At 34.4% G+C, this 116,892-nt stretch overlaps 13 protein-coding genes and 2 long non-coding RNA genes across 27 annotated transcripts in view; 5 read left to right on the forward strand and 10 right to left on the reverse strand.

The window, feature by feature from the left end:
• Positions 1 to 167, reverse strand: part of LOC108206327 (sucrose-phosphatase 1) — a 4,501-nt gene extending 4,334 nt beyond the window's left edge. The window contains exon 1 of one of the 2 annotated variants that reach the window (XM_017376587.2): positions 27 to 167. The gene's annotated coding sequence lies outside the window, so the exon portion shown is untranslated. The remainder of the gene's footprint in view (positions 1 to 26) is intronic. The other variant, XM_017376588.2, reaches the window with a different exon arrangement.
• A 1,186-nt stretch (positions 168 to 1,353) lies between these two features.
• On the reverse strand, positions 1,354 to 5,653 carry LOC108192547 (myosin-binding protein 1). The gene is made up of 4 exons (XM_017372742.2): positions 5,427 to 5,653; positions 3,578 to 4,762; positions 2,430 to 3,377; positions 1,354 to 1,669 (listed from the first exon to the last, which is right to left on the reverse strand). The coding sequence occupies exons 2-3, from the start codon at positions 4,668 to 4,670 to the stop codon at positions 2,503 to 2,505; spliced, it is 1,968 nt and encodes a 655-aa protein (XP_017228231.1). The 5' UTR covers positions 4,671 to 4,762; positions 5,427 to 5,653; the 3' UTR covers positions 1,354 to 1,669; positions 2,430 to 2,502.
• Positions 5,654 to 7,218: 1,565 nt separating this feature from the next.
• LOC108209172 (uncharacterized) lies at positions 7,219 to 18,162 on the reverse strand. Of its 3 annotated transcripts, none has more exons than XM_017379951.2 (18): positions 17,991 to 18,162; positions 16,873 to 17,004; positions 16,031 to 16,270; positions 15,550 to 15,696; positions 14,834 to 14,912; positions 14,228 to 14,411; positions 13,360 to 13,425; positions 12,454 to 12,693; positions 12,049 to 12,255; positions 11,635 to 11,938; positions 10,716 to 10,875; positions 10,519 to 10,627; positions 9,768 to 9,903; positions 9,600 to 9,655; positions 9,216 to 9,515; positions 8,978 to 9,100; positions 8,074 to 8,763; positions 7,219 to 7,669 (listed from the first exon to the last, which is right to left on the reverse strand). In XM_017379951.2, exons 2-18 carry the CDS (start codon positions 17,000 to 17,002, stop codon positions 7,505 to 7,507), a joined length of 3,336 nt encoding a protein of 1,111 aa, XP_017235440.1. In that variant the 5' UTR covers positions 17,003 to 17,004; positions 17,991 to 18,162; the 3' UTR covers positions 7,219 to 7,504. The 3 variants fall into 3 exon arrangements, with proteins under 3 accessions (XP_017235440.1, XP_017235442.1, XP_017235441.1); XM_017379953.2 differs by lacking the exon at positions 17,991 to 18,162 and adding an exon at positions 17,845 to 17,949; XM_017379952.2 differs by lacking the exon at positions 17,991 to 18,162 and adding an exon at positions 17,727 to 17,847.
• A 3,480-nt stretch (positions 18,163 to 21,642) lies between these two features.
• Positions 21,643 to 23,143, reverse strand: LOC108208435 (aspartic proteinase CDR1). Its single transcript, XM_017378966.2, has one exon. It carries the CDS (start codon positions 23,065 to 23,067, stop codon positions 21,760 to 21,762), a length of 1,308 nt encoding a protein of 435 aa, XP_017234455.1. The 5' UTR covers positions 23,068 to 23,143; the 3' UTR covers positions 21,643 to 21,759.
• Positions 23,144 to 24,566: 1,423 nt separating this feature from the next.
• On the reverse strand, positions 24,567 to 25,709 carry LOC108208402 (aspartic proteinase CDR1). The gene has a single exon (XM_017378935.2). It carries the CDS (start codon positions 25,707 to 25,709, stop codon positions 24,567 to 24,569), a length of 1,143 nt encoding a protein of 380 aa, XP_017234424.2.
• Positions 25,710 to 29,139: 3,430 nt separating this feature from the next.
• LOC108209789 (uncharacterized) lies at positions 29,140 to 30,505 on the forward strand. Its single transcript, XR_001804708.2, has 2 exons — positions 29,140 to 29,402; positions 30,149 to 30,505. It is a non-coding gene; the product is annotated as an uncharacterized LOC108209789 (long non-coding RNA).
• A 1,868-nt stretch (positions 30,506 to 32,373) lies between these two features.
• Positions 32,374 to 37,056, reverse strand: LOC108209788 (protein WVD2-like 1). 2 transcript variants are annotated; one of them, XM_017380891.2, is made up of 7 exons: positions 36,771 to 37,056; positions 35,215 to 35,684; positions 34,757 to 34,845; positions 34,562 to 34,652; positions 34,373 to 34,444; positions 34,155 to 34,265; positions 32,374 to 32,853 (listed from the first exon to the last, which is right to left on the reverse strand). In XM_017380891.2, the coding sequence occupies exons 2-7, from the start codon at positions 35,674 to 35,676 to the stop codon at positions 32,539 to 32,541; spliced, it is 1,140 nt and encodes a 379-aa protein (XP_017236380.1). In that variant the 5' UTR covers positions 35,677 to 35,684; positions 36,771 to 37,056; the 3' UTR covers positions 32,374 to 32,538. The 2 variants fall into 2 exon arrangements, with proteins under 2 accessions (XP_017236380.1, XP_017236381.1); XM_017380892.2 differs by having other exon boundaries at positions 35,215 to 35,680; positions 36,771 to 36,981.
• A 2,466-nt stretch (positions 37,057 to 39,522) lies between these two features.
• On the forward strand, positions 39,523 to 41,199 carry LOC108209996 (uncharacterized protein At2g34160). The gene is made up of 5 exons (XM_017381223.2): positions 39,523 to 39,741; positions 40,047 to 40,095; positions 40,259 to 40,321; positions 40,447 to 40,511; positions 40,714 to 41,199. Exons 1-5 carry the CDS (start codon positions 39,523 to 39,525, stop codon positions 40,846 to 40,848), a joined length of 531 nt encoding a protein of 176 aa, XP_017236712.1. The 3' UTR covers positions 40,849 to 41,199.
• A 1,162-nt stretch (positions 41,200 to 42,361) lies between these two features.
• Positions 42,362 to 45,960, reverse strand: LOC108209994 (pentatricopeptide repeat-containing protein At3g06920). The gene is made up of 2 exons (XM_017381222.2): positions 45,681 to 45,960; positions 42,362 to 45,526 (listed from the first exon to the last, which is right to left on the reverse strand). Exons 1-2 carry the CDS (start codon positions 45,718 to 45,720, stop codon positions 42,900 to 42,902), a joined length of 2,667 nt encoding a protein of 888 aa, XP_017236711.1. The 5' UTR covers positions 45,721 to 45,960; the 3' UTR covers positions 42,362 to 42,899.
• A 2,270-nt stretch (positions 45,961 to 48,230) lies between these two features.
• On the reverse strand, positions 48,231 to 61,984 carry LOC108206250 (uncharacterized). 3 transcript variants are annotated; one of them, XM_017376487.2, is made up of 31 exons: positions 61,516 to 61,984; positions 60,760 to 61,219; positions 60,367 to 60,621; positions 60,063 to 60,275; positions 59,847 to 59,978; positions 59,615 to 59,744; positions 59,481 to 59,527; positions 59,299 to 59,400; positions 59,037 to 59,144; positions 56,956 to 57,095; positions 56,799 to 56,893; positions 56,618 to 56,696; positions 56,068 to 56,119; positions 55,908 to 55,988; positions 54,741 to 54,836; positions 54,535 to 54,638; positions 53,300 to 53,768; positions 52,431 to 52,466; positions 52,082 to 52,289; positions 51,861 to 52,003; positions 51,502 to 51,682; positions 51,182 to 51,411; positions 50,967 to 51,062; positions 50,575 to 50,664; positions 50,126 to 50,158; positions 49,897 to 50,031; positions 49,755 to 49,815; positions 49,619 to 49,674; positions 49,429 to 49,485; positions 49,204 to 49,324; positions 48,231 to 48,873 (listed from the first exon to the last, which is right to left on the reverse strand). In XM_017376487.2, exons 1-31 carry the CDS (start codon positions 61,845 to 61,847, stop codon positions 48,722 to 48,724), a joined length of 4,494 nt encoding a protein of 1,497 aa, XP_017231976.2. In that variant the 5' UTR covers positions 61,848 to 61,984; the 3' UTR covers positions 48,231 to 48,721. The 3 variants fall into 3 exon arrangements, with proteins under 3 accessions (XP_017231976.2, XP_063943739.1, XP_017231975.2); XM_064087669.1 differs by having other exon boundaries at positions 51,861 to 51,994; positions 56,956 to 57,098; XM_017376486.2 differs by having other exon boundaries at positions 56,956 to 57,098; positions 61,516 to 61,983.
• Positions 61,985 to 65,195: 3,211 nt separating this feature from the next.
• On the reverse strand, positions 65,196 to 81,632 carry LOC108208888 (protein PHOTOPERIOD-INDEPENDENT EARLY FLOWERING 1). Of its 3 annotated transcripts, none has more exons than XM_017379474.2 (21): positions 81,503 to 81,632; positions 80,548 to 80,649; positions 79,553 to 79,633; positions 79,170 to 79,277; positions 78,992 to 79,072; positions 78,805 to 78,893; positions 78,590 to 78,681; positions 78,454 to 78,515; positions 76,800 to 76,935; positions 76,571 to 76,630; positions 76,413 to 76,486; positions 76,197 to 76,331; positions 75,297 to 75,335; positions 75,012 to 75,080; positions 74,784 to 74,846; positions 71,630 to 74,711; positions 71,376 to 71,440; positions 71,197 to 71,267; positions 68,896 to 69,649; positions 66,739 to 67,262; positions 65,196 to 66,159 (listed from the first exon to the last, which is right to left on the reverse strand). In XM_017379474.2, the coding sequence occupies exons 2-21, from the start codon at positions 80,605 to 80,607 to the stop codon at positions 65,715 to 65,717; spliced, it is 6,090 nt and encodes a 2,029-aa protein (XP_017234963.1). In that variant the 5' UTR covers positions 80,608 to 80,649; positions 81,503 to 81,632; the 3' UTR covers positions 65,196 to 65,714. The 3 variants fall into 3 exon arrangements, with proteins under 3 accessions (XP_017234963.1, XP_017234960.1, XP_017234961.1); XM_017379471.2 differs by having other exon boundaries at positions 76,559 to 76,630; XM_017379472.2 differs by having other exon boundaries at positions 76,559 to 76,630; positions 81,435 to 81,576.
• Positions 81,633 to 84,046: 2,414 nt separating this feature from the next.
• Positions 84,047 to 90,087, forward strand: LOC108206024 (uncharacterized). 5 transcript variants are annotated; one of them, XM_017376184.2, is made up of 9 exons: positions 84,047 to 84,459; positions 84,990 to 85,259; positions 85,799 to 85,925; positions 86,440 to 86,501; positions 86,657 to 86,887; positions 88,025 to 88,146; positions 88,264 to 88,402; positions 89,256 to 89,458; positions 89,534 to 90,087. In XM_017376184.2, the coding sequence occupies exons 1-8, from the start codon at positions 84,175 to 84,177 to the stop codon at positions 89,403 to 89,405; spliced, it is 1,386 nt and encodes a 461-aa protein (XP_017231673.1). In that variant the 5' UTR covers positions 84,047 to 84,174; the 3' UTR covers positions 89,406 to 89,458; positions 89,534 to 90,087. The 5 variants fall into 5 exon arrangements, with proteins under 5 accessions (XP_017231673.1, XP_063943743.1, XP_063943742.1 ...); XM_064087673.1 differs by lacking the exon at positions 89,534 to 90,087 and adding an exon at positions 88,544 to 88,683 and having other exon boundaries at positions 84,068 to 84,459; positions 88,264 to 88,406; positions 89,256 to 89,395; XM_064087672.1 differs by lacking the exon at positions 89,534 to 90,087 and adding an exon at positions 88,544 to 88,683 and having other exon boundaries at positions 84,068 to 84,459; positions 89,256 to 89,395.
• Positions 90,088 to 92,047: 1,960 nt separating this feature from the next.
• Positions 92,048 to 95,621, reverse strand: LOC135150725 (uncharacterized). The gene is made up of 3 exons (XR_010288942.1): positions 95,235 to 95,621; positions 93,248 to 93,442; positions 92,048 to 92,392 (listed from the first exon to the last, which is right to left on the reverse strand). It is a non-coding gene; the product is annotated as an uncharacterized LOC135150725 (long non-coding RNA).
• A 6,986-nt stretch (positions 95,622 to 102,607) lies between these two features.
• Positions 102,608 to 103,858, forward strand: LOC108210225 (histone H1). The gene is made up of 2 exons (XM_017381523.2): positions 102,608 to 102,897; positions 103,008 to 103,858. Exons 1-2 carry the CDS (start codon positions 102,691 to 102,693, stop codon positions 103,701 to 103,703), a joined length of 903 nt encoding a protein of 300 aa, XP_017237012.1. The 5' UTR covers positions 102,608 to 102,690; the 3' UTR covers positions 103,704 to 103,858.
• Positions 103,859 to 108,861: 5,003 nt separating this feature from the next.
• Positions 108,862 to 115,603, forward strand: LOC108205685 (S-(hydroxymethyl)glutathione dehydrogenase). The gene is made up of 8 exons (XM_017375702.2): positions 108,862 to 109,301; positions 109,764 to 109,899; positions 109,992 to 110,061; positions 110,181 to 110,274; positions 111,449 to 111,662; positions 112,806 to 112,947; positions 113,852 to 114,022; positions 115,260 to 115,603. The coding sequence occupies exons 1-8, from the start codon at positions 109,052 to 109,054 to the stop codon at positions 115,449 to 115,451; spliced, it is 1,269 nt and encodes a 422-aa protein (XP_017231191.1). The 5' UTR covers positions 108,862 to 109,051; the 3' UTR covers positions 115,452 to 115,603.
• Positions 115,604 to 116,892: the final 1,289 nt, after the last annotated feature.

Consider the following 116,892-nt stretch of genomic DNA (forward strand, 5'->3'; position numbering starts at 1 on the left):
AAGCATCTGGTTAGTGAAATTAGTACCTAAATGAGAGCAAAGCGGCCGGAGTAGAAGAGACGGGGAACTATGGAATATACATACAAGTTCGTGTATGTATATTTATAGTTGAACTATTTTGTCTGTTATGAAGTAGTCTCGGAGACGAAGAAATTTTAATATCGGAGTCTTCTTCCTCGTGGTTAAAATAATATTATTTTGAAATTTTAATATGAATATATCGGATGAATAGGTCAATAATAATAACATAGATATTTTATTAGCACAGCACAAGAAATTTCGTTGCGACTAAACCCCTGATATTTTAATAATTTTATTGGACGATAGTGTCGAAATTCCACAGTTACCTAATAAAGGGGATTGAAATCGTAGAAATAATTATTATAATTTCGAAAACTACAACAAATACTCGTAATTTACCCGATAAAATGCAGGAAAGACATCGAACCTTCCTTGTATATGTAATGAAATTTTCCAGTGCAGGATATATTTATTTTTTTGTGAGGAAAAAAAAAAATACTCACGTGTTTAGGTACAAACCAAGGAAATGTAAATAATTATTGCTTAGTTTCTGTCAAGGTTGAAAACCCATAAATTTCTGTACAAACTATTCAGCTACTAAATTCTGATACCTTTACAATTTTTATATTAATACAATTCAAATTTATCATCAAATATACAATTGTCCGGATGTAATTATTATAGAAAAAGAAGTAACATATAATTTTTCATGTATTTAGTAATTTATATTAATTTTTTATAATAAATTATAATTAATCTACGTTATTATAATACACGACGCTATTGTCGTTAAAAAAATTAATATTTCACAATCTAAACATACATTAAAATATTATATCACGATATTTTTAACCGGATCTATAGTAATCAAATAATAAAAATTGTTAAATATGGCATTTAGATTCTAATTCCCCAATTACCAATTACATACATCTTGACAACAGAACAAAAAAACAAAACTCAATTAGGATCGCGCTCAAGAGACGACGAATGCTTAAAATAAAACCATAAAGCCACTAGGGTTCTGCTGCAGAACCTGTATTTTTCATAAATTTTCAGATCTAAATCTATATTTTTCATAGATTTTCAGAATCTAAATATGAATACATGTTGTGTTGTGTGTGTTCAAAAATAATTTCAAAAGACATTTTTTTCCATGTGCAGTTCTGCTGCGGAACCTAACTAATACTCTCCCTAATGGTTCTCCCACCCCCTTAATGTGTAATTATAAAACTTAATTTACTATTATAATTTGGTAACTGAATAAAAACAGTTTATAACCAACACTTCACTATGTCACTGCTGCATAAATCAACTACATCAAGAAGATAATAGATCAAACCCAAGTTCTGTATTAACATCACAAAATTAGCAAACTGACTAGTTTAAACTTTACACACTTGATTCGAGCCAAACCTCATTACTTGCAAGTAAAAGATAAAGAGCAAGAGGCTCTTCCAAAACTCAGTATATTATCAAACTTTGGAAACAAAAAAAAAGAGAGAGAAGGAAACCACACTCAGAGTACTCGCAATCTCTTATAACTCTATATCGGAAGGAAAATGTTGCAAATCTGTACAAATTTACCCTGTTGTCTTCATAGGCTATGCACACTTCTCATCAAGTATATGCTGTACTAAAGAATCATCTGAAAAGTAAAAAAAAAACAAATAGAGATTAGTATATATGCCAAACAAGTTATAATTTGTTAACGCGGGAATGCTACCAAGTAAGTGGTATTTTCCCTGATAAGTAAACAGCAGACAGGCTGCTGCACAATCATCATTTACTACATGTCGAAACTTTTCTAGGTCACTGCACAATCCTGGTCGGTAACTTATGACAGGCATATATAGCCTACTAATACTACAAACTTCAGAAAACATTGGTACATCTCTAGACATACTTTGGTTTATTTATTCCAAAACAGTCTATTCTCAAAATCCTACATTAAGAACGAATCCACTGCAATCCAAATTTTTTCTTTTAGCTAAAGTTAGCAAGAAAATGTATTAAAATGAAACCGGTATATCCCGCTCGTAGGGCTGGGCTTGAAAAATAAGTGTATCATCAAAATACATATATCAACATGTATAATGAAGCTTACTACGAAGGAAATAAACAATGAATGTAAAATGTCTATTAATAAATCTGTTTGCGCAGTATGATTTGAAGACATGCTACAACTATATTTGAATGTAATATGCATATATGTATACAGAAATATAATTTTATGTATATAATCATAATGATATTGTAATTAAACTGATATCTTTTAGTATGTCTTTGAAATTATGGATCTGTCCCAAAACAAAAGACCGCATAAGAAGTGAACGGCGGACTCTATATTATTGACCACTCTAGAGATATATCAGACAAAAAGAAGAAAATGGGCAAGAAAGTATAACCTCTCATTATCAAACCCCGGCAATGAACTCTGTGGATCAGTCAAACTGTTTATAGACATTATGTCCTTTTTGTTCAAGCTAATTGTGTATTCTCCACTCCAAGGTCTTCTGTCTTAATATCAGAATACGGCTCTGTAACAAAATGGACTAATGATTCATTCCCTAATTTTTCCCTATAAAGTTCAACTGCGGCTTCTAAATCTTTTATCTCTTTCTCTTTATCTGCAATCAGATCATTTGCTTTCTGCAATGCTTCAACATCATACTCAGCCTGCTCTTCCATCATTCTTAGGCATTGCAAGGCTTCCATATGAAGTGCCGACTTCTCTTCTTGCAATCTGGTAATCATAGCCATTGCCTGATTTGTAGCTACTGCAGAAGCATTTCTCTCTTCCTCTAATTCCTTATACAAAGCACCTAACAATTTCCTATCATGCTCTACCTGCCGCTTCAATCTGTCAACCACACTTTCGCCTTCGATATCACCAACAATACTTCCGTCTATAGACAAGCCAGATTCGTTCCTTTCAAGAGAAATTCTTTTTTGAAGTAAATGCATTCCCGTGCCAAGAGAAGAATCAGTACTTCTTATGTCATCAAAATTTCCTGATACTCTAGGGCTAATATCATACAAAGGTAACTCCAGACTTCGGGCAGCAGACATTTGTGACAATAACATCTTCAAATCTTCACTAAGCTTTGTAGAATCCTTCATAGATATTTGTTCTAAAAGCTTTCCAGACAACTGCCTTCTTGTATTGCCAACAGCTAGCTTATAAGCATCACCAAGATCCAAATTACTCGGCATAATTGAACCAGTGTTAGTCAGAGTGGAAATTTCACCCAAGCGTGCTTCAGTCTCTGCAAGTGGCTCACTTTCGACCTTAGCATTGACTTCACTCTCTGGAGCATTTTCCTGATCATGTTCATCTGCTTCTGGAATCATTACTGCAATAAGAGAACGCCGCAACAAATTTTAATTAGCAACACTGAGCTCTATTTTAGCCAGCATTATTTATAAAAGATATTACATTACTACATATTTTGATGCAACTCAAATAGTATGGAGATCCTGTGATTTAATATTTAAACAGAAGACTGTAAAGTGGAGAATAAGCACACCCTATGCCACAAAAGATCATACTTACATGGTTCTCCTGACACTTTAACAGGAGCACTTGTGTAATTGGATGAAGAAACCTCATGAACAGATATAAGCTCATCAGAAGCAGTTTTATGGAGCTTTGCAACATTAGATGGAGGAACCTCATCAAAAGTTATTAGGTCTGACGGGATAGGTAGATCAAACTTATGGTTGACATCTTGCGGCTTAAATTCTTTCAATCCATGGTTTACCAACAGTGCATCTGAATCTAAATCTGAAGGCTTAGAGGGAGATACAAGATGTCTAGCGGAAAGATCATTATCCACACAGCAAACAGTTTCGCTGACAATAAGACTATCTGTTTCATGAATTAAAGCTCTATCATCATAATGAGGGATCTCTGATGCACCATCAGAAGTAATCTCTGCTTTACTATATTCTACATGTGACAAAGGATCACAAGAGATATTCTTCAAACAAGAAGTTCTGCATGACATAGCTGATTCATCTATTGTTTTCTTCATTTCATCCATGTGGTGTTCGGTATTTACCAGCAAAGGTTCATTATGTTCAGAAGCATTAGCGCCAGGACTAAATGGTGCAGTGTGAAGTTTGTTTTGAGTAATTCCTCCTGAAATCCATTGCTTCTGGCAACAAGAGCAGATTTTTGTCTTTGAGAAATTATATCTACAATTCGAATCCACTAATATTTCCTTAATACCAGTGGGAGGATTGGTTCCTAATTTACCTACCAATACTCGATATGTTTCTGCATTAGACTTATTTACTGTGGCACACGAGAAGAGGCAATTCTCGCACAGCTCTTGGACATCAACAAGTTTATCGTGAACATGGCAATAAACTCGAGAAGATATCTCCAACTTATGATTGTGACATATCAAATCCCAATAGAATCCTTTCTTCTCCTTTCCTATAACGTGATCAAGTCTCGAGCAAAGCAGACAAGGAATTGGCAGCCCACATAAGCGGGCAAACTTTGTAATCAAGTATGAGAAACTTGCATCAAAGAACAGCATAAACATTAAAAGCCACTCAAGAACAACCAAGGCCAGAGACATTGAAATTCTCTGGTACATATATTTTAATCTACCAGAAGGTGATACTCTTTCATCCATCCAAGACAAAGTTAAGCGAAACTTAAAACCAGTTAAGCTGATATCTGTTAACTTTTTGAACCGAGATTAATTCCCAAACTGCAACCCGGAAACTGAAAAATGCAGAAAGAGGGAAAGATACATAAGTCTTCCAACATATATGGAATGGAAGCAGCCCAAGCAGGACAGGTGATACAACCAGAGAAAAGCATAGACATAATCACAGTTCCCCTAGAGCATCACGACATTAAATTAATATATTTAGGCAAACATCTATTCTCCCCACAACATTATAGCATTCCTCACTTTCCTGCACATTACTTTTCCCCGAGGCAGGTTGGCCACGACAATGTCAAACCGACACTAGATACTAATAATCATTAATAATTTAATATCTATAACAGCAAAAAACACCCCAATTCACACAAATTTCTGTTACACTAAAAAACCTAAATTAAACTTGAATCATTCAGTAGAAAAAATGATCACCGTGTCGCCACATCACTTGCACCATCCACACTCACAAGACCTTACATCTAACATTTTAACTCAAGCTAACAAAACCACACACACACACACAGAGAGAGAGAGAGAGAGAGAGGCCAGAAGCATACATATTAAAACAGTGAAGGTAAAAACAGAGAACTGAATGAATCTAATTATCTAACACAGTAAAGGATCACAATATAAAAGTACAATCATGATCAGTACTCGGAAGCAATTCATAAACCAAGAACTCTACAATCACAACAAGAAAGTATGAACCAGAAAGCAAACCTGAAGAAACAAGAAACCCAGAAATAAAGAGATGGAAAGAAGCGATCTTGAAGCTGAAAGATAAATTATAAAGAGTGGATCAAGAGAAGAGAAAGAAGAAGAAGTGGTAAGTTGAAACGGAAAGTGCAGTGGAAACAGATGCGCACGATGTTGTCTTTAGTTGTAATAAAAAGACTGGGGAGCCGACAAAACACAAAAGATAGAGATAGTCGGCTCCAACTAGGACTCCCTTTGTATTTGACTGCCGAAAGCCCTCTAAACCCACAGCCGCCAGTCCACCTCGCCCCAACTCACTTACTCGTAGGTCCATGGTACATGTTTCGAGTTTTCGTTTTTTATATCAAACTAGTTGAGAATCCGCGTGTTGCGGCGGCCTATAAAAATTATGTTAATAATTTAATATTAATATTTGTAGAATGCAATAATTTTGTGACTTTCTATAAGAAATATATTAATGATTAAAAATCAATATTTGTGGGATAAAATAAATTTTATATTATAAAAATTTTGATGTAATACCAATACTAATATATAAAATTGCAAAATTGGACTATAATTTACGGTGAAAAAATGAAAATAAGTTTCTACACGTAATTAACAATTTAAAGCACGACGAATCTTAATTTTATTTGTGTTTTTTTTAAAAATAATCATGTTCTTATATTGTCACTTTCCTTCAATTTTTTGGATTGACTGTGCACAAAAACATCTAACTTAAATCCGTGAGATAGTGGTCTATAACTACCCTGGCTTGTAACAAACTTTATTTTTTAATACTGCATAAACAGCCTTCACTTAAAAGAACGGAGCAAACAGATAATGCATGAATAATTTTTTCATGTATACAAAGTAAATCATATAAAAATTAACAACAACAAACATGTCCGATGAACAAAACAAATATTACAAAAAAAAAACCAACAAACATACATCACTAATAGTTAATTTATCGATATCATCCATCAAAATCATGTCAAGACTATATTCTTCTCCCGTGTTTGGATTTGTTGACTCCCACATACCTTTGCTTGCAACAACCTTTATTTTTTCTAATACCGTGTAAACAGCCTTCACTTATCGTTGGAGCAGAAAAACGGCACCACCGAGTTAGAAACCGAGCAATAAAACTATCAGAAAGATGTGTTTAGATGATCTAAAACCCTACAACCTATACGGGTATTTATAGGTGCAGAGAGACCTGTGTGCTACTTTTTCCCATAATTATATAATCCGAAACAAAATCAGATTAAAACTTTCAAGCTGATATATTCCATAAATAATCTAAAACAAAATCAGATTCTGAAACTTACTTTTAATATATCCGAAACTAAAAAAGTAATTCTAATTTTTGATATTTTTCATCCAAAAATTTCAGAAAAATAGAACGGAGCGATGTGAAAAATGCCACCTACACGCCTCTCGCTTCTCCTTTATATAAGTATATTAATTTTAAAATTATATATATTATTTTTACCAAAAATAAAATAAATATTTAATTTAGTTATTGATTAATTTTTATTCCATAATTTACCGAACTAATTAAAAATCTAATTATTCATTAGTCATCTTATTAATTTCTAATCAATTCATATTAATTTCTAATCAATTCAATTAATTTTCGATTATTCTTTATTTTGTGTCAAAAGTCGAATCTCGCTTTTCACGACACACCTCGAGAGTATATTTATACATTCGAACTCAATTGTTTACCATATATCTATTTAAACACTCGACTTTGTAAAGGAAAAAAAATCTCGAAATGCCAGAACTTTCTACTCATCACCACAGTGAATAGAGACAATAAATGTATCATGCACATCTGAGAAGAATAATTTCACAAAATCTGTTATTGTGAACTCAAAATTATTCCAATTTGTATATCAGTAAATTTAAATTATATGTTAGTAAACAGATTCATAGATGCATGGTCAAGTCCAGCATTGCCTAATGCCTGCACTTGAACTTGAGAATTGTTGTGACCTCTGCAAGCCAGCTGAATTCGCTCAACGGATAAGCGAATCCCTATCATATGAAGATACTACAGAGGCACGGTTCTTGTTCGCGAACCACAAAATCTTTCAGAGCTGCAGTTTGTACAGGTCATGCCCGGAAGTGGCAGAAGTGATCGGACAGAATCTGATGGAAAAGGCGTATGGCACAGCCGGAACCAAATACTTTTCATGGCAACTTGGCGACCAACTATCATCTCCTCCCACACCCATATGCTTGTGATCAAGATGAACCTGCATTAGAAAAAATAAATCATATATAATATTGCTATATCAATCATCAATGTATAACCATTTCTTGCCCAAAAATACGTAGAACAGCAACTAAGTCGTGTTTGTCTAAAGACCTGGTAACAAAACTAGGAGTCCCCCCCTGTGATGATTCAATGTCCAGTGCAAGTAATTTATGCAGGTGTTTATAACAAGAGTTTTTTATCTTGATTATATTTCAGAATTTAAGATCAATGACAGCAAGATTTATTCCTTACGCACTCTATACTATTTTTTATCTCTTCTAGTTGCTCATATCATATAGAATATGTGTTATGTTCCATTGTCATGAACTTGTTTTTGGATAAGTCTTTTAACGTTATAAAACTAAATTATTGCATTTAATGAAGTCAATAAATGGAATATACCTCAACATAATCTCCTTTAATAAGTTCTTCATTGTGTGTCGCTCGGTCAAGCTCTTCTGTGGTGTAGTAACTTGCATTCATTTGCATAGGTGGAGACTCACCATATATGCTCGTAAAGAGTCCACAACCTTCTTTGTTCAAAAATGTTGCCCACCTCACATCTGCCCTACCTGAACATTCTCCAGGAACAATATATGGGACATGCATATCATCGACATTCATTTCATATACTCCAACATGGGCAGCTGATTTTCGGTCTGGATAGCATTCAAATGGCCCCTTGCCAAACCACTTGACATGGTTCACAGATTTGTCCAAGTGGAATTCAACTCCAACACGCGGCAATGGTGGAAGATTTGGAGTTGGAATCACATTGCATTTCATAACAATATCTCCAGTACCATGGATGAAGTATCCAACATTAATTTTAAAAAGAACGTCTGAATCTTTCGACTCGGAGACAGTTTTCTCCTTATGTTTTACTACACCAAGATAGACAACTGCTACTTCCAGAAGACTGTCTGTCTTATTCCCAATGGTACAACTTTCAGTCAGGAAGGATACAGCATCAAGATTAGCAGCTTTCCACCTTGAATAGTAACTTTTTGACTCTCCTCCTTTGTCATTATCTGTCGGTGCTCGCCAGAAGCAGGGGAATATCCCTTTCTGCAAAACTCGAGTCCCTTCAACCTACCAGTCATGACATTACCATGAGATATTAAGGAAAGAGCATAACTTAGAAACGGTTTTAATGTTTAAATTTTATAGGTTTACACGTATAGGTTGCTTTATAATTTGAAATTTGAATTGAATTATAACTTGTAATCCCAAGTCCTCCTGGCTGCTTCACTTTCAGTTTATGCAAAAAAAGTAACTAATTTAATCAAACCCAAAAATCAATTACCGTCCAACTATCAATGGCGCCAGTGCACTTGTTTATCTTTATCTCCCACAACTTATGGTTGCTTACTCTTATAGCATCTTCCGTGATTTCACTAGAGAAAGTGGCATCTTTCACTTTGATCACCTAAAATCCATAGATTGAAACGAACAGTTGTTGCACATAAATCCTATAAATTAATGAGGATATAGATTACTTCTGGACAGGCAACTGGACTATAGATTATAGAAAGACAGCTTACATGGGCTATAGATTCATGCTGAACAGGTAGCTGGATTTGTGAAGACAAAATGAAATGACCAGATTCAGACCACCGCGTAGAGTGCAGAAGCTTCCCAGTTATTGTCATAAAGTTTTCAGCAGCAGATGATGAAGACCAAAGCTGATACCAAACACCTGACTCCCACTTTATTTCGAAACTCTTTTGTGGTTCAATTGTTGGTGCAGAGAGGATCCCGGATCCAAGTTCACATCCATCACCATAAAGGGTCCAGTCAAACACTAAACCTTCTGTTGTATCAAAAAAGTGGGTGTTGGTGATCTACAAGGTAAAAACAAAAAAAAATAATTAAAATAAGACAATTTAATTTAAGAGCCATCAAATGCATAGAAAATATGATGATACCTTAATTATGCCGTCTTCGAGTGACACCTTGATTGGCTGGTAACAATACTTGACCTCTAGAATAACAATCAACTTGATTATCTTGTATAAAGTATGCCATCTTTGAAAAAATGTGAGAACTTCTTGTCTTGGATAAACTTGGTATAACATGTCGTCTAAATTACTTACCGTGCACTGCAGGATGAATAGATCGATCTGGCCACACTATACCATTAAGACAAAAGTTCAAATCATTCGGGATATCACCAAAATCACCTCCATACGCCCAATGCTTAGTGCCATCAGAACCTTCCTTCAACAATCCCTGCACAGAAAGCAAACACTTAAAACTTTCTAATGACATGAAACATCAGAAATGGTGGGAAGGGAGCTTCTAAAAGTTCAAAAAAAAAAAGGGTAACATAATGGACACCTGAGGAGAGGTGGTGCGATATATTAATAATTTTTTCAAAAGAATGTAAGCAAATTAAAGGTTCAACATGTAAACAATGTAGCTGTTTGCAATCTAATATCGTTTTGGGCTTGATCAGAGTCAAATATACAAATTGCCACAGTTCTGAACTATAGTTGAGATCACAACTTGTGGCTATTAGATGTCAAACTTCACTCATCTGGTTTACAGTTTGTTTCTTGATACACAACTTTGCACAAACATCTGTTTAAGTCTGTTACAAATAGTAGAGCCCTTCCAGCTTATATACTGTATATGATCTCTGACTGTTCACAAGGCTTCATAACTATTGTTGGAGTTGAAGAGATATAATTTGATTATTTTACCGTTATGTCTCTCATGAAACAAGATCATGAATTTTTTTGCTACCAGGTTAACAGTGCATCATACAAAAACTTAGTAACATAACAACTGGAATTTTCACATAATAATGAACATTAGACAGATGAGGGATTTGTTGACTGGAACCTGATCAACCCAATCCCAGATAAAGCCCCCCTGAAGACCAAAAGTAGTATCGATCGCCTTCCAGTATTCATCAAGACTTCCATTGCTGTTTCCCATTGCATGCGAATACCTGTCAACGCATCAAAACAGTTTTAGTTGATTAAAATCCATGTCTAAGAATAAACAGAGGTGCAAAATCAGAGAAAAGGAGAACACACTCGCATAATATCACAGGCCGTGTTTCATTAGGATCTTGGGCTATTTTAACTATGTCCCATACACGCATGTACATCGGACACACTACATCTGTAGCAGTCGTCCTAGATCCACCACCTTCATAGTGTAAAGGCCTTGATGGATCCTTACCACGTATCCAGCCTGAAACAAGTCATTTATGACCATGACTAAATTAAAATGTCATTATATAATGTCTTAAAACAGTGTTTACATAAGTCAAATAAAAGTTTGAAATCTAGATGCTTTAAGAGATAGGTGGTTGCTCTGACTAGTTTTTAAAAACAAGTATCAATGCGGAATGTGTATAGCTGGAAATGTAACATGACTACTGAGTATGAGGAGCAGATTGGTAAATACAACAAACCTGTAGACATTTAATATGGATTAGTAAAAGGGAAAATGCATGCCTGATAATACAGATTTACAGCAGGTATGGTTTGGTCCCATAAGTTGGCTACATAGACATGACGTCATGGGAATACCAAGCTTTGAGGATTTTTATTATTTTATTCCCAAAAATGTAAAAGTCGAGACCAGTGCATTCTGTATTCAATGCAAATACGAACCGGAACCAGTGGCTCACTACCTCTGTCTGAAGATTGGAGAAAAAATAAAATTTAAACTTTGACCTTAATACATATGAATAATCGTCAAGTTCACATTGAATGATTGTGCATTTAGAAAATCACACGACTTCAGATCGAACTGGAACTGTAAGATTTTAAGAAACAGTAAATGGACCTAATGTATTACTAAATATAGAGTGAAGAAAGAGGCTGGCTTTGCTTTTTTAAACAGTCTTATAAAATTATATTTGACGTAAAGAGAATAATAAGTAACACTTCATAATTTCTATTAAATCAAGTCAAGAGATGCTCCATTATATAAAATGTCAGATACCAGCAAGTGCATCATGATTGGGACCATATTTTGCCTCATTCCCCAAGGACCATAAAATAATGCATGCATGATTTTTGTCCCTCTCAACCATGCCGATGACACGATCCAACATAGCTGAAGCCCATACTGGTTCCTTGGTGGGATGCTTGAAATGTCCAGTATAATCAAAACCATGCGTCTCAATGTTGGCTTCATCAATCATGTACATTCCGAACAGATCGCACAATTCATACCACCGTGGATGTTGCGGATAATGGCTGTTTCTTACAGCATTTATATTATTTTGCTTCATTAAAACCAAATCCTGAAAAAGAAAATAAACTTTGATGTTAGAGCCATGATTGCCAACTAGCACTTTTACTGATGTGTGGAAAAACTATGGCTAATGGGAACTAGAACTACATATGGTGTCACCTTAACCATGCAGGACTCCAAGTTTGTTTTTCCAAGACGTGGATGGTGTTCATGCCTGTTTACCCCTCTTATGACAACTGGTTGCCCATTTACAAGAAGCTGTTTTGGAGCTTTTGAGATCATGCGTATGCCTACTTGTGATGATTCACAATCAATAATTTGGCCTGACGCATCTTTGAGGGTGACAACAAGAGTATACAAATTTGGCTGTGAAAACATGAGGGCAATGTTAGATGAGCTCATCATGCATAGATAAATTAAAATATCCGACCATACTGCAAACACGACAACATATTTCTCATTAATGTTCACATGGCAGCAGTATGTGATATCAAGTAAAAACAGTAGTATGCTAGTTGCCAGGACATGATTATGAGAAGTTTATAAAAAGGTGAGAATACTTACGTGCTCCGCTGTCCAAAGCTTGGGCATTTTAAGTTTTCCTGAAAGCATGTATCCATGGAAACCAAGAACTCCTGCAGGTGGTGGACAAAATTTCAAATGACATACATCAGCCGAAAGCAGATCAACCTGCCCATCACTGTCAGAAAAGCTTCCAGTATCATAGACTGCAGCTTCGATAGTGAAGTTTTTGAGGAAATTATCCTTGGATGTTTCTTTTGAGTCATCAATGAGAACTTCAACCTGAATTTTAAACATAAAATATAATCATTTGTTTATAACAAGATGCTGCCAGGACTTCTAGGTGTATTTAACCAGATATACCGGAACGGCAGATTTATTGACTCATATATCTTTTCTGCATGCAATAGTATTATTCATTCGGTAAATAAGATTGAAGCAACATAATAAGGATCAAGCACAGACTACTATAATAGTAATTTACAAAAAATATGGAAAAAAACAAGGTATTGCACAGACTATTAGTCATACTGATAGCAAAAGTTTGGTGATATATGAAGAACAGTAGGGACAAACTACAATTAGAAATTAATGAAAAACTGTAAGGATGAGCTGTGGCTATTATATCCAAGAGTTATACATCTAGTTTAGAGAGAACTAGTCATACTGGATACAAACGACTACATCAGCCTTACTTACAGGTGAAAAGAATCACGATTAAAAGTAGAAAGCTGGTTTTTATAAGCGAGTACAATCTAGTCCAGATAGAATTACCTCAGAAAATCTGAACTAGTTTAATTAACGATAACAACTGAAGTGTGGGATAAGAATTGTTATACTTATACATGTAGCAGAGTAGAACAATTTTCAAGTAAGTGCAAGTGAAGCAATTCAAGTATGAACATTAAGAAGAAAAATTAACAATATCCTTGCAAAATCAAGATGTACCTGTAAATCAGCAGAAGAGAAATCTTTCTCCAAGTTTGATCTAAAGAAATAGTCCATGATGAACACCTGCACACACAAAATTTCTCATCCAATTATGTGAGTAAAATACTTACTATATTCTTCTAGAGTAAATAATCAATAATTACGATGGCGATGTTTGTCACAGTTTCCAATTTTTCAGATTCACCATCCACCGCAAAAACTTATAGTCTGATCTGCTTTTACAGCCAAGAAAACTGTAGTGTCTATCACAACTGCTAATACTTGAACATAAGTGTGAAGTGATCTTCACCATAAGTTGAGTCAATAGCTTATAGTGGCAGATTGTATTTATTCTTCATATTTCAAATACAGAACTATCTAATCATTATAATAAACCAGAAACATACAAAGTTTTGCAAATTCCATCTTACATTAATTTTCTAGACAGGTGATTTAGCAAATACTTAAGTAGAGGATTACAGAATAAAAAAAAAATAATGACATTCATACCAGTATTAGCTTTTTCTAGAGAGTAAACACAGGCTTTTCAAAAAAATTCTGATTCAAAGATTATTAATGACCATCTGTTCTGAAGTAGACGATCCCAAGCTTGTCTAACACCTTACCATAGAAAAATAATTTCTCATGATAAAGAATGATATATATCGCGTAAGCATATACACACTTTTACCATTAGCCTTTGTTTATTAATAATATGCACAACAAAAGGACAAAAAGCAATGTCATTACCTTATTAGTTTTAGCACATCTTTACTACAAACTTCTAGTGCTAAAAAGTGTATACATGCAAATTCACTGGTAAGTAGCACCTGATTTTTTTTTCTAGAAATAAAATAGAAAATAGACATCGATGTTATATACAAACCTGTGGTTTGGATAGAAGTAGCACGTCACGGTGAATACCAGATAACCACCAGTGGTCTTGATCTTCAAGATAGGAACCATCACTCCACCTATAGACTTGGACAGCTAGTACGTTCTGCTTCTGGGAACCACATGAATGGCATAAACTGGTAATTTCAAACTCTGCAGGTAGTCTACTGTCCTGACTGGTGTACATGCATATAAATGTAAGTCACTATCAAAATTAACTTCATAGTTATAGAATATGGTAGTAACTGTACACAGCCCCTGAAGGGTACTTGCTAAATAAACAATGAAGATAAGTTCTTATAGACACTTGATAGTTATACCAAAAACAATAAATCTAGCGACGGTATTTTTTTTTAAAGAGTCCTGCCCCATTTTTTTTTTAACATAAATCATTATCATGATCATAATTGTCTAAAATTTTTGTAAAGTGTTCGTCCTGACAACATATAACTCGCTTAAATGCTTTGCAACTTACAGTCTTCGACAAAATATAGATCCTTTACTCCGCCATTTTTTGGAACATAATAACATCTAAACAAGAGGTACATAGTTATTACTTATTATCACAGAGACCGAACTCTAAGCAATAATTATTGACCTGTATCCAATAGCAACACCATTTATCCATGCATGGAAGGCAGAATCAACAGCCTCGAAGTGCAAAAATATCCTTCGACCTGTCAAAGAAGCACAATACATAACAAAGCTGGTTTGTAACACTTAAAAATTAACATATTTTTCTGTGATATACAGTAATAAAAAATGGAATAATAATATCAATTAATGAAACTTGTAACATCATACATGAATACTATTAATAAACTTGGGAAAACCAAACTAATAAAATACATTCCAAGATCAGCATTCAATAGTACCCTTTCAAGAATTTCTAACGAGCAACCAGATCTTGTGCTCAAATGAGTTAATTGCTAATGGCAAAACATATACACCAAGTCATCCTTTCATGTCAATGAATGCTATTTCTAACTTTGAATCAATTAAAGATCACAGAGTTTGAGGATCATCATCGACTTTATGGTACAATGAGAAAAACACAATCACCAAACTTTTGAATCAATTGCAGATCACAAAGTTCGAGGATCATCATCGACTTTATGATACAATGAAAAGAACAGACATCACTATCCAACATAAGTTTCTTTACTAAAGTATCCACATTGATGTTTAGCGTTTCTGGGGTTGGGTGAACAAAGGATAACAGTTTGTCAGTATTTTCAATTTTTCTATTCCCCTCCTTTTGAACAAGTAAAATTACATAGCATGAGCAATGATAAGTTATGGTTGCTGTCATACCTTCCCATTCTTTTGGTAGGTTGAAGTATGTCCTGTAGCAGCCTGTTGGGTTATCATCAGGAACTCTAGGTGGATTAAGTGGAAATGGATATACTACATTTGTGTATATAGGCCGACCAAATCCATGCATTTCCCAGTTAGAAGGTACTGTACCAAATAACATAAAAAGAATTATCTTAGAACACAACCATCTTATGAACACAACTATTGATAAGATAAGGCATGAAAGTGATCTGCCAATGGTAAATTATATATATTACATTGTTAATACTTCTGATGACAATTCTAGGCTTAATGTCACACCTCCAAATATTAGGATCATTGTTTCCAATTTGACTGGCTATATGAAAAGGTTACAAGCAATGCATCATTCAGTATTAGCGTAGAGAAAGTATTTTTGGGGCAACTGATAAATGCAAATGGCTGTTCCTAGATGAAAAAAAGAAGATAAATGTAGAGCTTAAAGAATAAGAATAGTTACCAGGTATTTTGTCCCATGTTGAATCTTGGAATGAATTATCATAAAAGTTCGAAGGAACACTGGCAGGAGAGGAAGCAAGCAAAAAATTCCAATAACCAGACAAGGACTTCACAAAAGGCAAATCCTTGACCCAAAGAGCGGCACAATCAAGAGCCTGAGAAACAGCATCATCATCCCAAACCGCTGATTGAGATGCCAGTAGGTTCACTTTGTTGCGCTCATGCCAGTATCTAAGAGATCCTATTCAAATATACGAAATGTACATAGACAATGAGTTATGACTTGTGAGTATCATCTGGTATGCAGAAAGCTTTTCAGTGCAATGCCTCAAGACACTTAAACATGCCACATATTAATTTCAAGTGTATAAGTTAAGCCTTTCGTGCATCCTTTTTTCTTTTTTACAGCGTAAATCCCATGTAATGTTTTGGAGCAACTATCCCAATACAAAAATATTATGTAAAGCAAAAAACTGACTGGAAACATCCCTGTTGCTACCTCATATTCGGAGCCTATAGTAATATTTATATGCATAATCTCACATTTAACTATGTTCTAGATAAGGGAAATTATATAGATGACTAGAAGACAAACAATGAACCAACTTCAAAGTGCTACTCTATCATAATCGCACATTTACTTATAGAACATGCCTCTGCACAAAAATCTCCCCTACCTAATAACCAGTATTCGCTGCTATACATGACATAAATTTTTATATAGTTTCATACATTTTCACATATAAACATTTGATATAAGATAATTAGCACCCATCACCAGATTAATACTACCAATGACTATAGCTGCTATGAGTAACAAGAACAAAGAATAAGAATGAATACCTTCAACTGAGTCCTGGCAACGTAATGTAACATGAGCATCTCTCTTGTTCCACTTAATAAAAGAGGGATCTTCATAAGCCTTGTAACCATTTTTTGGAAGCGGAACGGGAGGACCAACGAAAGAAGCCATGACTGAAAGATAAAAGTATAGATGCAGTTAAATTGATATTAACATAGCCAGGTGTAAAGAATATATCTACAATATAAATGTCAGAAAACGAAAAAAAACATTTTAAATCTAAACAAGAAGACTGTATAACAAGGTATCTCAGCTTCCCAGAATAACATACTGATAACTATTGGTAAGCTAAGCAAACTTCAATCAGGTGAAAAACAGAGCAAAGTCCTAGTCAGTGTTTAGTTTGCTTACCAGCATGTAACATAGATTAAAGCTAACTGCTCATAAACTATCATAAGTTTTATGTGTTAATTTATTTTAACAAAAGTGTGCAGTCACGTGGTGCAAACTTATCCGGTAAAGTTCTATTCTACTTCTCCAAGTAATCTCAATTTTACTACCAGAAAAGGGTATAAATGGTGTAAACGCAATTCAAATCTAGTAAGCTACAGCCTGTGAAATAGCATAGAAGCTCCATCAAAACTCCCGAAAACTGCAATCAGGAATCCTAATGTACCTAAACAATCATAATTCATACAAGCAGTTCTAGTTTCTCCGCAACCGAAACAAATAATTGCATCACAAAAACCAGAATACTGGTATTGATACTCATCGATAAACCAACAATCATCTACTCATCCAAAATCGGATCTTTAAAATACCCGTTGTTTAAATAATCAAGTGTATGAACTACCCATCAGCACATTAATAAAAACACACATATATCTATACTTACATGTATGTATGTACTACTCCATATAATACTAAGACTTGATAAGAACACAGATCTTCAACATCTCAATAAAAAACTTTAAAAAATATCGAGAAAATACAAACTGTGTTACTCATATTACCATCTGACAATATTAATAAGCACTTAGTCAAACATATAAACAGAAATCATCCAAACCCATAATCCAAAAACATGAAATATACTCAAGATCAGATTGAAAATCAACAACAAAAGAAAAAACTGATAGAAATAAAATAAAATTGATACCAGTTAAAAGAGTTGAAGCAGATAAAAATTAAAGAGCAGAAGTGCAGGGAGCATAGATTTTTAGCTACTTTGAGTAGTCTCACGTGCAGTTTGTACTTCGGTTACATAAGTAATACATATACAGATATAGATATACCCAGAGGATATATATTTGCCTGCCACGTTTTATATTGAGATCATTACCCTTTTCATCTTTTTTACCTTGTTGGTGTTGGGGACCAAATCATTTTTTCTAATAAGCAAATCAATTGTTTTAATTCTTAAATATTATGATTATTTTTTGTCATTTTTAAGTTATTCTTAACTAAAAATGAAAAAATGATTTAATTTTAAAATACTTGGTTATAATATATTAAAAATTTTGTAAAATTTAAAATTTTAAGAAAGATATGATTGTCGATATTTTAATCAAATTTCAATTCATTAATAATAAAATACTAATAAAATAATATTAAAATTTAAATGATAAATGATAAATTTTGGATTATATATACAACTTTAAGATCAGTACATTTTTACAGCAGCACATTCTTGTAAATTTTTCAATTTAACGGGGGTGTATTCGATTGGGATTTTAATGGATTGTTTTTAGTTTACGGATTTTAATGGATTATATATGATTTTGATTTTGTGCGGATTTTTAATAAAATGTCGCATAGTTGATAGGATTTAAGCACAATACTTCAAAATCTAATTGATTTCGGTGGGATTTAAAAAAACTTAAAATACGCGGAAAAATGCCACAAAATCCATCATTTTATGAAATGCAAAAAAATCTATAAACCATCAGATTTTAATGAACTTTAAACAATCTCAATTGAATACCATCAGATTTATTTTAAAATCCGAATTGAATACCACCAGATTTTGTAGCATAATTTAAAATCCCAATTGAATACCTCTAGATTTTAATAGATTTCAAACAATCTCAATCGAATACCCTCAAATTTCATGAATGCAAAAAAATACTTTAAAATCCCAATCTAATACACCCCTCTAAGTTAATTGAGTAAACCAGACTAAACAAAGAATGAATACATCACTTTGAACTATTCAAATCATAACCTTTTCTTTTAACAATAACAAAAAAGTTACTCCCTCCGTCCCAAATTAGATGACCCTGTTGACTTTGGGCACACTTTAAGATCCATTGACCGCATAGATATGTGACTTATTTTTAAAATTTTATTTTTGCAAATAAAAATTAAAATATGAAATTTTCATTTATAAAAGAAAAAATAAAAAAATAAATTTCGGAAGTAGACGGTCAATGCACCTAAAGTTACGTGCCCAAAGTCAATAAGGACATCTAATTTGGGATGGAGGTAGTACCTCTATTTGAGAATAACTTATTATAATAATTTATTTTCTAATAGCATTTCCAACGCCGTTGGCTATAATCGTTGGCTAAATTGGACCTGTAAGACATTATGTAAAATTTGTTAAACCTGTGAGATGTACTTTAATGGTATTGGCTATAGTTTAAAAATCGTATGTTATTAATATTTAGATTGTTATAAATAGAATATATCAGTTTAATATGGTAATAAATAATATGTAATCAGCGGGAAGGAGGAAAATAAATTGCGGGAGATGACGTGAAATTTACTACAGACTTGTAGTGTTTCGACAAATATAGTCATTCATGAATATAATTATAGACAAAGGCTTGTTATGGGTGGAGTACTGTTTTTAAGTGTTTCTCATGGTTGGAGCTCTAAGATCATAACAAACCAAACCATGATCACACAGAGTGCAGAAACAAGGAATGTCGCCGAATGTTTTTTATTCATTCTTCCGTAATCGATTATACCATTAAAAACTTGATGATGAATGCTGGCTAGATTCACCAAACTTTTCTTTTTCTTTTCATCCAGACCAGCTATATTCAGAACTGTTTGTTTAATCTTATTTTTGGTATTCAGAACTATATTTATAGGTCCTTTTAAATCATATCTTTGGTATGTTTGGTAAAAATTGGAGTTGTCTGGACTTCGGATCCTGACACAAAACCGCATTGCTTCCAGAACTGATTTTGCTGGACACAATTCTTAATTTTGAAAACACCATCTAATGAGCGAATCTGCCCATAATAATTTTACTCAACTGATTAACAATCGAGAGATTACCGTTTCCTAGACCTACAATGCCATCAGTCCATTCGTCGAATCTCCCATGGTTCAAGTGTCTGCAACCAAAACAAATATTCAGGACAATGACTGGCTCCCCCGAGGCCGATCTGAACGCGAATGATTCCAAGGAAAGCTCACCATTGGGAGTAAAAGTTACGACCGAGTACAGTGATGAAACAACTCACTAACCCGTTAAATAACAGGAAGTTAATGGATTCTTATCCATTACATCGGAACGTATAATTATAAATTAAAACACATACAATTATAATTATTCTTATCCATTACATCGGAACATACAATCATGTGTCATGTGACATTGCTATATTTAAAGCACACACATCGGAACACTGTCAAAACACAATTAAAGGCAAATGTAAAAATATATGAATGTAAAAATAATATCAATACTTCCATTTTATTGTACAAGTCACATAGTGATTACTTTAATGTTTTACATTCGCAAATAAGACATAAATCTTAATTACCATAACAATGCAGAACAATGCCTAATTTGCATAACATGCACGAGCATTCTTCATGATCATATCTATTCAGCTGGGCTTTCCTGTTCCTTACGTGCATCTTTCTTAAAAGGATTCATATGACCTACAGCCTCGGTGTTTATCTCCTCCTTTTGGGGTCCTGGCATAAAATTCTTCCCGGGCGCTTTCTTAAAAGGATTTAGAGATCCAAATGTTTCTTTGCTTTCCTCTGCAGCTTCGATGGATACCACAAATGAAAACGCCACCAACATTATTAGAAATACAGTCACAATTTTATGATGAGAAGCCATTTTATCCGTTTTTAAAGGATTGAACAAAACTGTGCACTAACTTGATATGTTTTATATATGAAGAAAATTTCTTTTGCTGAATTAATTTAGGTCTGCAATAATGTCTGTGATGGAAAATGAACTTTATTTGGTGGTAATGAGAAAAGAGAGGAAGCTTGATTAAACATGTTTTTTTACACAGGCTTCATGCATAATGAAAATTGCGGTAATTATTAAAAAATATTAGTGTAATCTATTTTACATTTGTTTAATTTTAAAAGATTAAACTTACTTTATAAAAGTCTTAATCCCATCTCATATTATATGGACAATATTAATTAACATCTTTATTGGTACTCCATGTTTGGTGATATGATAGGTTATCTAATTCCCCTGCAAAGGTTAACTATATGATGTGCTGTTGTTCAAAAAAAAAAAAATGATGTCCTAAACTGAAATGCTGAGGAATATGAAAAAAATTCGCTCCAGATTATCTAATCATTCCGTAAACTTTGGGATCCACTTTTCATTCCTCATAAATAGGTAATCCCTAACACTTAAATATTCAACTCTCATTTTTTGAACACTCTTTCCCACATTTTTCTTATTATCTTTTTGTTAAAAGAATTTGAATTTAATATTATAGTAATAATAGGATCGCAAACGGGGATTGTTGTTGGAGTTGTCAATCAATAGAGGGTCCTATATTTTTAGAATTTAAATTCTATATTATATATTTGGGTAATCTATTGAGACATTGCTAGAGATGCTCACAAAGGAGCAGAGGGAATATTTATTGTTCATATCAAATTCTGGTTGATGAGAACATGATAAATGCTACACATAAGTAATTAAACCAACTTCATGCATGTCTGCAATCAGTTCTCTTGAAGGACAAGGTCTTGGCATCCAGATCGTATCCTACCAGATAATTCATCTGCTGCACATTCCCAAAAATTGCGAAATCACCTGGTAACATAGCAAGACAGAGCACACCATCTTTCATATCTAACATCATGTTCACCCCACCTAACTCCCAATCTGCTCCTGTAAAATGAAATGTCATGGTTGGCACCTTTTCTTTAAAACCCTTCTCATTCTTGTAGCAGAGCCTTAAACCCTGCTCTCCTTTAACTGGCTTCGCAGGTATAATTCTCTTCACTGCATCTTCAATCTTCTGGTAGAATTTATCCGGTAAAAATGTTATTGTGGTGCCTGAATCGATAATTATGTTACCATTTCCGTCACTGGCCTTGTTTGTGTAATTTTTCGTCTCGAATTCAAGATTTTTACCTCCAATGGTCACACGCTCGAGGTTAAGATTGTAGAAAATGGGGGGATTTTTTGTGAAAATCGGAGTCGACTGGACTCCTGGTCCGGATACGACCGCCTTACTTCCGAAGCTGATTTTGCTGGACACATTGAATTTTAGAGGCACCATACAATGCGAAAATCTGCCTTTCGTAGTATCACTCAACTGATTAACAATTGACACATAACTATTCCCAAGACCAACAATGCCATCAAATGATTCGTCGAAGTTCCCAGTGCTATAGTGTCCGCAACCAAAAGTAACATTGGGGAACACGAAACGTTTGCCCGAAGGTGATTCGAATGTGAATGACTCGAAGGAAAAATCACCTCTACTCACTGATCCATCTCCATATTGCGCGGTATATCTGCAGAAGTTTTTGTGATCACAAGAAGTATCTGGCTGCCAGGCTTGACAGGCTTTTGATCGGCAATGCTGCTTTTTGTAAGTGGAAGATTTTTTGGTTTCGAATAAAGGAATGTTTTGATGGTAACATACATGGCATGGCTTGCACTGTATCCATGTGAGGTCACTGCCGGTGTCAGCCACAGCTAGGAAGTCCCGAGGAGGCGTTCCCACGGAGATTTTCATGAGGTATTCTCCCGGGACTGCTGTCAGAGGAGATTGTATGGTCGGTGGATGAGATGAAAAAATGTGTGATGATCTGGTCATGGATCGGTGAATCGAGTTGCGGAGGATTTCATAATAGGACTTCGATGGATTATAGTATGGGGAAAGGGGAGAATCGCGATGAATCAGGTTGGTGGTGAAGCCGGAAGAATGTGATTGTATGGGAGAAGCAAGCAAGCTGATTGAAGTGAGGATCAAGTACAGAAGAAGACTTGGAAATAGCTGCATTATTTGAGGGTGCAATTAGCTTAGCTAGAATAAGTTAGACGAGAAGTAGAGAAATGTGATGATGAATGTTATAAGTTGTTCAGAATGAAGGCCATTTTGTAGGGGAAGCATGCAAAATATTTGAGGGCAAAGAATAAGACGTGAAACAATTCTTATTTGCATTTGGAAAGGTTGTTTGGAATTGGTCTGCTTCATATTTAGCAAAAAACTACTAAAATGATTTACACTTACAAAAACAATTGGCAAGTACTTTTTTATAAAGTATTATCCTTTTATATTGGCAATGATGATTATAGTTAAATGTTTATAAATGGGAATATGCCTATTCACATAATTCTAAATTAATTGTATATTTCAACATAATTCATAGTTTTGATATAACTATAATACCCATGTACTACATGCATATTTTATTTACAAAAGAAAAACATATAATTATATATTGAATTTAAAAATATCGAATAGTTTGGGATGTCTCTGACAAAATGTCATTTTTCTTTATTTTTTATGCATAAATTCTGATGTTAAAGGTGAATTCCACAAATAACCTATGTATAACGTGTGAAAATTACTACCTTAATTTTCTCTTCCAATTTTAAGCAAAATTATGATATTATTGTACAAATGTGGGTCTAGTCTAAATCATACATGGAGTTTATAGAGATTATTATGATGCAAGCAAGAGAGCCGTGAATTTTTATAAATAACATAACCAACCAGCACTCTGACCAATCCAAAAGACTATAAATTTTTATACATTGAATTAAATATATATAATAAATTTATCATAATTTTTATGTTATTAGTACAAGTTTGAAGAGTAAATTTTAAGTTGATTTTCTATCCTGCATAGCAGGATATTATATTATATTAATATTATTAATATTATAATGATAAAGCAAATTTTATAGGTGTTTAGTTTTTTTAACATTTTTACAAGATAGTCTCCACCAATGATGATGAAGGAGACGATAAAATAATAAAGCTGTGAAGCTCTCAAGAATTCTAGCTACCAGCTGCTATGAGTTAACCTGTTTGTCCGCTTTCCAATATATATAACCAAGACCCGTCTCTGTTCCTTGAAACATCTCTGCAACTCGCAATCAAGTCACCCAGCTCCTGTTTTTCTCTTTCGGACAAATATGATTTACTGTATAGTCGAGTATTCGAGGACGACCTAGGATAACCACTTGTTTTTAGCTAATTATAGTTATTTAGTTGATCGATACTCGAAATTTTTGTTATTCAAACTAAATTAATAAATTAATAAATTATTTAAAATTTAATAACTTCAAATTCAGTAATCCTTTTCCTTATTTAAAATTAATTTAAACTTGTTACAACATTTTTCGTCACTTTTTTAAGTTGCACAAAACACTTTTAATTTTTTAAACTAAATTTTTAATTCGTATCAATTTCAGCCAAACAGGCTTCGTCTGGTATCAACTTAACAACGTGTTTTCATAACAATAATATCAACAAACCACCTTTACAAATCTCTACTGTTTGATGCAATCAGTTCTCTTAAACGACAGGCTCTTCTCCTTCAGATCATACCCAACCGCATAATTCATCTGCGCCATATTCCCAAATATCGGCTGGATACCTATCTGCTCTGCATCTCCAATGGTGAAGCAAATCTTACCTTCTTCAATCTCCAACATACTATTCACCGCACTCAACTCCCAATCAGCTCCCGAAAAATGAAACGTTATTTTCGGCACCTTTTTCTCGAACCCCTTCTCGTTCTTATAGCAGAGGCTAAATTCCAGGTCTCCCTGGACTGGCTTCAAAGATGTCTTTCTCTTGAATTCTGTTTCAACCTTGCTGTAAACTTCACTGGGTAAAAACGTCAATGTTGTCCCTGAATCAATAATAATATTCCCATCACTGCTATTCACACGGTTTCCGTGTGCTTTTGTCTCGAATTTGAACCTGGTTTCGCCAACGCTGACGCCTTTGAGGTCGAGATGGTAAAATGTGTCAGCATTTTTGGCGAAGAACGGAGTCTTCTGTGCGCCATAGCCTGACACGACCGCGTCGCTTCCGAATTTGATTTTGCTCGAGGCATTTAGTACTTTTACAGGCACCATACAATACGCAAATTTACCATTAATAGTATAACTGAGCTGATTAATAATCGACAGGTCACTATTGCCGAGGCCTACAATGCCGTCAGTCACGTTGTCGAAATTGCCCCCACTGCTGTGTCCGCAACCAAAGGTTATTTTGGGGAGAACGACCGGCTTTCCCCAGGTGGATTCGAATGTGAATGAATCGGAGGACATATCGCCCGCGCTAAACGATCCATCTCCGTATGTGTAGCTATAAGTACAAAATTGTTTGTCATCGCAAGAAAGCCCCGAAGCGTGACAATTTATTGAATTACAGTGTTGTTTTTTGTAAGTGGAGGATTTTTTGGGGTCGAACAGAGGAGCTTTTTGTTCGTAACATTCGGTGCATGGCTTGCATTGTATCCACGTCACGTCGCTACCGGTATCCGCAATCGCTAGGAAGTTTACAGGGGGCGTACCGACGGAGATTTTCATGAGGTATTCTCCGGGGTCTGCGGTTAATGAGGATTGAATTTTTGATTTAGATGTAGCGAGTTTTGGTGCAAAGACGCGACGAGTTCTGGACATTGAGCGACAGATTGAGTTGCGGAGATTTTGGTAGTAAGTGTTTGAGGAATTGTAGTACGGAGAGAGGGGAGAGTCGCGGTGGATTAAGTTGAGACTGAAGCCGGAAGGATTTGCATGGATAGAACAAGTGAGGAAACTCAGAACGAGGAAGCAGAGGGAGATTCTTGAAATGAGTTCCATTGTTTTGGTTTTGCGAGTAGAATTGAGCGTACGAGAGAGATTTTATATGGGAGAGAAAGAGAATGAGAGGGAATCATGGAAAGGAATTAAATAATATTTGAAAATCAAATCATTGAAACACTTGACATATATAAAGATTAGTTAGTTACTCTCGTTGTGCAAAGATTGATTGCGTTTTTAATGTGATTGTACTTGGAGATCTTTAAGCTAATCTGCGAGAACTTTGAGTGTTGTTTAAATTGTTTTAGCTCAAATCACGTAAATGAGGCGCGCGTTACCGTGATTTTACCGTACAATAACAAAAGGGTAAGAGCATCTCCAACCATCTAAAACCCTTGGCTAAAAGGTGAGTTGACATACTTAACAGCTCCAAAAACTCAACTCCAACCATACTCAGCTGTTGTCTATAAATTTAGCCAACCTCCTGTGGATGGCTAAATTTGTCGAACCTCTACAGGTCTGTAAGAAAATCTGTAGGAAGATTGTACATCATTTATTACCATATTGAACTGATATATTCTATTTTAACAATTTAAAATATTAATAACATACTATTTTTAAATTATAGCCAACCAATATAGCCAATACCATAGAAGCAAAATGTCTTACAAGTTCAACAAATTTTACATAATGTCTTATAGGTCTAATTTAGCCAACGATTATAACCAACGCCGTTGGAGATGCTCTAAATCTGTTGATATAAACTTTACCGCTATATTTTCAATAATTAAGAAAAAATTCAAATAATATTCAAAGTCTCAAAATATTGGGGAGAAGATTGCAAAATTTCAGGAAGAAGATTGCTAAGATCGGGCCATTATTGACTGGATAGCGAAATAATCAAATCCTTTTTCTTTCTTTTTTCTTAATAGAGTCAAATGTTATATACTTATGTGTGCAAGTAAAAAGTGAAATGTCTGTTCCCAAATTAAAATTTAAAATATTGATATATTTTTTTATTTTGGTCTCAAAGTGATACGAGATCGAGATCAGAATTCTAAAAAATGTATCAAGCTGAATAGTTACTTAAAGCGTTTTATCATTTAAAATTATGCTTGAGTTAAGAGGCAATTTCTCCTTGTGAAATAATAGTCGATTTTTTTTGACTTTTCACACGTATTTTAAATTAAAATAAATTTTTCAAATTAACCTTTTATTATTTTTGTATAAAAAATAAACATAAATGTTAATTTTTATTCATAACAAAAAGAATTTCAAAATAGTATATATAAATAGAGTTGGGCTTAATGAAGACCAAAAACTTTAAAATCTTTAAAGATTACAAGATCTGCCGTTAAAATAATCTGGCAACTAATGAACATTATTAAATATTCTTTGTCCCGCATTTCTAGTAATGTAATATTAATAATTTACACTATTCTTTTCCTGCATTTCTAGTAATGTATTATTAATATTCTTCTCCTGCATTTCTTGTTTTAGTTATAATTCAAAACTATCTTTATAATTTACACTATTTTTATCCTGCATTTCTAGTAATGTGATATTAATAATTTGTCCTGCATATTTGTGATATATCCAAGTGTTGTTTTGTCTTGCAACAAATTCAATTTGTTGCAGGACAATGACAGTGAGTTTAATGCCAATCATAGCAATGTTCAACTACATCTTTGTTTTGTATGTAATTATTATTTTTATTTGTTAGGATTTCGGTGATTGAACACTAATATTATGGAATTATTATTTTATGTTATGCGGGATTTAATTATAATAAACTTTTTTATTTTATAATATAATTATAGTTATATTATTTAAATTTTAATATTTCAAAATAAATTTTTTAAAAAATTAGCAAGTCAACATCATTTTAACCGCTTAATTGTCCGCTTAATTTTCAAAAACGCTTAATCTCTCGCTTAGTACAAAATCGAAGTGCTTTAGGGCTGATTCCGCTTAGGCGGCCACTTAATGCGCTTTTTATAACACTGAAAAATATACTTTATTTAAATATTACTCTCTCCGTCCCCCTCAATTCTTTACATTGAGTTGTGAAAAAATAGTGGGTGAAGTAGTGGGACCCATTGTTTTTTAATATATAAAAAAGAGACAGTGGAATAAAAGTAGTGTGAAAAAGAAGAAAAAGTGGGAAAGTGATGGGATCCATTAATTATTTTTGTAAAGTTTTATAATGTAAAAAAAAGAAGGGAAATCTACAAAACTACCTACCTTTTCTTTAATTATTTACAAAAATACTACCTTCCAGAATTCTTTTTAAAAATACCTTTTCATAAAATCTTTTTTTCAAAAATATTGTTTGCAACTTTTGCAACCTCATCTGCAACTCCAGGCGGCGCCAGCCGTGTTGCAACCTCTTTTGCAACTTCATATGCAACCAAATTCCTGATTTCAAGTTCCAGTTTTCGAATGTCGTTTTCGACCTCATTTTCGGAATCGATATATATATATATATATATATATATATCGATTCCGAAAATGAGGTCGAAAACGACATTCGAAAACTGGAACTTGAAATCAGGATTTGTAATTGCATATATGGTTGCATATGGTTGTATTCAGTTGCATATGGTTGCATTCAGTTGATTCTATTGTAATCTAACGGCCCCGCCAGGGGCACACCATACATCTGTTGTTACTTACAGTTTTCAGTTGCATTTAGTTGCAACTGAGGTTGCAAATGAAGTTGCAAAAGTTGCAACTGCAGTTGCAACTTTTGCAACTGCAGTTGCAACTTTTGCAACTGCAGTTGCAACCTCAGTTGCAACTTTTGCAACCTCGTTGCAAAAGTTGCAACTGCAGTTGCAACTTTTGCAACTGCAGTTGCAACTTTTGCAACTTCATTTGCAACCTCAGTTGCAACTTTTGCAACCTCATTTGCAACTTTTGCAACTTACAGTTTTCAGTTGAACTAGTTGCAATTGCAGTTGCAACTGTTGCAACTTTCCATTTTTATTTGCAACTTTTGCAACCTCATTTGCAACTTTTGCAACCTCATTTCCATTTTTATTTGCAACTTTTGCAACCTCATTTGCAACTTTTACGGCTGCGCCGCCCAAGGTTGCAAATGAGGTTGCAAAGGTTGCAAATCGTATTTTTGAAAAAAAAAATTTATGAAAAGGTATTTTTAAAAACAATGAAAAAGATGGTAGTATTTTTAAAAAAATAATTTTACAGATGGGTATTTTTAAAAAGATCCCAAAAAAGAATGGAACCTCCAAAAAAAATTGTAAAAAAACTAGAGGGACATAGAGTATTATTTTGAAGTGGAGCAACAATCCGGTAAATCAATTTGGGCTTTTTAGAGCATCTATCAAAGGATATTTGGGGATTAGGCTTTGTATTTGGGTCGGGTTCGGTTTAGGAATTGTCCACTTTGGTGATTCGTTTGCCTGGAATGGAAATCTCTCCTGTTGTACACGGGGTGATCATTCTTTCTGTTGGCTCCTTGACTTTCTTGGCCTTCTTTTATGCTGCAATTTTATCTAACTTGATTCCACCATCTCAAAATCAATTTGCAGCAGCCATTCAAAATGACAGGTGATATATTCCTCCAGTTCAACATTTTCTGATTCTGTTGCATCTAAGCTTGACCCATTCTTTAATTATGTTGTTGCATCTTGTCTTGAGTTCTGTAATTATGATACCTCTTCTAAGATTTTAGTAAAGCTATGATTCTACCTGATTTTAATATTAGAATGGAGGTTGAATCTAGTAACATTCAAGAGATAATCCACAGAGAGAAGATAAGGGAAAGAAGAGAACAAAGTTGGTTACAAAATGATTGTCTGCTACTCTCCTACCATTCTGCATAATGGTCTTTCTTGGCTACTACTCTAACAGAAATAAACATGCTGTTACTGAATAATGCTAATCATTTATTTTTGCATTAGTAGAATCAGAATGTGATTACGTTTCTGATAAACCATGAAGACAAATAAAATATGCTGATAAAAAAGGAAAGTGAAGCAGGTTAAATGTTGCTTTGTGATCCTCATTCGCTAGTAGTAAGAAAATTCTCAGTAGAAGAGTGTTATAACGCTTTTCAAAAAGTATAGGACTAATGGACTATACTGGCAAGTATTTGATTGGTGTTTATAGCTTGCGATTTTGTTTTGTTACAGTCTTCAGCTTTCTTCGTTTTACTTAATAAGGATGGCAGCTCAGTTCCCTAAATCCTTGCACTTTTCATATATCGTATGTTCTATAATATTCCAAATAATATCATCATCTTCTGCTTCTCTTTCTCTCTTCCGAATTTTAACCTCTGCTTCTTATTATGGCAGATATTATTGCTTCTTGGTGCCGTTGACCCTTCCGATTATTATTGTTGCGGTTTATTTTCATTGGCTTAACATGAAACTCTTCAAGCATGCCTGACTCCTTCGCTAATTTTAGTGGAAATTTTTTGGTTCTTTATGTGTGTGAGAAATCCTGTGATCCCTCTGTAAGTTGTTTGTTGGAAAATTGGCCATTGAATAGCATTGTAACAAAATCATAGATATGTTCTGGCCTTCTGGCCTCTGGGCATATAGAATATGTTAGTTTTTTTGCTGGCAAAGTATAGTACTTCAAATATACTGTAACAAAATCATAGCCATGTTTCGGCATATAGAAGTAATATAGTTTAGCATGTTTTCTTATATCGATATAGTTCTTTTAATTACTAGCTAATAATGCTTTTTGATATGCTAGTTTTTTATAGTTACTTGGGAGCATTTTCCTCTTTGAATGGTGAAGAATATTGTTTTTCGAAACTGATGATCCCACCAGTGCTTTATACTTCTATGTTATTGCGATGATGGAAGGTCATCTTCTTTTTCCAAAGGAAAAATGATAAAAAGGCATCTGTCCAAATGCAGTAACTTTAATAACTATTAAAACATAATAATGTTTGGTGTTCTTTCTTACAAATTACAATCATAATAACCGTTTATTGTGCTGCATATATATAGAATATTTACAGGAACTAAGGTCATAGGCCTTAGTAGGGTTCATTCTTTGTCCGCCTTTTCTTACAGCTATTGATAATAAGCCTTCAGATGAGGTTATAAAACCAGGATTCTGTATCAACCCTAATAAGCTTGCAAAGATTCTTAGTGCCTACAACCTCGAGAGAGTAGAAGAAATCAATGGAGTTAAAGGAATTGCTAATGCTCTAAATGCCTCACGGGATGAGGGTGTTAAAGTGGATAATTTGTCTAGGCGACAAGAGATTATGGCTTCAGCACATACAGTGAGAAACCTTCTAAGAGGTTTTGATTGTTTGTATGGGATGTGGCTACAGTTATTGGCTTTGTTATCAGTTTGGTCTTTTCCGTGGTTACATTTTTTAAGTTGACAGTTATATATGTGGTGGAAAAAAGCATTTGGCCAAGAGTTTACAAGTTGGTCTTCTGTTGATGCACTGAAGCTTTTGGATTACTTTGCGACTTCTGTAAGTATAATTGTAGGTTCTGTTCCAGGACTGCCTCTGGCAGTGAAGCTAAGCCTTGCATTTGCAATGGAAAAATTAATGGGTCCCGGGGCAGTACCATTTCTTTTGCAGGCTATATTTCAGAATACCAGTGCAGAGGTGACTCTTAACCTCTACCGACAGATTAACAGTAACTTGTTTCTGTTAATTATCTTTTCTTAACACGGAGCCAAATTGAGTTGGGTGTTTTACATTATCAAAGGATGTGTAAGAACGAGTATGTGCTTGGAGAAGATATATGTCACTTGAAATTTGATTGTAATAATCGAATCAGCAAAATATAGTCGACCTTACCAACTATTATCTGAAGGTTGCAGTGTGCAATTGTTCTTGGAACCTTACTGTCTGTTCCTCTAGTATTCAGACGAATCTATCAAAAAGTTTATCCCGTCGACTGCTTCGTAGAGTTTAGCAACCAATCACAATTCATTCAAGAAATAAATTAGAGTCTAGCATTCAGTGCATGGTTTGCGTTGCATCCATGTCAGACCACTACCAGTATCAGCAACTGCCAGGAAGTCTACAGGGGGTGTTACAGCAGATTTTCATGAGGTGTTCTCCAGGGTCTGCTGTTGACGGAGATGAAGCAAATTTTGGTGCACGATGCGAGAAGTTCTGGCCGTTGAGGGGTGAAGTGAGTTGCGAAAATTTGCATAGTGTTTGATGAAGTGGAGAATCGCGATGAATTAAGTTGATACCAAGCCAAAAGAACTTGTTTGAAGTGAAGAATCTCCTCATATCTGGAAGCCGGAAGCCTTGCTTGAACATATGGAAACTAATTCAAACAAATAAACAAGTTTTCATTTCATTAAAATGCAGGGTTTAAATTTTTGTCATATACAGAACTTAAATGATTGCCATTGCTCTAATATTTCTTATTCCTTCAAGCTAAAAAAGTATGATATTGTGTCTATATGTAACTAGTGGCCTTCAGATGCAGTAACAAAGTTCTGGTTCACTTTCAGGTCCTTGTAAAATGTATAGGGGGTGTTTGGTTAGCTTTTTTTACCTCTTATAAGGTGATACCACAATAACTGTCTTAAAAAGAGTATGATATCTTATAATTTATATATAGTATGTATTATCACTACAAGTCTGCATAAAATTTACACTTCCGAAGGATATTGCAATAACAGGACAAGAACCATTTTTAGAGTTGACAACTTTTTTCCTCTTCAAATCAAGAGAACAGCGACAAGTTCATGACTCGACAGATATGTCTGCAGTCCTCTCTTCAGTTATTTTCCTCGGAGATGCTTTCTGTTTCTCAGTTCCCGGTTTAAACAGATCCTTGGGTTTGCAATTGCCATTATCATTCCGCCTAGGATTCTTGTTTCTAATGTTGTTGGCAGTATTAGTACCTTCTCTGACAGTGCCAAGGCTGCGTCGATTTCCACGGGGACATGATCCCTTTTCGACTGATGACTTGACAGCATCCCCACAACTTCTTCTCCGGGTTAAGTTTGGTGATTTAGGACGGGTTAAGTTTGGTGATTTAGGACGCGTCACTGGCAACTGGAATCAAACGAACTACTTAGTGAAATTCTGTATGAGATAAATGATAAATGTGTAGGTATGACATGAAAAACGGAATAAGCTGGGATGACTTAATTGCTAAAGTATAGAAAGGGGCTATGCAATGCCCATTCATCTGCGAAAATATTCGGATGTATCACAAGCTTATTCGATGAATAATAAACAATATAGAGCTTTCACATTTAATGAACTGGTCTTTCTTCGGAATTATAGTGTGCATGTTTGGCTGGGTTTTCTAGCAAGTGAGAATTAACTTATTTGTACCGTTTGTATATAACTCATAAGTTACTTTCTGACTTGATAAGTTGAAATCCGAGAAGTTGAAAATTCTAAAAAAAAATTGACTTATTTTGATTTTTGAAGTTTGATTTTATACATATATTATCACTTTAAAAGATAATTTGAAATATTTTATTATTATATTATACAAGTTTTATACCTAATAAGTTGTAAATTAAAATAAATCTATCCAAACAAAAAATTAAAATTTACTTCTCGCACTTATAAGCAATACGTAACTTCTTTTTAAACTAACCCAAACGGCCCTATAATATATAAATGTATCATAATAGAGAATACAAATATATTTCCTCTATAGGGTGCTGAGGCACAGTGTCAGGTGAACGTCCCTGCCACCTGTTACTCTCTATATAAGCAACACAAGCATTTATCACTTGTTATCAATTGCAAGCATGTATAAATTCAAACATATACATATAGGGAGAGAAAACTGCATAATCTTTTAAAGGTTACACAATGTATATTCATCATTTGTAAGAGTTTACTTTCAGCCTTTACTTGTACAACACACTGTTGAATGTAGTTTAAAATCCAATTAGCACCGCCTTCTAGTACCTTAAGCTTTTGGGAGAGTTGATTACTAAACACACACAATTCTCATACCAACTCATCACTACTATCTCATAGTAACTACACATAAGACAAGATGATAGTCCTTAGTGAGGTTAATTCGACTCAACTGCAGAAAACAATCATCTACAGTTTAAATAAGTATCCAGGGAAGACATAAAAAATACCCCTCCTATTCCATCTTTAGGTGCACAAGAAACACCAAGCGAGAGATCTATATTGCAGTTGAATACATTATATGTATGCACCGCGTGTATGTATATCTCTCTGTGTGTGTGTGTGTGTGTGTGTGTGTGTAACAGGGCATATGCTTTGTATATGTTAATTTTTTCTTTTAAGAAGCGACCAGCAGTTTAATTTATTTAAGAAAGCACCAAACTCAAACAAAAAGAATTGCGTAAAAGAAGTACCTTCTTTGGCTCAACCTTTGGGGGAGGACCTTCACGATAAAAGCTAGGAACTGGTTTTGCTTTAACAACCATGTTCTGTCGGAGCTGCTTGATAGCTGCTGCTTGCTCCTCCTATTTTTACCGTATTGAATGAAGAAACAAGTTAAGATTGGGTTGCTAATATATATCATGATTCCATTACTATACCATGTCTAATCTTTCAGATGGTAAAAATGTACCTTCATTCTTGCTTCATATTCCTTCTTTTCTGCTTCCAGAGCTTTGTGTTTTTCCTCCAACTTTTTGTAGAACTAAAAAGAAAAGAGTGAATCAGGAATGAGGAGAAAAATATGCCCTGCAAACTAAACCAAAAGAGCAGGGGACACAAATGAAACAGAATTTACAAAACGAAAAAATATTGAAGTTACCTCTTGACGTTTTGCGGCACGTTCAGCAGATGAGAATGTGGGTGCTACAGGGACGGTCACCGATCTGACTGTCCGAACAGAGGCTGCAGCACTAAGCTTCGCTAAGGATATCAAAACAAAGATATATAAAAAATAATTATGAAATTTAAGAGAGAAATGAATATAATGGAGAAATATGTCAATTGAAAAGGATACGAGGAAGCCAGCGACCAATTATCCTCATCATCGTGAAATTTTCTATGATAGGGTTGTTGTGGCTTCTTTGCACTTGAACGAGAAGGCAACTAATAAAACATTAATAATCCCACGGTCAGCATCCATAAATCCAGACAGTAATATGAACTCAGTGTCAAGATTTCCTTATAAATCTTTTTACTACTCAATGATGTTCATTTACCACATCTATTATGGTAGACATCATTCTACTACGATACAATCCAGTTTCTAGTTGAATTTACTATTGCATATATGACTAGATATTTGTGCTTCACAATTATGCATAAGCATTCACATAGTCTCCGTTTCCTTTCTTTTTCGTTTCCATTTAGAGTTAACAACAGAAAAAACAATAAATTATTAAACGTGGCCAGTGAAATCAAAGAGGAGTTTACTTTCAAAAACTCAGAGAAATATTAGAAGAGTTTAAGGCAAACCTCTAAATGTTCTGGATCCTTGGGGGAGTGAAAATCTTTTATGCTTGGTGAAAAATTGGCATCAGAATCAGCAGTTGAAATTGAGGCTTGTTTCTCAGTCTTATCACTAGAAGAATGAGAAACCTTGGAATCTGATGGGAAATTGTCAGCAGCTAAAGAACCTGAGACAGGTCTGATTGGTGAGGTGGAAGTCTTTTCACTTGACTTCTGGATTTCAGGTTTCTGGGATTTCTCCTCAGGAGTACCAACCTCACTGTTTATGCTTTTGATACCTAATAAATCTTGCTTCTCCTGACCTTCATCAAGCAAATCTTCAGCAGTATGATTCTCTACCACAGTGCTCTCAGTTTCACCACTTTCACTTGTAACTTGGGGAGCTGTATCATGTGAGATACCATTTGACTTGACGGTGTGACCATGAGGTTTTTTATCGATACGGATACCTGTAATGTCCTTCCCCATCACCCTGCCTAAGAAAAATAAAGGTGATACAATTCTTTAGTCAGAAATATGTTATCAAGCTTATCTTTTTCTAAAAAGAGCATGCAAAAAAGACTTAAAAGTCCATAACCATTGATGTCTCCAGGAAATAGGTTGATTATATTAAATTTGTACATAAAGACAAGTACATCACTTGGCGTTTGTGTGAGTATTATATATACAGGTTGATGAAAACCCATAGGCCGTAACTGAATCACTGTCTAAAATTTTATCCATACGAAGGTGCCAGAGTCATGTTTCATACAGAGCATAAGATTGAGTTTGAGGACAGAGCTTAATTCAAAGTTTAAAACTAGTCAAGTTTTTACTTATTGTGCCAGAGGCGGACTCAAGTGTTGATAAAACCGAGTTTTGCAAGCCTTTCGATCTACTGCTAAAAAATTCAAGTTTAATTTTGGACCTGCCCACTAAGATAAGTAATACTATTCAAACACACCACTGAGCTTGCCAAAATAAGCTAAGTTTGTATTGAGCTGGTACAGAACTCAGATCGACCCGAATTGATTATCAAACTAATATCCCAAAAACAGTTTGTTGGAAAAAAGCTCGGAGCCAGATGAGTTGGAATCACAGCCTCCCGTTTGAATGTATAATGAGTAAGAGTAGATCATATATAATGTGAACAGCATCTAATGGCATAAAAAAACAGAATCTCAATTGTAAGTTTGCTGTCATTCTCAAGATGTAAACACACATGTCTAAATTATATGCCACACAATAATAAAATGAGGTTGATGGGTTAAGCAAATTCCCAACTGAATACGCATGCTCAAACCCCAACTCACAGATACACAATCACCCCTTGTTCATAAATCATAATAACAAAAAAAAAAAACTCAATTTTTCCTCAGCACAATCATATAAAAATTAAAACTTCGAAGCAAAAAACAAGAAAATCAACCACAACAAGAAGAAAATTAGTATTAAAAAAAAACCCAGATGAAAACAAGAGCAAGAAAAGGTGTAACATAAAGAAGATTGAATCTTGGAGAGCAGAAATGAAGGAACAGGCAGCAGAGATGAAGCAAGATGAAAAGAAAAGAGGGGTTTCTTACAGTAAGCTCCTACAGCTGCCGCTGTTGTTTCCGATCTGATGTACACGAGGAGAGAATTATATATAGGAATAGAAAAACCCCAAATAACAACAACGTGAACCCACCTCTCCCTCTCTCCCTCTCTCTCTTTTTCTCTCTCGCTGGTGGTTTAAATTGATGTCTGGTTAGTCACCAATCTCGATACCGTTAATCTCGCAGGTAACTAGTACGAGTAATATATACTAGTACTAGCCGGTACACCCAATTTATACGTACACACTCGCACAATACATACACGTTTTATGTAATGCTTTTTTCTGTCGCTAACGGACATTTCCTACGAGCTGACGGCGTAGGAAATTTAATACTCCCTCCGTTTCAATTTACATGTCCACTTTGAAGAAATTTTTTTGTTTCAAATTACTTGTCCACTTCAACTTTCAATGCAAAATCATATTTCCAAAGTCAATTCTACACCACATATCTCTTATTTATATTTCCTAGATCAATCTCACTCCACATATTTTGATCATTTAATGCAATTAATTTGTGTACATCCACTTTTCTTAAACTGTGTGATTTTTTTAAAGTGGACATCTAATTTGAAACGGAGGTAGTAAGTGAAAATGAAGTAAAATTATGTAACTCAGATACTTAAAGAAAATTCTACACTGACAAGTGTATCTTCTTGCTTTAGCTTTTATTTATCATCTAAAATTCAAAACCGACAAAGTAATATTATTATTATTTTTCCTACAAACAAAAAAATTAGTTCCAAACTTTCAGATACATTTCTTACCTGTTATTATGAAACAAAATGATATATAAACTAGAATTAATTATCACAACTAACATAACTCGAACATAATATTGACTAAATATTGGTGTCATTTGACAAATAAGAAATTGTTGAAATTAGAATTTGTTTTTATTAAAAGTTTACATATATATATATATATATATAATATGAATATAATTTAAATTTGTCATTTCATAATAAATAATATTTATTTTCAGAACATAAATAGATATTACTTCATCTCTTTAGAAACAACTTGAAAAATAAGGAAACGTTGGCCGCCAGAATATTGCGCGTACGTGTTGGTGTTTTTGGCAGTCAAACAACATTATCCTTTCAGGGTGGCTCTTCTCGGCCCACTTATAAAGCTTTCACGCGGCCCTGTTGGTAATTTGACTAGTTCAATTCTTTTTTGGCTACTGAATTTGTAATGTCTTTTTTTGCTAAACCAGTTTATAAATTTTACATACTTCAAATTTCATTTTGAATCACAACTGCCATCCAAAATAATCATATTTTAAATATCCACTTCACTAATAAAAAAAAAAAAAAGAATCTGATTTTTTACGTAAGAACCCGCAGCTGTTACCGTTCGAGTGCGCACGATCCTGCAGCCGCTAACGGCAGCGCATGATTTTTACGGTAATGAAAATGGAACATAGACATGCACTACTATATTTCGAGATTTTCATCAAAATAGAGATGAGAAGAAATAGTCAAATAAATTTTCTTGTCGAAGATAGAAGAAAATTTTGATAATAGTCATAAAATGGGAAAAAAAAAAAAAGGTAAAATTTCTCTGCAAATCATCCCGATTTTAAAAATCAACATGCCGACAAGTGAAGATCCAAATTCTAGTTCCAATTCTGAACATTGATAAACACTGCATGCATATCTTATATCTAAACAGATAAATTAAACAAAGGATCTCGTGTCGGAATCTCTACAATCTGTAAAGTTGCCTCCAAACATTTCAAATTTAAAAATGGTTTGGCTAGTGTGTGCCCATGGGCACATGCTAAGTACTAACATTAATAAAAATGGAGGGTTTTGATTGGTGTGGTTGTTGTAACTGCAGGGGGGTCCACCATTATTAAAGAAGGTAAGCCAATAGAAACCCTCCAATTTCATAAATTTTGGTGCTTAATGTGTGCCCATGGGCACACCATAGAAAAACCGATTTAAAAATCATAACTTTGGCTTTATTTAGCGGAAAAGGAAATTCAAAGTATATATACTTTTACTTCTTCCCAACTTTATGACTTGATCAACCAACAATTCAGCACTCCCATGTTTCTTTGTCCGCTTAGATTTCCATCTACTAAAGTTACTTTCCTCATCTTGTAGAACAAAATGTTGGACTATTTTACCATTTAATATAAAATCCTTTTCCGCCATAAATCAATCAAACTGGTCTATGCAACATTTTTTTATGGAAAAAAAAATAATTATATGGACACCACTATTTTATTGGAGATTTGCATATCTCATATGTTTCGCTCGCAAAACATATTTGGTATTTGAAATATCTGATAAAATAGTGATTTTCATAAAACTAAACTCTTCACTTGTATTTAAAATATATATGTAATATGAAAGTATAGTGCTACTATCCCTCCACTAATATTTTCAATAAAAAATTATAAAAATAAAATAAAATAGAGTACTACTTTTGTGTTCTAACACCCATTTCTTGGTGCATAATTGCCACTCGCATACCTGGTCAAATTAACCAACGTGGTGCTTTCTCAAGAAACTGATGTTCCTTTACATGTATCTGTAACTAACCCATTGCAACAATGGCTCAACTTGTTTCTCGATAATACATGTCCCTTTTAATTAGTTTAATTTTAGTAATTATCCTATTTCTTTACCTGCATACACACATATCATATCCTTGACAAGAATTAATAAATTAAGTTTACTGAAAGGTACCTGTGTTTACCAAAGTAATCTGCCCGAATTTATGCAATCATGACAACTGAAACTGTAAATGTTACTGTTACGGCTAATGGCAATGGTAATGCTAAGACTGCAACTACGATGACCGCCACCACCACCACCACCTCCACCGTTAATGGTAATGCTAATGCGCCTTCTGCTGGAGGAAAGAACACGGAAACACAGAAGAAGAATAGGATTCAGGTTTCCAACACCAAGAAGCCTCTTTTCTTTTATGTCAATCTTGCTAAGGTATGTAATTATTATCTCATTATTATTTATTCTATGCTTTTACTATTATATATTTGCTAATTTAATTATGCATGACCATGAATCAAAATTTTACATTTCTTAATTAAGGTTCATATCCTATTAGTCCACATTTTTAATGGGCCCTTAATAGACTATTTTTACTATCATAATTAGTTAATGTGGCCCAGTGCCAGTTTGTTGACATGCAAGAGAATATCTATTAATTTTTCAGGAATCTTTATAATTTATTATAGTAATTTAAATTTTTTAATTATACCTCTAAATAATACTGGATGCACTTGCAGAAGTACATACAGCAGCACAACGAGGTTGAGCTTTCTGCATTGGGCATGGGTACTCCTCTTGACCCTTCTTCACTCTTTCCTGCACATAGAAATTTAGATGGTTTATTTTCTTTCAAGTATAAAATCATTGACAAATTAGTACAAGAATAATAATTGTTTTGACTTCAGAGTAAGGTCTCCATTAAGACGAACCTATTGTATTGTGTTTACAGCTATAACTACTGTTGTTACGATTGCTGAGATCCTCAAGAACAATGGTCTGGCCATTGAGAAGAGTAAGTTATTTTAGCTTTAATTTTCCATCTTTTCTTAACTTACAACTTATTTCAATGAATGCTGGGTCTTGGAGCATAAGAAGTATGTGGAGTTCAGGAGACTAACAAGTTATTGGGATGAATAGAGGTGATCACATCAACAGTTGGCATGAAAGATGAAACCAGGGGAAGGCTCGTTCAGAAAGCTAAGGTGGGTTGAACCTCAGAATTCTGTTATTTTTCAATGTCTAACCTATAATTTAGATTCAATGTGAAATATCTAATTCACAATTTACTAGCAAAACATTTCCAACAATAAAAAAGGAAAAAAGAAAGAATAACAAGACCCATAATGTTAAGATCAAGAGAAACCTAACCAAGAAATTACCCTTTACAATGCATGAATTATACAGATCGAGATTGTGCTGGGAAAGACGGAGAAGTTTGACAGTCTGGTGACAAATACAGCTACAGCAGCCGCAGCTTCTGCGCCAACAATGGATCAGCCAGCTGCCGCAGCGACGGGAATGGGTGAAAACAAGCAGTAGCATCCTTTAAAGATACCTATGTTGTTGTATACTGCTTTTATTACTTTCTATACTTGAGACTTTATAGACATTAGTGTATTCAGCATTTTCCAGTTCGAACTCGAGACTGCTGCTACTGCATATATTAAGACAACAAGGATGCGGACAACCCAACTTATGAGCACCTAATCTTGCTTTGACATGCAAGATGATCTGTTGTTGATGGATTTAAGAGGTTGTTAGCTCTTTGTTTATATCTAGAATGTTGTACAACTTATACTATTTCAGATTACTGCTCATATGTATGATGATGCCTATCTCACCATGAGTGATGCAACTATTCAAATAATATTCAAGAAGTTTCAGTTTGGACACTTTTGTATGGGTTACTTCTTGTATATGCTCTATTACTACTTTCTTTCTTACATCGATGACGATAAATCTCTAAACGACCAAAACAAGTTCATGATAAGCTCCTATACCTTCACTAAAACATATTTATAAAACAAGAATATTTCATGACACTTTTACTTAAATTTTAAAGACATACCTTCAACATGATCTAAAGATTGTTCAGTAGACATGAAAGTCCTCTGAGTTGCAAGCAATTGTGTTGATTAATGCTTATTGCTTGGTAATCTGCAGATGAACAAATATACAAAGAAGATGTAGGTGCATTTCTTTCTGAAGCATGAGAAGTCATATGTATATTTAGGACTCCACTAAGAAGGTCCAGAATTATCACTCATGCAAGTTCTGAACAAAGTTATTATGAGGAATATAAATGCAAAGCTAGTGGAAAGTGGCAGAACATAACCTCGGAGACAAGAATTGGACTTATCAAACATGTTTACCGCTTCACCTGGTTGACAAAGATACAAACTGCTTTAAGAAAACTACAAAAAGCAGTACAAATCCTGCACTACAGATTTATTTAAGTTAAGTGTAAAGACTAATGTTAAACAAGAAACAGTCAAGAGAAAAACCTCAAAATGATGATCGATGGTGCAGATTTTATGGGGAAAAGGTAGAGCACTCAAGAATGCTGATCTTTAAGAAGAAAGTCTTGAACATCTAATTTGTTATTAATCACTGCACATGTACTTAAATTCAACAGGATGCTCTTTGCATTTGTCTAGACAAGATAGTCCTTCAAACTACTACAATTAAATAGCAGGTTGCAACTAGAGAAATCTAGTTCAAAGCCCCAAACAATTTACCCATTATTTTACACAAGGTGAACCCTCTTCAGATTTTTTTATATATCACAAATCCTAGCTATATCTTGTACTTGTACTATAAAAAAGGGGGACCTTACTAAGACTAAAAGATTTTGCAACTGTCTGACATGCTCATATGCATCACATTAGCAAGCTCAAATTAGACCAGTAGCTTTGCTCAGTTGCCTGGATTACTCCCGTTGAAGTAATAAGTATTTCAAATGCAACTTATTCTGTTAAACCAAACCATTTAAATGAAATATAGCACAAACAATGAACATTTTTTGGTGCATGAAAATCAACACACCAGAAACTCAACTCTAAATAGTTTTATACTTCCCTAAGCTCTTTGCAGACAAATAGGTAAATATACACAATAAGAATTGTGGTACAGGTATTGAGTCTTCATGAGCCAGGAAGATACTGTTTCCATAAAGACAGACCAAGATACTACCTCCATGGCTACATGTAAACCAGGCATTATAAAAACCACTAACTGTTCAAAACTGGTATAGGCTAGTAATACCTGTATGGTTGTACACTACAATAAACATCTGATACTATCGTGCTGATGAAACAATTCCACAGCAGAGAAACTCTTCTATATTGGTCTCTCGTCTGATGAAGACATCTTGGTTGGAGGGTAACAGGATCCAGAAAAAAGCACACTTTAGCATTACATTGGAAGTTAAATGGTGCACTATGAGAATAGACCGATAGAGGCTCTGATTGCAGCCATAATAGATCAGGTAGTGTTAATAGACACAAGATCCCAGAAACATTATATCTATATTTAATTATGATATAATGATCATAAGACTACTCTTAAGAAACAGAGTACACGGGGTGGTGTTACAAGGATCTTGATGCATGCTGAGACTTTGCGGTTTCTTTCAACACAGCACCAACAATTGCTGCTTGCTCCAGACACTCGGCCTTATGCAAAGCATCCAAAAGGATAACACAAGTTTTAGAATATATATGACATCCTTTTAACCTAGTTTCCTCAAAAAGTTTGTAAGCTTCCTCTGCCCTATTCGATACACTTAACCCTTCTATCATCATATTATAACAAGTGGAATCAGGTATGCCTCCATTGGCCTTAAACCTTTCGAAGAGCAAGCTAGCCTCAAATACTTGTCCTGCTTTTGCAAGCCCTGAGATCATGGTGGTATAGGTAATCATATTGGGCTTAAATCCAAGCTTCTGCATATCCTGCCAGAACACAAAGGCCTTATTGAACTTCCGAACCCTGCAAAGACCATTTATCAATATGCTGTATGTAATGCCATTGGGAGCACATTTCAAATCTTTCATTGAATTAAAGCAAACAAGGGCTTCATTAATTTCCTCTGCTTTCACTAGTGCATCGAGTAAGCAGTTCCATGTGTAAACATTTGCCGTCAACCCATTTTGCATCAGCTCTTCCATAATAAGATATGCTTCATCAATTCTACCCACCTTTCCAAATCCATCAATAAGGCTACTATACACCACCAAATTCAGCTTAATGCCTTTTGATTTTGCTTCTTCGAAAAGCATGTAAGCTTCATCAAGCCTATCAATTTTCGCAAGCCCGTCAATGACAGCACCATATGTAACTACAGTAGGTTGTTGACCCTTTACCTTCATTTCCTCAAGTAGCTGGTATGCCTTATTTACTTTCCCCGCTTTGCAAAATCCATCAATAACAGTGTTATAGGCTAAGGTATCCAAAACATATCCCTGTTCCTTCATTGAATAGAACAACTCGTATGTTTCACGTGCAAACCCTGCTTTTATGAGACCATGAATTAGTATTGAATAGCTCCTCACATCTGGTATGAAACCATGCGCTTTTATTTCTTCAAACAAAGCTCTGCCTTTGTCTGCTTCACCAGCTTTAAAGACACAATCCATGTAGGTATTAAGGAGGGTTAGGTCCGGATGAACACCTCGGCGAACCATTTCTTTATATATCTTGTGACCATCCTCCTTTCTCCCAGACATGAAAAAGTTCCTGATGAGAGATGTGTAGGCAATAGCATCAGGAATGCGACCAGAATCTAACATCTGTTCATAGAGACTGTAAGCTTCATCCACTCTACCATTTCTACCCAAACCGTTGATCAAAGAACAAAAAGTGACAGAATCTGGAGTACAAACTTTATGATCCATTTCTTTAAATAGTGAATAGGCTTCTTCAAGCAATCCGGACTTAGAAAGCCTATCAATCATTATGTTCATAGTCCGTACATTCGGAAACAAACCAGCTGCTTTCATACTATCACGAACCTCCAAAGCGGCCTCAAGTTTCCTTGCCTTGCAGAGCATGTCTATAAGGATATTATATGTAGAAAGATTAGGTTTAGCGTCTTTTTTCATCTCCTCGAAGATCCTTAGAGACTCGTCAGTCATACCCTTCTTCCCGAGGCAAGTAAGAATACAATTATATGCAATCACACTTGGAATGCACCCCTTAAGTCTTTGACGTTCGAGTAATTTGTATGCTTCGTCAAACTTTCCTGCCAGTCCATAACCCATAATCATGGTGTTATAAGCATATGCACATGGGACTTTCCTGTTCAGCTCCATTTGCTCAAACATATTCACAGCTTCATCCAATCTATTAGCTTTGCAGAGTACTCCTATCATGCTGGTATATGTGACATCATCAGGACTGAGGCCATGTGTTCTCATCTCATGAAAGAATTTCCAAGCAATATCCACTTTACCGACCTTACCAAAGGAATCAATACAGACATTGAAGAGAACTATATCCGCATTACAGGAGTTGCTTCTCATCTCATCCAACAGGGACAGTGCAGCATCAACCCGCCCCTCCCTGGCAAATACTCGAATTAAAGTTGTGAATAAATGCACTGTTACCTCATACCCTAATTCTTGCATCTGATGAAATAGCGAGAGCATAAGATCAGCTTCATGAGCTTCAGATAGAGCACCTATAAGAGTTGTATAAGCAGAAAAAGCTGGGCGAATCTTAAATTTCCTCATCATTTGGATAATACCGTATGCTTCCCTAAGTTTATGAGACTTTACACAACTAACAACTATATCAATACAAACACTATTAGTCGGCCCAAAACCCGCTAAACTCATCTCCTCCAAAATTTGTTCCAGCATATCAAAACTTTTACTCTTCACCATCACCATAAGAAGAGCATTATATGCTTCCGAACAATGAGCTTTGTCATCAACCTTTTCAGTCCATCGAAAATAACTCAGTGCCAAGTCAACATTTTTCAGTCTGCTTAAAACCCCAGCAACCAATTGACCATGAGGCACCTGACCGCAAGACCATAAAGCATCCTCCAAAGAAGCTCCCCAAGGACCACTCTCCAAAATGTGACACACTTGATCAACTCTTTGTCGTGCCCCATCAGAAACAGAGCTCTCCTTGGCATCAAAAGGCCCGGAAAAAGACGAAAATGGTAATGCCTTAACCCAGCAGCATTTCGGGCCCAAGCGAATCATTACACCTGCAAACCCAATGCGAATAACACAGTACATACACAATTAGTTATAGGAAGCTGGGCAATTACGTATATACACACAAACAATAGCAAAACATAGTGATTAACATACAAATATAAAATGAAAGTGTTGCTTAGTGAATGAATTGAGGAGACCTACCATGGTTGCTGAAGAGCTTGTTGATCAACATCATCATCATCTTGACGTAAGTTGAGTTGCAACAGAAATTACTTCATTTCTTAAAGAATTGCTATTGAATTCAATCCAAAAATTAGGGTTTAACTGGGTTTTACCGATACACTGCTGGGTACTAGGCAGAACATCAAACTCACCTCTTTGTTTTATTTTTCCTTTTTAAAATTTAAAAATTGTCTGTCAGAAAAAAATATTTAAAAATTGTCTGTCAGAATTTGGTTTTCATTTAGCTGAATAAACCTCGCTCTTTCAAAAAACCATGTATGTATCTTGATAGATAGCGGAGTTTGCTGGGGATCATCTAAGGGGCCCTTTGGCTGGACTTAAAAAAGTGATTTATTGCTTAAAATAAAGAACTATATTAAAAGTGATAAGTTGGTTTGGACTTATAAGCTACGTTTGGATAACGTGACTTATAAGTTACCAGAAGTTTTTTAAGTGTTCGGATAACTTAACTTATAAGTTGGTATTAGTTTGGTTTTGTAATATTTTACAAGTACAAAAATTTAAACGATGCATTAAAAAAAAATTAATAACGGCAAAAAGTTCATCATGTATTAGATCAGGGTCAGGATAAATGATAAACTTTTTAATTTATTTGGTTAAGTGGCCAGAAAATACAGGGACTATTTAGGGATTATTAACGAAAGAAGCGAAAGTCAGGCTTGAAAAATAAGCTTAGATATTGGAGCTTCTTTTGCTGGACTTATTTCTTCTTAATTAAGTGCTTCTTTATTCTTGCCAAATGCACCAACAAAAAGCTGAAGCGGGCTTCTCAGGCTTTTAAGCCCAGAAGCCACACAGCCAAACACCCACTAAGACTGTAAAAAATAAAATATAAATGATGTTTTTTCATCACTTTAGATCTTTATAAAAATAATTATGTAAAATATAAAATATAAAATATATAAATGTTTTTTTATCTTCTAAAATTATAAAATGTCTTCTCAAACTTTAAAATATATAGATAATTTTAAAATTTTATTTGATGTATTTAAAATTTGAATTTTAGATCCGCCCGTATTACAAACCGAGAAATTAGTATGTTTTAAGTAAAACATATGTTGCTCCAAAAAGACTTTACACAATAAATTTTTACTCAAATCAAGCAGATCTCGTGTGGAGCTTGTACCTGATAATAGGGCTGATTATTCGGTAAAAACCGAACCGAATTACCGAATACCGAAATAACCGAAATACCGAATAAGCTCAAAAATCATAACCGAATAGTGAACCGAATTTAATTCGGTTATTTTACCGAACCGAAATTTTTATTTCGGTTAAAACCGAATACCGAAAAAAAAAACCGAAATTTTATAATTAATAAAAAAAATATGAAAATAATGGAGAAAAATTAGGAGGCAAGCAACCAACATTATTATATCTTTTTAATTATAATTATTAATTTGTGGTGTTAATTTGAGTCGATATATGAGGTACTTTGAATCAGCTACTCATGCGATACGGTTCCAGAACTCTTTAGACTTCACCTTTAAAGCTGGAGGCACTCTGCATAATTTGCATATACCATTTCACCATGTCAGTGCTTTCTGGTGCTTGCTTTTATTTTGTTTTTCTGCAGTTATTTCAGCGAAACTGTTTCGCAATCTTATTATAAATATTGTTTTAAGAGAGACTTTCATATCGAATGGTGGCGAAATATCATATCTTCAACTCAATGGTGACCCCATTGTGTTTTAATGTATTGAAAAATAAATAAATAAATAAATATAATTTTTTATTTTAAATATTTCGGTTATTCGGTTTCTTCGGTTAATTCGGTAAAAAACCCGAAAAAACCGAAATACCGAAATAGCCAGAAAACCATAACCGAATTAGGTACCGAAATATTTCGGTTCGGTTAACCGAACCGAAATATTTCGGTAATTTCGGTTCGGTATTCGGTTAACCGAACCGAATGCTCAGTCCTACCTAATAACAAGTAATTTATCCTGATAACTGAATTTTATCTTTCATTCATTTTCATAATTACCTGACTTAATTAATCATATATTTACAAACATCAAACATATCTATTTACATGCTTAAACATCAAACTATTATTTACATGCTTAAATTTTGACCCAAAAATATTACATACCTAAATTGTTATTTATTACTCCCTCTGGTCCTTTATATAAGGCACCTTGACTTTTTGCACATTATTTTAGGAGCTTTGACCACATATTTAAAATTAATATTTTTAAAATTTTCTTTTTCTGAATAATAATATCTATGTTATATTTTTATTTAGAAAAAGAAAAATTTAAAAATATTGATTTTAAATATGTGGTCAAAGCTCCTAAAATAATGTGCAAAAAGTCAAGGTGGACCAGAGGGAGTATATAGCAATATTCTAGAAAGTTGTGTGTTTTGGCCTTGGCCACTAATTGGCCGTATTGCAGTTTCCCCAAATACCCAAGAAATGGTGTGATTGATCCAGACTGTAGTTGTCGACTTGTGACTCATTGTGAGGCCATATCTCGTCTTTCCTTTTGGTTTAGCAACACTCTGTAATCTTGCAATGCTAATGTATCATAAGAGTATACAACAATGTTTGAGTTCAATATTTTGCTACAAAAATCTGATAGGAATTACAACACTGCACTTCATCAAATTTTGAGTCTTGTTTATGGTTCGGATATAATACAATTGACAAAGTACAATGCAAATTCACCATCAATAATAATTGTCAAAAAAATCCACAAATTTGCGCTCCATTTTTGTTTCTACCGATGTGGCCCAATCACCATGTATGTCTCTCATGTATGGCACAAAGCCATGGTGACAAACTGTGTGCTTCGATAAATTACTGGCTTCACCTAATTTTTATACATCCTTACCTTAGGCTCTTCACTTGATAGTTGATGGTATTGCAAGTACTAACAGATGACTTAATGAAGAGTTCAGGTACAAACATAGTCGGCTGATGGCAGCCACCAATATATTTTATATTGTTCACTCGGCTTATCTCATGTAGCTTGGACTGGTTGTATATATAATTCTCATTCTGTTTCACCATCTTCCTCACCAGAAACAGTTCCATCTTGTCGGTCATCTGGAACAGTGTCTACAAAATCTTTATCAATATCTTCATCTTGATCAACATATTGCGAACTTACAATCTGACCTGACAGATCTTTATGTCTAAGATTTCCTGCATATGCAAGATACATGGCTACACCATCTCAGAACATGCAACATAACAAAGAGAATCCTTGTAACAGAAAACATGGCTGTCACTATGATGCCATGCAAATGTAAAATAAACAAGCTCAGTAAGACAACTACTTCAGGGAGCATTATTGACAGAAATTCAAGCCAAAAATCCACTGGTTGTTACAAAAAGTAACGTAGAAACTTTGACGTGCTTATAGATATTCACTGCCGTATCCAGAAAATAGTCATACAAGGACAATTATATGCATTATAAAGAGAACGCTGAGATTGCGTTTTAAAATTTAATAACAAAGAATATTTTTCATACCCATGTGGAATATGCATCCACTTGATGCACTGTGGATGAGGGCCTTTACTTGGAACAAGAATCGTTCTAACGATCTCTTTGTAGCTGGAATTTTGCTGGCTATTACTGTTTGTTTCAGGCTCTTCAAAAACAAAAAAAAAAAAATGCAAAAGTAAGTGTTTGCCCTATTATAGTACAGAAGCAAGTGTAATCATGAGTGATAGATGTAAACCCTCTTTGACTAACCTTTGCTTCAGAACAAAGGGTCTGTATGGTTCTTGTTGCTTTCTGTAGAGCTATGACCTGTCATATTTTAGGCAAGAGTAAGTAACATTGTCACTGATAAGGAAAGTTCAATATGGACAGCTTCATGCTATATTATTATAGAAAACTTCATCTAACTCCCTCCTCATCCATACAAGAAAACACAACTTACTAGTTCAACAATACACTCCTTATACTTGTCAAATTGGGTCTTTAAAAAATCAAAAACTGCAGAAACGATTTTGATCAGTATCCTCAAACTGGGGTAGCCCTTGACTTTTTCGTATGCAACAAACTCAAACATATACCTTTGAGAAAAGATTCAATAAACTTTCCACCATACTTGATAGCCAAAGCATGTACAGTCACCTGTGTCATCATATTTATAAATTAAATAACAAGGAAAGAAACAAACATTAAAAAAGAGCTTCCTTAAAAGTATGCAACTACCTTGTTATGTGTCCTGCACAAGTTGATTAAGGATACAACGACATCCACAGATTGCCGTAACTTAGTTAGAAGCTTTTCACTTGCTTCTTCTGGGATCTTAACTCGTGATTTCTGTACTAAAACAACTTCCTTAACCTAACAAAGGAGGACGAGAACACAGTTTATATATTTGATAAATCAACTAGTAACATTATTCATAATAGATTGCACAAGATATTCAATAGCTCACCAATTTGTTAAGGATGGAAATATTCTCTTCGTGCTGCAAAGATAGACGAGTGGTTATATAACATTATAACAGCCAGGGTAAACAATTACAGTCTACAGACATCCCCACCCCACCCAAAAAAAACCAATTCAGACTCTCACTCTCTCACACACACACATAAACACAATAAATACCCTTTTTGTATAACAATGCAGGAATGCAGTATGGTCCTTTAGAAAATCCAACAGTACCCAATTGATTGAGTTTCAAAAAATTCCTTTAGCAAAAGTATATCAAAAAAAGCACTCTCTACTATTTAGTCCATATCAAGCAGAGGATTGATGTTAATAGTGTGAATCTATGAATAGGTATCCGAGAGAGATCATTTTGAAATCATTTTTACATCTTAATCAGCGTGCGAACGAGTTGGAAAACAGCAGTAGTAAAAATTTGAACAAAGAATAACTTACCAGCTCTCTATACCACACGACAAACGTAGCAGCACACAAAGTTGGAAAACCATGAGAATCATCTTTGCTGGCTGTCTTGCTTGATGACACCTAGGGTAAAAGTTGATAACCAATCTAAGCAACTGTGATGAAAGCTTAGTTCACTTAATATTTTATGATTGAACTGTACTAGTCTCTTAACGAGTATATAGATACTTTCAAGTTTTGTGTGTCACTGTGTCTATCATTTCTATGTATTTTAATACTAGATCTATAAGATCTTGTTTGGTGAGTCATGATGGACCAATAGAGCATAAGATATTCTAAATTTCAAGAGAAAAGGCAATTTGCATTCTGTTATATTTTTTATAAACAGACCGAAGAACATGTGAAAAGAAAAATCTATTACGGACCTTAGGCAGTATAGACTGAGCAAGCTCGTTGAGTAAATCAGAAGTGGACTCACAATTTTCCAAGTATATGTGCACTGTCCTCTGTACCAATTCACTCTGCAGTGATAAGAGAAAGGAATATATATGTGTATACTTCTGTCAAACATAATGTTTTATTTAAAAACTAATTCAAACCAAATTTATCATGATATCTTGGAATAGTGTCATGGACTAACTTTTCTTCTCCAATCTTCATCAGTATCACTATCCCACTCATGCCTCAGGACTTTTTGAGCTGTTTTCCCCAGTTTGATGCGTAAAGCAGAAAAGAGCCCCTGTGTAGTTTCCGCATATATTCCTTTACCAGCTTCCTCCAGTGACTTAGTCAGGTACTTCTGGATGGAGTTAAGTACTGAGTTCATAGTAAGTAACACTTCTGTAGCCATCATAAATGAGAACGTACAAGCTGCAAAAAGTAGGACATGAGTGCAATCTGTAAATGGTAATCTAACAGGGAAATTAAAAGGCAAAAGAACAGAGTATGCATATAGCATACCAACATCCAAAGCCTCTTCCAAGAAGGAATAAGCACCAATATATAAGTAATCTATGCTTCCTGCTAAAGGGATTATGTTCATTCCTGAGAAATAGCATTCCGAGACTTTAAGGGGCTGGAGGCTCTCTAGCAGATCCGAAAGGAGCTTTTTTTCGGTCAAAATATCCGGAAGGTTTAACATCTGCACAATTAAAACAACCTACGAATTTTACTTCAAATTTCAGAAGAAAGTCAACAAAAAAATTATAAGGGAAAAATATTGATCAAAATAAAAAAGATATTTTGCAGAAAAATTAACAGGGTTAGCTGTGTGTGCGCATGTATATGTCAGGTGTGTGAAAGAGAAAGAAGGGGGACACCTTATTATAGCAACGAAGTATCTCAACTAACACAGAGGTGGAGACTGATGACTTTGAAATCACCATGTTGCTGATATCTGGAATCCCAGCCAAAACAGAATGAACCTTCCAGTGTTCTTGACAAGTTTCGTCACCTGCAAGTACTGTATATGTAATACGATATTATGACATCAAGAATTTGAAGCACCTCATTTCGGAGCTTGAATGTGTTTATAAGTTACCTTCTTTAAGCACACAGATTGCACAATTAAAATGTCTCCTAATAGTGGGAAAGAGTGAACAGATATTTCTTAAGAATTCAATCACCGTCATCCCTTCCAAACCAGGTGGACTACTTGAGCATCTGACTGATATTTTGTGCTTGCTAGTGGGACTAAAGTACTCCAGCTTGTAATTAAGGTCGCGTAGGAGGTAAAGGTGTAAAGGTAACTGAAAATAAACCCAAGTAAAATATTAATTTCTGCATGCATCAATAAGACAATAACTCGGAAACTACCATGTGGATATAAGGTACGCATATCTGACGTATACATGAGACATTAAACCATGGAGGTAGACCAAATATAATACCTCAGCAAAAGGATCAGCACAACAAGAACCCAGATTCTGCATTTGAGAATGATATTTATTAGGGAACTAGTAGGAGTTGTCAATATAAGCACATATGTTAACGCCTTCTGTTTACAGCATATGAAACGAGGCAACACGGTTTACGAACCCAAAAGCTGCTTGAATATTTTTAACCACTGAAGGAATCAAATGTTATGAAAATTAAGCTCTATATGATCTATCTTCTCAATTGTAAAGGTTAACTAGATCCATCAATCATCAAAACGCAGACACTCAAATAGAATAAATTTGTAAGAATCCTCACAACAGATGATTAAAAATATTACATACTAAATTATGGAGCACAATATAATCCCAAACTAAAATATATCAAAGCAAATTTAGATTGACTATAAGTGGGAAATCCAGCTTGAAAATCTCCCAACTTTTGACCACTCATTTTGACCTATGTTACTCGGACTCTTCATTTTCCCTTGAAGTACCCATGCCGGACACTCGACACTCGGACATGGACACTTGGACTCGGACACTTATTTTAGGCCAAAAACATGTAAATTTTTCAAAATATTACCGAGTCCGACACATGGACACATATCCATGTCGGACACTTCTAGCCGAGTCCGAGTAACATAGATTTTGACATGCTTTTTCCTTGGCTCTTTGATCCGGAGGAACAAAAAGCATCTTTCCACAAAGATTATTGTACAAGTATTTAGCACACATTACTTAAATACCTAAAAATTGTAGCTATTTTAAGTGATCATTGTTTCTATTCTGTAGATGGAGCACATCAGTATTCACATGAGATATTCATATGAGATTAATGCCCAGTAAATGATACAATCAAAGGTGCATAAAGTACTATATACCTGAGAAAATGACAACATAGAAAAGCACTCAACCAAAAGAGGCCTGAATTTGCATCTGTAAATTTCTAAGCACTTGGTAGAAGCCGAGACCTCTATATTCTCCGACTCAAAAGTATTGACTTGTTCACTGGACTCAGACGTAGTTCCCATAACAGGCGTTCCAGATGAATTCTCATTTGACACGCTAGGTACGACACCTGCTTTCTTAAATACATCTATAATGGTAGGCTGCCTGCTTTTTGCATTGGTATCTGAATTTGTTGCCAGCTTCGAGCTCTTTCGGTATTTTCTCTTGTTATTCTGAGAGGTATTTTCGTCTGTTGGATTATGCTCAGTAGTCTTTCCAGCAATTAGTTTAGAACTAGGCCGTCCTAGAAAGTGTGACGAGGCAGGCTGGCCATGAGGATACAGCTCTGGTAAAGTTACAGGGTAGTTTTTGAGAGAAGTGTTCAACAAGCTCTCCAGATAGCTGAATTTTTTTAAAAATCAGTCTTCAACATTTAATGCTTATAGAGCAGATGCAAAGAGTGAAGTGCATACACAATAACGTGACAATATCGTGATAATATAAGTACTAGTCAATATCAAGAGCTTCCATCTATACCAGATTTGGTACATATATCTACTTAAATTCCCTTCCGGCAGTACAGTCACCAAATAATATTCTCTTAGATCACGCAGAACAGTTACTAATCCCTCTACATATCTCCCAGTCACTTGTTTCATGTCCCACAAGGTCTATATCTTACTTTTTACTCAACTATAGAACTCATACCTAAGAGTTGAGCACCTCTAAACCACCACATACCCGAAGAGGACTGCCTGTATATATATGATATATCACATACAAAGTCAAGAGAACATGATTAAAGTAATTGGTACCATGCTGCATATTATTCAGCATACACTTCCATATATGTTGTGCATCTAGATGTGCTGGTGGCATATTCCAAGATTTCTTTATTATGGAAAATAATAACTTGATGGTAATATGTTACTTAGCGAAGGAGCTTTATGCAAGCAGCTCTTAGACAAGAAGGGGAAAAAGTAAGGAGAGCTAACACGGTTATACATCTCAGTGTATATAACACTCCCGTATAAAAAAAAAGTGAAGTCCTATTTCTCTAACGCTTTCCCTCAAACTGGTTGTCTAAGCATGATTAGCAATGCAATATAGATGCCTGTGAGTAAGAGTAGTTGTTCCTAATCTCAATGCAAGTATCTACAAAACATACACGAGATCTCTCAAGCGCTTCAAAAGTTTGTCAATAATTTCCTTCTCCGTCGCCTGACTTATGCAATCCAATCTTCCAGCAACTTGGGTACAGAAAGCATTAATCTATTGTAGCATTAAAATAGTTAGTTCTCTAAATATCAAATGAAGCTTGTTAAATAATGAATTTGTTTCACAAGTATGAAAACTTCGAAACTGAAAACTTACCAGCTCTCGCATCCAGTTGACAGCATAATATAAACAAAGGGACAAAACTTGTTTCTGCTTATCAGACAGTGATTTCCATGTAGATCCCAGAAAGAGCTGGCAAGTGCAGACCGATACACGTCATCATATACATGACACATAATTTCCATAATTAATGAATATTAAGACAGATGAAACCAACAAAGCACTCTACTGGATTATGCCAAACATATAGGCATATAGCTAATAACTGTCCCCTTGTTGGAGCTGAATAGAGAACGAAACATACATACATACAGAACTATAGATAGCTTCGTTGTGGTAGAGAGTGGCATATGCTAATTTATACATATAATTATTTACACTGGCCAATTCTAAGTTCTAACAAATGGAGGATTTAGAATTTCACCCTCATGTCCTCTAAGTAACCTTGATATACGCTTATAGCAATATTACAAACAACCAGAAAGACTTGAACACATAGTTACGCTTATTGCAATATCACAAACTTGTAGATACTAAGATCACATAACAATCATTACCAAGGCCCTCTTTACGGGATGTCAAGGGTTCGAACCTTGTCAAAGACAAGGCGGGTGCGTGAGTGTGTTTAATTATCAAAAAAAAAATCAACAGCACAGATTTGAATTAACTTTACAATATGGAACAAATATTATCAAGCAGCAGGTTGCGTCTTAGAATTCTATTTAAGTCTTTGTAAGACACTTACGAAACAGGGTACTCGTCCAGATTTAAAGAGAAAAGAGAGAAAGACAGTGAAAACAAGAGGTGCAGTGAACTGTGTGTATTGTCTATATAACTACTTTTGCTGCATTTTCTGTCATGTTGTGGACTACAATGAGGAAGGCTAAGTCTCTCTATATACATAAACTTAGATCATCAAAGCTTGCTACAAAGCTTGCTACAGTAATTACTTGATGGCTACTATTGCTACAGTATATATGATGTCACTACAGTGACATCATCTTTCTTATGTCACAACCATGCTGATATTCAACGGTACTTTACACTCACTAAGATAATAAAGGTTTGATTCGACTTAACTAACTATAAGTTATCAAAGAATTATTGTGGTTAACAACTTTATACAGAACTCAAGACTAAAGAGTTACAGTATATGCAGTGTAATGAAGGCTGATGAAAATCAACATAGGCACTTAGTTGTACCTTTGAGGAAGGAAAGTGTAAAGGACATCCAAGTAGAGCATCGATTCCAGCAAGGGACCCTTGATTAGCCAACCTCTCTATCTGATTAAAGGTATATTGTCAGAAAATATGCCACTGTTTGTTCAGGAATTTTTATTTCAGTAGGGGAAGAAGCACTTGCCGTGGATAGCAGAATAAAGTGAGCAGGCAGAATTTGTAATGGCGAAGCAGATCTGAGAGGGAGAGAGAGAGATTAGATTCTATAAATTTGTAGATATTTGCAAGTACAAGAAAATTAGTTAGTGTGGAACTTAAATTTCAGTTAGGTTTTAATAAGATTTTCAGTTTTTAAGGTTGCATAAAACACACAGAACATAATGTTAAAGGAAAGAAGTTAAGCAATAACCAGTTTATCATAATTTAGGCCAACTTTCCACCTCTAGCACAGGCCACAAACTGCTATTTTTTTTTTATTTTTTTTTTTTTGTAAGGGGCCACAAACTGCTATTTATTAAATGTAAATCACTCTTTTTATCTCATGACAATGATCAACTATATTTGCAAAAGCTTTATAGAATTTACTGCATGTTCCTGGTACAGCTTCTTCAGAGACTATAATCATGCTCACCAATAAACTATAATCCATTCGGTTTTGGGTTTCTAGCTTACAACTTTGATATTGATACAGGACAGAACCGATGGAATGCCAAAACAATAATGTTACAACTTACTTCATAGAAGTGGCAACCAAAGGAAAAATATTCAGACATATAGGAGATATGTCACCGTCTAAGTTCATCCATAGCTCCCCTGCACCAAGAAAGCATAGGAATATTAATTTTTTAAAAATCTCCAGTTTGGTGGCTGCAATAATGAATTGCCAGAAACTTACTCTTGTATAACTGGAATTACCTTCCAAGTCAAAGTATGATTCTTTATTAGACAATTTTCCATCTTCAAGATCAAATAAGAATCTTGATTCAAATTCTCCCACATGCTTACCAATCCTACAAGACAAATACAGTTAATTTACAAGTGACAGCTAATTTAGCTTTAATACATAACTTACCATTCCATGATCTCTGGGTGAAGATGTTTCTTGTTCAGTATGGCTATCAGTTCATCATAAAAAATTATTGATGGTAATGGCAACTGTTTGCAAGAGTCCAGAGATACTTTTAAAAGTTCCAATGCTTCTTCGTTGCTTGACTTCTACATAAAATATTGTCAGGATAAAACGAAAACAAATTTCGGAATATTTTCTCAAAAAAATCCATACCAAGATTGTCGACATAAATATAGAGTTTGTTACTTGTATTGGGTAGACACTCCAAGAACAGCTAGATGCAGTCCATTCTTTATCAAAAGAAAATAAAAAATTTCTGTCGAGCTTGTGTATACGTGAAATAATCATAATAGGCTATATTACTTATATTATAGTAGGCCACATTGCGCTTACTTTTCTTGTGTAGCATGGAATAGTAAAGATTTTGAAAAAATATCACAAGATATCCCTTTGACAAACTACATAAGCAGTTGGTTTTAGTATGCGAAGATATATATTAGGATGTCTTTAATAAATCTTCATTAAATAAGATGCATGCACACACAAATATGCTATCATGGTTGAAACAGAATGTGAAAAAATATTATGATTAAAGATCACGTATGAACAGTCATAAAATTACTACATCTATACTTCTATACTATACTATTAAAGGCGAAACATTGAAAGTTTGGTCGATCGGTACTTGGGCCGAAATACGGGCCTATCTATATAACCAATTATTCTTTTTAACTAAAATATATTTTCTAACTAAAAAAAACTCAATCTTCTTAAATAACATCGAGCAACATATTAATTACCTTTCTAACTAAAACACATTATCTTTTTTCGTCAAAAAAAAAAAAACACATTATCTTTTTTAGATTTTCTAACTAAAAAAATCGATCTTTTACAACTAACGCGAGCGACATATATACAAAAATATAATATTATTATATATAATCATTAATAAATAACCGGTAATATTTTGCAACCAAATACATTCACATTATTTTTAAATACTCTAATGGTCTCACTTTAAAAGTAATATTATAAATTTATACTATATTATTTATTATTATACCATTAAAGCCGAAACATGAAAATTTCAGTTGATCAGTTGGTCCGTCGGTCGAGTTTGGTGAGTCAGTTGATATTTGACCCACAGACCTCCTTAATTTATAACATGTTATAATATATTTTTTATTACTATTAAACCTAAACATTAAAAATTATGTTAGTATTACGGGTCGGTATTTGGGTTCACGCGTCTTTTTAACTTATAATATGTTCTATACTATATTATTAATTATTAATAACGAAATATTAAAAGGTTGATTGGTTGGTTTATATTTGGGTTTATAGGTCTCCTTGAATTATAACATGTAAAAAACATATTTTAACATTCTCATTAAAACATATATGTTCGACCTAATTTTTAATTAGTCATTTGACGGACTTAATAATGAGAATTTATTCTACTGTAAAAAAAATTATTTAACCACATTATACTATCATAATTTTATTTTCACAATAAAATTAGTAAAATTTAAAATATTTGCAATAAAATAACAAATATTATAACCGCCTTTGCATTGCACAGGTTATAAGCTAGTACCAGTGATAAACAAAACGACACCAAAACACGTACTCACTATGCCCCATTCAATTGTATACGTTACTTTTTGGCACGCTTTTTAAGGCTCCTTTAAAGTATAGCTTCATAATATTTTTTAAAAATTTTCTTTTTCCGAATAAAAGTTTGATGTTTAAACTTTTATTCAAAAGAAATAAAAAATAAAAAACATTATGAAACTATACTTTATAGGAGCCTCGACATGCATGCAAACAGTGAACGTATATAAATCACAAGTACAGCAACAATAAGTACATAGATATATAAATGTGTAGTAGCAACAGAACTAAATATATACACAAGGACATATGAAAGAAAGAGTAGGAGATTACAATTTTAAAATTCTAAGAATCTAATAAGTTTTATTTCATATACACTTGATAAAGATATATATATATATATATCATGTGATTACATGCATATCGACTCAAGTTTGAAAATTGTAAATCTAAATGATTATGGCACCTACCTGGGATGAGGATAGGTTTGGTGAAATATTCACATCCGCAAGAAAAGAGACCATCTTCATAGTTCCAATTATGCCCATCTTTTTGTACTTCAAATCTGGATTACCGACCTAATCCGTTTTTCTAGTTAGTAACAAAGTTGCAGATAATTGGCCAACAACTACCAATGTGCACAACATCAAAAGTTACAGATCCGAATTTGGAAGGTTATTCTCAACTGTCCAGAAGGCAATAAAAACAAAAGTAGTTTCTAATTTATGTTACCTGTTTCCGTATGATCATCAAAAGTTCATTTGCAATTGAAGATGCAAATCTCTCCGTTCTAGATCGAGCAGACATAGAAAGAAGGCAGAAAATTTCGTAGACCTGCAGTGACTATTAATTAGCTCATAGAGTTACTCTATTACTTCATAACAGCATTATCATGTAGACATAAAAATAATGACCTTATGCAGACTTTGAACATCAAAACCCTCCAAGTAATCCAGAACACCTAAATAGAAAGAAAAAGTGCTCAGAGAATATATGAACTCGACACTATTTAGAAGGAATAAGCACTAAACTGTATTGGTAAATGTACCACTTATATAAGAAGAGAGCGGTAACATTTCCTGTGAATACTTAGATGCCAGCAGAATCATGACATCTAAAGCAGAATCCACTTCAAAACTGCTGCCAGAGCCCATGTGGGTAACTATCGCACCTAGAACCTGAGATGTTGCTACTAATTAGACTTCTGGCCCTATCCATGTAGGCTCAGAGTTAGAAAAAGAAGACATGCATCGAACCATGTATACTTCTAGGGAACTTACTTCCTGTCTCGAATAAGTGTCAGCAAACACTTCAAATAGACAGTTATACATGTGAACAGCAACTTCTCTTGCTTTTGGTTCTTTACATGCCAATAAGAACTCGGACAGAGATAGGAATGAGGCAAAAAAGTCCTAAATCAAGCAAATTCTCAGATCACACTGGCATATTAAAATGAAACTGTTTCATATTAGCAGAGAATGTAATAGGCACCATACCTGCACCAATCGCTTATTTCCACGAATGCATTGTACAAACATAATTTCCTGAATATATCCCTCAACTATTTTACACTTGATCATCTTTTCAACACTCTTTTGCATTGTATCTCCATTCATATATATAAGCATAAGCAACCATATGTCAATCAGCTTATGATCCCGAGATGTATTAAGGCCTTTTAGTTCTTTCAAAATCTCTTGGCATAGCATCTGTAGGAGGGGTACACAAAATGTATATAAAACATGAGCAATTGCGAGATATTAAATTAACCAAATATAAGTGTGTAACAAACAAACTCACATTCTTAAAGCGAAGACTTGACCTCAAAGCATCAAGGATCGATCCATCCACATTATCTGCAACAGATTTTCCTTTAAGCTTATTGTGCTGTGTCATACTTATATTAGATACTCCAAAGTTTTTCAACTGTTCACGGATTTTGGAGATTATTCTCTGAATATTCATTGGCGTCGCTGAGAGCAGTAGAAATTTCAGCAGGTATGGCATGTGCTCTGCATCAATTGTTCGGAGATATGACAAAGCTAATGTAGTCACCTTCAAACGATTAGAACTACTTTAATACAGATCAAAATCTGTTACTTGCTGCCAAATCATTAACTATTAGCAGCAGATAGTAACAATTAACAAGTGTGCAACTGTAGATAATAAATAAGTCAGATGTGCAAAAATAACCTTGTCTTGCAGGAAATCATTTAAGTTAAAATTGGAAATAGTGTCAAGAACAGGCACGATTATAGCATTCGGATCATTTTGCAGCATCTGCTCAAGTGAGTTAATGATACTCTCATTGTTCTGCTCACCAATAAGCTCAGGCAATGACCCAATAATCTCCCTCTTCAAATAAAGAGGACAAATGGATAAGACCTCCAGAAGCTTATTAGTAAACGCCTCAGAGTCTACAAGGAAGTCAAGCCATCGAAATTGGTTTAGTATCAGCCTCGCAATATCCTCGTCAAGTCGCAAAGAGCATGGTCCATGACCACCCACAGGCTCAGCATCAAAGTACTCCGGCATCTTCTCTAGTAAAATAGTTTGAATATCTAACTGGATACAAGGCACCAACAAGAGCACTCGAACAAGGCTCTCTGTTCTTCCCAAACCACAGCTCCCACCACTGGTCGGTAGTAAAATCCTGGCATTATACTTCCACAAGTCAAATACCAAACTTAGATGCCTTAAGAAATTACAATGTCCAGTAGTTAATAACAAGTACACTAAAGGGTAAAGACTACTTCTAAAACTGTTTCACTCAAAACAAGAACAAATAAACAACAGAAATATATGCATATCAGCGATAACTGGAACAATACAATCAAGCATGATGAACAACCTAAACTCAATCACTTAACTCAAGACCGAGACTAATTAGTATTATTAAACTTTCCATGATTGTAATTAGAATTAAAAAGTGAAAGTCCCGTGTAGTACCGACGGAGATTATCACTAGAGGCAACATAAGAAGCAAAACCAGCCAAAAAATCAGACCGAACAGGTGGCTCATCGGAGAACAATCGATGTAGGTGGTTCCGGAACTTATGAGTATCCGAAGGGAGACAGGGAGGTCCAAGAGGATTGATTAGAGTGCATCCGGCTTCGGCTAAGACGGAGGCCATCTTGTCGATTGGGGTTAGGGTTTGAGGAGGCGGTGGTTGTTGGTTGTGGTGGTTTTTGGGGAGCTTGGGGGGTTGAGGTGAGGGAGGGACGAGTGGATTGGGGTTGGATCGCTTGCGGGAGGAGGATTTGTTTTGGAGAAGCACCATTTCTAGGGTTTTGTGATTTGAATTGGAAGGAGTTTTTTTTATAGGGGAGAGAGAGGGTATGAAATTGGCGCCAAACCAGTTTGCTTTGGTTTTGTAACTTTGTTTGGTTAGAGTGCCTTCGAATCTCCCATCAAGCACCAAAACATCACAATAATGTCACTTTTGATATAAAAATTGTTCCTATACAACATCAAAATTATGTAAAGGTTAAATTTTGATCCCCAATTTGATGTCAGGTGTTAATTTTGTGTGACTTTATCACATTTGCAATTTTTTAAAATATCGACTATACATTTATCAAAAAAATATATCTATTTCTTTTATGTCTCGCTAAACTTATTTTTTCTTATATTTTTTTATTTTTCAATCATAATCGTTTTACATTTCTTGTTTTACTATTTAATTAACATTTTTTATTTACTCCCAAATTTCAATAAATTATATTCTTACATAAGAATTTTGTTTTTAAAATAAATTTGATTCAAAAATAAAATACCGACATATAATATAATCAATTTCACCGACTTTAAATTCAAGTGCAAATTAAATATTGATATAAATAACTTTTAGTTTAAAATTTCTTGTAATATTCTGGTATTAATTAGGGTTCCTGCCGCAGAACTACACAGACAAAAAGTGTCGTGTTTATGTATTATATTTTAAAATTATTTTTAACACTTACAACGATGCAAAGCATGTATTTAGATTTAAAATCCGAAAATCTATTTGAAATTTAGGATTTTGCAGCAGAACCTTAATCTAAGGTTTCAAGATTCTATTTTACTGATACGTTTTCCGTGACCCTTATATAATGAATATTATATATGAATGCGTGTATACAGTAGAAGTAATTACTTCGTCGAGTGTCCTAAAGCTTAAATTCTCTAGCTTGATCTTGAGAATCTAACGATAATTTAGTTTTGCATTAATTTGGTAAGTCTTCTGCAATTTCATTGATTTTAGTTGTTTACGAGTTTATTTATAATTGATTCTTTCATCGATTTAGAAAGTGCAATTAACTTTGGGTTGATTAAGAGATTTCATTCATGCATGTCGCTGTTTTTTTTACTCTTGTTCTTTGTTCAATGAAATGCTAAAAAGAAGTTGGGCGTAAGTGTTAGTCGCGTGAAGTTGATGATTGATGGCGATTATGATTGATTTGATTTTCCTAATTTCTATTAGACAACATGTTAGATGAAATGTCAAACAAAGATAGTTGATATATTAGTTGTTTAATTCTTCTATCAATTTCTTTAACCTTAACCTTGTGGTCGCCGATAGCAATCGAGTGGTGTTTTTAGTTGCACTGATTTTTGGAAATTTTGAAATAGAATTAAGATTGAGGTTGTAAGAGTTGCAGATTTTATTTGAACATCTTTGCATTTGTCATCTGTGGTTGATTTTGGTTGATCGGTTATAAATATGATTGCAATAATTATAAACCGTATTTTTGAAAATAATTTTTAAAAACGGATTTATTAAAAATATTTTCTTTTCTAAAAGTATTTTTGAATTTATTTTATAACTCGTTATTTTTAAAAGAAGCCCGGGAAAAACCTCAATAGCAAAACACAACAAAATATGATGATGTAAATTAAGATATTATATATATATATATATATATATATATATATATATATATATATATATATATATAATATGATATACAATAATTAAAATTTAGAAAAGATAATCAATATTATATATATATATAGGCTCATGATCAAATAGAAACCACTCTTAAAATAAAAACTAGAAACCAGTTTCCCTACCACTATTTATGACTACGGATATCACTAATTTATACTGCACTAATCACTATTTTTATACAGTATGTAATCAACGATTTTTATTATCAAAATTGAGAAAATCTACTTATCTAAACTATTGATAATCGATTATAGATGATCAATTTCATCTCTAGGAAGGTTTTGGCGGTAGGAAGCCTCAAGAGAAGTTGTATGATGATGGTAAGTAGTCGTTAGTTTTGCAAGTTATGATGGAAAGTGTATGTGACTATTGGTGATGATAGACAATGGTGGCAAGCCATGAAAACGTCAGGTAATGGTAGTAAGAGGTCCATTATTACGATTTGGGTGAAGATGATGGTCATATATGTTGCATATATGTTTATATATATATCTATATTCGCGAGATATGCTATATATAAATTAGTGATATGTTATGTACAAATTAGTGATTTCTATAGTTAAAAATAGTGATTAAAAACTGTCCAGAAACTGGTTTTTAGTTTCAAGGCTAATTTGGTTTCTATTGGAGTAGGACTCTCTCTCTATATATATATAGGCCCATGATCAAATAGAAACCACTCTTAAAATAAAAACTAGAAACCAGTTTCCCTACCACTATTTGTAACTACGGGTATCACTAATTTATACTGCACTAATCACAATTTTTATACAGTATGTAAACATCGATTTTTATTATCAAATTTAAGAAAATCTACTTATCTAAACTATTGATAATCGATTATAGATGATCAATTTCATCCGTAGGAAGGTTCTTGACGGGAGGAAGCCGCAAGAGAAGTTGTATGATGATGGTAAGTAGTCGTTAGTTTTGTAAGTTATGTTGGAAAGTGTATGTGACTATTGGTGATGATAGACAATGGTGGCAAGTCATGGAAACGTCTGTTAATGGTGGTAAGAGGTCCATTATTACAATTTGGGTGAAGATGATGGTCATATACGTTGCATATATATGTATATATATATTTATATCCGCGAGATATGCTATATATAAATTAGTGATATGTTATGTACAAATTAGTGATGTCTGTAGTTAAAAATAGTGATAAAAAACTGTCCAGAAACTGGTTTTTAGTTTTTAGACTGATTTGGTTTCTATTGGAGTAGGACTCTATATATATATATATATATATATATATGTATTATATGTTTGTGATATTAATTTTTTTAAGTTCTATATATATAAATATATATATATATATATATATATATATATATATATATGATATATGTTTGTGAAATTAATTTTTTTTTTTTTAAAATGTGATTATACGACGCCATCATAGGGTTGAGTTCACCCCTCAGTTACACAAAAAGCTTTGTATTAACTGAATCCATTAGGAACAAAACACATAAAAGACCTTGTATTAATATAATTTATTTTCTATTATAAACATTTGTGAAAAGGTTAACCAAACACAGGTATTTCCCATGTTTTTTATATTTTGTATCAAGCTATATGTTTACCAAGAGTAATACACTAAAATCCTGTATTTTCTTACTAGCTTCTAAAAGTATAAATAAATATTTAAACATGATACATAAAAAGAGAATAATTGCTATTTGTTTGCCAAGAGTAAGACACTAAAATCCTGTATTTTTTAACTAACTTTTAAAAGAATCAATAAATATTTCAAAATGATACATATAAAGAGAATAATTAATATACAGAGGGAGAAGGGGACATGATAATAGGCTAAAGGACTGATCTATATTGATTTCTATTTTTTTGGTCACAATCTAACTTGTCCCGAAAACTTTCTATAAGATTAGAAATTCCTGCTGTACTAATGTCTCTGTCAATAACCAACCAACCAGTCCCTCTATGAATACATATCTAGTGATACATATCATACTGCAACTAATACTACAAAGAAGGGAGGTTACATTCTATGTGCAGTTGTTTGTAACTCAGCTTGCAGCGACATTTTTCAGCCATTTCTATAACATTCAAAATCTTCCACCTTGTAATTTATCCTCCAACACCCAAACACCCTACCCGACGAGTACTCAAAAGTCAGTTGGAGAATCAATTTCCAAGACGCCGGCCACTTAGCACCACAATAAATTAGTTGTCTCCAGAAATTTAAACTTAAGCTTACCCAATGTCAGTAAAGTCTGAAAATGATGAATAATCTTCTAACCCTGAAGTTAAACCAGGATCATAGTAATGCATGGACATTTCAGAACATGTCAAATCCGATGTTAACAAGTCTTCGAGGTCAAAAGATGAACCACTTTCATAACTAGTGGTTCCAACATCTGGAGCTATCATATCAAACCTTGAATCACTATCTCTTGTTGCCACCATTACTTGTCGGAAAACTGGATCACCAACTGCACACTGCACGACACTGGATTCTGTGATAGTCTTCCTCACTTTTGACTTAGCAGACTTTACAGGCTCAGAGATAGGCAGCTTGTGTTTTCCTAGGGATTGCACTTTCAAAGGCATCCGTAACTCCACATCTAGTGATGATGAAAAAGATGAATTCGGTGCCATGCAATCTTCACCTCTAGATTCTCTAGATTCACAAGAGGTCCTACAAATTCAGGAATATGCATGATACACAAATGAGAATATGACATGGAAGCTTGCCATAAAAAAACATCATAAATAGATGACTTTAAGGAGACAACATATACAGCTAGTAAACAATATACTAATATGATGACTAATTTAAATTTTGATCGGTAATCATTATTTTTGAATTTTGATCTGTAACCATTATTTTTGAATATTGATCGGTAATCATTATTTTTAAATTTGATCGGTATTCATTATTCAAATAATTTTAGGGTTCAAAGACTAATTATATTGGGAAAACCAAATTAAGAAGAATAAATCAGATATTTCTCAGATTCCAAAAAAAAAAAAGCAAATCAAGTTTTTTTATTAGAATCCAAACACTAAATTAATTACATTCCAAATAAAACATATATCAAGTTACTTGACAGCTATAGGAAGATGGCGGCAGAGACAAGAGACAAGAGGGAGAGAGCATCGGTGCTGTTTGACTAGTCTACCTACCTTTCTAGCTTTTAGTGACAAATTAGTTAATTTTACTGAACCAAATTTTAATACAAAACAGAAACTACTTTTTGCTTGAAAAATTACTTACCTGAATCTGTTTTCAGCCACAAGAGAATATCTAATTTTATTACCACCAGCATCCGTGCATGTTGACGGAGATTGTTCAGGGCCACATATTGACACATTTACAATGGATGGCAACATAACTGGGTCACTGGTCCCCCTATCTGGAAGTTCAAGCGAAATCACCAGCTCATCCATAACACTTGAATCCTCACCCCTAGAGCCGAGGATGGCAACTCCATCATGTCGTGATGTAGCATCTACATCATGCAGGGCAGCTGCAACTAGCTTTTTACTTGTGCTGAGATTAGCAAAGTTCATTCTTGATGATGTCCCAGCTGTAACAGTTCTGGATATATGATTCACCGCAGAAGGAAGAAACCTTGCACCTGGGTAAAAGCTAGCCTCAGAAGTTGAGTTGCTGTGTTTTTTGTAGCGGCCAGATGACGCTCTCCAGACAGAAGAAAGCAACGCAAAAAAGTGCTTTTGAATGAGAGGCTCATTATCCGGAAGCTCGGAAACAGCACCCAATAACAAGCGTACATTATCCTATCATACAAGAAAAACTCTTTTCACAATGTACAATTCAACAACTTATAAACAAGAACAGCACTAAAAAGGTGGAGGTCATGCGCAAAAATATAAGTAACTGATTCAAAAATTATATGGATCCAAACACAAGTAATCCATCAATACTATAATAATTATAGTCCTTTTTACTTGGCATATACTATATTATTGTAGGAACATTATGGAGACGTCATCTTTTTCATGTCCACATAAACCTAATTTGGTATAGGCATCCATCACAAACTTTTGTGCAATTAACAGATTATAATGCTTCTCCTTTACACAGATAAAAGTTTTGCTCAACAAGCAACAATAAGTGATTAAAACAGACTACCCCCCCAACCCCCAACTCTCTTCCTCGCACCGGACTTGCTTGCTTGACAAGATTTGGCAAAACACCCCAGAAACATCCCCAGGTATGTTGGACCAGTTAATGAGTAACTACACTTATGGTCAAATATGTTATACTGTCTTGCACCATTTAGACCTTGTTCATACTTCAGATTACTACCACACTACCAACAGAATAAGGGCAACTGTGGTCGCATTACACAGTTATTACTAGTATAGTGTGTGTTATTGGCACAAGCATCACGGAGATCACTCAAGGTAAGGGTCTTACTAAACATAAATATATTAAGAAGTTATTCATAAATATATTAAGAAGTTATTATCATTCCCAAACTAAGGATGACCGCCAAGCATGGTTATTACGGCTCCAAGTCGAGCCTCGATGCCTTAGTACATTCAAGAAGACTAGTCCACAAGTCACCCAACTAGTCATAAATAGTCAACAAGTCTTTCATAATACATGTTTTTACTCAATTTAATCATTTAACAAATCAATTATATAATTTTAATCAAAAGTAATAGAATAATAAGTTCAAATCAAGTATATTTACTACATAATAGCATCACAATACCATATATCAACCATGTTCTACAAAATAAAAACATGAGTGATACTCAAAAATAAGCAAATATCATATCATATTCATCTGTCATTGCTTGGATTGGGCAATGGTACACCGTAATCATGGTTATCCAAGCGCCAAGTCCAGCTTCGAGGAACTCAGCGCCTGAGTACATTCAGGTCATCTAGTCGTTGACTAGTCATCTTCGTGATAACCATGCCGCCAAGATCTTAGTAAAAGAATATAATCTAGTAACATCACAATATAAAGTCTGGAAGCAAAATTAATTCTTATTATTACGCCCCACGTACGACTGAACGACGATGAATTATCTCCATTTATGCTTTAATAGTATATATATAGTATTGGTTAGATCTATACGCAACAGAATGAGTAAATTGTAAACTATAATATACTTACTATTTGCCTTTTGCCTCGAATTTCCTTCTGCATAGGTATTTTTTTAGTGAACTATAGCATAAAATACCGGTATTTCAATTCCTCACTTCTATATCTGTCTAGCCAATTCGGAAAGATTTAACACCAATATTAAAAGCTAAGAAACTAGGTTACCATGATATCAAATGACAGAGTACATCGTTCAAATATGTACACTCATCTAAAATTGGATAATGCATCTGATCAGATTTTTCTTTTTTCATGCTACCTATTAAAAATTCTTGGCTAATAAAGCTTACCTCTGTTACTCTAAGAAGAGACTTTCCTGAACCTGCATTATTTAGCTTGTCATTCTGGATTTCTGTTGATGACAAGATGTATCTTTGGAAGAGTTCTCTAAACCTTTCACAACAATGGACAGGATGCCTAAAGATTCCCCTGTAATAACCACCAGCAGTAATCCCATACAAGACCTCACTAACCAAGCTCCAGTGTGGACCATATTCATGTACAACAGCACATAGTACTGCATCTTCAGCCGGCATCCAAGTATCCGGAGAAGGGAAGCAATCTTTAGACCACATACTTCCCTTCTTTTTCATTTTCTCTGGTCTTATGGTAAGAACCCGCTTCACAGGCATTGATGTAATTGAGATTTTACCTCCCATCTTGGTCCTACTTATTGGCTTATGTTCAATATCAATATCTTTTGGTTCGTCCTGCTGCTTACTGAACATATTGAAATCCAAAGCTGATGGAGAAATTTCTGCAGGGGTTTTCTTTGTCTTCTTGGCCTTCTTCGAATTATTACTACTTGGTCCTGCTTTACGCTTCTTGTCTACACTGGTAGGTGCTGGTATCCTGTCTGAAGAGGTATTGAACTCAGGGTCGTCATCGTCATCTATAGACATCGGCTCAGAAACGAATTCTATAGGTGACTCTTCCTTTACAGCTCTTGATTCAGAAACCAGTGCTCCTCTCTTTAGAGATTTGAACTTGGTTTTCCTCTTTTTCTTTTTGGACTTGGGTTTAGGAGTAACCGCATAATCATTCCTGCAGATACAGTAGCATTGCTTATTAGTAACAGAAAGATAAAATCGCTGATGTAGACATAAGTATTCATTACAATAATGTATGTCGGCTTTATAGTGTTATCTAAAATCTATACACACAATATATGTGCATGCGTACACCAAGCTAAGTTTCCTGTGCCTTGATCCAGTCAGTTCTGTACATAACACTAGTGCAATTTAGAAAGGCCCATGATGATTACATGCTACAAAAGTAGTTGTACTTGATAATTAGATGATGTGTGTTAACTTATAACTGTGATAGCAGGCATCAGCTCTCCTGTCAACAAACAACAAAGAAAAAGCAACAAGACCATATTGTGTTGCTACTGTTCTTGCCCTGTAACCGCCATTTTCAGGATACTGCCCTCTATAGTAAATACATAAAGAAAGGGAAGTAAATGCTAGGAAAAAGTAAAGCCCGACATTTGACATGTGGCTTCTGCCAAAGAGCATATACACTAACAGGCAAAAATTATAATCTTGTTAATACTGAACTGCAAAAAAAACCAATTGGGGAGTCCCTACTCCCTATGTGTTTTAGTCATTTCACGAAGTACTACATTTTAACTAATGTACATAATAGAATTGAGGGTATTTCACATGAGTATGTTCTATAGTAATGAATAATGTCATATTACTAAAAATCTCACCATAAAGTACCATTTGGGTACACAAAGTTGAAATGATATTTTTTTCAACACTTGCAACCCAACAGCTGAGCATTGCCCTTGGATAATGTGATTGTAGCATGGCAACAAGATAACTAACCATGTCTAAAGATGAAAAGATAAATCTAGACTCTAAAGGAATGATTTTTACATACATGTACTAGGACAGGAGTAGGTAACATATAGACACTATTTAGCAAAAAAAAGTAATCCACTTTCTGTATTTGCATGGCAACAAGATAATCAATCATGTCTAAAAAATAACTAGATATTTATACAAGAGTAATGTGAACTCCAATACAGAGTTATACACACACACACACACACTATAGGAATAGGGATTAACACACTTTCTGGTTTGCACCGTGGCATTAATGGTCAATAGCAGTTTAGGGAGCAGGCATGTATTTTAAAATTCTTGTTGTGTCTATCATAATTTTGAAAACCTGTTACGGTTAAATAGTTTATTGCTACACATCACACAGAACAATATAAGTTCATATACACTCGAAGTTGCGGATGATCTTTCAAATCAAACAGTTAGATTGGTCAAAGAAAATCAACTCATATCAATCCTCATGCACTAAACAAGAAATGCAAATATACATGTACAACTCTATGCAGACACAACCAATCTTTTCAAAATAATGCAGTACAGTAAACTAATCTAGTTAAAATATGTTATAATGGCGATGGAACCTCACGTTTCAGAATGTAGTATTTGATAATCAGAAATTCAGAATATTGACCAAACTAGCATTAAAAGTCATACACAAGATATATAGTAATGCATTCACTATTCAGAGACTATAAAAACATTTAGCTCAATAAACTTCCTAAATCACAGGTATTTTCTTACTGCATGGAGTCGGAATATTCATGATCTGCGCGTTCCTTCTCTTTAGCTTCCATTTCCAATTCTTCCATTAACTAAAAAAAAAAAGCAAATGCAAAAATCTATTAAGATCAACAGTACTAAGCAGTCGATGATTTAGCCAATTTCCCAATGGAAACTACAAGAAAAAACCTTCTACAGACCTGATGTTTGGCCAAGGCTTCAACTTGTTGTTTGTAAACTTCAGTTGCGAACTCAGCATCCCATTCTGATAAAAGAAGAATACTATGGTAAACAAAACTCCTCAATGCTGTTCAGAAGTACTCTTAAGACACACAAAACATCTTATAAATATCTTTCTAAGACACTTTGGACTAGGGGGGGGTGGGGGGGTACAGCTAAACTATGTTGCTATTTTTGTTTCTACAACAGAGCTTGACAGTTAGGAACCACTTACGTTCATATACAAAAGGCTCTTCATCATCATCAATCTCAGCTTCCATATCCTCCTTCAACTTCTCAATGCGATCAAGTTCCCATTCAGTTTCCTCAAACCTAACTTGTGATTCAACAGCTGCCTTGTCTATTATAGGGTCCCATAACTCTAGAAAACGTACTGCATATCGGTCAATTGGACGTAGCTGACTCTCAAAAGATAGGATTTCCTGCCCTGCTGCTGCAGCAGCAGCAGCCATTTGTTTGACATCAGCTAGCATGTCGACATCATCTTCTTGACCAGCCAAAGTAATAGCTCCCTCTCCAATCATATCACCCGCAGTGATCATTTCACAATGTTCTCTATTTGATGTTTTAGCCAAACCAGTGTTAACAGCTGACACATGACCATCCTCCTCATTAACAACTTCATCATCATCTAACCTCCCAACAGCTTCTTCAGTAAATTCCTGATTCTCGACAGCCTCTTCCTGCTCAACTTTTTTCAAAGCCATGTAGTCTGCTTCATCTTCAGCATTCTTCAACGCAGCATCAACATCTGCATTGGAAAAAGAGACTTGGATCTTGTCATCACTTAGATCCTCCATCTGAATCTGCTTCGAAGGAATTGTTCTATGGCCAGAAAACAAATCAATTGGATCTAGTTTCTTAAAAAAATCTGTATTGTAGCCTCCACTCTGTATGACCAAATCATCAAGAGCGCGCTTCTGATTTGCTTTCTTCAAAATATTTTCTTCAATAGTGCTCTCACTGATTAACCGATAAATGTGTACTTCACGTGTCTGTCCTATCCGGTGGCACCGATCTTGAGCCTGTTGATCCATAGCAGGGTTCCAATCACTATCATAAAAGATAACTGTATCTGCCCCGACTAAATTGACACCAACACCACCACTTCGTGTTGACAATATGAAGAGAAAATACTTTGGATTTGTGTTAAACCGCTGCATCAATGTTTGCCTCTCCTCCGGCTGAGTGGAGCCATCCAAGCGCATGTAGGTGTAGCCATATAAGCTAATAAAGGCCTCTAGGACATCCAGCATTTTAGTCATTTGTGTAAAAATCAGCGCTCTGTGACCTTCAGATTTCAGTCTCCTCAACAAAATGGAAAGTTCTTGCAGCTTACCACAGTCGAACTGAATTAGTCTCCTATCAGGGAAATATACTTGCCTCCTCACAATTGCAGGCCGAATAGGTGTCAGAAGGGGTGACAAGAGTTCAGCACATCTCTCCTTATATCCTGGTTGAACAAAAAGAGAACTTCCAGTTCTACTGCACCAACAAACAGGGGTTGGGGCCCGTGCTGCGGGAATCGCAAACATGAAACTCTCAACTTGATCAACCATTTTATGGAACCGTTCAACAGGAGATAAAATAATGTTAGCAAGCACAGAAGAGTTCAAATAGGAAGGCGTTGTCCCCTCAGTCCTGTCAATGCCATAGAGAGGGTTTCTGATTGTTACAAGTTCTCGCATATTCATCGAATATATAGGCTTTTTCCTGCATCGCAAGGAATTCCACCAGGAAATTGCTTTTGCCCGTTCCTTTGCTTCTTTAATTCTCTCCTCGAAGATCGCCTGTTGAATTTCTTCAAAAATGTTTCCTCCATGTGCCTTTTTCATATGCCTGAACCCAGAAGTGATTTGCTCATAATTCTCCAGGCTAGCCCGTCCCTCAATTAAGCTTGAAGGGGTGGCAATAGCTTGAACTTCATCACTCTCCCAAGAGTTCATGTAAAAATCTAGATGGGTGAATAATAATCCCAACCCACTGAGATCAACTTCCGAAAATGGACTTGGTGTAAAGATTGAGCAAACAGAAGAACTCAATTGGGTGTCAATGGCATTCATATCAAATGAACTGACAATTGGCCGACCTTCAAAAAGATCAGGATGATTACAAACTTTGCGAAGTTGCATTATAACACTGATCATTCCAAAGAAATTGGAGCTCGCCAGAGTCGCTTGTGTCTCTGAGCTAGCAATATAATCTTCATACAAGTTCCGCTGTCTCCTAGAGAGTCTGCAGTATATGACATGTTCATGTTTCATTGGTAGTTGCTTCTCAACATCCCTTTTCAATCGACGGAGAATAAAGGGACGAAGAACATTGTGCAACCTATCAACAACTTCTTTGTTTACCTTTTCTTGACCATCTACCATTCCTGATATTGGGTTGCTGAACCAGTCCTTAAATTCTTGATGGGACTGAAAAATGTGAGGCATCAAAAAATGCATAAGCGACCATAGTTCCATCAAATCATTCTGCAAAGGAGTGCCTGTTAAAAGGATTCGCCGCTTTGTGTTGAAATTCAGAAGAGTCTGCCACCTTTGAGATTTCCAGTTTTTTATTAAATGAGCTTCATCCAAAATCAAGTATTTCCACTTCTTCCTCTTGAAGATTTTAGAATCTTGAATAACTAGTCGGTATGTCGTTATACATATATGGAAGGAATTTGGTTTCAGCCATCCTTGTCTTTTTATTTTCCGTTCTTTTGCACATCCAAAATAAGTTAGTATCTTAAAAGCAGGACACCATTTGAGAAATTCAGTTTCCCAATTCAGCATTACACTTGTTGGAACAACAATAAGATGAGGGCCCCATATCCCTTTTTCACATGCTAGGTGCGCAAGCAGTGCAATAGTCATTATTGTCTTCCCCAGCCCCATTTCGTCAGCTAAAATTCCATTCAGTCTTTTCTCATACATTGTCACAAGCCAGTCAAGGCCAATATGTTGATACTCACGAAGAGAGAACTTCAGGAGGAAAGGGTGCTTTGTGCGAACTTTAGTGGTCGAGAATGTATTTCCAGTTGGTTGTGCCGATCTTGCAGCGGCAGCTGCATCAGCAATCCTGCTCTCATTCTCCCCTGCTTCATCACTATTCTGATCAGGCTGTGCTTCTTGTTCTCTGGAAACAGGAGACATTACAGGGCTACGTTCGTTGGGCTCATCACTTACTTCAACAGGAACAGGTTGCAGTTCCACATTAGTAGTTTGCTCTGCCGAAGCATCCGAAAGATTTTCAGAAGAAGCATACTCAGACCCAGAGTCATCCTCTGTCTCATCACCAGTACTCCGGATCTAACACAATATAAAGATGATTAAGATATGTAATGAGCTCTCGAGCAATAAATGAAAACATCTGTAGCATACCTTTTTATACCTTGCAAGCAATTCTTCTATAGGAATTTCATTCTCCTTCTGCAACAATGCGATCTGCATAAGGTAATACGTGATTAAAAACAAAGACATCTGAAAATTACATAACATGGAAGAGAATGTCACACATAAATGCGCATATATCAACGTTTAAGGTCAATGAAGACTTGAGTATCTGGTAGCATGTTAACCAGGAGCTTATGATCTACAAGTCCTCTTTACCTCATCTGTGGCATTATTTGATTCAGCATTTGCTATGCATTCTTCCTCGGACAATGTCGTCTCATCATCCTGCACAGTCAGCAGAGACATGGCACAAAAATATTTGAATAAGATTTTGCACCATACTGACACCAAATTATGAACTAAAACCTAGTGTCCAGTTACTGATTGGTTGCTGAGTGCTGATTCTATAATCACAAGTTACTTCAATGCAGAGACTATGAATCTCAAAAGAAAAAAATATTATCAATATGAATACAGAGACTAAAGTGTCACATTACATACCTTTTCATCTCCATTTGCAAGAACGAAGTCACCATCCTCCTGGATAAATATGAGACATAAATTTTAATAAAACAAATGGTAGAGGACGGTGGTGTTTAAAAGGTACATTTTGAAGAGAGATGGGAAGCGAGCGAGAGAGATGTGGGGGGGGGGGGGGGGGGGTAATTATCAGTTATCATCTACTGACTCTTGCCAGTTGCCAGATCATTAATCAATCATAATTTGGTAACTTAACATTCCAACAACTCTCCACAATCCCAATACTTCTTATTTTGCAATTACTTGCATCTTAGACAGACCACGCTCATCAATTAAGTATTAGAATCTTCTGATTCATATAGTTCTGTCGGTGAACATTGGCTAATCAGGGATAGGAAACTACCCTTTAACTAAGTATCAGTTTTATCCCATTAGTTCTATAATTAAAACAATTTGAGGATTAAACAATTGTAAGTAAATTTGAAATTCACTCTCTGTGGTTGAAAATTTAAATTTCCCACTGAAAAAATCAAGGTTACTCGTTCCAAAAAAAGGTTGGAATGTCGGCATGGATCAGTGCAATTGATTAAACTCTAAAAATTATTTACAAAAAGATAAATAAATCAAATAGAACGCAAAAAAATATATACAGTTGCACACTTCCAAAGTATATTCAGGAGCAACGAGAGATAATTACAATCTTGCTGAGCTATTATGAAACAGCAAAAGATTAATGACATGCTCCCATGGCAAGAATAGTGTCTCAACAGATAACACCCAATGCCAATTACTATACTCCAAGTGCATAAATTCCAATTTTAATTAACCTCCACATGACACAAATAATTTGCACCAACAAAATAAAAAAATATCACAGAATATTTAAGATAATTTCAATCGTTCCAATTATTTTATTTGCACCTGTTCATCACTGAAATCATATGCCGTATGATTATTTCCCAACTCTTGAACAGACGCACTTGTATTTCTTGCTTTTACAGCATCTACTTTTGCAGCAAGCTTTTCTGAAATTGATAACCTACCATTACTCTCCTCCTGTAAAGAGCCAAGAAAAACAGCTGAACACTATATTTTCACGTAAATAGAAATGGGATCCACAAAACCCATACAACTTACACAACGACGAACAGATGCTGCATCAATGCTGCCTCCTTCAGTGCAAAATTCAGTTGATACATCATTCTCGTTACCTATTAAATTAGTAATTACTTGTTAAAGCACTTCATGGCGTGGGAAAGAATTAATTACTTACTGCTACTTACTTTGACTGTCACCTGTTGCCTGAGTAGATATAGCTCCTCCTGCTTTCTTTTCAGGGCTATTTTCACAGCTCTCTGGAAGTATTCATTGTACAGGAAAAAGCAGTTGATAAGAAGGAAGAAAGAATATGCCCGCAAAAGGTAGAAAGATAATTGCTGGTGATATAGAAGTTTTAAAAATACAGAACGTAGAACATGAATTCATATATGTAGGACCTCAAAGAAGGTAACACTAATCACCAACCTTTCTGCACTCCATAACGCTTAAGTAGCTCTTCAAGAGGTAGATCAATTTCACTGTGCAAAGCTGCAAGTTCCTCTTGTCTTTCCTCAGCAGTAATAAGGGCCTCATCTTCCTCAATAGTATGTTCATCATCCTCCTAAAGCAGCATCATAATATCAAGAAATAATCTAGATGAATGTTAAACATACTGTTGTAACATTACAAGATTTAAAGTCTCAATAGAAGAATATAGCAAATATACACTACATAGAAAGTACAGGTAGATGACTGCCAAATGGAGACAAGTAATTGATCAATAAACTATTGTTAAACCTTGAATCATATAAATGATTTTTCCAACTTTATAAAGGGAACCGAGCAGAGCATTGGTTTTAAATTTTTTTAAAACAAAAACCAGCTGACCTAGTTCTGTCCAAAGTGCGAGTGCTTCGTGTTCAGCTATTGTAAACAAAAGATCAAAAAAACTCAAGAGGGGGCAAATTGAACCACGCGATTTCAATCAGAGTTAACATATGGTTGATTGACGATTAAGTGGCCTAATTATATTATGTTTGATACAATGCCACATGCTATTAATATGTTAACTATTTGAGCCACTAAAAAATTGTTTCATATAGAGTGCGTGAGTGTGAGTGTGTGTGTGTGTGTGTGTGTGTGTGTGTGTGTGTGTGTTGGGTGTTTGTTTTAGCCAATCTTCGAGTAGTGCTTACTTATGAGTTTTTTAGAGATTTATTTGTAGCTTAATCGTCTTGGCAAATCTTTGATAAATAAGTGTTTGGTCAAAAAAAAAAAACAAAGAACATGTCTAGGTACATAAACTGAAGAATAAGCACCTAATTTTAGAAGATCACCTAAACAAAAACCCTTGGCCAATCTTTAATAACTAAGTGCTTATTTTTTAGGAAAAAAACCTGCTTAGGTACTTCTGGTATATATATTCAGCATTCAGTCAACTATGTCATTTGACGCACGCTAGATATTCCACAATGATATATTCTGAGCGGTATTCAACTTTTCTAAGCTAGTCATATAAAGTGCTGCAAATTACATTATATTTACTTTACATCATATTTATTTTACATCAGAAAGACTGTTTTCGTACACTGTAGTGAACTTGCACAGATTATTGTCGTTCCTTTGGTAGTGACATTGTTGTCACTTCTTAGAATTAGCAGTTTCTCGTAAAACTATTTAGTAAATACCTGATTGATTAGCTTTTTCTGACACAAACCAAAACCTCTAACCCAAAAAGTTCCTTAAAGTAGCTTTTTCAAAATTAGCTTTCTGGATCCAAACCTCTATTTCAATCTGCTAACTACCAAACAATAATTTTAGTGGATTCTAGTAGTCAAACCTCTAAAACACCTCAAACCTCTAATTTTGCCCAAAACCTCTAACTTCCAAACAGGACCATAATAAAACTAAGCTACTTTCCTAGTCGAATCATACTCTGAAAAGATAAACTAATATAAAAGAATACTTCCCAACTTAAAACTATTCCAGAGTCTCATATATTGCTCTCAAATAGTTTTTGTATGTGCTATTGTCCATTGCCCATCATCACTCCTAGTAAACCAGTAAACTACTTAACCAAATTATTAAATTATAAGACAAACATGAATATTAATTTAATTTAAAAAGATCGAAGACTCACTAATTGCCCTTCAGATGCTGCATCGTAATCTTCATCATTATCCGCAAGATCTGATTTAGATTCTGCAAACCAAACAAACTATGGTCAGAAGTCAGAAGCAAATCCAGAATTCATAGAGTAATAAAAATCTAACTACCAAAATTTTGAATGCTCAAGTGTTCTTGATTTGAATAAGAATGTCCTGGAACTGGCGAGGCAACAAGGTTTTCTGCCAACATCGTTGAGTACCTAGAAAACAAAATAATATTTTATTACTGTCCTGTCTGAAATGAGCATAATTGGAGGTGGATTCATGTTCGCCATAAATCCAACAGACATGATAATATTAATTTACAAAAATGAGAAATGTACCTCTCTGTTTGCCCCAAGAGGAATTCAAGTTGTTTATTCTGTGCTTTTTTCTTTTTTTCTCCAACCTCAAGCTGATGTTTGTAGACCACCTATAAAAATTGTTATGTTAAAGGAGGATTCAATTAAGAATCTTATATCTGAAAAGATAAATATATGGTTTGGCAAAGTTATCATTATATGGCCTTGCCAGCTTCTCAATCTTGATCCAAAATTTCTTCACATCTTTTGATATATTGAGAGCAACTTTTCTCATTCGATGCTCCTCCTCCTACAGAATTTGTAATCGTGCAATTTCAGTACTTTGTATGTGAATGTCAACTCCATCAGGAATATTTTCAATTTTCATAGAGGAACAAATGACCAACCTTCACTCTTCTTTCTCCCCTTGTGGCCTGATCCAACATGCCTTTGCTGGCTCTTATAGCAACCTTCTTTGCCAAGGCCAGTTTCCATTTTCTCTCAGACTCAAAATCCTGTAATAATATGAGGATCGTAATCTCGTAGTAATATAATTTAGTATACAACATGACTCTGGGCAATACTTGTGCACACAGCCATGTATGTTCCTTTTTCCAGTGTAAAACAGAAGTGGGGAAGGAACCATAGACCTTAAAGTTCTTCCTTTAATGTTTACATCCCCTCGCTAATCACTTACAGTATCCGTTAACATACATTTAAACATGCAAATCTGAGGAGTATAGACAAGGAGAACAAAACATATGCCAAGGCATAGCAGATATTATATTACCTTCGATAGCCACACCATTTCTTCTAGAACATGATCCCAATGTGTTTTGGGGCGTCCAGGATCTTTAGGTGGTTCAAGTGCCTAAAACAGAAGCCAATATCAACAGACAATAAGTCAAGAAAAAAAATCAAGATAATTACATCATGACCAGCTTAACTGTGACAGAGGTGTCCACAAGTTACACTATAAACATTGTTTCAGTCTAATTCGAGGGAACGAGAAAGAATCGTCAAAAATCACAAATTTATCATAGGGAGGCACTACATCATATGTGCGAAAAACCATCTGATCTTTTGCTACATTTCTCAAAACTGCTGATTACTGTATAATAATTTGAAACACACTAATAAAGTTAACAGCCGCTCTTGAATAATACAACCTACTTATGAGTAGGCATCAAAAGATGGGTTGCGGATGTCTAAATTAAGCCGCAGCACAGACAAATGAATTTTAAGCCTAGACTATCCTTCAACAAATCAGTGTTGAATGTTTTTTGACAAAACTCCTTGAGAACAATTTTTAAAAGTAATTAAATATATATAGAAGATTAAAGACTCATATCTTCTCTAGTACAGGCTACAGCATCACAAACTAAGAACAGACAAAAGTATGTATGAACAAGCACATCGAAAAGAGAAAATTAAACACGTTTTTCACCCTCTTAAAGTTTCTATATGCCTTAGAAATTGTTGATTACATGTTCGCCGTAACTAAAGAATAGAGAGAGAAGGTCATATTATCCAGAGCAATCAAGTTTTCGGAAAGGTATTGATATGGCATTCACTTGATAAAATTTTGCTTAATGACTTTCCAGAACAATCCCAAGATCATTAATTCTCATATCAAGTTACCCTGATGTTCTGATAGTAAATTACGGTCGTAACTAATCATTGCTTCTATTTTCTTCTAATGTTCGTTGAAGTTATGGGTTTAAGCACAACATGCATGCATGCACGTCTCAAAGAAAAGGTATACAAACATAACAATAAGCGTACCTTTTGTCGCTTAGTGCGGGGCTCATGGTCAAATTTAGATTTTGGACCTTTCGATGCCATACTATCCGCAAAATAATTATTTCATATCAGAATGTCGTTACCCTGTAAGAAGACAGAGAGATAGATATTAACAGAAACAATTGCCCGAACAAAGCAATATAAAGTAAACTGCAAAAGAAACAAAATATCGTGCGGAGGAACTTTTTATCACAACAAATTTATCTTGCACTGAACCAATATAATAAGCAAATAAAAGGTGCAGGAAGCTCAAGGAGCTCGTAAAACTAATAAAAACAGACATGTTACAGATTCCATAAATTGCAAACGTCACATGTGAGAATCATTATAAATATAAATTAGAGCAAGGGCTAGCAAAAACCAACAACATTTAAACCAAATTGCTGATGTTGATTCCAAAAACATACTACACACTCAAAAATTTAACAAAGTAACACACAAGCGCGCGTATATAACACCAGATATCTTCAGTTTAGCGCTAAGTAGATATCTTCAGTTTGGCGCTAACTTTTACTCAACAAACTCGTAATTAAATCAATAACATCATAACATAACATAACATACAGTTAAAAAACATTAACAAATATATATCCATAATAATCAAAGATAATCGACTCAGAGAGGGAGACTTGTTCATCTACAACCCACGGCACTAGAAAATCTTCGCTTCTTTTCACTTTTTATCACAACAATTGATGAAGCTGAAAGCTAAAAGGCTGACAATTACTCACGAAATAGTAAAAATGTGTGTATATAAACATGTCCACGCATATATATACACAAAAACAGATACATAGATGTGTATAAACAAAATTAACTTGAACCATATCGTTTTCTACCGATTGGTGAGTTGATAAGAGTAATTTTACCAAGAAAAACAACGACTAGGAGAGAAAAAGAGACGAGTAATTGAAAAAAGTAGTTAACAGATCTGAACCCTAGGTGTTTGTCGGAAAAGATGGTGGATCGCCGTTGAAGAAATAAAATTGTCGCCGCCGGTGTGTATGTGCTTTTGTTGTGTGTACTTGTGAGAGATACATACGATAAAAAATATAAAATATCATCTAACATACCCAATAAACCCTTGGACATTTTTATTAGAAAACTCTAGGTGGGTCGCTTATCTAATCTAAAAGCTAAAAAGATTTTAAATTTTATTTTAACTAATTTGCACAAATTTCATTTTCTTTTTATTTACTAAAACTTCAATATAAATTTTTGGTTTGTATGGATAATTTTCGGACAACACCCATTATTATTTCAAAAACCTTACTCTTCACCATCTTTTAGTTTTAATTTTAATATTGAATTTTTGAGTATTTATAAAAAAGTAAATCAATAAAATTTAAATAACATATAATTCAAATTATAGATATATTTTATTTTACTCTAAATTTTTATAGTATAATTTTGATAAAATTTTCATAAATTTACTAATAATTGAACAATCAAAACCAAATTTTTATAAAAATGTATGATAATAATTAATATATATATATAATATATAAATTAACAAAATTTATAAGAAAATTAGTATAACTATTAATAGATAATTTATATCGTGTTTCTATTGAGATATGAAAATAAATATATTTATATGTTATATAAGATAATATGATTAAAAATATATTGACTTCATATTAAATTTTTAATTAATATTTTTGCTATTGAATTATTAGGAATAAAATCGGCATGACATGATTTAATTATAAAATTTTAATAATTAGTATTAATGAATCGTGTATATTTTTTTTAAACAAGTGTGACTCGGTAATAAAAATTAGTAAAATATTGTTTAAATAAATTTTCTCCAATTATTTTACTGCGTATTATAAATAAATTTTGGTTGAAGATTTGTTTTACAAAGATTAGTATATATATTTTCAGTTTTTATTACAATTTTGGGTGATTAATTGAATGTTTGTCGAGATGGGTTTAGATTTGACGTTTGTAATTTAGTAATTGAAGAATCAATGAATATATGGTTTAGTTTCAAAAATAGAAAGAAAAATGATGAGTAATGTTTTTTTGTCGGAGCCTACATATTTATACGATTGTAGATATTTGTACCTAAATATATTCTAGTCGATGAATGGTTATTAGATGATAGACGACAGATCATTTTAAAGAAAGGAAGTTAAAATGAAAAATAAATTAAAACAAAATATATAATTATGGAATAAATAGATATACACTAACTATAACTTGGCTTATAATTTATGAAAAACTTCAATAAAAATTTGTAACTCCACAATATTGTCAGACACTCAGACCACGAGAATAAAATCTACATTTGAATAAAATCGACATCCGAACAAGAATGTCAATCACAATTTAACACTGATACATCATCTTACGTCAACTCACAGCTACACAAATCTGCAAAAGCGTTAAATGATAAAACAAGAACAAACATTCATTGGTTACTAGACGACAATCAACTTGGAAAATTATGTTAATCCAACGCGAGATTCAAATGTCTTACTTAGTTGATTAATATTTCTAATTTAAGTCTTTTGTTTCACATTTTAATTACATCTGATACAATATGTTTCCACTTCTCGAATCGATGAAATTCGTCTTGATCGGTATGGGTATAGCCTAGATGTATAATATGTTAACAAAATATATTTGTCGAAGGTTTGAAGTCTGTTATAGTAGCTTGTGTAGAAATTTTATACCACTCCTAATTGTTGCACATATAGGTATTGAAATGATTGGTAATCTTATACTATATATGCGTATCCACATTTTGGCTTCGAGATCAGCTATCAGATGACAGATTGCTAGAAATGAAAGATAAACTCGTACATTTTAAAGGCACGTTAATCGAATTTTTACATGGATTTTTTTTATAATGAAAGATGAACTTAGTTGAACGTATCAATTCGTGAATCATGAAACCTCAATCGTAAGTCATTCTGGACGGTTGATAATCATTATTATTTAAAGTTCATTGAAATCTATAAATCGTAAAAAAAGGAAAAAGAACACACGTCGAAAAAATATTGTATCAAATGTACAAAACAAGATAAAATGAAAAATAATATAAAATCCTAAATTGGACAAAATTCAATTCCATACCCAAAAAGAATGAATGAAATGTATATTAATTACGAATTGGGAAACAAAATTTTCTATTCAAATTGAATTAAATTCTCTGTCAAATCCCGACATTGATGTATATTATAATCAACCCGATTTTCAAAACATCTTGAACACATAATCCTCAACAAGCATGAGAAAATATACTCACCACACAGATTATCATAATTGTATTTACAAAACAAATCAGTAGCGAGATGATACCAACAATTAACTTTTTTGCGAGAAGATGTCACATATTTTACTAACAAAATTCAAAAATATATAAATTTTTATATCATGATTCATAATACATAAATATAAAAAAAAATATCAAAAAACTATCTGAATTCTATGAAACACGTTTTTTTAACGGGCACTTTTCAACTACTACTTCCAATTGACCCCGTTTACAAAACATCATGAACATTTATAAACCCTGAACACGGATAAGGAAACACACACTCAGCACTCACTGCCCAGGTTACCATTTTTGTATTGTCCAGAAAACAAATTAGCAGCGAGATGATACTAACAATCCAGCCCCTAAAACTCACAAAACCCAGCCCCTCCCCGTTCCATTCTATCAGAACCGCTATATTCTGCGAGAAAAAAGCTCCTTTTCGCAGAAGAAAGTACAATTCTTCCAGGAGGTCTGTTCTGAAGAAAACATTCATACAAGAACAGGTTAAGTTCACGGCCCCTGTTTCTGATGACCCTGTTGTCGCTATTATTGGGGGCGGCATGTCCGGTCTTCTTTGTGCTCTCTTTTTGGAGAAGAGGGGAGTTCGCTCCACTGTTTTCGATACGGTATATATTATATACGGCCTCTTTACTTGCTCTGTTTTTCCCTTTAGGTTTTGATTTTCACATATTTCATTGAGATACTATGTGCTTTCACTGTTGCCCGATGTTATTACTTGTAAATTGAATGTAAATTGAATCGACTAATAAGGTGCACGGAAGGCTTAAGAGCAAGCTTTAGATCACCATCAATCAACAACTTGTTGCATTACTAAAGGAAGTGAAAATGTACAGAGAATGTAGTATTGTTTAGAGAAAAGGAAAGTTTGGCTGTTAGGTTTGGCTCAAAACAAGTATTTATAGCTTATAAGTGAGAAGTTACTTATAAGTTAGGACAGAATAGGAACTTTTTAGGTATGAAAATTATTAATATAAATATTATACTTTATCTTTTAAAGTGATCCCATACATTTTTGTAAAGTCAAAATTTATAAATGAAAGGGAAATTCTCAATGATACACTTCTCCATTTGACTTTTACACTGTAGGTTTAATTTTCATGTCTACTACTTGAAAACCCTTAATTTTCTTGTCCAGGGTGTTCATGGGTTAGGTGGAAGAATGGGGACAAGGATTATTGATCCTTCCCCTCTAGTATTTGATCACGGGGCTCAATTCTTTACAGCCAGTGACCCTGTATTTGCCGAGCTAGTTCATGACTGGTCTTTGAAAGGTCTGGTCCAGGAGTGGATGGGCACAATAGGAGAGCTTGAACTAGGTGGTCAATTTACACCACTTTCTTCTTCCTCTTCAAGATACGTGGGTGTCAATGGGATGCGCCCACTTGCGGATTCAATATTGTCTCAGGTGACTTGATTGATATTTGTGTTTTCTCTTATGGTTCTTGTCTTGTTATTGTTTTTAATTTAACAACTGTTTTTGCAATGTACTGGACTAGTATTATTAGTTTATAACATTATGACATAATATAAGTCCGGTGTTTGAAATCCACAAGCCTAGGCTAGTAGTCACACAAATCATCATGTATTACCTACTAGCGAACTGCACAGAGTATTATAAATTATAATGCATTGTATGACTGCACTCCTGGCTGTTTTAGTTTGTGAGCCGTCATGGGTATATACTAATTAACTTTAAGAGCTCCCTCTTACATGTGATAAATGTATACAAGTCTGAACAAAATTTTAATAAGAGCAGTTAATATATAATGATTTAGGCAGCCGCCCGTGGTCCTTCATCTGTAGTCTTTCAATGAGACCGGCTCTAAAATTTCATAATGTTACCAAACATGTGTATTTTCTTCCGCAATTTCGTTTTGCAATTAGCTTCACCATCTATGATGCTTTTTCTTAATTTGTCTTGTTACATATTTCACAATGATGCAGACTCACATGGTTGATGTGGTGCGGCCTTCTTGGATAAGTAAACTTGAGCCATTTAACGGAATGTGGCACTTAAGTGAGAATGGAAAACCGCGTGGGCAGTTTGATGCCATTGTTATTGCTCATAATGGTGAACCCTGCTTCCATATATGTCTATAAATTGTTTAATACTCTCTATTTTTTCCCGAGTAGAATTTTGGTGAAGTAGAGTAGTAGACCATGTTGGGGCAAAAGTAGTGATCAACCTTGAAGAAATATATATAACCTTTCCACTAGGAGAGTATGGAATGTCCGGTTACAGCTATTCGGACTTGGAAAGAACTGCTTGGCTGACTTATACTTAATCAAATAATCCCATTGATTGCGCATGTTTGTACCAAATGTTTGGTCATAATTGGTTTGATTTATTACAGAAAAATGAAAATCTAGGCCTTTTTGGGAAAAATAATTCACTTTATGTCTCTTGACTTCCAATTACTTTTTATACCTAAGATATTAAGTTCAAATCATGCCGCTAAGCGTTAATTTCAGTCAAAGGACCAGCTTCGGGGTCCCTTGAATCCTCTATATTTAATGCCTGCAGTTTCATGTTTAGTAGGTTTTTAATGTAGTACCTAATATTTTTATTTGTGTATGTCTACTAGGAAAATGCGCAAATCGTTTGCTTTCTGCATCAGGGTTGCCACTTATTGCAAGACAGATGAAGGTACAATGGCAATGATTGCATCAATCTATTATTTCAGTGCATTATAAAATATTGATTATTATTCTGATTTGGATTTCTGATGTTTTTTTGGTTCTGTTGACATTATTCTAATTTTGTGCTTTTCCCATCAAATTTCATAATTTCTGTAATTGCAGAGACTGGAACTAAGTTCTATATGGGCTCTTCTAGCAGCATTTGATGATCCTCTTCCGGTTCCAGTTGATTCATCTGGTTCCCCATTTGAAGGTGCTTTCGTGAAAGGAATTGATTCCATCTCATGGATGGGAGATAATACAAAGAAAATATCAAAGGCCAAGGATGGTGGGCCTTATTGTTGGACATTTTTTAGCACAGCAGCTTTTGGGAAGCGAAATAAAGTTCCCCAGGTGATTTTGAGCTTAATTATATTATATAATTGCTTTTGAAAATCTTGATAATATGTTTCTCATAAGCATAGTTGCTTATTTAGACAAGCAACTTATTGCTGAGCAAAGTAAACATATTTTTTATATTGTTTAGACTTGTTGATTCCCCATCTGAATTTTCTGGTTAAAAGAAGAAAAACACTTATGTTGTGTTTGGTTGGGGTGAATGATTCCGGAAGGAATGGAATGAAAAATGAACTATTTTATGGATGAAAAATCAAATTTTTTCAAAATTTTCTTCTTATCTCTATTAGTTTCAAGTGTTTTATACTAATTCCATTCCATTCCATTCCATTCTCCCCAACCAAACACAACATTAGATTATTCAGAAGTTAATCGGTCGCTTTTATCCCACATATCTGATGTTCTCCATGCCGATTGTGATATATTGGCAAAAGGATTTATTGTTCTACTCCAATCAATTGAAGAACGTAAACATTCTATCTTCCTCATGCTTTTTCATTAGAACAAGTTCGTTATAATTAGGTATGAACCTCTTAAGTGAAACTTTGGGGATGTCATTTTTACATTGTGTTTGGTTGTCGACTAATATTGGGAGGAATATATTGAAATTTGTACTATTTTGTGGGTAAACATTCTATATTTGTTCCTTCCTCCATTTCATTCCTAGCAATCTAAACTACAACTCAAACCTCCAATTTGAGTAGGAATACTCCATTCTTCTAACACATTTTTTTCTAAAACCTCTGCAAAAAAAAATAAAAATATCTCAACTCCCTCGTTTTTGTCCTGGTTCCTTTCCGTGGTTTTAATAATTTTGAATTCCATTCATTCTCCCAACCAAATAGAGCATAAGCATTAAATTATTTCTTTTAATTGTTCGAGCACATCTTATGCTCTTTAGTTGTATCTACTCTCTTTCTATATAAAAAGAAGAAGAAAACTTCTACATTTTCTTAAATCTCACAAATTTTGTGGGGTTTGGGGGTAGCAGAGGATTGTGAACTACCACTACCTGCTCCTTTGCAAGAGTAACCACATCTGCCTTAGTCTTTAATGATAAGTAATATTCTAAAATAATATCAAAAGTTAAGCTTGCGGGAGGTTTTGATTTGTTATTAGTGGCGTCTTTGTTAGGAAAATATCCCAACTGTCACTGCAGAGAGGGTGAAGGAAACAATGCTTGAGGGTGTCGAAGCTGCACTAGGACTCTCAAAAAGCTCATTGCAGAGGCCCTGTTACACTCGTCTACAACTTTGGTAAGGAGTCAGATGCAGTGATATATTTATTTTCTTCCAATAGTTTAAAGGAACTTTTATAAGGCTATTTATAAAAGAAACATCTGAGTTTGTATGATTTTCCCATGTAAAATGCAGGGGTGCAGCTCTTCCCACCAATACACCTGGTATACCCTGTATATTTGATTCTGAAGGAAGGGCTGGCATATGTGGTGATTGGCTACTGGGTTCTAGTTTGGAGGCCGCAGCCTTGAGTGGCATAGCTCTTGCTAATCAGGCAGGTCCTCTGATCCTATCTTATGTACTTTCTTTAAAGTTTAAAGTACTGAATGCTCTTCTGAATATCTAATTTAGTGCCCTCTGAGTTAAATAATTATTGATGTTATCTATGGCATCTCTGACTCATAGTTTAACACAGTTTACATCATACGTGCTGATGCTACCTGTCATTGAGAGTTAATCTTTATGAGCATGCTTTCATATAAATTTGCAACTAAACCGGAAAGGAGTCTACCCTGGGCAGATTTGTTTATAATGTTGAAAGAGTATTGATACAAGGTAAAAATGTGGAGTCTGTACTAGTGCCTCTATACTCTTTAATATTTTCTCCTCTGCTATTTTGTGTTCCATAAGCAAAGAAAATATGGAACACGACTCCTATAACACATGTATGCATGGGCCAAGCTTTTTCATAGTTTCTCAGTTAATATACACATGCTATACTTTTAAAATGTGGTATTTTAAACCGTTATCTTGGAGGACCTGGACTATTGCTACTTGCTATGTTTGATGCACTACCTATATGTGAATATCATCACTTTTCACGGGACTAATTAGTAGAGGATGTCTTAGAGTTGATACAGAAGATCTGGATTATCCGGATAAGAAGCGGTTAAATTTGTGGATGTAGGGTATTTTGTTTTTGTAAAATGTATAATTTATATAAAGTTTACGCTGATGTTCTATATTTACACGTATGACATATGTGTCGTGAATATTTGCATATTTCCATTTGTATTTATAATTTTCTCCCTGCATATCTAAGTTATTGTATTTCTGATTAGTGATAAGAGACATCATCTTGCTGAGTACTCTCTAAGATTTTCTAGGAAATGTATCTTGCAATGTAGATTGCTGATTACTTTACAAGTGGTGGATCTAGTCCAGAAGAGTTTTCTGTTGGTTTGCACAATGAGTTTCAACCTCTCGAAGGACATGATATCGGGCAATTTCCAGGATTAGAGTCCAAGGAAAAAATTATTGAACCTCAGCCAGTGTAGCATATCTAATATGCCGAAGTAACTGAATCATTGCAAGGAGACAAAACATCATGGTATGCATATTCAGGTTCATAGTTATTCGCGTGATATATCTCCACTGGTTACTTACTGTTTTTCCTCCCTTGTAGAAATAGTGATGATTGCAGAGGCGGTAGGAAATATGGCAATGCTTCGTGGATTGCTATCTCTTTTTGGTAGAGTCTGTGGTATCCATCTCAGTATAATGTCTGACAAAGACCAGCCAAATTATTTTTAAAGCTTACAGGCATCTCCAGGATATAGTCCATGCCTGCCGCTGTTCATCGTCCTACTTCATTAAAGTAACTTGCCATACGATAAGTGATGGGCGACTTTGTTAGGCACTAAAAGTGCATATAACCTCGTTTAGTATATTTTCGCATCACTCGTGTCTTCTTCAGGTGAAGTGCATAAGATTTAAGTTGAAGTTGCAAAATCTCATCTAGCTAGATGATGGATGACAATAGTATGGCTGGATTTGCGGTTTATATAGAAGCTTGTACACCCATACTGGGTTTTTTTTAGACTTGTAGTGGCCGTTGCCTTGGACGCCCAGGTGCGAAAATATATTAGCTACAGTATGAACATTGTTTTCATTTGTTACCTTTGTTAAATTGTTTTCCATTGCAGTGAATTTGGTACTGGAAATTTGGTACTGTTGGAATTTTTGCAGTGTTGTGGACTTGTGGTTTCCCGGTAATTATTAATGGCCATACTTTTAAAATAGGGTAAATGTTCCTAAAATTAATTACAAAAAGATGTTCCTAAATCACATTGCTAAAACGATAATGTAGTTAAATTCATCTCTGATTGAACCCACATCGGCATGAAGGTTTGACACTTCGGTGTTAGTTCTTCCCCATGCATGGCTAAAATTAGGTAAAAAAAATCACTAAAATTAAGCAAGAATATCTAGATTAATTATTTTCCAAAAATAATATGAGTTAGAAAGGAATTATGAGTGTAAATCATATATGAAAACGATTGGGTATTGAAATGATATATGTGCTAAGTCAATGAGTGATCAACAACACTATGCACATGCTCATAAAATGTTTTATGATAATGTATTTGGCCATTTGGGTACTCGGAAATAAATTGGTCTAATTCATAAAAGTTGGACTAACATCTCGACCTTTTACAATTTTTTCCATTTTAGATAAAAGATTTTGAACATAATCGATAATCTCAAATCTATCAATTCATTTCAAACTTTCTTAATTTTTCTTTTTCTTTTTGAAATATACCATGCATATAAATGTTATTAAAGTAAATATAGTAGGATAGAAGTTACAATTTAATTTATTGAGAATCTTGTTGCGGGACTTAATAAACAGAAATACTAATGCTAGATTTAATCAAGATTGATTAAATGTTCGTATATATTAGTTTTAGAAACAAACAAAAGAACAAGCATACGGTGTCTCAACAGGCCTCTGACGGTCAGAAGATGGGAATAGGGAAATTTGCATCAAATATAAGATGCGAACAAAAACTTATCTTTACTTCATCTTCCGACTTAACTTTGAAAATAGTATTTTTTACATAACCTTACATCCCTTCTTAACATATTTGTATATTGAAAGATAACGATTCACTTGAGGTACAATCCATATTAAACTAACAATAAACAACAATTAGGCTCCTCCCTCCTCTCTTCCTCCTCCATTAGGGTTTGTCCTCTTTCAAGTAAATCGAGGGGCTTCCACTGGTTTTCTCCGGTGGAAAGCCCCAACCCCTTCATTATCTATCTTTTACTCTTGTTAATTTCTTTTCAATAAAACTCAATCTTTTGGGTGTTTGTGTATCTCTTCTCTTGGAGTGTGTGGTTTGTCTCTCCTTTTGTTATGTTTTTGTTTAATCATGATTGGGTTTATTTCGTGTTGGATCTGTTGAAAACGAGTTTATTGATATTTTTGGTGATCTACAAAAACTATATCGAATCTGGGACGGTGGTGATTATTGCAAGAGCTCACCTTTCACAATCAAAGATGGTTCATCATTCATGGATTTACACTTTCGGCATGTCTATAGCTGGTATTCGGCATGTAGATAGCTGGGGTGCCGTCGGCATGTCTATAGCTGGTATCCGGCATGTAGATAGCTGTGGTGCCACTTCTCCAATCTCGATTTATGCGATTGGTGTTTCTGAATATTGGGCTAACAATAGTTTTTATGTGATATGGTCAATTGCGATGTTACTGTTTCTAGAGATTTTGGTGCAATTTGGATCGCTTGGGATGTCTTTGATTTCGTTTTTTGCTTCAAGAATTTTTGAATTCTATGTGTTAAACAATCAGGAAACAAATCATCTAATTGTTTTTAGCATGTTATTTGTTTTACCATCTGGTTGTATCGACAGTTGGGGGTTTGTCCCGGCTGTATTATATTCAAGTTAATGAAATCTTAATGCATTTTGTGACAGTCCGAGAATCCGGGGGTCTGGATTCTGACGTCACCTCATAAAACCCATTTTTAAACACTTTAAAAACCTGCAATATTTTTTATTTAAAGATAATGAAAATCCGAAAGAATTTAAAACTTGAAAACATTTAATAAAAGATTTGAATGAGAACATAAATCAAATGATTTCAAAACCTGAATTTCAAACTTGAAAGCCATAATAAGAGAATTTCAAGAGAACATTTTAACTTAAATAAGTGATTTGAAAGAGACATTTCAACCCCCTAAAGCAACAGGATCGCATCCAGGTTACAGCATTGAAATTAGAATCCACCACTAATATTACACCCCATTTCTTACCAAATCAGATCATCTTCGATAAGAAGAATCACTGTCAACTATTCCAGCTATGACTTACACTTGAATCCCTATAGCACAGCTCTAGCTTGCACCAACCTCATCAACTTTCCTGAACACTCCTCGACCACTGGATCCTCAACTCTGTTTCCTCGCCTAGCATTAGCCTTATCCACAATCTCAATCAATCATCTCATCTTTAAGCCTTTCTGAAATGGTTAGAAAGGAATAGCAAGGGTGAGCAACAATGCTCAGCAAGTAATAATAAACAATGATAGTTCTGAAATGATATAATAGAAGTTCACGAGTTCAAGATATAAGAGGATTCAACCTGAGTTCATGAGTTCATGGTATTGTATTGAATGATTTACAATACCTTGCAGCATTTAAACTGAGAATTTCAATCTTTCCAAAGAATTATTGAATTGGACTATCACATTTTAATTAAAACCAAGGTTAGGCAGCTGATCAGTTCCGCACTAACCCCGAGCAGGCCCCGCCATGCTCTATCACTGGATCCAAGGCACTCATTGGCCTAACATGACCACGAATCTGGTCCACAGGTTTATATAAAAACAATAATCCAATTCTCTAATTCAATTCAAGAAGCCAATGTAAATTAACAGAACATCATCATAAATATCATCAACAACAGAATAATTCCAATTCAAACTTTGATAATAATCTATTCATAAATCATGATCCATCATTTCATAAATCACAGTTCAGGAAATCCTCAACTATTCAGTATCCTCCATTATCGGCTAAGCAACTGAATTTAGCCTGCTAAACCAGCATGACAATGGCGGGTTGAATAATCAAGAAGATCCCAATTCATTCAAAGCTCTAACTATCACTGAGCAACACATGCTTCAATGACAATCTGAACTTCGAATTAATTTGTAAAACGGAAATTCTTTAGAAACTTGAAGATTAGAAAGAATGGTTCAGAATACTCGCACTTTCGAACATTGAAAAGAAAGGTATGAATACTTGAAACATATACCAAAGGAATGGATCAGAATATTTGCAATATATCCAAGAGAAAGGTTTATGATACTTGCCTTAAATCTGACTCCAGTTTCACAGCTCATTCTCATCTTTCAACTTTCACAATCTATGCATCTCGTAATCTCTAGACCATCTCTAGCTATACCCTATTCGCCACATCGCTTCGCTTACTCGATTCATCCCTTATTCGCTTTGCAATACCATTCCGACTTTCTGACGTCTTCGAGCATACACGTCTCGTCCAAATCCTTTACGAGAATAAGATAATACTATAGTCACTAAACAATATATCGCATATACATATCACGTATATCGATACCCACTTATATACCCCTTTAAACCTATCACATATCACTTAGCACATAATCATTCTTTGACTTTATCATATAGTCAAGTCATATTCTACATAACATGTTACCAATCACTTATCATATGAATCCTATCGAAAATCCGACATCGTCTCGTCTATTTATTAGACTATCCACCTGTTATCCTATCTCAATCAACAATCAACCAACAAGATCCAATCACTATAATCCATATGCTTTTATCCGACATCTATCAAGACACGACACTATGTCATTCAATCATCTATCACATTTATGTAATACTAGAACAACCAGATAGTCCGTGCAATCATCAATTAATAGCAATTAGATCACATATAATCATATTCTACACATTTAACAACAATTATTCACATTCTATACTCCACCATATTACTATGTCACTTTAAAATAGACTTTATAAGCTTTAATCCCTTTTTCGTTTCACTCCATTCTGAATTACGAGTCAAAAGTTATGAACAAAACTGTTTTTTTACTCTCTATCGGCACATAACACATCAAATAGATAGTAATCTTCATATAGCACATAAGGTTTCCCATCCCAATTGATATTAAATCGAGTCTTGGGTTAAAAATGATTTTTCGGGAATTTTCCAGAATTTTTAAACATTTTTCGGAATTAAAAACGATAAAAGAATCACTTTTCAGATAAATAATCAAGTCCCAAATACTTGAAATTGGACTTGAAATCATTCATAAACAATTATCGAGCCTTGAAAATAATTTGGAAAAATATTTTAAAGCTCGAAACTATTTTTCGGAATTTTTAAATCAAAAAGGATTAATTAAATCCAATTAATAATCAATTAAAATCAATTAATAATTAATTAAAATAATTAATCAATTAATATTTAAATTAATTGACTAATTAAAATAATTAATTACTAATTAAAATTAATTAATAAACTAATTTAGATTTATTTTTGAATAAAGAATGAATTAAAAACTATTTTTGAAATTAAAATCAATAGATAAAACATTTTTGAAAATTAAAATCAAAAGGTTTAAAGTGTATAGTTTTGAAAGTTTGGTGCCAGGGTTTAAATTGTAAACTTTAAAACGTTTGAGGTCTGGATTGGTAAAACAGAAATTAGGGTGCTACAACTTCACCACCTTCAAAAGTTTGGGGGCTAAACGGCACTTTCGCCGTCGCCGCCCCCAGACTCGCCGCCGGCGAGTCGCCAGTGTTGCCACCGCGCCCAGAACTCAGCGAAACACTCCAGATTCATCAACTAGTATCCCAGGAACTCGTTTCTGAAATCAAAACATCCAATAGATCAATATATAAGCCGGAAAAACTCCACGAAACTCGCCGTCGCCGGCGAGTTCGTTTTGCCCCGGCAAGTCGATTCCAGGCTCCCACGTCCGATTTAAAAACTGAAATAGATTCCTCTCAACTCAACAAACAGGCTGATACCCTCCAATTTTACCCAGATTCACTGATTTAAAAACGCCTAAAAACCGATTGAAAATATTCATAACCCACGAAGAACACTCAAGAACACCTACTCAAGAATTAAACCACTGTTTCTATATGATTCCGAACCCCAAATTCAACATATAATATACCAAAACGACGAGAAAATCACGTACTACAACAAGGTATCATCAAAATAATCAAACAATCACGTTTGCAAAAATTCATATCTCAAATCAATATAACTCGAATTTTCAACAATTAATAGTAATTTACCTGTTGAATCTGCACACAAACGAATGATTAAACTATAATCTACACGTCGATAGCTTCGTTTTGACTATTCATACACCTCCATCGGATTCCAATAACACCTTCAAATCTTCGTTTGATTATGAAGAACACGAAGAACATACTTCGGTTTCTCTCGGTATTCGTGCAGAGAAACTGGTGAAAATGATTTACGGTTGAAAATAAGGTGTAGAAAGGGCTATTTATATTTACAAATAATTGGTACCCCTTTGGATCGTTTATGACATGAAAATACGTATTTAGTAGCTTTATATTAATAAAGCGGGGTCCAATCGGTACCGGTTTTCGAGATAATCATCAAAACGGGGCTTTTTAATCAGTCATTAGTATGCGGGTCCCATTGCAATTATTACAAGATAAGAATTAATATAATAATCAAAATATCTAGTTTCACGCTTATCGAGACAAACTGGATAATTATCAACAATTAAAATACCCGCAAAACTCCGCCGGACCGACTCCGGGGAAAACCGTACTCCGGATCGAAAAAGTCAAAACACGAAAAATGTCCGGAATATTCGAATTAGTCTAAAGGTGAGTTTTGTTGAAATTTCTGGGAAGAAAATTTGCTACCTCGTTACGAGTGGACGGTTTTACGGAAGTCAAATAATTAATCAATAAATATAAATATACACCATTAAATCCGTAAATCGATTATAAAATCATCTAACATTCCATAAATCGATATGAAAATATCCAAATAAACTATATTTTCTCCTGAGCATATAGAAATTGAAATCTCTCAAATACTAACACATATGAGCAGTCAACCAAATAAATTAGATAACATAAAAATTCACAAAATTATATAATATTCACATAATAATCATAAATCACCATAAATAATTACACGAGCAATACCACAAGTAACACTTAGTCACATCCCACATATATTCACATAATATTCATCTAGAATTTTCAAAAGCAATATATAAAAATCAGTTTTGAAAATACAATTATTTATCAATAACACAATAACCCGGGGTTTAAATATAAAACTTTGAAAACTCATTAAACTGGAATAAATATTAAATCTTATTCCCTTCTTTGAAGAAAATCACTTTTAATACTAATAAAAATATTTTTTAAAAATCCGGGTCATTACACATTTGTCAAAAAAAAAAAAAAACAATAAACAACAATTGAAATTTCTCTCTCATGAGAGTCAGCCGTCTCATCTCCCCCAAACCCTAATCGCCTTAATCTCATTATTCACATCTTTTCCGCCTTCATGTCTACCGTTTCTTCCCATCTCAATTCTTTCTCTTATACCAATCTCAATTTCTAGCCACCCCTTCTCAATCCACACAACACATTTTTTCTTGCTTTTAATTTTCAACTAATAAACATCCTTTTTATTTGTTTTTTCTTTGATAAAATCAAGTTTTGTTCCACAAAACTCGAAAAACCCATTTGGATTTTTTTTCGTTTCCTTATGTTTGAATTATTGTTTGTGTGTTTGATTGTCTATCTTTGTGCAATGTCTCTCTCTTTATGCAATGTGTTGTTTGTGTTGAAAATGAATTTTACAGTATACTAGGAGATCTGGATTTCTCGTTTTAGCAACACTTTCGACAAGTTTATAGCTGTTGTACGACAGGTAGATAGTTGAGGTGCGTTTGAAACAGTAATTAATATCACATGTGCTCACCTTTTACAAAAAATATTTGTTCATAACATGATGTCTCTAAACTTAGTTTTAATAACTGAGTCTTTTTGAACTTTATAGTATCCATGAAATTACTTGTGGGTCGATTAAGAAGTTACTGTTTTATGGGGAGATGCAAGCTGGATTGTTCGAAAAATCATTGTCTTCATTTTTAATTTCTTGAAGAACATGAATTCACCAACGAGTTACTGGCCCGCCATCTCGCCAATATCCTTCCCTGGCAGCCACCTCTATGGGCGGTGCCACGACCAAGGTTGTGGTGAGCTCCAATCCAGGAAAAAAAAGAATTCTCCAAATTTTAATATTACCCGTTCCAAATATTATAAAATCAGCTCAACACAATTTTTTCCAACTCATTTAATTTTTTCTGCTAAACCATTAGTGGAAGAAACAGAAAAAATATATATTTTTCTTGATTTATAACTTTTATGCTTGTAATATAGGTTCTACAGTTTATAATATATACAAACCTTTTTTATTTTGTTTCTTTTTACTGTTTTCACGTGTTTTATCTTGTTTTGTTTTTATGATCATGTTGTGATACATGTTTTTATTACTAAGGTAGTATTGTTAGTTTATAGAATTAAGTTCGATTTTTTTTTCATAAGCCTAGGTGAAAATTATTTCGTGGCTCCGCTTTGACTACCTCCGGTGCACCAACCTCTCCCTTCTCTATACCATATTTTCTTCACATCTCCCTTTCTTCCCAGTGACGGAACCAGGGCTAAAACAGTGTTGCTCACGGGTCGTTCGGGTACGAGATACGAGATCGGGTACATAAAATGCTAGTTCTTATGAATGAATCGGGTATAATGACCGGCGAATCGGGTTCATCAATTTATATACCACTCAATAGTTCAAAGTTCAAACTTTAATTTTTGAGAAATCCGAAACCCCCAATTAACAATCTCTTTATACAAAATCACAGCACATACAAAAAGATTAAAGAATAACAATTTATCCAAAAATCAATCAAAATATCATAACTTCAAATTTGGAAAGAAAGTCCCTCTTTGTGATATTTAAAATTCAGCAAGGGCTTAAAAGAATTATATTGACATTAATAATTTCAGCAGAGGCTGGAAAAAAAATTTACACTATTTTCTGGAGTTCAGGGAGTCTCTAGCATCCTCTAGCCTCCTCTGGTTCCGCCCCTGTTTCTTCCCCGACCATCCTCTTTCCTCTCTTCCTTTCTCTGGACCCCCCTTCATCACTACCACTTTCTAACTTAATATTTCTATTTCAGTTAAAAAAACACATATTTCTCCATTTCTAATTTAATATATAAGCGAGGTGCCACTGCTATCCTCCGGCAGATGCTCCAGCTGCAATCGTAAAAATATTGATGATTGTGGAAGCTTTTTCTTTTTTTTTCTAATTTTGTATCAACTATGTATGAAATTTATATATACATGCAGGGTCATGCATCATAAAATTGCTAGTTGTTAGAACAAGTATCGGTAAAGAAAGTCATGAGAAATCAGAAAACTGTTTAGTAATTTTCATAATATTTATACATTTTGGATTATAATATAAAAAAGGTTATATTTTGTAAGGTTTGATAGCGAAATCTATCACGATTTATTCGATCAAAATTAGGTAACGGTCGTGATATTAATTTTTGGTTTGACTCCTGGGCTATTGATCATCAGTTTTCAGAATGGTTCAGTCATCGTGATATTGCAGCATTTAGTTTAAAAGAATTTTTTTAGTGCTTAGAAGTGAGAAGTTGTTTATAAGCTAGAATTATTTTTTGAAGTAAGAAAAAGTTATATGCGAGAAGTAATTTTATAAGTGAGAAGTAACTTTCTGGGATTCTTGGGAAGGTTTTTTTATGGGAGTAAGAAAGAGTTATCTGCTTGGTAGAGGGGAAATCTTTGCATGCGTTGATCAATAAACTTGTCCTGGCAGCCATGATTTATCACTTTGGGCAAGAACGTAATTGTAGACTTTTTCAAAGGTCCAGGAGAGCAGCTTCGCGAGTTCTTGCAGATATTGAAGATGATGTTCGGAAAAATCATTGAGCTTAAAATTTGCAAATTCACAGAGGGTTAATTATGGGAACAAGTTATAGTAGTTTTGAATGTTTGTTGGTCGTTTGCTCGAGGAGGGAAGTCACTGGCTTTCTGGGCGGTGCTTTTAATTTGTTGAATTTGATTATTTGGTGCTGTTGGTGGAGCTTATATATATTGGTGCTGCGTGTGGTTAGATGAGGTCCAGTCTTATGCTGGAGGAGTTGAACTTTTTTATATGTTTGTGACTTTGTGTAGTGGATAGGTTTGTTTTAGCTAGCTAGCCTCAGTTTTGTTTTTAGAGGTTTTGGTTTTGAGAGGAGTCTCTCTCTTTGTATATTGTTTCTTGTCTATAAAATATTCGTGAAATGTCGCCGATGTCGTCCTTATTTACTAAAAAACGAAATAACATTTTTTCCAAAAAATACATAGGTTCTCTAAAAATAATTTCTCAAAAACTGTTGTTCAGAAAACTTGTTTATAAATTTACCAAATAATATTTTTTCGTACTATTCAGCAAAAGCTGTTGTTGCAATAGCAATACTAGATTGCGGCGAGCAGAAAATTTTACGTTGACGTAAAGAAATTCTCAATAGCGTTTTTTCTTCGATCGTGATCAATGTGAATTAAATGAAGTTTCTTCAATCAAGTTCAAAGATAAAGTTTCTCATTCTGATGAATGTCCAAGACATACCCTTTAAATGAATTCTCTAGGTTAATGAAGATGTCTTTTGCTACATGAATTCTTTGGAGCACATTTCGAACTCTTGAGAGACTCTGATTGAATGATTAAGATCACAGGAACTTGTACACCTGAGAAATAAGCTCATGTTCAGCTTAATTAATGAAAGCAAAGGTCATAAACATCGGCATCTAAAGATTATATGAAAGGTCAGAAACTCAGAACCACATACCCGGACATTTGAAAACTGAACAATGTAAGGACTGGTGAGCTGCTCTCAGATTCTCCTTGTAAAGTTGCGACGAGTGCTTGGTGGACAGCGCCAACGTTCTTGACATGCATCTGGCCAGAGTTAATTTAAGCCACTCGAATTCAGATAGTCTAAATTGACTACTGGTTAAGCCTTTTTACTTGTGTATAATGTGTTTTCAGATTGCAGAATGAATTATCTGCTTCATTCGTTCTTGTAATTGATCACGATTACGTTACACCTAATCTGATCTAGTTTTGATAAAAGGGTACATGTATATTTGATTAACTTATTTGCAAGTTGATCAATTGGAATAGAATCTGAATAAAGTCCTTGATTGTCAATTTTAGCAATGAACATGTATTTTCTCTCATCTTGCTTAGCTTTGAAAGTACACTGGCACATATTCTTGTCAAAAATTTTCCAGAATTGATCATAAGACGTTATTAGTGTTTAAATAGACGTTACAAGCCGATAAATTTTGTCATTTCAGGAGAGGCACTTTGATTGGCACCGTGTATTTAAGAGAATTTCATGGATCATTAGCTTGTGTTTGACATAAACTAAAGCGCCAATCGTTGATCGTAGTGTACACTTTATCTTTATACAAGTTCTTGTGCAAGCTGTAGCATGATGCTTGCTTACTCGAGCATATTGGTTGATCTGCTACGAATTTACAATCTGCACTTGTATTTTGATAAGAAAACGTGATCGTGCTTTCCACATATAAAAGTGAATGATCAGGATCAACTAATTTTGACTTTTTAATAAGTGAGCAGAAGGATTGGTAAGTTGCTCTTATCTCCTGCAGTCTGGCTCAAGGTCATGACTCTGCAACAAGTGGTCAGTCGATTGCATAGAGATTCTTGACATGCATCTGGGTAGAGTTAATTCAAGCCAGAAAGACGTTATTTGATTTACATATTATGCCCAAGTGACCCCAAGTTTTTTTACATGCTAGGTGTCTCAAAATTTTAAAGAAATGATTTGCTTGACTTACTTTTCAAATTGATCAGGACTGTTATACATAATCTGGTCTTGTTCTGATCGACTCGTTTGTAAGTTGATTGATTGAATTCAAATTTTACAGAACAAGAATAAACCAATTTCCTTCTTAAATTGATGCAATTTGCTTTTTATATGATAGAACTTGAGTGAGCTCCTTGATTGTGACTGCTAGCAAACCATACACTTGCTACCCATATGCAGTAGAAGTATAACTTGTACATGTTCCGTGTAACGCGCAGAAATGAAACAGGATATCGCCAAATACAACTTCTTACATAGGTTTAGGAGAGGTACTATGTGTTTACAATAATTTCATGGAGCATTAGCTTAAATTTAGCATGAACTAAGCACAATAGTACAACTGAGCATTCACTATTCCTCTTTGGTTGAGTTTTTATGCAATCTGTGACATGATATCCACATACTTGCATGTCATTCAGTATGTTGCATCCAATAGAATTATGTGATCTACTTATAAGCTCGTCGTGAATTGAATCTACGACACAAGTTGCAGTTAATAGAAGTGCTCCCCAATTGGTTAGTACTAATTTGATCAAACAAAAGTACCTAAGCTAGCTTTAAAGGTAACATGATCCAGTGCAATGTAATAATGCATACCACTGTATGGTTGGTATCCATGTCGTAACTGAATCTAAACGCTTAAATCGGGTTTTTAAGACGAGGTTCATGACAAGAATGGAAGGCTATGAAGAACAACCAGGCCCCCAGGCAGAACACAGGGCATACTTAACATGTTGGATGTGTACTTGCATATATGTTAACTTTACTTTTTGTTTAAACACAATCTAACAATAAAAATGTGTCGAATGAACGTATAATCCGTGGTAAAGTGAATAAGAATGCTTGTGTTTACGCCTGAAGTCGAGTGACAACACAGAAAAGGAAAGCTGTAAAAACAACTAGGAGCCAAGTACAGAAGAGAGCATAGTTGAGAAACTAAAATGTGATCTGCTTGTATTTGTGTAATTTGCCTCAATATGGTCACTGTAAAGCAATGGAATTATGTTAAATAAACTTGATATTAAGTTTCCTTAATGATGAAATTAATTGATATATAATTTGTGTGAAGAGATTTTGTATTGGTGGTGCTCAAAATGTAAAGCATTTTGGTACTCATGTAACATGTTCAACTTCATCGACATTCCGATCGACTTTTGGATACCCATTCCTTGATGAAATCTCGAAATTCTTGATCGAGCAGATCCGTGAAGAATCGTAGAATCTAATGTGACAAGTTTCATCAAAAAATTCAAAGTATAGACCCATGAAACTTACCAAAAACTAAAAACAACTCATGGAAAACCCTAGTTCAAACATCAGTCCACTAAAATAAAAAATTCTACTTGCACACTTGATGTAAAATCACGAAAAAATACTCGTCAGAAACGTTAGGTCATCTCCTTTCTGAAAAAACAAGTCTCATTGAATTTCATTAAGTATGGATCGAGATAGAGCTGCTTCAATCGAGATGAAAAACACACATTTTGGGAGAAATGAAATGAAAGTGGCTTGCAAAGATAGGGTGGATTGAGCTAGTGAATGAAATGAGAGCCGTTGATTAGGGTAAGATCGGACGGGCTATATTTAAAATTTTTGAAAACAAGGTGAATCCGTGGCTCACTTGTTTCGACCAATCAGCGTGAAGCTCCAGCTCCCCAGCCCCCTCTTGGTCTCAAATTATATAAACCGCCTACCAACTGTCATCGGATCACCCACACACACCCCCTTCTCTCTCTATATCTATATTTTCTCTCTCTATATTGAAATTTGTGGTTGAGATGGCTGGCGTTGAGGAAGCGATTGTTCCGATGGAAGGCGTGGAGGATGCCGTTCCGGTGACGGCGACGGAGGTGGCGGAGGATGCGGCGCCGCCGGCGGAAGAGCCGCCGACGAAGAAAGGCAAGGTCGCGAAGGAGACCAAGCCGAAGAAGGCTGCTGCTCCCAGGAAGCCTAGATCTGCTCCTGCTCATCCTTCTTATCTCGAGGTACTCATTTAATTTGATTTAATTTTTGTATTTTTTCGTGAAATTGCGTTTGAATTGTTTGTTTATGTGTGATTTGTATCTGATTTTTGTTTTGTGTTTCGAAACCCTAGATGATTACCGATGCGATTACGAGTCTCAAGGAGAGGACCGGTTCGAGTCCGCAGGCAATTCAGAAGTTTCTGGAAGCCAAGCACAAGCAGCTTCCAACTGTGTTCAGGAAAATGCTTTCGTATAATTTGAAGAAGCTTGAGGCCGCTGGAAAGCTTGTTAAGATCAAGGCTTCGTATAAGTTGGCTCCTGCGAGAGCTTCTGCTCCTGCCAAGAAGAAGCCTGCTGCTCCGGCTAAGAAGAAGGCCGCTGCCGCGCCTGCTAAGAAGAAGGCTGCCGCCCCTGCCAAGAAGAAGGCAGCTGCCGCGCCGAAGAAGAAGGCGCCGGTTACCAAGGCTAAGGCTGCTGTCAAGCCCAAGGCCAAGCCTGTTGTGAAACCTAAGGCTAAGGCTGCTGTTAAGCCCAAAGCCAAGCCTGCTGCCAAGCCCAAGCCTGCTGCTAAGGCAAAGCCTGCTGCCAAGCCTAAGGCCAAGGCAAAGCCGGCTAAGGTTGCCAGGACCTCGACGAGAACGACGCCGGGGAAGAAGGCTCCAGCCAAGCCTGTTGCAGCTCCGGTTAAGAAAGCGGCTCCTGTTAAGAAGGCAGCGGCTCCTGTGAAGAAGGCTCCTGTGAAAAAGGCAGCGGCCCCAGCGAAGAAGGGGAAGAGTGTTAAGACGCCTGTGAAGAGAACATCAGCAAGGAAGGCAGGGAAGAAATGAGGATTATAGTTTTAAGAATTAATTTTTACAGTGATCGGTAGTGGTTGGTTGGTTGTCTGTGTAGTAGAAAAGGCTAGATTTTGTTTGGAGTCTAGTTTAATGTATATTACTTTGGAGAATTGAGAATATGATTAAGAGTTTCACAGTGCTTAGAATCAGTCTGATATTTAGTTCCAAAGTTATCTTAAACTATGAGGCTCCAGTCCATGTTAATGATGATAATGACGCTTAATAGTTTAAGTTCTTTTTATGGATTGATCCTAATTGAAATCTGCATTAAGCATTGTCTTATTGTTTTTCCACTGTTCTTCATATTGATTAACTAGCAATGATGTTGGTCTCGGTTTGTCTAATCAACTCTGTTTTCTCCAGCAGTTATCATTTATCAAAAGAGGTCCGGGGATTTGGCAAATATGACCCCTTTGTTGGCAAATTTCACCCGTGAGGTACATAAGCAATACAATCTTAGTTTCTTTCTTGATTTTGTTGCAATGTACAATTTCACTTGGTAAATTTATGCTATAGACTTGATTAGTTTCCAAATTAATCCCTCAAATACTCTGATCTTAGAACAGTACATATCTCTAAACTTCTATATTGTGATGCTAATGTTAAAGCCAGGATGATTATAGTCTTTATAGACTAGTGTTGCTACCCTGCATAAAGATTTACACCGTGCAATGGGATACCCTGATCATGTTGGCTAAAAGTCATAACTGAATGCTTTGCTCTGTAAAATTAGGTGCTGAATACAAGCGCTTCAGCTGAGGATACAAGTAGCTTAGGTGCTCTGTAACATGTGTTACTTTTTTGCTTGACATTTCTAGATATAAAACCCTTGTGTACGACTTAATTCTAGTATTGCAGCTGTTCCCTCATTAAATCTGGGTAATATATACAGTCATGGTCCACTGTATAGTTTGTTCTTCCTACAACTAGAAGCGAGGTTAGAGTTTAGGAATGTTCTACAAGGAGCCATGTTGAGATGCAGAGTATAATCGTGAATTAGTTGATACAGACTGCATTCTCTGTTGACCATAGTTATTCACTAGAATATGCATAAGCGGAATGGTCTATTAGTATTTGCCTATCTTAATGTGGCTGACTTTGAATAATCTAATGGACAGTACATGAGTGGTGCAGATACTGTACAGCCAGGATACAACATAGTGGTGAAGTTGTTTTGAGGCATACAGATACAATGATATAAATTCATATCATGTTGATTGCCCTTGTGCTTATTGGCTTATTATGGGTAACTTCTATGATATAGATTTGTAAGATTTGGTCTCCGTGTATAATTTCCCAGACTTCTTTTTAAGCGAAAATGTGTATGTTACATTAAATGTTACTAAAAGCGTGCATATGTGAGATGCGATGCGAACCTGAAGCGCATCTCTAGATGCGATGCGCCTTCAATTATGGGTCATTATTAAAGGAAATGGGTAAAAAGAACCCATGAACCTTATAGCAACCGACACCGATAGATACAGGATATACATAAAAGAACGAGAGATATCCAACTGGAGACAAAGTTGAAACTCTTCTTAAATGATCCTTGAATATAGTGATACAAATATATAAGATACACATCTCGTACATACGGATTCATTTGTACATACAATTGTTGTATATACCATGGTTGTCACGTCGATAAGTCGAGTCAATAGAGATCTAGCTCGTCGACTAGTCGGTCACTGACTAGTCGTTAATTAATAATTAAATCAATAGTATATATATATATATATATAATATATTATATATTATATATATATATCATATACATGGTTTCCTATAACTACTCATTATATGTATATCAATCACAAAATAGATATGTTAATTACAAATATACCTTTTTTCCCTTTCATGTTCACATTGCATACATTAACACATTGACTATACCAATATATAAAGAGATTATACTACATGTATATTCAGTTTTAATCAACTTATGAATACATAAACACATACACACACAAGGATCTATAAACTTAGATTAACATGTTGATTATTGCTGATTTTGAGCAGGTTCATAGAATTTAATTTTTTTCATTTGAATTTTTGATTGAATTTGCACTAGTCGACCGACTAGTCGTTTAAGTCAATCAATTAGTCGACCAAATCGACCGACTAGTCGACAATTTGCAAGTCGACTTCTCCAATCGATTTTCTCAACCCGACTAGTCGTCGAGTTGAGCGTCGCGACAACAATGGTATATACATATATGACTTGAGGATGATGACGAAGACTTTGCTGAGGACACTAGTCGACTAGTCGCAACTGGTCGAGCGCCGTGACAACAATGATATATACATATATGGGCTTGAGGATGATGACGAAGACTTTGCTGAGGATCAAAATCATATTAGAGAAAATATTTATTTTGTGAATATGGCGAATTTGGTTGCTTTATCAATTAAATGTCTTCTTATCTATCATTTAACAATATTCTATAGTATATATCATATATCTATATATGTATGTATATTAATATGTTTTCAATGAATCCACACATTTCATATTGCGCGTAGCATTTATGCTCCAGGGGCTTTTGCGCTTCTATGCAATATTCTATGCGCATATTGCGTATAATAACGCTCGTGTTTAATAACATTGGTTAAATTTCAATTTAGTAACACGGCACTCCTAATATATTGTTGGCAACCCATGCCTAAATTCTATTATGTGTAAAATTTGATGTTGGACGCTAGCAGAGACTTTCCTACCAAAATTTTCTATATATGATACAGAACTTTTCCACATTTCTAGATACAAAGTATCTGTACAAATCTGTTATTAGTTACTTTTAGTGTAATACACAATAACTTTTAAGTATGACAACTAGTGTAAATTGATGTAGCCTTGGTGGGGACTCTGTCATATTTTTGGGATGTGCTTCTTTGAGCTAGAAAAGCTAGGTTAGCTTTGAAAATGTGCTGAAAGAGGCAGAAGCTCGGTTAAGATACTTTTTGGTATATTTTGAGTGTGGACTGTGCACCTGATTAGGCCAGAGATAACTTAGGAAAAGGGTTCCTCTGAGATTTATGCTCAATGCGAGGTCCACATCTCATCAAACTAATAAAGTTGTTGGCACAACAATGAAAATACATATACGTTTATACACTTCATTTCCTAGAAGGGTATTAAAATGTAAATTGAAGCTTTATGGTTTAACTGGAAGAAAGAACAGAAACTAGAGAATAAATTAGAGTAAAGTGGTATTTAGAAGAGGGATAATCTATCATGAATAGAGGCAAGGGAAACATCAAACAAGTCTTTCAGGATGTTTCATTCACATGCTCTCTGTTGGGGATTTTTAATGTAAAGTTAAGGGCATCCAGTTATATCTGCATACCTTGTGGTGAGGATTCAGTCATGTCTTTTGTCCACGAGTTCGGATATCTCCCAAAGACTAGTCACAATTGCATTTGCATCCATGTATTTACTAGTCATTGGTTTGGATATTGCCATCAGACTCTGTCTGTGTTAACCTTTAGTACCTCTTTGGGTGTTAACAATTCCGTCGCACTCCTTTTTGGTCGTGTCATCCTTCAAAAGTTGGTAGTGAAGTGAAGCTGGGTTGCCAGGATGCCTATCACAGTGACTGAATGCTACCACCAAGTGTTAAGTCATATTTGTGTTACAACTTTAAGGTCACTTTTAGAAGCTAAGTTAGAATTCTTACAAGAAGAACTTGTGTTTTTTCTTGTTGTGAAGGGAAGAAATGATAACATTTAGTTGAATGTATGGCAGTTGGGATGGATTGATGTCGAGACAATTGTATCAAGCAACTCCGATGAAGCGAATTCCGAAAGTGCACTGGCCTTGGCAATATGTTATTAGTGATAGCCTATCAAGATTTGGATAATTGAATTTGTTTTGCTTTATGAATGTTTTATTATTATTATTATGATTATGATTGTAATCATATTTTTATTTTGGGGTTAAATTAGTGGGAGACAAATGTACACATCAGATTGTTGGATTAGAATTCAATTATATTTTCACCGCTTAGTTTTTTCGAATGTCCAGTCATAATTAAGAGTTTTTTTATATTTACGAAAAATATAAATATATTATCTTTCGACGCATTGTCAAAATGATAAATTCTAAAAGAAATCCCAAAAATTATTTTTAAAACTATGTATCAAAAATTAAATATTTATCATATAAAAAGATGATTAATTTGCAAATCACATTCTCATGTTTCGGCTAAATATATTTTATTACTTATACTTTTGATAATTATTCATTAAACCATATATATATGAGTGCCGCATCATTGAAATCCTTTTGACCGATTTTAATTAATTTGACCAATAGTAAGGCTCAAATTCACTATTATATTTTAATTGTCTTCTAAAAAATTGTCTTCTCCTCGTTGTACCCTTCTCCCTATTGAATTGGAATTTTAAGGCATTTTTTTTCATTCCCTATTGAATTGGAATTTTAAGGCATTTTTTTTCATTCATGAAATCCGAAGGCATTTGATTGAGATTGTTTGAAATCCATTAAAATCTTGAGGTATTCAATCAGGATTTTAAATTATGCTCCAAAATCCGGTGGTATTCAATTGAGATTTCAAATTATGTTTTAAAATCCGATGGTATTCAATTGGGATTATTTAAAATCCATTAAAATCTGATGGTATTCAAATGCTGATGGATTTTTTTGGATTTCATAAAATGATGAATTTTGTGACATTCTTCAGTGTATTTTAAGTTTTTTGAAATCCCACTAAAATCAATGTGATTTTGAAGCATTGTGCTTAAATTTTATCGACTCTGCAACATTTTACCAAAAATCCGCACAAAATCAAAATCACATACAATCCATTAAAATTCATGGACTAAAAACAATCAATTAAAATCCCCATCGAATACACCCCCGATAATCTATAATAGCTCTAATTGTTAAATAAATAATTAATTGATTAGCTTTTCTTGATACAAATCCAAAATTCTAAATCCTCAAAATAACTTTTTGAAAATTAACTTTTGGAATCTATACATCTATTTCACTCCGCTAATCATCAAGACATTAATATTAACGATTTTAATAATTAAACTTTTAAGACACCTCAAAGCCTAATTTTGCGTAAAACCTCAGCTCTATATTATTACAAACGGATAAAAGACAAAACTGCAATCAGAGATAATAGCGGCACTATTTAGCAAACAATTAAAGAAAAATAATAATAGCGGTACTACACAACCAGGAAGCGCATTTAAAAATTGGGCAGTTGTAGTAAAATATATTATCCGCGTAATATTATATACTCACTCCTACTTGTCCAAGTGATCGACTCAAAACTTCAGAGTTGAAAAATTGTGAACATCAGAAGAAGATGATGATGAGAAACATGAATCGAGTGATGAAAAGCAGTCGGAGCATTCTCAGAGCTTTGAATTCATCATCAGCGTCGCCTGATTGGCATCGCCGATCATTTTCGAGCATTGATGCGGCGTCGTATCATCTCAACGGCGGTTCATCTTATATGCGCGGAGCCGTGTTTTGGGAGCCGAACAAGCCGCTCACTTTCGAAGATTTTCATATGCCTCGCCCTAAAGCCGGCGAGCTTCTTATCAAAACCAAGGGTATGCTATGCTCAATTCTTCCTCTTTTATGCTCAATTACTTTTAATTGATTCTAGTTAGTGGTTCTGTAATTGTATTAGGTTGCTCATATGGACTGTTAATTGACTTTATACGAAAATTTCGATAATTTTTTGAGAGATAATTACAGTGATATAGAGTAATATTTTGGAGGTTTTTTGATATTTATTCATGAATTCACACAGGGCCTAGGCAGAAATTATGTTTATAGAGATTTTATGAAATGAATTGGGGGTTTTCTCGAGAAATTATGCTAATGGCTGTGAATGATGACATTTTTTTTTATCTTAAATCTTGCTTATTTAAGATATCTCTGAATCTTGGGGGCTTATTATCTCCTTCATATTTTCCTCTTGTTGTCTACTTTATTTCCTACTTGTATAATTAGCACCTGCTGTGAGTCTTACTTACATTTTTTTATACTGTATATTTTGAACACTACAGCCTGTGGGGTGTGCCACTCCGACCTGCATGTATTAAAAGGCGAGCTTCCATTTGCTAGCCCTTGTGTCGTGGGACACGAGATCACTGGTGAGGTAGTTGAACATGGACCACTCACTGACAGTAAAATTACCAAGAGGTTTAAAACTAAGATTTCAATATAATACATGCTATAGACCAGGTGTGATACTGTCTAAATCCTTTATAAATGACAGCATGGGTGAATTTCAGGTTTCCTGTTGGAGCTCATGTTGTTGGGGCGTTCATAATGCCTTGTGGTAGCTGCTTTTACTGCAGTCAGGTACTGTATTAGTCTTCAGTCTTACATCTATAATTTTTAATCTATTTGATTTCATGTCTTTTTTGCTCTAATTTTATATATTTAATACCAACTGACATTGCCATTATTGAGTTAAACAGGGTAAAGATGACTTATGTGAGGACTTCTTTGATTATAACCGTGCAAAGGGAACCCTTTATGATGGAGAAACACGTCTGTTCCTCCGTAACAGTGGTAAATATTTTTTTAATTATACACTTCAACACTTAATTACGTCTTTATGATAAATGCCAAGTCAATAGACAACGATTGCCACTTATTGTATGCCGATTTTTTGACTGAGTCCAACGAGGGAACATTCCCAATGCTGGAGACTGAGCCCGTTTGGCTGAGTTTATGACTTATGACTTAAAGTGACTTATGACTTAACGTGACTTTTATGATAAGCTGGAAGCTTAAAATATCTATTTGGATAATTTTGACTTGTTAATGACTTATGACTTCTCAAAAATATAATAATAAAAATTAAAGTGATTTGTAGGTAATTTATATCTTAGGAGTAATTTTTATCAAAAAAAGTTTTAAAAAATAATTCACTGAAAAAAGTACCTCAAACTAATTTCTAGCTTAAAGTCAGTTTCTGGCTTATTTCCGACTTTAAGCCGGCTTCTGACTTATTACACAAACAGTCATTTTTCAGCTTAAAGTTGGAAACAGCTTTAAGTCCGGCTTCAAGCTGGGACAAACAGGCTCTAAGCTAGATCTAGGCTTCTATTGGCATTACTGGCACAGTGTAAAAAGTGAAATCTCGATCATATTCCAAGTATGGATTAAATATGATCCCCAAATATTTGCCAATATGCAACAATATGGGTTCCACCAACCCACCATAGGTCCCGAAGATCATATATTTATATCCCAGTCCTCTGGTAACGTCACCTGGAGGTATTTGTTTACAAATGTTGACCAAGTCTTGCGGAACTATTCCTTTTCTTAGTTTAACAATGTGTATCCATCCACCAATTTGAGATCCTCACTAATCCCTAAATTAGATACTCTCTAGTCTCTATGTTTCTATCAAGCTATAAAGTTAGTCGATTTGCTAGAGGGGCCAATTCTGTCCATATACGTAGTGTTGTATTCAGTTAAATGAAATTAAAACCATCATTGGTGGGCATTTATGCATAGTATTCATTTCTTCTTCCGTTAACACACACAGAGTGGTCATCTTAACCTTCAATTTAACTGCGGTACTTACATCTGGTTTAGCCAGAATTAGTCCTTGAAGGATTGATGACGTACGAGGTCATTAGTTTGTTGCAGTTTGGCATAATATGATATTACTATGATTCTTAAGTTTACTTTATGAAAATATTCATTCAAAGAACTGCATATGTTATTTTTGCAGGGAAACCAGTGTATATGTATAGTATGGGGGGACTTGCTGAGTATTGTGTTGTACCAGCACATGCATTGACTACTCTACCCGACACATTACCTTACACAGAATCGGCTATTTTAGGATGTGCCGTCTTTACTGCCTATGGTGCTATGGCTCATGCAGCTGAGGTGCGTGCTGGTGACGCGGTTGCTGTGATCGGGATAGGCGGCGTTGGCTTAAGGTATTAATATAAAATAGTCTCCGTAACAAGTGCATTGTTGTAAGATACCTAATTAAAGAAGTAATACTTTATCTTTTATCCCTTTTCAACTAGATTTCTAATTGTCTTTAAAAATTACTCGGGAAATATATATAGTCTAATACATGATAAGAGTGATTTTGTCAATAACTTAAGTAGCCCACAAATTGGCTGTAATAATTAAATGGACAGGTTGTTGATGTTCCCTCATTTTCATCTGAGCTATAATGTTCCTAGCATCACACGGACCCTCAACACCGAGCTAGAAATAAATATATCAGTTAATATTTCTTTTATGGAAAGAGGTAAGCAGATTGTTAGTAACTTATTATCACAAATTAGATATTACTGGGGTAAGTTTTTTAGCTAATTCCATTTATTCTCTTAGCTTTAGGATTTCTGTATACACCACTAACTCTTCATTGTTAGTCAGGTGTGACTTAATATGATTAGTAGTGAATCTTGGTACTTCTTCATGGTTTTGAATGATACCATTTTCCTTATTTATATCCCTTACCATATGTTGTCTTATACTCTTACTTAACCATTCAACATGCAAATGTTGTGGCTGTATGTAATTATATGGAGTTCGGGCCCTCCAATTGACAGATAATACCAATTATGTAAAAGGCGCAAAGTCTGGTGAACGTTTGTTGGGTCTAATGCTAATCATGTTAAGAAAACCTTGGTTTTTTTGGCACTTAAAACGTAATATGAATGTGTACTATATTTATAAAATTTAATAGTTCTATTTTACACGTGTACAGGGATATGTGCATGCAGTATTTTAGTTAGTTTATGTTTTCTGTGTAAAACTCTAGCTAGATATCAAAGGCTGAATATACCATAGTTATATGTGATTTGTAGCCACTGCATTTGATGTTTCTTTTACTGTTCCTGGCATTTGCAATACTTGCAGTAATAGACATTCCATCCGAGTCCATTAAGTTAGCAGGAGGACAGTTATCAGATAATTCAACTTTCATTCATATATGTAGAATTTTGTGCAATATTTATTTTTGTTTTATTATCAAGTGTTTCCAGGTTTTATATCATCTCTCGAGTCTTTTCTGATTCTTTGCAATGACATTACAATGGCGCACTCATGTAACTTTAATGGTCCAGTTGTCTGCAGTTAGCACGGGCGTTTGGTGCGTCTGAGATTATTGCAGTAGACATACAGGATGAAAAGCTGCAGAATGCTAAAACAATGGGAGCCACGCACACCATAAATGCAAGCAATGTTGACGTTGCTGAAAAAATTAGAGTAATTAATCCATCTCTTTAAACTAATAATGCCTGTCCTATTGTCAAGTGACCTAGATACTGCTAATATTAGGTATGCAAGAAAACACAAAGAACCTGACAATTGTAACTCTTAAACAGTAGTTATAATGTGCAAAAGTCAAACACTAAGCAGAATAAATACTGTTGCTTGTAAATATTCTCATAATCAACAGGTTGATTAATGAACTTTCAAACATAGCTTCACCATGACTTCGACCTTGAGAAAAGCAGAAACACACATGAACCCGCAACAGAATTTTGATCTCTACATGTCTAGTTGGATCTAAAAAACCTTCTATATCACTCTGTTATATCATTAGGATGCACAGTAGTCTGGTATGAGTTCCAAAAGAAGTTACGGTATCGTCTATCTTTTGTGTTTTATTGATAACTAAAAAAGTTTTTGAAACATCCATTTATCTGAAGGTAAATTGATAGCTAATTCTGGCCAATTTGTATATCTGGATTTTTTTGGCATGTAACTATATTCTAAAGCACTAATCGGTCACAAGTACTAGTCATTTACTTGAATAAAAATAACCTGACTTTACATAGAATGCCAATTGAGATTAATTTAGATTCATGCATTCACATGAAAAGTGTCTCACTTGAATTAAAAATGATGGTGTGATTCATATCTGCAGTAAAGAACCTAATTTATTTCTCCTATTTCCTTTCTTAGTATGACTTGACTTTGTTATGTGTTTGTCTAAGATGATGTTTGATCCTTGTTTCTGATATGTATCATATAATCTGAAAAGTTGCTATTATCACAAAACACTCACTTGTTTGTCAAAGTTGATATACATACACTTTTCTGCTAAATTATATTTTATTAATTAGTGGGTATATTGTTCTCAGAGTAAATACTTGTGAATGTTTAGGAGCTAACTGGTGGTAGAGGCGTAGACATTGCTGTGGAGGCCTTGGGAAGACCTCAGACGTTTGCGCAGTGCACACAGAGTGTGCGAGCTGGAGGAAAAGCAGTAATGATCGGGCTTGCACTTGCTGGTTCCAAAGGAGAGATAGATATTAACCATCTAGTTCGGAGACAGGTCATACAATTTGTTCCTTTTCACTTTTTCATTGTAGTTTGACTTAAAATCATTTTTAACCAAGTTCAAGTTTCAGTCATTTGAGTTTGTAAACTTCTTTGGTTAACAATATATTGACAGCAAAATACTATGCTATAAGTAGGAATACCTTTCCTAATTAATCATTAAGAAAAATCCCCTCCTTGGTGCACAGGTAATTTTGTTAATATAGAAATAGGATAATAGGGTTGCAAGTGTAGATGCTAAGATTGCAGTAAGTGATTCTCATCATATAATATTGGTGCACAGAATAAATCTGTGTTTAAAAAAGTTAAGGGAAGTGTCGCTTCAATATTATGGAAGTGTTGACGCAATAGCATGGTCAAAAACAGATGTTCAGCCTCTTATAGTGCATAATTTCTTTTTCGTTATAGATTGTCTGGTATGTAATTCAATTTATGGTCATATTTTACTAATGAAGAAGCAAAAACTGAGCCTCTCTTAGGTCACTTTCTCTCTGAATATGTTTGGAGTTGAATAATGAGAAGTCCGTTTTTTAGAAGCCAGACTAGTTATCCATATATGTCCCTAGTATGCTTTAGAATTGTGGTTAGGAATTCTAGTACCCATTCACATACTGCTACACGGCAGTTTCGATTTCACATAAAAAAGTTGATATCGAAAATGACAAAGGAGCAACCTGAATCACTATGGCAAATCTGTAAATATAAACAAATAACCAACTTGTTCGCCTGCTGTTTACTTTACCACTGCTTTTAGACTTAAACACACACGCACACGCATATATATAATGTTATGTAAACATCGGACCCAAAAGTAAGCTCAACGTGAAGTTGAATGGGTTTAACTTGGATGACTTTTCAATGTATGAACACAGTAGGACTGAGCCGGCAAACTTCTGTGTGTATTAGTTATACTTTCATTGGTTCTACGTTGGGAGAGAGCTGTGATATTGTTTAAAGTACATTGCCTAAAAGTACATTCTCATGCTGCAGTACATGGTATCTTTAAATCCTTTAGGTTTTAAATAGTAGGAGAATCAGAGGTAGCATTGTGCTTGCTAATCCAAGGCCCTGTCAAAAACTTTTTAGTAATTCATACAGACAAAACAGCTTTGCTGATCGGACTTCCGCCACAACAGAAAAAACTTCTGACCCGCATCAGTACTTCTATATCAGCTAAGCTGTGTCATGGATTATTCAGCTTCTAATTTTGTTGCCATGTTCAATTGCTGCAGGTAAAAGTGATCGGCTCTTATGGAGGTAGGGCCAGGCAAGATCTTCCCAAGATTGTCAGACTAGCTGAGAGAGGTATTTTCAATCTCTCAGGATCTGTTTCAAGAAAGTGCAAGTTTGAGGAGGCAGGAAAAGCATACGAAGATCTTAACAATGGAAATATTGTTGGCCGAGCTGTAGTTGAGATAATGTAGTGTGTGTGATCATCAACAGTTGTATTAGAGACTAGCTGTCATTGACTTTTTTTCTTCCTTAATTTGCAAACTCTGACTTTTAAAAAGCTGTTGATATTTCTTCAGCTGAAGTTAAGATGCTTAAATTTCAATGAGACCAGCTGTTGATATCTTGTCTTTTCCCTTTGTTTAGTTTCTGCGTATTTACTATGTACATCTGTTGGTGAGTGATAAAGATAATTGAATCTTGAGAAAGTGAGAACCAGTTGGATACGGGGCAGCAACTTATCAACTAGAATCTCACTTGCTTCAAACGGCAAGGTGTAAGAGTACTTTTGAGCCTGTTTTTGGAGAAGGATAACATACTGGTTTAATTCTCAGTTCTCTTTATATATTCTCCCCCCTATGTTTATCATATCTGGTAAGTGTAGCTCTATTTACATTATTTCTATCTTTAATAACAGCTAGGTTAAGATACTTTTTTCCTTTTTCAGTTGGTTTACTATACAATAGGCGTGTATATCACTGCCTAACATAGAAAAAAAAAAACAATACTGTATATGATGTTCCTCTCCAGAGTTCTGATTTCCAGAAAAACAATAGGCGTGTACTGTATATGGTTTACTTCGTTGACATTCATTAAAAAATATGTAATAAATTATGAGTTCAATATATCAAGTTTAGAAAGACGGATATATTTGACTCATTATCAGACAATCATTCATTCGTAAATCTCGTATGGAGACTAATAATTTTCATTTGTCATTTGATTATAAATCCTTTTTGCTTCGCTTAGCCTTATTATCCTCTAAGGGTATTTCAGTTATAATAGATTTTAAAGAAACCGAACAATCCTGGTTGGTCAAATACCTAGCAACAAACTTCCATATTCTATTCATTACGGTATTACGGTATTTCTGAACAAGTTCCCAGATAATTTTGGTGATGATATTGATGCCAGATGATCTTAGTGATGATATTGATGTTGGTAAGGATTTTGATGCTAGTATGCTAGTGACGATATCGATTGTGACCATTAAGATACATGGACTTCTTATTCGACAACAACGAAAACACTTTTTCACTCTTTCATATATCAGGATTTACACTTGAAAAAGAAAATGTTTCACTCTTATGAGATTCAATGCACGAGATTATAGGTCCTGTCGATTAATATTACACGAAAAAAGTCAATAATAAATACTAACAAGTCATTTAATAATTTGTAGAGTGATACAAAGTTGGAATGATGAACCGGATTTTTGATATGAGTTTAAGCTATTAAATCGGATATCATGAGTTTGAGTTATCATATCTGATATTTGAGCTATCATATCAGATATCATGTATTCAGTTTAATGCTGAAATCAATATATTTAATTTTTTTTAAAAATAGGTTATTAATTTGAATTAATTAAAATTATTAATAAATTACTATTATTATTATATACTATTTCATCAT

The sequence above is a fragment of the Daucus carota genome, chromosome 2 (assembly GCF_001625215.2).
Source record: "Daucus carota subsp. sativus chromosome 2, DH1 v3.0, whole genome shotgun sequence".
NCBI lineage: Eukaryota > Viridiplantae > Streptophyta > Magnoliopsida > Apiales > Apiaceae > Daucus > Daucus carota.

Excerpts from the sequence above, each read along its gene's own strand:
- LOC108210225 (XM_017381523.2), top strand. The coding sequence starts at position 102,691 with ATGGCTGGCGTTGAGGAAGCGATTGTTCCGATGGAAGGCGTGGAGGAT. Across the intron at positions 102,898-103,007 it reads CTCATCCTTCTTATCTCGAG|ATGATTACCGATGCGATTAC; the intron begins GTACTCATTTAA and ends TCGAAACCCTAG.
- LOC108209996 (XM_017381223.2), top strand. The coding sequence starts at position 39,523 with ATGACAACTGAAACTGTAAATGTTACTGTTACGGCTAATGGCAATGGT. Across the intron at positions 39,742-40,046 it reads TTTATGTCAATCTTGCTAAG|AAGTACATACAGCAGCACAA; the intron begins GTATGTAATTAT and ends ATGCACTTGCAG. Across the intron at positions 40,322-40,446 it reads TGGTCTGGCCATTGAGAAGA|AGGTGATCACATCAACAGTT; the intron begins GTAAGTTATTTT and ends TGGGATGAATAG.
- LOC108209788 (XM_017380891.2), bottom strand. The coding sequence starts at position 35,676 with ATGGGGAAGGACATTACAGGTATCCGTATCGATAAAAAACCTCATGGT. Across the intron at positions 34,445-34,561 it reads GTGCCGCAAAACGTCAAGAG|TTCTACAAAAAGTTGGAGGA; the intron begins GTAACTTCAATA and ends TTTTCTTTTTAG. Across the intron at positions 32,854-34,154 it reads CAAAGGTTGAGCCAAAGAAG|TTGCCAGTGACGCGTCCTAA; the intron begins GTACTTCTTTTA and ends GTTTGATTCCAG.
- LOC108209172 (XM_017379951.2), bottom strand. The coding sequence starts at position 17,002 with ATGGCTTCTTTCGTTGGTCCTCCCGTTCCGCTTCCAAAAAATGGTTAC. Across the intron at positions 16,271-16,872 it reads TTGCCAGGACTCAGTTGAAG|GATCTCTTAGATACTGGCAT; the intron begins GTATTCATTCTT and ends ATATTTGAATAG. Across the intron at positions 9,656-9,767 it reads TATTCATCCTGCAGTGCACG|AGGTCAAGTATTGTTACCAG; the intron begins GTAAGTAATTTA and ends TTGTTATTCTAG.
- LOC108192547 (XM_017372742.2), bottom strand. The coding sequence starts at position 4,670 with ATGGATGAAAGAGTATCACCTTCTGGTAGATTAAAATATATGTACCAG. Across the intron at positions 3,378-3,577 it reads TAAAGTGTCAGGAGAACCAT|TAATGATTCCAGAAGCAGAT; the intron begins GTAAGTATGATC and ends CTCTTATTGCAG.
- LOC108208435 (XM_017378966.2), bottom strand. The coding sequence starts at position 23,067 with ATGCAGCTATTTCCAAGTCTTCTTCTGTACTTGATCCTCACTTCAATC.
- LOC108209994 (XM_017381222.2), bottom strand. The coding sequence starts at position 45,720 with ATGATGATGATGTTGATCAACAAGCTCTTCAGCAACCATG. Across the intron at positions 45,527-45,680 it reads CAAGCTCTTCAGCAACCATG|GTGTAATGATTCGCTTGGGC; the intron begins GTAGGTCTCCTC and ends TTGGGTTTGCAG.
- LOC108206024 (XM_017376184.2), top strand. The coding sequence starts at position 84,175 with ATGATACTAACAATCCAGCCCCTAAAACTCACAAAACCCAGCCCCTCC. Across the intron at positions 86,888-88,024 it reads AGCGAAATAAAGTTCCCCAG|GAAAATATCCCAACTGTCAC; the intron begins GTGATTTTGAGC and ends CGTCTTTGTTAG. Across the intron at positions 88,147-88,263 it reads TACACTCGTCTACAACTTTG|GGGTGCAGCTCTTCCCACCA; the intron begins GTAAGGAGTCAG and ends TGTAAAATGCAG.
- LOC108208402 (XM_017378935.2), bottom strand. The coding sequence starts at position 25,709 with ATGTCCAGAACTCGTCGCGTCTTTGCACCAAAACTCGCTACATCTAAA.
- LOC108208888 (XM_017379471.2), bottom strand. The coding sequence starts at position 80,607 with ATGGCATCGAAAGGTCCAAAATCTAAATTTGACCATGAGCCCCGCACT. Across the intron at positions 78,516-78,589 it reads CTTGAGCATTCAAAATTTTG|AATCTAAATCAGATCTTGCG; the intron begins GTAGTTAGATTT and ends TTTGGTTTGCAG. Across the intron at positions 75,081-75,296 it reads TTGCAAATGGAGATGAAAAG|GATGATGAGACGACATTGTC; the intron begins GTATGTAATGTG and ends CTGACTGTGCAG.
- LOC108205685 (XM_017375702.2), top strand. The coding sequence starts at position 109,052 with ATGATGATGAGAAACATGAATCGAGTGATGAAAAGCAGTCGGAGCATT. Across the intron at positions 109,302-109,763 it reads GCTTCTTATCAAAACCAAGG|CCTGTGGGGTGTGCCACTCC; the intron begins GTATGCTATGCT and ends TGAACACTACAG. Across the intron at positions 110,062-110,180 it reads GCTGCTTTTACTGCAGTCAG|GGTAAAGATGACTTATGTGA; the intron begins GTACTGTATTAG and ends TGAGTTAAACAG.
- LOC108206250 (XM_017376486.2), bottom strand. The coding sequence starts at position 61,847 with ATGGTGCTTCTCCAAAACAAATCCTCCTCCCGCAAGCGATCCAACCCC. Across the intron at positions 61,220-61,515 it reads TCTAGTGATAATCTCCGTCG|GATTTTACTACCGACCAGTG; the intron begins GTACTACACGGG and ends GTATAATGCCAG. Across the intron at positions 50,159-50,574 it reads TCGTGTGGTATAGAGAGCTG|CACGAAGAGAATATTTCCAT; the intron begins GTAAGTTATTCT and ends CTATCTTTGCAG.